Source organism: Spea bombifrons, chromosome 6, assembly GCF_027358695.1.
Source record: "Spea bombifrons isolate aSpeBom1 chromosome 6, aSpeBom1.2.pri, whole genome shotgun sequence".
Taxonomy (NCBI): domain Eukaryota; kingdom Metazoa; phylum Chordata; class Amphibia; order Anura; family Pelobatidae; genus Spea; species Spea bombifrons.
In genome coordinates this window covers 34,647,023-34,766,417 of record NC_071092.1, presented here as the reverse complement: position 1 = coordinate 34,766,417, position 119,395 = coordinate 34,647,023, and the positions used below count along the sequence as shown (strand labels likewise).

General features: G+C 38.0%; 3 protein-coding genes and 1 non-coding gene across 4 annotated transcripts; 2 read left to right on the top strand and 2 right to left on the bottom strand.

Annotated features, from left to right (window-relative positions):
• Positions 1-6,246: 6,246 nt before the first annotated feature.
• ABCA4 (ATP binding cassette subfamily A member 4) lies at positions 6,247-69,226 on the top strand. Its single transcript, XM_053470126.1, has 51 exons — positions 6,247-6,331; positions 8,582-8,675; positions 10,002-10,143; positions 13,557-13,696; positions 14,805-14,932; positions 18,899-19,096; positions 22,855-22,944; positions 23,630-23,870; positions 24,619-24,758; positions 25,712-25,828; positions 26,100-26,297; positions 31,415-31,620; positions 34,947-35,123; positions 37,342-37,564; positions 39,335-39,556; positions 40,105-40,309; positions 41,218-41,301; positions 42,240-42,305; positions 43,322-43,498; positions 43,765-43,942; positions 44,887-45,018; positions 46,183-46,322; positions 46,633-46,770; positions 47,286-47,479; positions 47,960-48,044; positions 48,319-48,524; positions 48,776-48,824; positions 49,495-49,602; positions 50,800-50,987; positions 51,377-51,501; positions 52,325-52,423; positions 52,544-52,736; positions 53,288-53,382; positions 54,007-54,039; positions 54,326-54,431; positions 54,520-54,594; positions 55,176-55,345; positions 55,909-56,086; positions 56,872-56,987; positions 57,400-57,547; positions 57,728-57,851; positions 58,847-58,976; positions 59,659-59,779; positions 59,861-59,923; positions 60,718-60,824; positions 63,863-64,004; positions 64,517-64,651; positions 66,182-66,285; positions 67,483-67,575; positions 68,207-68,456; positions 68,803-69,226. The coding sequence occupies exons 1-51, from the start codon at positions 6,266-6,268 to the stop codon at positions 68,914-68,916; spliced, it is 7,053 nt and encodes a 2,350-aa protein (XP_053326101.1). The 5' UTR covers positions 6,247-6,265; the 3' UTR covers positions 68,917-69,226.
• A 2,760-nt stretch (positions 69,227-71,986) lies between these two features.
• LOC128500830 (very-long-chain enoyl-CoA reductase-like) lies at positions 71,987-87,025 on the bottom strand. Its single transcript, XM_053470124.1, has 13 exons — positions 86,890-87,025; positions 79,277-79,327; positions 78,510-78,561; positions 77,287-77,331; positions 76,538-76,641; positions 75,802-75,917; positions 75,598-75,703; positions 74,616-74,688; positions 74,469-74,512; positions 74,115-74,172; positions 72,889-72,977; positions 72,288-72,333; positions 71,987-72,196 (listed from the first exon to the last, which is right to left on the bottom strand). The coding sequence occupies exons 1-13, from the start codon at positions 86,950-86,952 to the stop codon at positions 72,069-72,071; spliced, it is 975 nt and encodes a 324-aa protein (XP_053326099.1). The 5' UTR covers positions 86,953-87,025; the 3' UTR covers positions 71,987-72,068.
• A 9,086-nt stretch (positions 87,026-96,111) lies between these two features.
• GCLM (glutamate-cysteine ligase modifier subunit) lies at positions 96,112-106,949 on the top strand. Its single transcript, XM_053470125.1, has 7 exons — positions 96,112-96,444; positions 98,462-98,527; positions 101,295-101,379; positions 101,852-101,908; positions 104,869-105,071; positions 105,782-105,896; positions 106,125-106,949. The coding sequence occupies exons 1-7, from the start codon at positions 96,334-96,336 to the stop codon at positions 106,307-106,309; spliced, it is 822 nt and encodes a 273-aa protein (XP_053326100.1). The 5' UTR covers positions 96,112-96,333; the 3' UTR covers positions 106,310-106,949.
• Positions 106,950-110,660: 3,711 nt separating this feature from the next.
• TRNAR-UCU (transfer RNA arginine (anticodon UCU)) lies at positions 110,661-110,745 on the bottom strand. Its single transcript is given in 2 exon segments — positions 110,661-110,696; positions 110,709-110,745. It is a non-coding gene; the product is annotated as a tRNA-Arg (tRNA).
• Positions 110,746-119,395: the final 8,650 nt, after the last annotated feature.

Below are 119,395 nucleotides of genomic sequence, written 5' to 3'. Positions count from 1 at the left end.
TGTATATATATATATATATATATAGCTTTTAGAAGTAAATGTATTATGCTTCATTAGCTGATGAAATAATATACATCTCTTGAAAAAATATGGGTGATTTGATTATATTTATGTCATGGACAATAAAATATGGTAAATGTTAAATTCTTACTCTACGTGAGTTAGGCAACAGTTGTTAAGACTGTAAAAAATGGGACGTGAAAGAAAGAGGTACATAAAAAGGTAGACAGAGGGGCACCAGGTAATACGCGGTACTTGCTGTAACATAAAAAGCTTTGATTTTGAGTTGACTGTAATCAGAGTGCTCTGGTGATGACTTTACTCAGTCTTTGAAGAATAAATGAGTAGGACCAGCCACCCATTTAATGTTATGGACCAAAATTACAGTTGTCACTCATTTAACACATACAGTGAATGCCAGTAGAAAGGTTGAAGCCCGTGTAGATTGCTCGCAGCTGAATCGTGGGGAAAACCTTCTCGGTTCAAATGTCCTCTGCGACAAAAACTCCAGGAGGGTCATCTTGGATGTGGCATCAAGCATGCCTCTGGGTATGGAGCCGGTTTCCAACAACCAGTCACCAAGTAACAGCAAGACAGCTGCAGCTAGTAGTCGGTAAGGCTGCCTGCTGTTACAGTTCTACACCAGTCACCTTTTCTGTATGTAGAAGATGTACAGATGCAAGTATCCAACAGAAAGTATCCATCCGACCTTATCAGTGGATGGGGTATGGGGTACAAACTAATAGGATCTATCCCTTGTCACATAGCAACCATGTCAAGGAACATAAATATAATATACTCCTGGAGGTAAAATGAACCATCCAGTAATGGATCATACCACCCAAAATGTCAAATGGCCAAAGGTACTTTTGCAGCGGGTACAGGTAGAGCTGTACAAAAGTGTGAGGATTTAATGAAAGCACACAATCTCTTTTAGAAAAACACCTTCTATTGGTTTTATATATTTTATTGTGATTTGTTGGGCCTTTAGCATGATGTGTTATACTCATGCTCAGAAAAATAATCTAGAAAAGAGAGACAGAGGGATTTGCTCTCTTAGAGGGACATGTGGGGGGGGATAAGTATTACATTTTAACAATAGCATAGTGTAATGGACCCAACCAAGCCTTTTTAGCGGCACGTGAGTGAATAGTTGTAGATGTCCCATTTTTTGGCCAGAAGCAATATCTTGTGTTATCTAAATGGTTAAATTATATATAAACTATAACTTGAATTGCCTTGTGTGTTATAGAAAATCTATGTGGAGTATTTACACATTAATTTTCAAATTCCAGGAATAAAATGCGTTGCCTATAGAAATATATAAAAGAACAACAACAAAAAAGAAATGTACGCTTGTCCAGTCGCCAGTTACCACGTAACACTTAATTGGCGCAACAATTCTTAAGATGTCTGCTGCTTAGCATTCTGCAGACTATTGACTTTCATAATTGAACATCCTAATTGATCCTGACAGCTGTTCGTTTGACAAGAGGTCAGACTCCGCAACGTACCGATTACACAAGATTCTTTCAAATAAAAGAAAAGTTGGTTTAACACTACGTTAGGAAACAGAAGGTTTCACCGAGTTCTCTCTTATGTATTTAACACGCATGTTTCCCCATAAACCGTGTTTAAGTTTGTTCATCGACTCCACCATCTTGAGAAGAGGATTACAGAAATCTGATTAGCACTGAGCCGTGTGTGGCAGAAACTACCTCAGGGAAATGCATTCCTTTTGAGAAATGCCTGTCTCAGACATTTCCTTATCAATGGATGTCCCCGCTAGGTTGTAATTTCCTAAGGAAAAAGGTAAGTTAATTAAGATTTAATTTGCTGGCTGCGAGGAGCACCAGGGTTTAGTTCGCTTAAGTTTTTCTCAGGCCTCAGAATGTCAGGACGTGGTTACGAGGATGTGGTAACATCTGAGTCTTTCAAGGCTCAGCAAAGGAACAGCTAAATATATGAAACCATCTCTTGTTGTAAAGCACAATTGAGGTGGATTGTTCTTTATAACTGCGCCATTTCAATGCATATCCTTTAAAATCAAATATTTAGATAAGACAATATTGTTCTTTGTTGTAACGGGCTCTGTAAAGTGATAATAGGGGGTTATGTTTAAACAGCAATTCTGACGGAAAGTTTGAAAAGTGAGGCTGTCACCATAGCAACAATGCAATCATCCACTGCTAGCCTATTGTATTATAGAGCATATACAGTATCTAAAGTGTAGCATACGGTGATCACTCCAAATTTAGCAATTTGCATCAAAATTTCTCCAGTTTTTCTTTGAAAACAAAAGGGTTATATATAGGTGCCTAAATGTATACGATTTAACCGATAAACAATACATAGATTGATTAGATAACCGGGGAGGTGATTGTTTTGTTTTAATAATGATTTCTTAAATCTGTAAACTAGAGTTGGAACATGTAGTAACGTTAATTCATCGTAAGAAATTGCTCTTTAAACTTTTTTTAAAGTTTGCCACTATAAGTATATAAGTGTATGGATTTCTACGGCAACCAGTAAACGGATATTTTGTAATATTTTCTGCAAATAATTTATACTATATTGTCATTTATGCAATGATCAAAATGAGGTGTCAATAGTATATATATATATATATATATATATATATATATATATATATATATATTACACATACACATATACTTACATACATAACTCGGTTAATTCCTAGTAATCCCTTTTGCTAATTTTACTGCAACTATCAAAAAAAGGTTCTCTGAATATTTGGATATAGAATTGTCAGTCTTCATACATTAAGCGGTTGCATTATTATGAATTAATAAGTTCAGTATGTTCCAAACCCTGTTATCACAATTGTAATATAGTATATTCTCATACAGAAAGTATTACAATTTTCCATGTAATCTAGACAGCAATAAATGGCTAATTTCCATTGACTGTGTCAATTAAATATCTGTAGATATGTGATAGAATATTGGTTTTAGCTATTTTATCCCATTAATATTCCTAACAACATTCACAAAAAAAATTAAAAGCACCCAATCCCCTTGATTAATTTGTAGTAAAACGCAAATTATTACATGTAAATACTTGTGTAATGTGTCAAGCGGTTAATTCCCATAATGCTATGCTCCACTTGAGGTTCCTGTAAAAGTTTTAATGCAGAAAGGTTACTCATTTTATGATGATTAGGCTAGTTGGCACAATTTGTCTACTCGCTGTTGAAGAGAAAAAAGTGATCTCTGCTCCCCAGTTACTGAATGTAACCTATTATAAAAGACATTAAACCACTGGTGTAGAAGTAGGTCACGGTACTGAATAGATGCATCAGCAGCACAACATCTCTCTGTAAAATATAATCCTATTTAGTAAGATTACTGTTTATAATACCCTCATTTATCAGACTTTGCCAGCATGCAGGGTTCCAGCACTCCACCAGGTGTTTTACAGTTCACATAGAATTCCTCTCTCATCTTAAAACAAATGACATGACATCATCATTCTGTGGTGACAAAAGCAGCAGATCATCTTCTTTATTTTTATGCAACAGCAGCAGCTCCTCTTTATTTAAAAAAAAATATATATATAAAAAAATAAAATCAATTGTATGGCAAATAAAAAACTTCTTGGTATACTGTATGTCTAATATATAATGCATTGTGCAATAATGTCACGTGACAAATGTTTGGTTACATAGATTTTAAAGCTTAAATATTGCATTGGTTTATTTAGTGTATGGAACTAACAGAGTGAAAGATTGGCTATAATGAGACTGGAGGTTGGGGAGACAAGATAGGGGAAGCTGAAAATGGGGCCGATTATATAAAGGTTGATAAAGGGGAGCACTGGGGTGTAATGAGGGTAGAAATGTAAGGCAGGGATTACTTGAATAGCCAGGAGAAATAAAGAGTTGACATGAAGTAGAACAGAGAGAATGACAGGTGGTATTAAGGTGGGAGTTAAGACTGGAGATGGTGAGGATTTGGAGAGGCTTGGCCTTGCTGTCATGAAGGAAGTTCTCTCTGTTTTGTCTATTCTTCAACCTTGATTTTCGACTAATCATTGCTTTCTGTATAGAAGGGAGTGTTGGAAGCACATTAAAGGAACATATAGATGATGGGCATCTAATTCACCCTCTTGTTTGAGGGCTCTGGCGTATCCACATATAGTTAGCTCCCTGGCATGTATTATTTATACTGCACTGTATAAACAAGACTGTTTTGTACAAATTTTGCTTGCATTGGATGATCTCCCATACATGTTTTTGTCTGGGGATGAAGCCTTTGCTGTTCTTAAAAGCTCAGTGTGAGCTGACATGGTATAGTATTCTCACTCCATGTGTCTGTACATTCTTGGATGTTGCAAGGAGCTCCTGGTATTTGGCAAAGACCTTTATTTTTATTTAAAGTCATCAAAAAATCTGCAGAGTCTTAATTCCTTAGAACTGCCTCCTCCAAATTTATGCTAGCATTCCTTTACGAGACCTGTCAAAAAAGTCCAAGGTAGGCATATCATTCCTAGGCTTTAAGATACTCATCCCTTTATATAAATAAATCCTCCCTATTTCAAAAGCACTTCACGGTTTTGTGATAAGTATTACATTACAGCCCAAATAGTACGCCTGACCAAATATGTAATTTTGTAGAAGTCTATATTTCTAGTACACTTTCACTTAAGCTCTCTGATTTAAAGTTAAAATGTTTGTAACTTGTTTTATGCTTCTCTTAAAGTCGCCCACAGCAAGAAGAAAAAAACAATGTGGGTTTCCCCCTATTTTAAGAGTTTTCTAAAAAAAGACTTGACTGTGGGACCGTCTATAGAGCTTCCCTCAAATAAACACAAACACCAATATTGATCCAATAATGTTATTTTGCTGGATAAATTGGCCATGGTGGCCAACTATGTCAACCACTGTGGCGCTCCACAAATTAGTCATGAAGGTTATCATTAACATAACAATAATAAAACTTGTCATAACGTATTTGATCATTAATAATGTCACTGATGCTACATTTAGAGCGCAAAATTCAACCTAAAGGAGATCAGTCGCATAACCTAATATTACACCATATAACGAACACGTAAACCAACCAAGCCTGGTAGAGGCATGCTGTTGCATAGTTTCTACGCTGAAGCAACCGGCGTCCCCTCCTGCATAGTAGTCAATGTACTGTGACAGTTGCTGGTGGCTGCTTATTTCACATCATGGTACATCTTCCAACTGAAAACACTGAATTTACAAAGGGATATGATAGCAGCATTTCACAAAACATTACAATGGGGTCCAGAGGATAGTGGGACCAATAACGAAATGCTGAAAAACAAATTAATTTATAAGAATCTGAGGGGCCTGCAATGCTTGTTTCTTCCCTAATCAGCTCTTTATGTGCCAGAGGGTTCCATGAAAAAGTGGTCTTATCCTCTCTATTGTGTAGCCCAGAGCTGCTCAGTCACTAAAAGGATTAACAAAATTGTGTTGAAATAAACCACATATAAACAGACCAAGAGTGTTAGCCTAATCTGGAGACAAAAGATCAGAACTGTTTACAAAGTGAGTCATTTTAAACCATCTATAAGTGGCTACAATTTCTATGAGTTCCCATAACTTGATTGCATCCAGGTCATTCCACACTGAAAGAATCCGGTATATTCTGTGCATGCAAGCACATAGTTTAACCTTCTGCAGAAATAATTCTGCTGGGTCTAATTCATTTAGAATCCAAATCCCTGTTTTTAGGTATACGTGGATTAACATCTGGGCATAAAGGTGTTTGTGCTGGAACCCTTGTTGTGGGGGACCCCACTTGACTTTATACCTAACAACACCTGATCCCTCAATTACAGTGCTTACTGCTTGTGCTTATATGCAGCTAGTCCATGCTGAACAATCATGGGGTCATGTGTGGACTGGCTGTCGGGCACACCGGGCAAACAGCCGATGGACTGGTTTCTCTATTGTGCCTCCAAACTACCTTTAAGTCAGCTCAGTCTGGTCTTGCATGGGGCCCAGTATATATGAGAAAAAAATAAACAGTAATGTTTAAGGCTTCTTTGTTAGGAGTGGTCCTTTGATCAACAATATTACAATTAAAGAAAAAAGATCAGTTTTATTCTGTATGAAAGTACATGCAAACCCTGTACAAAAAGATGGTCCCAAACATTTGCATTTTGTTATTAGTTATTAAATGTAAAATGTAAAGTTTAATTGATTTATAGATCTAACAGTGTAATGTTATGTATCACAGGTTGGCGACATCTTAGCAGGAGAAGGATGAGATTCAAGGCTAAGGTTAAACTTCTGCTTTGGAAGAACTGGACATTAAGAAAAAGACAAAAGGTAAGTTAGTCATGTGTAGATATTCCACATTTAAGGATTAACTAGGGCCATGTCAGTTCTGCAGCTATGTGACAGTGTTTGTTATCAACCATCAAACAGTACCTTGTCCAGACACTGCCTTTAGTCACGCAATCAGCTGGTGTGATTGACATTAATGTTAGATGTTGTTGAGCTGCACCACACATACACCTTAGTCTGGCGAGGAACATTGAAATTATATCCCAACAATTGCTGAATCATCCTTTGTGTCACACTAGTTTAGCTGTAACCACTAACTGTATGATTATACTTTCATTTGCTAAGATACATCACACAATGATTTCACAACAGCAGTAAATGTATAGAATATACTATACGGCTCTCATTTTCCCTATTTAGGATGCACACACAGTGCCCATGTTTTATACTCTGGATTAGTGACTTACTCTTGTGCGGCCAGTGTTCTTCAAACGAAAAGCCTTCAACATAATCTTGACAGGGAACAGAGAGCAGAGAAGGGATAAAATCACCCCAGACCTTTCCACTATTGCCCCAATCATGCCATGTACTACTAGCCCATTTTCCATCGGTTCATTTTACCCAGGTGCCAGTCCAGATAAAAGAATGTACATTAGTAAAAATGAATTAAAGGCTTCTTGTGTTAAGGGGTTATTCTGTGTTCTATAGCTATCATCTTATGCGTTGGTGTTAAATATTTATCTATATCTTCATAACTGTTTCTATAAAATGTTGAGATTGCTTAACTTTCCCTTCCAGTAATACTAAAGCTATCTTAAATTGACGCAACTGCTTGATCTTTAAAGGTATTCTCTTGTTACAGTCAACCTGTTGTCTTCTCTAAGATGTTAAACTGACTCACAGTTCATACTCACATACTGATCTTCCTCGAGGCTTCCTATTTATCTCTCTGGAGATGAATATATTTCATATAGTTATTTTCTGTGGATTGTAGCCCTTAGCTACAAATAACTTTAATGATAAATGAGCCTTAAAAAACAAAACCTTGTACATCTTCTATTTCATAAGGTTTTATTTTTTAAAATCCTTGTAATGGTAAGCATTGTTTTGTTAATTTCTAAATAATTATTGTATTTTTCAGTTTTATTTGATATTTCTGCCCTCCCACATTATTTCATGGTGAGCCATTAGAAACCTTGAGCAACCTAGGGACAGAAGGGTCATTTATTTTAGGTATTTTTCATCCATACAGCATACATTTTCCATAAGCATGCCAATCTAAATAAAGATACATAATAAAGATACCTAATAGTACAGATTGTGTTCAGGTTCCTGGTTTTGAGAACTTGTCCATCTATCAGGAGATACTGGGGTCTACTTGGACCTGGAGATGTCTTTGGTTCCAAGAATGGTAGGACCCCAGTTAAAGCTGTTGGTCTTTTTCAGGCGTGTATACAGTAGAGTTTTAGGAAGATGCATGATCTCTGAAAAGGTTGTCTACACTAACTTCTGGATATTGATCTGATGTGCATGGGACTACTGACTCCTCCTGTCCGCAGAAATAATGTAGAATGGGGCTATATAAAATCCACATGAAGGGAAATAGTGTTAATTTAAACATTAATTTTAAAATAAGAACTTCTAACTATATGAAAAACTTCACCAGGGCGATTTGTTCTATATGTATATATGTCACCCGTTTGCATGTATGTCCTTTCCACGCTGACTATGTCCATCCTATTAATTACTTTATGGGTTTTCTTTTATATATTTAGCATGCATTTCACCTAAACACAAGTTCAGTGGTGTAGTGGTTAGTATATAACATGCTCTATTACCCGTACACAGAAAAACGCATTCTTGGTTTGTTTTTAATGCGCCCAGACAACAATGCTTCTTTAAAATAGCCTCAGGTTCCTGCTTTCAGGGCATGTAAGGTATATGTCATGTGCTCAGATACAATGTTTATTTTAAAAGTATGTCTAAAGCAACAAACAATGAATCTAAAGCTGGTTCTCTGATTTGCTTCCTTGTACATGCGGGTCTCATGTCTTCCCTTCCACATAATAATATGCATTTTGGGGGAACTGTTTTAATTAATTTTGGGGGAATTTATACTAATTAATTAGATTCAGGTAGGGTGATTGGTGTTCTTAGATTCATGACTGATGAGGCATCTACAAAACGTTTTGAAGGTCACATTCAGCCCAGTGGGCCTTTAGCTGGACAATGATGTAGATCAGGGCATTATGCAATGCATACTTGAATATTTTCCTTTCTATTTTTTATCAGCTCCGGATTGTTGTTGAAATTTTATGGCCGTTATCATTGATCCTTGTCCTGGTGTGGCTCAGGAATGCCAATCCATTGTATGGCCAACATGAATGTAAGTATCCATGCACTCTCACCCGACCACATGCATTACATACAATGCTAAACAGCAGTTTCCCGACACATATTTGCAAACGTTTCCAAACAGAAACTACAGATAAGTGGCTTTATTGTAACTTTAGGGAAGGGAGGCCTCCTATGTAACAGGCTAAACATATTTAACACTCTATCTTTGTAATTATAATCTTTATAAATTCGCTTAACTGTATTGTTTAGCCAGCCACTTTATCATATATCAATAGAGATTTTAAAATAAAAAATAATTACAAACCAATGTATAACATTTTAGCGTAAAGCTACTTTTTCTATGGATTTCCTACTTTTGGGAAAACGAATATGTATAGAACTTTGTGTGTCTGTAGAGATTGGTAAACATTAATACAGAAAATCGATGTAGCCGTATTCGTCTGTGAAATGATGGAGTCTTTAGTCAAAGGTGCTATCTTTTATTCCTTCATTAGAAATATGTACAGGGCCTCGGAAGTCTCTTGTCCTGATGGAAATACTCCCTTTCTATTTTAACCCCTTAATGACAAAGCCCGTACATGTATGGGCTCAAAATGCATTGTTTTCAATGGGTTTAGGGACCGCCCATTGTACTTAAGGGGTTGAAGTCAGTTTGACTCATGTTTTATTATACGTTAGCTCTTTTCATTTGCTGTAATTTCTCCTAACTGTTCCTGATGCCATGAGCACAAATAATAGGACTAAAAACACACATTTTAATGAATCAGTTGCTACCCCTTTAAGTTACATTTCATAATTTGTTTCTCCGCTTGTATATCTTTCAACAACATGGTTGAACATGTATAGAGAGGTGGAATACAGTCTGTAACAAACTCATGTTTTAAGTATGTTAAAATGAATGGAGAAAAATACGTCTAAACATTTAGATACTTATTTATTTTGGTGCCAGGAGGTGTCTCGTGAAAACCATTCACCCTGAAATACAGAGGCCCTTTACTGTGTTTGATGCAAAGAAATGCAGCAATTAACCCGTAGGAGTGAAGAGATAGTGATTTAATATATTTGTTTGAAATGGTATTACCTTATCATGAGTAAGAAAGTTTCCAGCAATCATTATGGAAGAATAGGACGTCAAGATGTGCCCCTTAACTGCATGAGTTTAAGATATGCATACCTTCAAGGAGATAAAATCCAGACCAGTGGAAAATAAAGTTGTACAAGCAGACTTAGCTTAAAAGGAATGCCGCACGTAGGCTCCTGATGTTTTGACAAGTGCCCTTTTAAAAACAAACCTGATTCTTTTTTTTAATTTTGGATGTTTTTTCTTTTTTTTTGTGCTGATCCGTTTGAACAGGTCATTTCCCAAACAAGGCGATGCCCTCTGCAGGAATGTTGCCATGGTTACAGGGAATTTTTTGTAATACCAACAATCCTTGTTTTAGAAGTCATACACCTGGAGAGGCCCCCGGAGTGGTCTCTAACTACAACAATTCCATGTAAGTATTCATGTCTGTGTTAAAGGATGAACCTAGATGGTAACTGGTTTACATTCTCCTGGTACGTCCTCAATACATCACTCATGTTCGTAATTCTTAATACTAGCTGTACGCCAGCATGTCAAGACACAAGTTCATCCGTGGGTGAGACGTTCGGCTACTTTCTTTAAGAAAATAACGAGCCTGTAACTGCTCTGGTGTTCTCTTTCTGGAGAAATGTTTTTGAGAACTGAGTAGAAGCCCAAAGAAAGACTTACCGTATTTTTTCATGTCTAGCTTCTGATCATGCTTATATATATCTTATCACTGCTTCTGAAATCTGGTGCAGGAAGAATACTTTTTGATTAATGGTGCCCGTTATCTATGCATATATAATTTAAAGAAGAGATTTCATCAAAACATTTAGAGTGACAGAATCCTCAATAGTTATGTCTTGGATGCTTTTATATAGTATTTGCTGGGTGTGCACCGATTCCTTGCTTTATTGTATGTGCCTATTGGTTATTTTTAACAGCTCGTCTAAATTTATACGCTTTCTCCCATGTGCTTCTTTTTTTGTATCGCTCTAAAATATTGTCCATCGCACGAGTCCCTTGGTTGCTTAATGAACCACATTAGCCTTTTCACAGTGAATCACACATATCGATGCAGTCTCATCACTCATCATATTCAATATTACAATGCTTTACACAGAAGTCCATACTTTCAGAGTATATAATGGATGTTGCCGTATTGTTTATCCTCAAGGTTTTAGACCACTAGCAACTGGGTACTTCAATGCTTTCCCAACATAGCACATAATATGTTTGTTTCTTAAGAGCCCTTCTCCTGGCATGGGTAACTTGAGGTGTAAGCAAAGGAGAGTATGAGTAGATTCACATTAGTTCGACACATCTGTTCTTTTTATGAACAGGATTATAAGAGAAAAAGTTGAAGAATTCCCTGTCTTTGAATACTGTGCTTGATCTTAATGCGATGTGAAACGCATCATGTTGTATAGATTGGCAAGTCGGCTAGCGGCACAATATGAATTGAGCCAATCTGGACCCCATACTAAGCTTATTAAGCGACAGATGATCTGAATCTGACTCACCAGGTACAAAAAGAAATATAAGGTGTGCCTTTCCCAGAACTCATATGGATGCAAGGACCAAAATACTGAGCAAGAAAGTTTTGAACCATGCTTTCGACCGTAGGTTACACCAGCTTCCCTAGCTATATATATACCTTGTATCATAAAACTTCAACAGGGGGCCTTAAAATGAGTAACTGTGTAAAATGAGGTAACCTGGTATCTTTATTTCATAAATTGGGTGGTGGTACATGTCACTCGCTCTCTGTGTGGCCAGAATACACCTCACTGACATATAATTAGGTCTTCTGACTCCAACACTAATGGGCCAATGAGGGAACTCAATCAGGTGCGCAAAGAGCCAACCAAAGCAGGTTAGAAAGAAATATACAGCTTGTCTGAAAGATCACATATATACATATTTGGCAATATAGGATATCCTATTGAATAAAAGCAGATGGAGCTGCAAATTAGAGCAGTCCTAGTAATATAGGTCACCCATCCTCATCTCCCTTCCATGCTATAACTTGTAAGAGTAACTTCTTGAGTAGCCACCGATCTTAGACCACCGCTTACAAAGCAGTGTCTGACCTTCTAGCCAGAGGTTTTTTATTTAGAATTTTTTTTCATGGGGTTGATGCCAAAATTATATTATCATCAACAGACCCACTGTTAGCAACAATTCTTGATAAAAAAAAATACCCCATCTGACCCTATTTTGTTTATTTCTTATCTAATGAGCACATTCTGATCTCTTTAGCCTTTTTCTTTTTCAAGAACCAGCAGAGTTTATCAAAACTTAATTTAAGGAAAATGTGATGTAAACAAATGTAATGTAAATGTCATTGTTCTATCTTAAGTAGAGTGTAAAAAATAAACAAAAAGGGACAAGTGGAACGAAATTTAAACATAACTAAACACGTTACTGAAATATTTGTTTGGACTTTCGCGATGAAATACTGGTTCAGATGTAGTCAAAACAAAATTGTAGTCATACTGCAATAACAATGAAAAAATGAGGGTGGTGTTACACAGTGCTGGCATCGCAAACAGACAGGACACAGACTCGAAATGTCACATAGAGGTCAACTGTCAACACTGCATGGACAAATGGCAAGCTATGGCTTAAGTGTATCTCATATAACATACCTTTTCTGTTTTGTCATTATGAAACAAAATGCTCATTGTGAGCACAGCCTGTCCATTATAGGATAAGTGACATATACGATAAGCAAATAGGTGATATGGTAGTCATCAAAAGTGAGACATACCCATGTAGAGGTCTTCTAATGGATTTTGAAGTCAAAAACTCTTTCTTAGCGAACATTTTATACTTAATTTATAGCTTGAACTTAGCATATTATAGATCATAATAGAAGTGCAGGTTTATTGAGAAAATTATTTTTGAAGATACATACTCATCAATGGACACTAGATATCCTTTATCATACAGAATACAACTTACTGGTATTCGGTGCTCATCAAGTCAGGCTTCTCATAGATTAGCCTTTCTTCTTGAACTCTATAATATTTAATTAAGATGTCAGAATTTCTTTGTCAATATCTCACTGATCTTTGAGGCGGATCATTGGAATTAGGAAGTATTTAATTACTACACAGTAGTCGTAGATATATCGTGTATATCGAGTTGTGATACCCCTGCAGCACAAAGAAGGGGCTTGTTCATGGAGGAAATGAGACCTTAGAATACGTTACATGTACGTTTTTTACACATAATGCAAGAATTTTATCAACAGGTAATCTTCCTTTTAGTGGAATAATTACATTTATAGTCACTGCAACTTACGCAAGTGTAGAAACTAAATTTACAGGTATATTAGAATCTTTGAGCATGTATTAAGCAGCCCATCTTAATCTGCTGTTATACACACAGTACCATACATGCTACATAGGTCCATTCCCTATTGGTCAGGTTGACTTGGGTCAAAAGATGTATTTTGTGCACTAAGAAAAAACAACTCTATTTACTAAAAGCAAAACCCATCTCAACAGCTTTTCCGTGTAGCTAGGCTCAATTTAACAGATTGACAGTGGAGCCATATCAAGTTGAAAACTAACAGCAGAGTGAAAACACTGTACCAGCATGACAACTTCAGCATTAAAATCAACTTTTTGTATGTTTTGGTTTTTTTTAACAAGGTAATGAGTATAAATGCTGTGAGTTCCAGGTCAGGATTGATTTTGATTTGCCCATCTGCATGTACCTCACTGTAGCTTCCATATTTTTATCTCCACTACATTTGTTAATTCTCCTAATAATTTGAGTTTTAGTGAAAAGCCCATTGATTTGTAACGATTCACTTGTTCTTTGCCCTTTCAGCTTAGCAAGAGCTTATCGAGATGCCCAAGACGTTTTATTGGATAAACCAGAAATCTATCATTTGAGTCAAATCTGGAAGGAGTTGTACACGATGTCTACCTTTATGGAAACCTTACGGACCAGCCCTGGAAAAGTTTCAGGCAACTCTGATTTTGTTTTATTACATTAGTAGTTTGGTAGTTATGGGGTTCCACAATCCATCTCTATGATTATTTTTATATAAACACACACATATCAGCATACAAAGATATACCATTAAAATATGTTAAAAATCAATGTATCAGAGGCAAATGGAATTTGCTTTGCATTTTATTGAAAAGGGCAGAACAATGATTCTTAAAATGTGATAAATGTCCCAATTATTTGAAATGGCAGGAATACTATGTCACAGTTTGTGGTGTTTTTGTAGAGTAGATACATACTTGAAATTGTGAGGATTATGTGAGGTGTTGACATCATAGTCAGAGATATGTCCTCCGCTGATACACTGTATTCCTTCAAGCTACACTGTTACATCTCTATTCATTTGTCACTGTCATTGTCAAGAGGGAATTTAAAAGACCCTATTGAATTACAAATACCAGACACTGACAATAGTAATAACAACTGTGTTGTCACAGACTTTAACAAGCAGCCAAAATAGCAACTCAGAATTCACCTCTAGCACACTTGGTTTTGGGTTGTGACCAGGGCTGGACTTCTTAGCATTCCAAATGGTTCTCCCAAGAAGTTTTTTTTTTTCTTTCTTAAGTCTGCATGGCAATATGGGGTATCTTATTGATCAAATGTCTTGTGAGCCTGTAGTTGACCTGTTCATGAGGATCCACTAGTTATTTGTACCGCTTTACTGTATAACGGAGATGCCAATGAAGGTAGTTAAACTGAGACCCCTGTTTAAATCACTGTTTAATACCTAGGACACCTAGAACCTGAGAGTAAGACCTGCATGTCTGGTCCAAATGGTGCCCCTATATATTTTGTAATCTCTTTTTTTGTAGCAATTATAATGTATATAAGGTCCTAGACAGAAATGCTTGTGCCATGAAAAGACTCACAGTTATGTTTAGTTATATGTATGAAAGTGTAATTAAAACTAATGATTTGTACCAGGACAAAATATATTCCACTTATATAGACATAGCAGAACTGATGTATATGGATGTTGTAGCCAAAGGACAGAAAAATGGCTCTTCTTCTCCAAACTAAAGAGATAATCATGTTTCTGATGACCTTTGTTTATTCATCCAGGCCGTGGAATAAGAATCAGAGATATCTTAAAAGATGACGAAATCCTGACTATGTTTTTATTGAAAGATATTGGACTTTCTGATTCTGTGGTTTATCAGCTCATCAATGCTCAAGTCCGCGTTGAACAGGTAACAATCAGAAGCAAACTCTACCCACATGACCTTGGGATTCTTTTATGCTTCTTTGTTATTCATTGACTGTAATGTCAGTCACTTCAGATCCATTTTCATTGTAAAAATGTAGAAAAACTTCTATTGATGGAGATAAACCATATTCACTGTTCAATGTGGACATTTATCCCAGCACAAGAACTACTAGTTATTTCTGAGAAAAGTGTGTTCACTCATTTGTATGCCGCTTTCTCACTGCAGAGCTCCATAATAGTCTGTAGCAAAGAGATTAGTGCTTAGATACCCTAGAAACAGAATTAACCCTAATTGTATGCTTTTTGAAAAAATATCAGTCCCGTTTCTTTCCTCTCCAGCATTCTGGGTCTGATAATTTGTGTTTAGGGGACTGTTTTCTTTTTGGGTATGCTTGACAACAGACAGCACTCCCATTATCTAATCTCATTGGACATGATGCTGTCCAGGCAAGGACTGTCCGTGAAAACTGGGCCTGGCACTTAAATACCAGAGGCCAATAAATTGCATGCCTGCAGCCACCTGCTAGATACACTCGGTTGCACGCAACACTCCTACGCTTTTGCAGCATGCAGTCATGTGTATCCAACTGGTGCCCACTCACTAAAGGTCTGGATCCACACAAAAAAAGTATGTGGGAGAAGCCACTGGACATGTGTGCCTGATGGCTAGCCTTGGCCTATAGTTATTGCGCTATAGAGGATCAGTGTTATAAATAGGTGTAGCCACATATCAACCTTCTCCTTGTTCTTCTTGCTACAGAACCTCATTGGACACCCTACATGTTCTAACTTAAAAGATTCACATACACATTTTAACACTACATATGTTGGCGATCATAACAAATGTTGTTAATATTGCTAAAATAATAGTGTCATAGGAGTAACATAAAATAAAATAATCACATGCACTCTGACAATGTTACTGCTGCATAGGGGTGATCCTGGACTACCTAGTATGCCTATATCAGCAGATATTGCGACTATAACTGCAGAGCATCCACACTTTATTTGTCATTTGTAAATCTTCAAATTTAGAGATTCAGTAGTTTGGTTTTTTTAGCTGAAATTAATTTTGCTTAAAAGAAAAATTCCAAATTATAAACAACCACCAAAAAACACTGAAATGATCAGGAAATGTATCCCTTTTTTTCTCTTTTTTATCACATTGTATCTCATAATAAAATTAAATTTTAATTAGCAGGGGATGCATTATCATTTATACCGATTATCACTGAGTCACAGACAACAGTGAAATCTTTGTTCATGTCAGCTGTTTTATTTGATGTCATTGTTTGAGGCCTTTAGGACCAAATCTCACTCATGTGGGGTAATCTGTCCCTTCCCTGTGGACTAAGCTTTAAATCTTCCTAAAACCTCTACCCTGTGACCCGAGACACTAAAAACTCTTGTTGTCTTCCATGAACAAACACAGATCAATAGGTCAGAATTCTTTCACCCTCAGAATAAGTAATGTAACATTTGCAACAAAAAGGGCAGGTGAGTCTTACTACCACGAAGATTATTGCCAGCTGACTCATCAAGAAGGTTGCCCATAAGTCTGGCAGCTGACCATTATATTCTCACTGAGTCAGCTTGTACTCCTCACACTTCTAGCTATCGTTGTTCTGGGAACAGCCAACTGAAAGAAGAAGCATAATTACTTTTGTACTGTGTGGGAACAGATAACACAAATCTGTTCTATTTATACAAAACCATTTCTTTGTGGAAATTGCAACACAAATGATCAAACCTTAGTCACTGACAGGACAGAATATCACTTGACATCTTGTTCGGCAAGTTTGGTCTGTGGATGACTCTTCATGAGGTTTCTCATGGCTTTAGGGAAAGGTGACCTCATGGGTATCGCCAGGTGGAAAGCAAGTTGTCTTATAAATAGGAAGCTAAACCGGTGTTAAATATTAATATTGCAAAGCAGTGTCAAACAGGCACATAAGGGTTTTGCCTTGAAGCAAATTGTTACAAGAAGATAAAAATATGTTTATGAGTGTAGTTAAGGCAAAAGTGGCTGTTACGAAATCTCATGTCTTAAAGTTTCATTAAAGCATTACTCAGTTGCAACCCAGCAAGCCTAAGAGTAGGTTCAAAAATGGAAACTTGTATTCACAAGCCGCAAAAACGTCTAAATATTGCTACTCTACAGAATAGCACATTATAATATAACAATAAATCTAGGTAATGGTTAATGTACACAATATTAAGTGTTAAGTGTTCCATTTAATCCCATCTTTCTAAATTCACCCATCTCCACTGAATAATGTTCCAGGTTTTGGACTGTTTTAATAATAGGTTTTATTTTTTAGTTTTGACCTAACATTTTCTGACACACACAATGAATGGCTGTCTATATAATGTTTTAAATGCTAGAAGAGTGATCTTACTCCTTTTTCACTAAACAGTTAAATCATGACTATGATATTACGATTCTAAATTATTTGGTACGGAAATAATTAAATGATTTATGTCTCTCTGTTTATGAACCTGTACTGAAAGCTAGTTTTATAATCATTTTAAACCATCTTTCTCAGTCAAGCATTCATTTATACTTAAAATGAGAAACAGTAATAGGCAACTAAACCCACAAAACCTGCATTAGTTCCATGCTGATGATTCCTCATTTCCCATATTGCTTTGTAACAAAAGACATCCCATTATGTTCTCAGTAGATAAATATAAGTAAGGTCTATTACCTTTCTTGCCAGACTAATCATTGCATGGCTATATTGATAGCGCCAGTACAGAGTGAAATGATCTTTACGTAATTGTATATTCTTTCTTATTTGTGACTTGCAAACAGTTCTCTACGCATTCTCTATGTGACCTGTCACTTTCTAAAGTCAGGTCTGTGGAAACAGGACTGCATCTGTAAGATTGCATTATTTTATGAAAACCAAGGTCAGGTGTAGGAATGTGTAGGGTAACTTCAAAAGTAGACATGTGCAAATGGGCCAAAAACTTTCTGACCAATTTTTTGGTTCCTTTTTGGCCCATTCGTTTTCGGGTGACAAATTTTGTCCCCTGCCCATTCGGTTCGGCCAAAAATTTGGGGGCATTTTTAATTGGGGAACGAAATTCGGTGCCCACATCCACTCTTATACTCTCACACTCTCATTCTCGTTCACTCTCTCTCAGGCTTTCTAAATGTTTCCCTTCCTTCTTTGCTGACCACTTCTGCTTCTGTCAACCACTTCAGCTTCCACATCTTCTATCTTTTATCTTCTCTTCTATCTTCAATCTGCTAATTTCAGTCTTCATCCACATCTCCATGGACAAGAACTTGCGTTGACATCTCCTCCCCGATCTTCCAATTGGGCAAGAGGATGTCACTGAAAGCACCATCATTTTGTCCTAACTTGAACTGAGGGCAATATGACGCCACGTCCTGTGCAAATAACATATGCAAACTAAAACATAGTTGTTCTATCATACCCTACTCTATAAAACATACCACTATCTCTCTCACATAATGTTATGTTACTGCGCTTCCACCTCTGAGTCTGAAGAATTTTGGACCACTTTGCCCTCACTGATTCAAAGCATAAAACACCTACTCTCCAGCAGTTTTCCAAAATACTGCACTGAAAATAGTATGTCTACAACCTAATAACTAAATTTGTAAATTTGCAAGGGCAGCGACCTCTTCTTCGGAACTATTATGTATTATTATATACCAAAAGTAAAATTACACAAAAGATACAGCAGGAGTTGAGGACCCTGCCTGTGAGCTTGCCATTTTGGTCCTGGCAAAAAGTGTGGGCTTCATGGCCTCACTCATTCGCTTACAGTCTAAACCTAAAATTTTTAAATGATTGGTCAGTGTATTTACAAATATCAAGTTTGCCATAATTTGCTAGTTACACATGTAAATATTTGGTTGATTCATGATATAAGAACTACTGTCAGCTGAAAATAATGTATCTTTTGATTTCAGTTTGCATATGGGGTCCCTGACCTAGCCCTGAAGGACATTGCCTGCAGCCAAACCCTCCTGGAACGCTTCATCATTTTTAGTAGCCGCAGGGGAATGCACACAGTCCGTAATGCAATGTGCATCCTCTCCCAACAAAGGCTGCAAAGGATTGAAGATGTATTGTATGCAAACATTGATTTCTTCAAACTATTTGGAATTGTGAGTACGCCGTTTATCTCCACTTGGAACTGTTGAAGTGTGCTAATGCAATTATTGCCAAGATACAGTTGCTGGCATGATTGGCCACAATATGATCCTATGTGTTTACCAAAGATGCCAGTGACACCAACCCCCAAAAAAGACTTTGTAATGAAATCATGCAGAATAAAGTGATAATATCGTGCTATAACTACCCAAACTAATTGTGTTTGGTTTTTTTTGCATATCATAGAATCATGATTAAAACTGAGCAATCAGTTTAAGTATTAATTATGCTGACTGTATATGTCATGTTGTGCACTGTAGCATATAGTAAAGTGAACATTCTGCCCATTCAATTTCTACACTTATGTTACACAATGAACTGTGCAATCAGCCATAGGCTTGTCCCATTTACACCCTGTACTAATATATAAAGTCAGATAAACAGATTACAGTGGGTGCTGATAAGCGCAGTATTTTAAGTGGTTTCTATATATAACCACACAATAAATATTTAGTAAGTGCAGCACACTTATGAGATAGTCTTCACAACTACTCAAACAAACAAAGTGAAATTAAGAGCCAAAGTGGCGCACATCTACGTGGAAGATGTAAGATATACTTCCCAACAATAAAACAGGATTTTCGGACTTTTTTTGAGCAATTCTTAGCTCCAAAGGCAATTGCTCAGAAGATCTTTCTTGGTATGAGCTATTTAAACATACGGTGTACTTAGTTTTTCACAAATGGCTTCTCCATTTTGGCTTTATTTTTGACACGGTGTAATATGTCATGTGCTGTTGTTCATCTGAGGTTGTATTTACTGAATTTTTAGACCTACTAGGGAACAAATGACTAATGATTTGTAAAACCATAGAATTCAAAGACGGTGTACTTTCTTTTATAAAAGACTACCAAGGGAAAAAGTAGAATATTTTAATAGCCACCAAGCACACGTTTGAAGCATTCTTTTATCAGCAGAATTAAAATACTCTTGTATTAATATCAGGAACCCAGAGAAGGAAAACAATCTAATGTTTACATCCTATCTTTTGATAGTCAAAAGGAAGCACATTTTTCTCTGCATGAAGCAGAGCAAATGTCAGTGCTGCCCACAGAGCATAGAACAAGCAGTACAATTCTAGCTCTGCAGATCTGATTTGTTCAGCTGTAGCTGGTAAAGTAAGCCTTTTTTCTGAAACAGTCCTGTTATTTCAGCTGACTGGTGCTGCCTCTTGTTCATCTCAGCAAAATGCTGAGTACAGAGATCAAATGTTTTGTGTGGAACCCTTTGAGGACCAGATGCTGTGAATGAAGAACTATTCTCAAATTTAAGGGATTTATTATAAGTATAGTAATGAAATTAATGGATAATTTGCAGCAGAGATGCTAATCAACTACTAACTACAGTCCAATTTTAAGATTGCAATGCAGATTTCTTTGAGAAGCACAGAGCAGTCATTTTATATTCTTGAAGTCTACCTTCAGCTTCCATTGCCTTAAGCTGGTCACCTAAACATAAATCTTAACAATCAATTTTGTGTTGTATGTTTTTACCTATCTACAATGCCTTTTGTTGCATTTTTGGTGCACATATTAAATCATACAGTACTGAATAAAGCAAATACTATATTATTCAACCGGGAGCTATTGAACAATTAAACAATTTTTGCATGATGAACCTATATATATATATATAATATATATATACATAACATATATATTTGTTTAGCCCAAAGGAGATAGCTCTTAAATAACTGAGATGATTCAATAACGATTATGAGATGATGAACAACTGTTTGAACCACCATTTAAGTCTTAGGGCCAAAAACATAGTGGACAAATATATCTATCATGATCTTTCACAACTTTGGAGCTTGGTAGTTTCAAGTCCCCACTGAATTCAGTTATTCTTGTTTATTGTTTTATATAGAGCCATATATTCTGTAGCACTGAGCTACAACGGGTTGAGAATTAATTTCTGAGTCATAACCCATCGGGCAAGTCAGATTTATGTCCACCACAGCACCTGGAGCTCTTCTGAGGTTTAGCATAGTTAACTCTAAGTCCTTAAAGCTCTCACCGGGCCTGAACAGGCTTCAATAATAACCTGTTGCATAAGTAGGCTAATCAGAAGCTGTCACATTTGGATAAATGGCCTACCTGTGTGAGTAGACTATTTGAGGTCCCGTGATCAAGCAACATATTTGGCAACTGTTCACTTCCCTGTGAGCCATCTCTTGATCTGTTTGTTGAAAGTTAAAGAATTTCAATTACTTCATAATGTTTGCACTCAGCTTTGCTCGGTATTGCAAAACTTGTATTAAGAGCCAACTAAATAAACTAGCTGTATTGTTAGCAACTCTGAATGTACCGTAATTCACTGAGAGATCAGAGTCTTTGCCTAGATCAGATGGCAGGGTATTTCATAGGCAATTACAACACAGATATACAACATTTGCAGGCCAAAATATTAACCTTTACAATGCACATTTCTTTGTGTAAATCTTATTTAACCTTCTTGCCTCTAAACCATTTATTCTGGCATAGGGTTGCCGACTGTAGTCTGTGAGCAGGAGTAGATGCTGTGACATTCTACTATAATTTCTGGGTCTATATTGTCACACATACGTCCACAATCAATGAAAAAGTAATAAATTAAGTATGGTAATTTAGTGACTCATGTTGACGTATGAATCCCTACGTTTTTCTGTAGGTCTCTGCTTCATAAACGGACAAGCTCAGAGATCCTACTTGCTAGCAGTGTGCAGGGTACAGTCTTGTAGCATGATGGTGCATTCCTGACACAGAGACACATGGAACAGTACCTTAACTCAAATGATTTCAAATCGACAATGTAATAATCCATAACTACATTTACCTACATTATAGCTGTATAATATGCTATCAAAGCGAATACGTTACTTGCACCTTTAAGTTGTGCAAATGATGAAAAAGCACCTGGAGGTTTTTGGGAACAGACAAAAAATGTTTGAGATTAACTGACTGAGGATGGACAGATGCTTAGCTTGTCCTACAGTGCATCTTGCTCAGGAGCATCTCAATTTGTAGCTCTCTCGTTTCATTAGCATAAAAGTCTGATCCTGCCACAAGGGCAGCCCAGATCTGAAATGTGAAGCAAATTTGGTGCACAAGGGAACCATCAACCCCAGTCGTACGTTTTGGCCTTCAGCGGTTCAATACCTTTTTGTATATTATTACACCCTTCACGGATCTTTTGGAGCCCACCTCAAATTGGGAAGTAAGTCCAGATGTGGACCTCCTTGCTCTCTTATTCATAAAGGGATACCGTCTGTGTCCCACTGATAAGGTCCATGAAGGGTCGAAGTGTATGGCTGGGGTTGTTGGTTCACTCGTGCAGGGGACCTTTGCCCTGCATTTCTGTTCTAGACTTCTCTTGTGCACACCGTTCCACTATGGCACAGAAAAATGATTAAAATAGATTCCTAAACTAGCAATTAACAAAAAATGTTAATCCGGCACATGCTACACCTTATACATTAGCAGGCTTTTACATGTTGTGCTGTGTAAGTATTTTTTTTATTACCCCTTAAGGTCTCCTCCCAGCGAATACTAAAAGTTCCCTAACCCTCTTTACTAACACATTAGATGTTGATGCTTCACCAAAGCCAGCAGGCATGGGATATGTTTATATAAAGCCTTGCATATGATGTTATATCTGTTTATTTGACAGGTTATGTTTTGATGGAATTTGGACAGTTGATATAGTGTTATGTTTAAAAATGTCTTTGCAGCTTCCAACTGTGTTAGACGGCAGTTCCCATGGTATAGATCTCAGATTCTGGGGGAAGGTTGTCTCAAATCTGTCTGACTCTTTGCAAGAGGTAAGTGAGTAGCTGACCTGTCCTGCCTCATTAATGAAAAACTTCAGTCATTCCCCACCACTAATGGTTTCCAGATTTTTATACACTGCATCAGAAGTTTTCCAGCAAAAACAGAATTTCATATTTTTGGCATGCATTGCACAGTTATGAATTATTACATATACAAAAAAGCTTTCCAAGCAAAAATTTAACAGGTTTTGGTATGCTGGAAACCTAAACATAACATTCAAAATGACCTTTCTGAATAATCAGATTCATACATTTTCTAAACTCATTAAATTTAAGTATAGGTCTGGGTGTGGTATGTCTCAATCAAAACTAAAGTGTTAGTAATATTGTTGTCAAATAAAGTACAACCATGTTAACAATGTAACAAATTGCTGATCTTGGTAGGTAACCAAGTTGTTTTTTGCTGTATATTTTTTTCCAGAATGGAAATTTAAGAATGCTTTTTTCTCGGATATGTGACCCTTCTACACCAATAGTATGATAGCAGAGGAATTATTAAACCCTAATCTGCAAACACCAGCCAGAAATCCTAAACTTCTGCTACCACCACAACTGCAAGGGATTCACTTTTTTGCCCCTATATATTGTTGAGCGGTAATGAGTAGCATATAGGAGCATTCAGGAATTTTCTTATAATACATATTGTAAATCATATGAATTCCTGGTTTTATTCTAGTTAGCACAGAAGGAAAGTATCCAAGATCTTTTTTGGGTGCTGCAGCCCATTGTGCAGGAGGGAGGACCAAGGACCTTCACCCAACTGATGAACTCTCTGTCTGACCTGTTTTGTGGTTATCCAGAGGGCGGAGGTGCCCGAGTGTTCTCTTTCAACTGGTACGAGGACAATAATTACAAAGCTTTCCTAGGAGTTAACTCAACCAGGAAAGACACCTACTACATGTATGACAAGACGACTAGTAAGTGCACATCAAATATTACCGAAAACTGGTAAAAGCTTTAGTTAATCAGATGTGTAGAACAGCATCCACTCATGACAGAGCCTTTACTTCCAAGAGGCCAGCAACTCTGTGCCAGCTTCAGCTCCAACTGCTGATGGTCTACAGAAGGTGAACAGGAGAACCCTGTCTTATATTCGATATATCTATATCCTACATTCATTTTCCCCCTCTTCTACGGCATGCCAGGAGAGCCATGGCAAGATATAATCCCACTACTGGAACTAAGGCATGCAAGTTATTAGGGAGCGAGAATTCTTTGCCAGAGTTTAGAAACGCATATATCCTATTTTGCTAGAACTATGTACACTGGAAAAAGCCCAGTATTAAACGGTATTTAATTTTTATTATTTAAAAACATTAGTGGAAAATATTTTGTGAAACAGCGATTTAGGATATTATATATCTCTATCCTTTTGTTTTGTTTGTCTTCTGGTTTATAGTTATATCATATATTATATATGTCCATCCTTTTTTGTATGCTTTTGTATTTTTTTTTATGCAACTCATACATCTTAACTAAATGATTGATACATTAATTTTACATTTCCTTAAGCGCTATCCATTACCTTAGAAATCCAGTCCCCATGGTCACATTGATGGGCCTCATTTCAATTTTTTTAATGCAACCTGAACATTACCTCTTACTATTTGCTAGGCAAATGCTTACCAGTAACTTCTGTGCAAAATAATCTAATTTGCTCCACAGCTCCATTTTGTAACGCATTGATCCAAAGTATGGAGTCCAACCCTGCAACTAAAATAGCCTGGAGTGCAATGAAACCACTGCTTATGGGGAAAATTCTTTACACCCCTGATGCTCCAGCCGTGAAAGAGATCTTGAAAAATGTAAGTTATCTATATGTAGTAATGATGGTCTATCCACTGGCAGTGTTACAGGGAAACCATGACCCCTACTTGGTCAGAAAGTTGACATTCTGTAATATATGTTTATGTAGCATCTGTCATCCCATGAGGGTACTTTAAAGAGCTCGGTATTTGGCCTGTACGTTATTGTGAACATACGACTAGCAGATGTTTAGCTTAAAGATAGTTTTTGATAACTGTTTTATAGCTCTTTATGTGCTGATCTTTCCCTGAATTATGTAATATTTATTGCCCATGTCTTGGAAAGATTGCCATTGATTGACTTAAATATTTTATGTAGTTTACTTTACTAATTGATTTTGCAATGTAATAGCAGCTACGTTTACATAACAGACACCCTTAGGTACAAATCTCAAACTCCTAAAAAAAACTTTTTAAAAGTTAGAGATTTTCAAAATGATGAAACACGGACATGAGCAAAACTGAGACAAGCCTGCAATTGGTCATGCCCAACAACTGGCATGTAACGTTCTAGGGATTCTAGAGAACTTATAGTGCCAGTAACACAACCTACGGTTAATATATGGACTTAAAGTCCTCCTAACAATGGCTCCCACGGGAAAAAGACATTTGTAATAGCATAATGGTTGGTTATTTACTGGGTATAGAACACAAGTAAAGAAAACCCAAATGTTTTGAGGAGAACTGTAAAGATAAGATATGGAGGTTCTGGCACATGGGGAAATTGATCCCATGAATACAACGAGTCTACAACAAATACTGAAATCCTGGCTTATTGAAAATGTCTAATCAATGTCTAATCTCTTCTACCCCTACTCTGATTGGAGCTTCACCGTGGGCCCTGCCTAGCGAGACCGACTATTTACACTATATATATATATTATATAGGCGTTATGCAATGTGTTCACTGTGATAGATTTGGGTTTGATAGATTTTGCATCTCTGTTTTGTAGGCAAACTCAACCTTTGAGCAACTGGAGCGTCTGAGGCAAATGGGAAAAGCCTGGGAAGAGGTGGGGCCACAGATATGGTACTTCTTCCAGAACAGCGTTCAAATGAATTTGATACGGGTATGTCAAATAAAGGAGCTGATCTACAATGCATATATATCTATATCTATATATATATATATATATATATATATATATATATATTTGCTGCGACAGAGCCTTTATATGAATGCACTCTAATCCATTTGCTAGCTCCATACGAGCAAATGGTACAGAATTCATGTTAATGAAGTCATCAGAAATTAAGAAGTAATACATTTTGATAAGTAAGCAAAAACCCTGTTACAGATATAAGCATGGAGTTAAAATGTACCCTTTTCATTACATTTAGGACACCATCAAAAATCCTACGGTTAAGGATTTCCTCAACAGGCAGCTTGGAGATGAAGGGATAAATGCTGATGATGTGATCAACTTCCTTTACAATGGTGATTCAGACTCACGGTCAGATGAACAACCAAATTTCGACTGGAGGAACGTATTTAACTTTACCGACCAAGTCATACGTCTGTTTAACAACTACATGGAGGTATGGGGCTACATACTGTCTGTGATAACAAATGTTTTTGAATATTCTGAGATAAATACATATAAGTATATAGTAGGTTGAAAAAAGACTTCAGTCCATCAAGTTCAACCTTTCACACATATCTACTTCTACATTTGATCCAAAAGAAGGAAAAAAAACCTACTTGGGGCAATTAAAGATTTTTCTACTAATTTTCTAATCGCTACAGGGTCGATTCCGGACAGTCTATTTTGGCATTAAGAACAATGAAGGAGCAGATTAAATGGACATTGTCTACCATTGCTAATGCAAAGCCCTTACATGCAATTTACTGCATTTTATGTGTTTCCTGTTATAGTAGATAAAATAATACCTTTTTAACCCATTCTAGTACATAACTGCAGAAGGGAATGAGATACTAAATTGATTTGCTTAATGGCTTCTGGCTTAATATATAGGGATCACAAAAACTGAACATTCTCCTTAACTTTTACTTTGTTCTACTATGCTTAAAAAGCCGTTGAAATCTATTTTTTCTAGTAAAACAAAGCTATATTGGAGGCAGCAGATTGCAGATTTCTTTCCACAATGGACAAAATAAACATCAGAGTGGCATGTCTTTCTGTTCCCGTACTCTTGTGCCCTTCTTTATTTCCTTCATCTAATTTAACTCTCATTCATTTATTATTTTATTTTAAACAATCTAATTTCTTCAAACTTCTGCAGATGCCCATGGATTCAGTTTAACTATGTTAACAATAAGATCTACCATGCACAAGACATATTAACAAATAGCAAGCCAAATATCTGAAATAATATCCAATGTTATAATATATACCGTAATATATATATATATATATATATATATATATATATAATATAATAAGATATATAATATTATTTAAAGCCACTGTGTACACTTTGTAATGTAATATGATGTTTACACTCCATGTCCATTACAAATGAAATAGATGCAGGACTGGAGATATGTTTGACAATTAAAGTACATTGGTCCAATAAAAACTAATTATGTTTAAGAACTTGGCACAGCTATTTTGAAAAAGGGTAAACAGCCCAAAAGCAATTAGCTAATGTATCAGGACAAATTTAAAAAGAGAGAACAAATGAGTGTTCATAAACAAATGTAGCTTGGTTGCGGTATAGATAGATATATAGATATATACACTTATGGACAAAAGTATTGGGCGACCTGACCATTACACCAGCAGGGACTTTTTTTGACATGGCATCCTAAATATATAGACATTAATATGTAGTTGGGTCCTCTTTTGGAGCTATAACATCTTCCACTCTTCTGGGAAGAGTATAGAGAAATCCACAACATTTCGGAGTGTTTTGGCTCACAATCTCTGTTCATCCCCAGGGTGTTCAATTTTATGTTGAGGTTAGGGCTCTGTGTATAGCATTGTTCGAAATGTCTTGGTATGCTGAAGGGGACAGTGGGAATAGTCCAGCATAACTATGCCTCAGTGCACAAAGCAAAGTCCATAAGGACATGGTTGGATGAGTTTGGTGTGGAAGAACTGGACTGGCCCACACAGAGTCCTGACCTCAACACCTTTGGGATGAACTAGAATGGAGATTGCGAGCCAGACCTTCTTGCCCAGGATCAGTGTCTGACCTCACAAATGCTCTACTGGATGAATGGGATAAAATTCCCACATAAACCCACCAAAATCTTATGGAAAGCCTTCCCAGAAGTGTGGAAGCTGCTATAACTGCAAAAGGGGGAACAATGTCATATTAATGTCTATGAATTTAAAATATGATGTCATCAAAGTCCCTGTTGGTTTAATGGTCAGATGTCCCAATACTTTTGTCCATATAGTGTATGTGTATATATATATATGTGTGTGTGTGTATATATATCTGTATATATAAATGAACTGAAGCTTTAACCTATTTGTTATATCAGAAAAATCCATACTGATGAACACTTACTTAAAAAGACTAGATAACCCTACCATTTACTTACACACACATTACATTTTCTGTGAAAACATTTATATTTATTCTCATAATTATTATTATTTGTGTGCTTCTTTTGGATATAACATAGTATAGTTAAGTATTTAATAAAATATTATTTAAATGGCACACCTTATATTTTTGGTATGCACCTCACTGGAATATCCTAACCTAATTTTTTGTCTTCATTAAATTCTGTTTTTTTGCCCCCTCCAAATCATATTTTTTTTAAAAAAATACTGTTTTTTAAAAATATAGTTTTAAAGGATTTTTTTATCCTTTAAACGCATTTTACTGTTTAAGTGTGAAATAGGGCATTGGGTGGTCTCGGAATGTTACAAGTATTAAGATGTTCTTCCTGTGCGCTTTTATTTAACATGCTTTCACCTTGTACACACAAATAAATAAGCAGTAACCACGCTTATATTAAGAGCAGGAAGCTAAACCCAGTCAAGCATGGCCTAGTTAATGAGTGGGTAAACAGTTGCTAGTCAAAGAAGGTCTACCTCTGTTATTCTCATCCAGTTTTTATCAGTAGGGGATCTTGAATTGTCTCCGCTTTTCATGGTACCATGGCCTAGAACCAAAGGAAAGGCTCATAATTGGAAATCAGGGGAAGATGAGCTTACAGCCAAGACAAAGTGCAACTGTCGCCTGTAAACAGGGTGAAAAACAGAATGTCTTACGCATCTCACATGGCGTGGAGAATCAGACAGTGCCTGATAATCTACCATGTGCGAGTTTATCCTTAGATCCCTCTCAGAGCAAAGAGGTTTAGTAAGGTCACTCGATCTGTCTTTTATTTCTGCCGGGGGTAGATCACAACCGACCCCTAGGTTTAATTGCGGGGGAAACATGGAACCCACATAGTGAGTGATGATATACTCTTTAGTGTTTTATATGGCAAAGGGAAAAGTCAAATGCTGACATTGACATATATATATATATATATATATATATATATATATATATATATATATATATATAGTTGGTTTTTTTGCAAACTTGACTTGAGGTTAAAAAAAAAAGATGTTTTTTGTAACAAAAGGTCCAATTAGAGATTGTGTTTGGTGGCTACGATGTAATAAATTAAATAGAAATAAATAGATATAAATATATTAATGTATAATATTACATGCCCCCTTTTTGAGTTCTGTTAGACGTGAAAAAGACTGACTTGACTGATTTACCTTTTATTGCTGCCAGAATCACTGCACTGGAGGGAAAGCATGCAATGGTTTTGTCTAATAAACACAGAAGCAAAAAAGAATTGGCATTTAAAATGAAAGTACATTTTTTGATTGGCTTCTTGGCATTTACAGTAAATCAAAAGAGGACTACTAATTATGGTTTGTTACAGTAATGGCAATGGCAATTAAATCTCCAAAACTCTTGCATATATACTTGAACTACTCTAACCAAGGTGTATGGTAACATACATATGCACTGGCACATATATTTACACACACTCACATTTACACAAACTTACACACTCAGGCTAACACACATACACACTCATGCTTACATATACTAACACACACGTACACACTCATGCTAACACATAGTCCCCCTCACACACGTTCGTGCTCACACGCACTAACACATTCATGCACTCTTACATACATACAAACATACATGCTCCCTCCCTCCCTTACCCTCTCACTCACCCCGTTACTTCACTAGCAGCATTCTTTCTGGCTGCTCACTTTTTACCGCATAGTCATGCAACAAAGTGTTATGTTCACAAAGGACTGGTCACAAATTGCCCCCAAGGGCCAGTCCACCATTGACCCTAAGGGTCATCTATTACACTTTAAAACATTCCAGGAAGTTAGCCATACGTTTATCTCTGTGACCTCTCTTCACTGTCCATTGAAGCCCTTAACATATGTGCTGTCATTTTGTAAGCATTGCCTTGGCAGTCAATTTTGGCACCGTGCCTGGGAGATCATTGGAGCTGGCTGCTGGCAGCAGACCCCAGAGCTTAAAGGGGCCTAAGGGGAGCTTTGCCCAGGACCACAATATTATTAATGATGGCCCTGAACCCTGCTCATTATATTTAACCTTCACAAGGTCAAACCATATTGTGTTGTAGTACTTGTGTGGAAGCACAAAGTCACAAATTAAAATAATTACATCTAAAGATTGCATTTCATCTCTCACTGTAATCAAATAACCTCTGAGCTCTTCCAAAAGTTATGAAGCCATACGGCTCATTTCAGTAAATACTGTATTTAAACAAAGGAGTCTTTTCTTATTAAAAGATGTCTGCCAAATAAAACTAGGATCTGTGTCAGAAGACTTTGATGTCAGATAGTTGCTCTTTTTTAACTGCTATGAGTATTCTAATAATCTAAAATACTTCCCATAAAGTTCATATGTCCAGCTTTCCCATTTACAGATAAGGTTATTGATTTGGTGCTAAAAGCAGCTGAAAAGAGAGTTTTTCTACTTCTGAGATATCTACATTCTCCGACCTTAATGATTTATTCTAGATATAACTTGTGTAGCAGTGAGGCAATAGCAATAAAGCATTTATTTTTAGATAATCGTTGATTTATATTACTATAAACATTGTTTTACATTTCACTGTTCTCCCAACCTCCTCTTGCAGAGCATCCGTTTCTTTAGATTAATGGAAGCTAACCTGCCTGATCTTCTATGTTGGCAGGGGAGAAAGCATTGGTTCACGCATTCCCAATGGCCTAATCTTCGCACGGAATCTATCTATCTATCTATCTATCTATCTATCTATCTATCTATCTATCTATCTATCTACAGTATCTATCTATCTACAGTATCTATCTATGAGCTTCCATTTAAAGCTGCTAAGTTATCATGTGACATAACAACAGACGCCAATAGGGCATTGCCATAGAACCAAGCTTTTTAGATCTGTGTTAAGTAATTAACCCTTAAAGCAAAAGAAAAAAAGTTTAGGAACAACACCTTTGAATATATGATAATGCCTTTGATGCAAAGGAATCAGGGTACATGTGCATCATAAACTTTAATGTCAATATCAACATCTACAGACTCATACAGGTGTTCTCTCATATATTAGTGCAGTTCATTCTCATTATGTCCAAAATATATGTGTATCTTATAATTTCATGCTTTATTTGAACTATTTTGTTTGTTGTTCACAGTGTTTGACCTTGGATAAATTTGAAGGTCACAATGATGAATCCCATTTGACACATCATGCTCTTTACCTGTTGGAAGAAAACAAATTTTGGGCTGGGCTTGTATTTATGGACATGTTCCCGTGGACTAACAAGCTACCTCCTCATGTGAAGTACAAGATCCGCATGGATATTGATGCAGTAGAGAAGACAAACAAGATAAAAGACAGGTATTTGTTTGTGTTTACACGTTTTCATAATTGCAAAGTACACTCAACTAGTGGTTGTAGGTCTACTTTACTAGTAATCTATGATCAATGTCCAATCAACCAGCAAAAGGAGAAGTGAAACATAGTAACACTTTGCATTTCTTTGCATAAAAACCATCATTATTCTTTCCCCAAACCAAAATGATCTACAGTTTAATTTTTTTTACTATTTTCATCATATTAAACAGTGAAAGGCCAGTACGCAACAAGTTCTCTGATGTTACATTATGGCACCTTCCAGTCCCTTCCAGGACAGCAGCATCAATAATGTCCCTCAGGGGAATTAATCTATTCTTTATCGTCCTGATACAGGTTTCCTTGTCTTTTGTCACCAGACCTCCCTGACCAAGATAGTTTAATAATAAATGAAAATGACCAAAAATCTATTTATCTTCATATGTTGCATTATTCCGTTTTCTCTTACTATCGATCATTACAGATCTACAATGGTCAATGTTCCAAACCACCAACATTCTGCAGCACTAACGCCAATCTATATGTAACTGGTGCCTTTCGATGCTTAAACTTGCCAGAACATTTTGTGCATATGTGTATGGTTTATATATACATATTTGGTTGTTACTGTAGACATAATTAACACTACCCTACTAGAACCAACCTCCTAAGTAGAATGGAAAGCTACAAAGGGTGAGTAAGGAGGGAATCTGGAATGTTTTCTGGAAAAAGCAGGGTCATGTTTAAAAGAGAAAGAATAAAAAAGGGATGGATTAGAATTAATTCAATGTGTAGAGGTAGAAGAATGATGGAGAGCGAGTCAGCAACATGCTTGCCTATGATATGCATAACTATTTTCTCTTAGCTTGATAAGTGTGTGGCATACATTTAAATGTGCAGTTTGAGCAGAAGTAAGTATCTAAAAAATAATTAGTAAATGACATTCATACTCCTTAAGTCCTAATGGGATTCAAAATAGTTGCTAGTCTTTTTGTGCTTTGCTTATTATTAGTACAGCAACCTGAAATATATTTGTTCTTATGGTTATTTGTTAGAAATGTTAGAACAAGGGATCATCTAAAACTAGAGGGTCAGAGGCTTAGATATAATGTAAGAAAGTTTGACTTTACTGAAAGGGTGGTAGGTAAGTGCAGTAGCCTCCCGGCAGAAATGATAAAATGAGAGACTTTAAACATACATGGGATATGCATAAAGCTGTCCGGAATCTAAAATGTGATCAAGAACTGATTAAGGTTTGAGTCTTTAAGGCAGATAAATGCGCAGGCTAGATGGGCGGAATGGCTCTTATCAGCCAGCCACTTCTGAGCCTCAAACTTGTTTTTAGATTTAATTCAGACTTACCTAGTATTGTAAAAATAATAAAAGTGCAATAAAAAGCAAATGAATAAATACTGCACAATTTGACAGCAAATTAATCTTATTTGCTTATGTGGTTTCTAAGGAACTGGATTATAACCCATGGGTATGCAAGCTGGGTGGCACCATGATTAAATATGCAGGTAAACAGATCAAAGTAAAATGGAGCTAAAATCCTCTTAGTTACCCCTTTGGCCATGAATAGCCTTGACCTGTGTGGATTTGGCTAGCATCTGATGATAACAACATTCCCCTTATGGTAGTTGCTAGTGAATTAAGCCATCTATTTCAGCGTTCAAATCTCTGTGCTGTTTATAAAGCGCCTTCTCAACACAAGCTGTTTTATTCAGGATTCAGATACCCACTGCGCATCATTTTAAAAAACACGGTGTCCCCGAGAGTGCTTAGAGTTACTTGCCAATTATAACTGCCAAATGGTTCTGATGCAATCCTCATATAAGCCCTCTACTCAGATGTCCAGTTCATTATAGGAATGTTTCAAATGTTTATTTTGGACACAGCTCTGAGGTCCAGCTTACTGTTAACCAGGGAGATATCAAAGTCTTTCTTAGTCAATAATAACCTTATCTTTATAGTTCTTGCGCTCTTTATACCTCCTATTGACCTAAATAATGTGTCATTTGCACTGTTGACATAGTAATTTCCTTTGAACCATTTCAATCTACTATAAGTATTAGTCTGTTCAGTCTTAATCCCTGTTAGGACTGTAATGAGGAGTGCGTGCCACCAGGAACCCTTCTGTGAATGACCATAAATTAGTATGATACATACATATCTTATTCATTAAGTCACATACAGTATATTTACCATTTTATACGCACATGGTATTAGATTGCATTGACACATTTTCGATTTCTGTTTCTGGAGTAAGAGGTGTCATGTAACCAATAAATCAGCAAAAGTGGAATATAATTTGTTACATTGGTTTATTTCCCACTATACTCAAGAGGTAAGTTAAAGTGCTTCTGTCTCCAAAAATAAAATGAGTATTTCTGGGGGCAGACCCTATTTAGGTGTTTAACTGAAATAACGTTGGAACCCCTGACTTGCTCTACAAAGAGGTGGTTTTTGTGACAGCCTGATCTCCTTATTGACAGCAGGGATGGCGTTGCTGGCTCCTTATTGACAAAGACATTGTAACAGTCAGCAGATAGATACAATATATCTGATACAATAAATTTATCAGATTATATATTATTTATCATATATTATCAGATGTTATCATTAGTTTTATTATTATTATTTATTATTATTATTACTTTATTATTATTATTATTATTATTTTATTATGCTATCTCAGACAGACAAAATATTGTCCACAAAATATTTTCCCTAAAAGTAAAAAAAATATGAAACCAATGATCTTATAATTTTGTGTCATATATACAGCTGCGAGTGCATAGCTACCAGGATGCTGTTTTACTGCAATCATTTAATAAAATATAACGTAATGATTAATTGAGGTAAAGAAAGACAGATGTAAATCCATCACCTGATGAGACATGGGGAATGCTGAAGAGAGAGAAGGGCTTACAAATATCTGCGGAATAAGACTAATGTCTGAGGAGCTTACCTATTCATTCTAGCGGTTTTGCTTAGATTTTAGTTTCATTTGTTCCCAGTTGTATAATAAACAGAGCTGTCTGATAATTTACGCACATTTTGTAAGATACAACAGTACACCTTGGTAACAAAGGCAAGAAAACTAATCCTAAAGTATGTTTATTAAATTAATTAGCCAATGTTTTGGCCTAATATTACAGCTTTCATCAGCGCTTACACAGAAATACTTCCAGGTTATGATTTTCATGCATTTCTCTTCACTTTATTAGCTTACCTAGACTATAGTTTACATTAATGGACATATTGTAATTCATAACAAATTTTACTTTGATGTTTCATTTACGCTGAGATATTTGTTTATTTTGCTATAGGTATTGGGATCCAGGGCCAAGAGCTGATCCAGTAGAAGATTTCCGGTACATATGGGGAGGTTTTGCCTACCTTCAGGATATAATTGATCACGGCATTATAAAGACCCAGACAAATAATGAAATGCCAACGGGAATATACGTCCAGCAAATGCCCTATCCTTGCTTTGTGGATGACGTGTAAGTATGGACATTCTGAGATCCTTCTCCTGATAAAACTAATGAGGGAAGTGGGTGGCGCATTGAAGTCTTGTGCGGTGTAAATGGTTGACCTTTGACCTTGTCTTAAGACAGTTTGACAATTTCCCAGGATTGTGAATGTAGACCATGTCTACGAGAGCTGACAGTTCCTATTTTCTTATGTTCTCCATCAAGATAAAAAGGCAAGATGAAAATAAGGGACGTTTTCTCAGGAAATGCCAAAACTCTAGCATGGAACCTGTTACTGACTAGCACTGTGGGCAGTTTTACACTCGCTACGTCCTGACTTTTTCAGTAGCAAAATATAATGCATTCCTATTGAATTAGGTTGAGCTTAGAAGTCAATGATTAAAGGGCACAGAATATAATGTGCAAACGACAGATGACCCTTTCTAGTTATACCAAGAGTAAGATACATGAGTTCAGTTAGGTTTATTTATTTCTAAAATGCCAACACATACACCAATGGAAAATATGGCAAGTGTGTGTATAACAAGTAATTAAACTACATTTTTAGTAAATCCACCTAACCATCAAATATAATGTAACAGCCTTCTGAGCTACATGAAAGGGGAGCCAAATGCGTCGTACACTTGGAATGTAATGTAGGTTAATGCTGTTGTCTCCAGACTTGTGCAGAATGACAAGGTATTCATTAACTAGAAGCAAATTGAAGGCCTAAGGTAATGTTGGAAAACATTGGTTGTTAAAGTTTAAATGTCAGGTAGACTATTGGAATTTGTTAAAAAGGATATGGTTTCTGCAGACTGACCACAGACATGCTTAGAAAACAATGGGTGGCTTTTTCCTCAATTATTATTCTTATTTTCTCAAATAAACCATTTTTATGCCAACATAATCTTAGATACATATATGATATGTAAATTGTATATTATATTATGTCAACTTAACATAAAAACAACACAGACATTTTACATGAAAATTAAGTATTCACCATAAAACCCCTCAATTAGGCAATATTTTACTTTAAAGAATTAGAGTATATCTGGAAAGGGTACACCCATTCAAGAGTATTGATAATGATGTTTCTCATGCTGCATTTAGTTACACAAATGTTAGTCTCAGTAGTGGAACAGCACCTTTAAGGATTTTTCTGCCAATTGCATTTTTGAACAGGGCCAACTCTGAAGTAAAGCGGATTATTACTTGGAGAATCATGAATCATTTGTTTTTTTACTTATTTGCAAATGAAACAATTCTTTCATGTTATTTTTGTTTGGGGGATTGTGAAATGTTTCTTGATGGTGTCATCCTATCATTTATAATGTAAATAATATAATCAAAGATTTTTGTTTGCCTGTCTTACAATGAATGTTATATTTGTTGCTACACATTATTATTATTATTCATTATTTTTATATAATGCCATCAAATTCCGCAGCACTGTACAATGGGTAAACGTAGTAAATAACATAAAACTCATCTTGCAGAAATAAGAGGTGAGGCGGGCCCTGCCCAAACAAGCTTACAATCTAGAAGGAGTTGGGGTATATTACACAAGAGGTAAAAGTGCCACTGTAGGGAAGGACCAGCCACACTAGTGTACAGTAAGCGTCAAAAGCAGGTGAGGGACTATGAAAGGTGAGATAGAGGAATATGGGAAAAAGGGCGTTAGCGGGTACTTGTGTAGGCATCCCTCAAGAAGTGGGTGTTGAAGGATTTTTTGAAGGATCGAAGGCAGGGGAAAGACGAATAGGCCTGGAGATTGCATTCCAGAGAATAGGAGCAAATTAATCATAGTGCAAATATATCTACAAATGAAACATGTGATGCCTTTGTGCATGGCACCTTGGACCCTGTTGAGGTCAATATAAAACTATCCTTTGTGTCTAAATAAACTTTCAGTTCCTTAGTCCTCATAGAATGCAATTTTAAAAGTCTGCAGACAATTTTGACAAACAGATTCAATGTGATATTGTTTTTCCCTTAGGACAATTCTCCATTTATATAGGTTAAAAACATAGAATCATTATCTAGAACTGAGCTTTTCAAAGATATGTTGAATATTGATTATTTTGGAAAGTTTTCCTGAATAATATTTGTAATGTAACAAGATAGATCATTATGTTTTATGTTATGACATCACATTCTACAGTGTATAGCCGTGTCCATGTATTCTTGACTCCTGACAAAGACTCCCCCTCTTTCACAATCACATTCCATTTATCTCCTTCAGCTTTATGATAACACTGAACCGTTGCTTCCCAATCTTTATGGTGTTGGCTTGGATTTACTCAGTCTCAATGCTGGTGAAGGACATTGTACTCGAAAAAGAGCTGCGCTTGAAGGAGATGATGAAAAACATGGGAGTAACCAATGATGTGATTTGGTTCACATGGTTCATTGATAGCTTCACCATCATAACAGCCAGTACTTTCCTCCTCACGGTTGTCATTGTGGTAAGTCCTCTTCATCATCCCCTACTGTTGGCTTGATTATGAGTACTTCAAACCATTGTATTAGCCATGAATATATACAGGAGATTAAAACACGGAATGTCATAATAAAAGTCAAGCCTGATCATATTTTGACTGATCAAAGGATTTTTACCATACAGGAGACCCAGAGATGATGGCCTCCAGTACTTATTTCTTTAATAAAATGTCTGTTTGCAATTACAACTTTATGAAATTAGAAACTAATCTTTTTTTAATCTTCATATCTACCATTACCAATCTTTTCCTTAAGTGCTTATAGAGCTTATTCCAGTTTTCGTGGATGCGCAGAACAGAGGATCAGTATATTATAGGAGAACAAATCTTTTTTGAATGGAAAGGGGTTTGTAAAATCAAATTTTTTTCTGTTTGGTACACAGATAATACCAAAACAGTAACAGCACCTTTACGTTTCTATCAGGTGGTTGAGGACATTCCTTCTTCTTGTTATGTCGTGTGTCTCTCAGCAGGTTTGAGAATGTAGCTTTCTTATGGCAGGCATTATCAGCACCGTCAGATCTGACAAGGAAGGAGGATGCATGTGGCTACCTTGTTTAGAATTCTTACAGCCGACCCGTTCAGAGTTAGGCGAAGCAAGTGTCACTGGAGTGCTGATACCCTTAAACAGCAATGGTTGGATTAATGACCATAATAAATCATATCAAAAGAAATACCATGATCAATAGGACAAAAATATTTACATACAATATTTAGTACTGCGACACCACCCAGGACAATTCATGAAAAGTACATTCTCAAAAACACATTAATTGCATTCCAGTCATTGCACATATGGTTTGATACATTGGAAACAACCCTGGGGAAATGGGGTGGTGTTGTGACTGAGGTGTGGGCCTGGGGTGAGGTAGGGATAGGTTAGGGGGTTGAATATGTGAGTGGGCCAGGTGGAGAGTGGGACTGGTCCTCCTCCTCTGGCTGTCCATAAGGGAGTAGTCCCTTAGTAGACTTGCTAAGGTTAAAGAGATTTTAAAAAAATACACATTGCGTAAAAGAAAGCAATTTATGTTTTCATAAAAAAATCTAACACTACTACTACTACTACTACTACTCCTACTAATTTCAGTTCATCTGGCCATATGCTGCAGCTCTTGATCTGCCACCAGAGCAGCAGGTCGAATGAGTGTGTGGTCCATTGGCCCAGTGGTCATTCGGTGTGCCAGATGGCCAGTCCGGGCCTGGGTATAGGCTAATATTTTCATATATAACTTTCCTTATTTTGTTTAATTAAAATGATCACTTGTGTTAGCAATAGACTCCTAAAATGCCCCATTTGGCATGCCATAGAGTTGATGTTCATGTCTTAAGAAGTAAAGAAACCTCTAACTTGGTGTTTATGAAAGAGAATGAGTAATTTCTGGCAAATATAAACATTCTGTTGAATTTACTGATTTCCATTAGTTTAGTAAAAAAAATTGCATTGTTTACAATGTAAATATAAAATACAATGTAAATATATAAAAAAATTATTTTGTAATGTAAAACTAGTACTTGGAAATTCAAATGTAACCTAGTGAGCATTGCTCGTGATTTCATTAAGGAACAAAGAGTGCTCGACTGTTAAGCTCTATCCAATCAGGCTTACTCTCCATGGAAGAAATGTCACTTTGTTTCTTTTGTGGACATTTTGTATTGCTCAAAATCCCCCCTTTCTGTATTTTTGTCATTTTAAACAAAACATCTCTCATGCTGATGGATTTTTTACATTTTTTTCAGGGTGGTGGCGTCCTCCACTATAGCAATCCATTTATTCTGTTCTGCTTCCTGATGGCTTTTTCAACAGCAACGATCATGCAGGGTTTCCTGATGAGTGTCTTCTTCTCCAAGGCTAACTTAGCAGCTGCCTGCAGTGGAGTGATTTATTTTACACTCTACTTACCCCACATCCTCTGCTTTGCTTGGCAGGACCGGATGACTTTTAAACTGAAAACGCTGGCAGTAAGATTGTCTTTTTAATGTATTATTTTATACATCACTCATTCACCTATATGCTCTCAATACCTTGGGACACAGATTTATCATCATATAATATCACAGTAATGCATTACAACCCAACAGCTGAGCCTATCCATTGGTTTCCAATATTTGTATATACCGGTAATTAAATGAATTGTCGTATTATATATGGGTCCCTAAACATTTCCCCTTCGGGTCCCTTGAGTCACTTGGATCATTTGGGTCTAAATAAACCAAGTTTCTAACATGCCTAATGAAGGCAATGCAAACATGTAAAGTGTTCATTTTGGTCCATAAAATGTATGTCTACCAAACACACGCTCACGAAAAAAAAAAAAAAAGAATTGGTATGCGGCGACAAAAATAATTATAGTGTATCCCTGCACGTAAGTGCTCAGACATATAATTTGGTATGTGCCGTCACATTCTCTGAGATAAGAACATTCTATAGACCATTAACAGCAGGGTATTATTCTAGGAACTGGTTCATTTCTTACATAGTTGTTAGTTAATGATTGATTGTGTTGCAGAGCTTACTGTCTCCTGTAGCCTTTGGGTTTGGAACAGAATATTTATCGAGATATGAAGAGCAAGGTCTTGGACTTCAGTGGGGCAACATTCGGAAGAGCCCAGTAGAGGGCGATGAATACAGTTTTGTGTTCTCCATTTTCATGATGCTTTTTGATGCCTTTGTCTACTGGTTACTTGCGTGGTACATAGACCACGTATTTCCAGGTAGGTTTAACAGTATTGTAATAATGTACTGCTGAAAGGTGTCCTTATAGAATAAATGATGGGGATTGAGTTTTAGGGCTACCGAAACTCATTTCTTCTCCTCTAGGATATAACAATAAACAAAATCCCTTAGAAATAAAAGAAAACATAACTTTTATGTGAATTTCATAAAAACCCACGTAACTAAAACATCAGGGGTAGGGTCAGGAATCTGCAAGCAGGCCAGTCAGATTTCAGCATGGAGGGAAGGCCCAGTGTGAGCCTTTGTTGAGTAGTACTTTCCTCCGCAAGGAAAACCCTACTTTCCACTGTCTGCTCCTGACATCAGTGTGTATCAGTGGTGCACGCCGCGTGATATTAGTGGCACAAAGTGGCAGTTTCTACACACTTTCATGCTCGTTAATGCTTCAAAGCAAGCAAAAAGTCAACTTTCTGTGTAAACACCTGCCAAAACAATTTTCAACATTACACCAAACTCGAATTGCATGTTATCCAGGTCAGGATGCTTTAAAAGTCTGGACCTTGTTGAGTTTAACAATAAACGTATACAGGGCTGTTACTGTGTTTCCATATGTGTCAGTTAAATAATAATAATCAAATGGTAGACCACCTGGGGACTTATGTGTTAATGGGGTTCTTGTAATATCATTTAGATTAATTTTGGCGAGCGGCCTTAACTGCCATGTGGCACAAAAAGCACAAATTGATAACAAGGTTTTTAATATTATCTTTTTTATTATTATTTGTCTGTGATTGAACATTCATATAAAAGAATAAAATAACAGACGTGTTAAGGTTTGTTTGCTGAACACACTAGATATTTCAATTAATGGATTGTAAATAAACCAGATGCCTTAACATTGCATTGTTTTGAGCTTTTATGATATATGAAGTTTTGTGACTTTTAGGAGAGTATGGAATTCCGAAGCCATGGTATTTTCCGTTCTTGGCGACTTATTGGTGTACGTTTGAAACTCCCTTGGCAGGAGATGGTAGGTAGTAAAAAAAAATATATATTAATCTACTTAACAAAGAATACAATATGTAGTAACTGTTTGAGGTTGTTAAAAGATTAGATATAGTACAGTGGGAATGTTATTGACTTTCTTTGAACTCTAAAGTGGCTCTTAATTGTTATTGTGGAATTACTAAGTGCTTAGTCATTTGAGTGACTTTGATCGGAATGAGAAAATTCAAATAGAAAAAATAAATGAGCTCATTTTAGTGCAAATTAGTAGTTGATAAGATTGCCTAATCTGGATTGGCCAAGTACTGATTGCTTACACTAGTTACAAATGCCTGGCTCTGATTTCACATTGGTTCTGTTATGTAAAATAACTTGTCCGTGATATTTGCATATCCAAAAAAGTTCCTTAGAAGGTTTTTTTATGTAGATCTGCTGACTTTCTCTACAGATTTATAGTGGTGAGGGCTTTAGATAATTCAGGAAACACCTTTGTGATGGAACTATTTTAATATATGGAAACAGACAGGTAGATTCTGAGACTATCAATACTTGCATGTTTTATTCCCTTTCTCTAACCCGTTCTATTCCTGCTACAGATATTCTCATTTGACTCATGCGTTTAAATATATATTTCCCTCCGTCCTTGGAACATAATCCAAGTATTGTTTTGCTCCATGAAACAGACACCAATACTATAACAGTTGAGAACACCTTAGGCCATCTCGTTTTCCACCTGGTGAAGGTATAGTAGGCTGCAGTGTCAAGGAGTACTGTAGTGACTGACCATCGAGGAGGCCAGGTTTATGAAATCGTATTAGCCATTAATGAACGCTCATCCATGTTATAGGTAGAGCTGTACAGGATTAGTTGCTTCGTTATTTAGGGTTTGTTACCCTGGAAAATCATATACTTCATAAACTATGCATAAACTTCATATTAATAACTATTTTTATTCTTCCAAAGTGGATTCTGTGGAAACTGAGCTATCAATTCATGAGCAAGTGGAAGACGCTCCTGGAGATGACCCAGGTAAGGGCTCAAAGGTTGTAATATGAAACAGTAGTTATTCTCCTTGTGTGTTGCAAGATTCTACTATTCAGGGTCACTTTTACCCCATGGAGTCTCACATAGAAGGCAAGACATCTAATACATGTAATTTTGTATATTCAGAGGTAGCCTTACCGTATAAGCAGATTAAGCAGTTGCTTAGCGCTCTCATTTATCTAAGGGCCCTCTCAGAGGACGTGGGAGGGATGAGGCACAATTAAGAAACGTGAGATTATAAGTATTATGTTTATGTACAATTATCCATTATTTATTTTATTATTATTTTATATTATAATTCTACTTAGGGATCTAAAAGCTTAGCACCACCCTTGTGTATATTGAGATAATAATAGGCTTTTTACAGAATTACGATTTATCATGAAAATCAAATAGCTTCCTTGTGTTTACGTTACTACATTTAATGGAAAAAAAAATTCTCTTTTTTCCTTCTACCTATTAATGCCATATCTATGGTGACAGGAAAATATTTAATCTTTATTAACATCTAACGGTGGTTAGCTGAGCTTATCCTTTATTTGATGATCGGTGAGCAATATTCATATCCCCTGCCTATCCACCATCTTTCAGACTTTCAGACTCTATTCTCAGCATTGACCAAATAATCAAATTCTTATTCCATTTTTTTATATTTAATGTAAGAAATATATTCAAATTGTAGATTGTTCATCCAGATCCAGTTTTATTCATTAGCCCTTACAATGGACGTTTAGCCAGGGACCACCATCACAATTATCTCCCAGTGATCGATGAGTTTCTAAGACATACTAGATGGGCATCATTTTGATGATCTGACCAAAGAGAGATCAAAAACCAACATTGTTTTTTCTGTAGTTTTTAATTTGCATCCAGAAAGAGAGAGCTGAGAGGCAAACTTCAAGTAGCTCTTGAACTATTCAATAAGACTATTAAATAGAGAAAAGCTGTAGGTTAGTGAAATTTAAATTGTATTTATAGGCATGTGTCCTTTTCGCACTCAGATAAACCAACTGAGGTTCCACCAAAGGAGCTTATTTCTGAGAAAGAGCTTGCTGATAACACACTGAAAGATGCTGGTACTTGCAAACACAAACTGAAGAAAGAAAAGGAGAAAGAAGAGAAGCAACTAAAAGATGAACAAGAAAAAGAGAGGATGGACAAAGATGGAGTGACTGATGGTAAAGCAAACTAGCTGTCTGTTGTTTTAATAGAGTAGGCATGTTGAAATGATTGGAGGGTTATGCGTTTTGTGCTACCTATAAAAACGTTTTTAACATTAATATGACTAAATGTATCAGATGCATGTGTGAGTAAATACGCAGCTTAACAGAGACATCTATAGGGCCACAGAAATTGTGCTTTCTTCGCAGTGGCACCCATTTTCCTTGTCAGTGCTTCTTCTGTTTTTCATGATAACCTGTTTCACTTTGATACTTTTTTTTAGCAAATCCATTTTTTGAGCCTGAACCTCCAGGGATGGTGCCAGGCGTGTGTGTCCAGGACCTGGTAAAGGTCTTTAACAATAGCTTCAAACCTGCTGTGGACAGAATGAACATTACCTTTTATGAAGGCCAGATCACTGCTTTCTTAGGTCACAATGGAGCTGGCAAAACAACAACATTGTAAGTTTCCCTTTCAACAACCAAATATAAAACCAGCGTTTCTGTTGAAAACCCTGTTTGTTCATTGTAAAATATGCTCACAGTTGCCCTTTCACCTTCTGACTGTGAAAACTGTGCAGTACTTACAATGGCCTAGTGTCTCAGGACTAAGTATTTGTGTCTCGTCTTATTTGTTTTTAATACTTTGTAAGTTGACTAGAAACATAGACGTTTGAATGAAAAGATAAGTAAAGTGACTGGGCTATGAGATCATACCTGACAAACATAGAATGTCTTCTTGTAAAAAAAAGCAGGTGTTATCTATTTAAGCCACTTAGCTAGATAGATGTCATAACTCTTCTACCAGAAAGAGGTACCAGCTGACTAATATTTACATGTTAGAAAGCCAAGGACAGCATTATAGTTTAAGTAAGCAACACAAGAGCTATTTCCAGGAACTCGAGTAGCGATAGCAGGACAAGGTGTACGACTTGAAAATCATAAGCAAATGCTGTACCAATGCATAACATTACAAGCACATTCTGAGTCACATCCAACCGACCAGAACCATGACATTAGGGAACCACTCATCTAATTCTCATGAAGATACCACACTTAAGAAGAAATAGGACAGACTGATTAATTAATCAACCAATTGGTTGATGCCAGAAGAGGCCCCTGCAGGCGACCAATAGATTCTCTTACACAGACCTTTAAGTCCTCGTGTGAACCTACGGATTTCCGCCCCTGTTAACCTCTAGGTAGGCTAGACGGGGAAGGGACCAGGGAGATTATCGAAAACGTACCCTTCGTCTAGTAATCATTTATAAACCATGTAAAAAAGATAATCTTGAAGTAATTAAGGAAAATACCACAGTCGAAAGCACGGTAGTGAAGTTGATTTTCAGTTATTTTTAACTTGTCACCATACATATTGGCTCTACATATGTTCTGTACTTATTCAGGTCGATTATTACTGGCTTATATCCACCAACATCAGGGACAGTGTGGATCCGTGGTAAAAATATTCAGACACACATGGATTCCATTCGGCAAAGTCTTGGAATGTGCCCTCAACATAACATCCTTTTCCGTCAGTAGGTATTAAATATGTCCTCATCTGGAATAACGCAAAGAATATTTAGGATCCAAAGTGATATTGTGTTGGCTATAATGGGCTTGTTGCACCCTTATGTCCTTGCCCCTGTGTCTCAGATTATCAGTTTGTCATGGAACTAGAGTTAGACTGTAACAAAGGGTGGTGATATTGGTAAAAAAGACTTCAAAATAAAATAGTCTCAACCAGCACTAAAGAGTAAGTGATCGTAAAATTTAATGCAACTTAAATCCATCTGAAGACTATGGTTTACACATTTCACAAGTATTCATAGAATCTGTGCCGAGCATATTTCCAGATGTTTCCAAATGAGTGTTGAGAGTGATAATTGCTCATAGCTGCCTGGGAAAAAAGGCATTCATAAATTATGGGGTAAAGAGCCTTGGGCACGTTATTGGCTCGGGCTACTTAGTCAAGTGTTCCAATAGGAAATAACAGTAGGAAACATATAGCATGCCATTGAGGAAACAATGTTTTCTCTGTGTGAGTCACATGATTTATTACCCATAAAGGTGCCGTTCTGCTTACTGGCAGAATTAAACTTATTTATATAATAATACGTGACAGAATGCGCCATACAAAAAAGGTTTGAGGATGGACGGTCCCTTCATAGTCTGTCCCACAATTCCCACAAGTCTAGCGCAAAATCTCAAGGCCGAGGGTGCCACATGCCCTTTATAATTGAACGTGTAAGATAATTTTAAGCATTTTTATCAACTAAGAACCAGGCTCCCGCATTCTATTTTTGTAACTTTGTTTACTTTGACAATTGTGTGAACATATGAAAAGGTGTTGAGTATAAAAGTTTTAAATGAACATGTCTCGTTTATTCAGGCCCTTCTGATACCCTAACAAATAAACTCCATGTATTAAATGTTTCAATTGGTCAATCTATGGCATCTATGTAAATCCGACCTCATCAAGTTGGTCAACATGCATTATACATTTTTTTACAAAACCATCATTCTATAATAACTCTCTTATTTCGCAAAAAAATATATATTTGGGAATTTTACAATGTAAACCTTTTGTTTTATTTGTTCCCATCTTGTTTGTATTTGCAAACATTTGACATTATATATAAGCATTAACTGTTTGAATGCTAGATGGCACAGAGAGAACTCACTCCATCTATCCCCTGCAGTCTAACAGTGGCAGAGCACATTATGTTTTATGCTCAGCTCAAAGGCAAATCCAAAACGCAAGCTGAGAAAGAGATGGATATGATGTTGGAAGACATGGGTATTCCCCAAAAAAAAGATGAGGAAGCACAAAATCTATCAGGTACGTATGAGTTTCACGCAATTGTGAAGACAGAACTGTTATCAAAAGGCCATAAGGACTATCCATGACACTTCATGATTAAACAGCACCTACAACGTGAATATCACATAAAATGTTTTGTGTCAAACATTGGAGGGAAGTTCTTAAAATGAATGCAGTGTGAATGGTAAAGGAAAGAACATATATATATATATATACATATATATATATATATATATATATGTTGCAAGATATCATACACTGCTGGACACAGTCATACAATTTAGTGGCGGATACGCTGACGTCTTTGTTTATTTGTCTTGATACTCAGGTGGAATGCAGAGGAAATTGTCTGTGGCGATGGCATTTGTTGGTGAATCAAAAGTTGTGGTTCTGGATGAACCAACATCAGGTGTAGACCCATATTCAAGAAGATCTATTTGGGATCTACTACTAAAATACCGGTCAGGTAGGCTCCATTGCTCCAAATGTAAACACGCACGGGATGGACATAAAGCTACCCAGAATCTAAGACAAGACCAAGGACTTATAAAGGTCTCTCTACAACAGGAAGAACGGGCAGACTAGATGGGCCGAAAATTCTATGTTTCTATGTTGCATTCTATTGATGTTTTATAGCTTGTTGTATCGGGCAGTAGTTTTTCTGCATATGTGTTTACACATTCTATGGTGAGGTTATGTTGCATCATAATAATAATAATAGACCTGCAATCATTTGTGGTTGATTACAATGCACTCTCATCTTTTTTACTACAAACAATCTATTAAGTTTGTGATCCAGAGAGCAGCCATTTTTCTTTCCATTTTGTAGCAGACTATTACTGGCAATAACTTTAATTGTAATGTAAAAAAAAAAAAAGTAAATTAAGCTTTAACATATTTAACATGCATTTTGGATCCCATAATTCATAGCATTGCTTACAAGATTACGAGACTTTTGATGTAGCTTATTTTGTTTACCAGGCCGAACCATTATTCTTTCTACGCATCACATGGATGAGGCTGATCTCCTTGGGGATAGAATTGCAATAATATCTCAAGGAAAACTCTACTGCAGCGGGTCTCCATTATTCCTGAAGAACTGCTTCGGCACAGGCTTCTACCTCACGCTTGTCCGTAGAATGAGAAACGTTAAAGAAATTAGAAAAAAGGACTCTGTAAGTGTGAGCATGTTACTTTACGTTCTCATATCAGCATATGCACGGACTACTCCTTCACTGTTATTAGTGCTATGCACTTACGTGCATTTCAGTATTATTATTTGCTATACCATGAGCTACCCATTAAGAACTTTTGTTTGTTTTGGGTAAAAGAAGCAGTCATGGGCCACCACAAGTATCACTGACTTTTACTGAACAGTCCTTAGGAGAACCTGGTAGGAATACACATACTCAGGTTTAGTCAAATGCCAATTAGGAACACTGAAATCTGATTAAATTCCATGAAGATGCAATAAATGTGAGCTCATCAGAAGATTACAGATTACTCTTATAACTAAACACCTTCTTCTTCAAAAGACTGTCCAGGTCAACATAGATAAATCAGGAGCAATTTGTCAATTTGGAACAATTTAGTGTTGAAAACATTTAGCCCATTGGGTTGGTAAGTCTATGTAATGAATTCATTTCTTCCCGTAGGCTTCCTGTCGGTCCGACTGTTCCTGTCCTTGTCCAAGCTGTTCTCCGAAAGTAAAAGAAGACCCACTGGAAGAAGAGTTAGACGGTAAAGGGGAAACTCCTCTGATGTAGCACAAGTGACCTCTAGTGTCGATTCTCTACATTTTTATTTCAAGATATTGTGTTCTCTAGTCTAGGAGTTGATAAAGTCATTTGGTTTTAATGAGACCTTGTTGTTTTGATCTTTGGCCTGTTTTTTCATTATTTTATTTGTTCATTTTTGAAGCAATTATATTTATATCCAATATATATATATATATATATATATACAATGGCTTTCTCTTTGTAATGTTAATTAATGTATAATTCTATATTCACAGGAGATGTCAGTGGGTTAACTGAGTTAATTCAACATCATGTTTCTGAAGCTAAGTTAATAGAAAGCATTGGCCAGGAGGTGATCTATCTGCTGCCCAGCAAAGATTTCAAATACAGAGCCTACGCCAGCCTGTTCCGGGAGCTGGAGGAAACACTCGGGGACCTCGGACTGAGTAGCTTTGGCATTTCTGACACTCCTCTGGAAGAGGTGATGCTCAATAGATGCTGCTATAATATAGAGCTGTATGAAGCCACTAAAATGCACAGCGCAAAACTTACAACCCTGGTCAGGGGCAAAACATTTCTGTTGTAAAAATCCAACCAAATAAATTCAAACAGGAAAGTAGACAACAGGCTATTAGTAAATACGTTGATCACCTTGTGTATGGTAGCTAGAATCCCCTTAGTTTCCTAATACATTAGATTATCACTTAGTTGTAATATTTTTTACCTCTTCAGATTTTCCTGAAAGTTACTGCCGATTCGGTGACAGGAACAGAAACCCCAGGTACTGACCATCATTGTTAAAAAAATAAAATACAAAAATAATCAAATATGTCCACTTCTCTATCTGTTTAAATACAACATTTGCATAACTTTGTTGTATAGCACTACAGAATCTGGTGGTACTATATATAATGAAACATACTAGCACTGCTAATAACACTATCCAAGAAATGTATCCAACATATCAAATGTTAGCAAATTAACACTTTAACACCTGCTCACTCTTGGGTCATACCTCATAATATTTGGCCTTTATATACCCATAATGCTCATACTGCAGTATTTGATTAAAACGTGTTACATTCAGCAGAGTATAAGGAACCCTCAGGCATATTTAGTCCCTTCGCTGGACAGATAGAAGCTCTCAAACATCTCCTCAACAACTGCTGGTAGAGTCTTGGTTTTAGCTACATCCATTTGGGTTATATGCTAAATGCAGGGCAATGTTTATCGCTCTTCATTGCCTAACCAGCCAGTCACTTCATTGAACCCCAATATCATCTGGTTGCCTTATCCACACCACTGGGGGTTCATAGTAGAAGCTGCTAATAGGCCAGTAGATCACATTTTCATTGCACAAACAGAAAGATACCATTTCAAGAGGAATTCTACTCATTTTATTGACAAGTTGTTTTGCTCGGTTTGTATTTTATTTCCAAACGGAATAACAGAAGAATGGATGTTACAACAGCGAAAATCCAGAACAAGTCTAGCTGCAGATAGCAAGGCAGCGGTTATCAATATTGAAATCAAAGGTAACTCAAGTTGGATAAAGATGGGTGAACCTGTCCACCAGTGAACTTATATACAGGAATGGAAATTATAACCTTAAAAACAGCAAAAATTGTTTAGGTAAACCTGTCCCACTTATACCGTTTTTGGTGAGAACTGTACATAAATAATGATAACATTATTTATAACATTATTTATCAAGCTCATTCTTTGGCTTTATAACATTATTGGAACAGTTTTTAATTCAGTATACATTTTTTTTGGAGCAGGTTTCCCATAATACAATAAATAATAAGAAAAATAATAATGTCGTTATAAAAATAGATGAGCTGAGTCAGATAATTGTGTGCATGTGTATTTGTGGATCAGTACTTGAAGCCATGAAGGCATTACGTACATGTGTTTTAAAGGTATTTTGAAAAGGTCCATCTCTTCTAAGTATGTTAACTTTAGAACTAACAGAATTTCTAAACTAGAAAATAGTAACCCAATACAAAACTCACTGGCTGGCTCATCCATCTTTATCATGTACTTGAACCATGAAGCTGCCCCTTTTTGGGGGCATCTTGGGGCTTGCTTTCTCCATTGCTTATAAAGTTGCTGTTTAGAAATATATCTTATATATCAGGACTGCTGTTGGGGTAGGTAACCTGCTTGCACTCTAGATGCGCTTTAGGTCAATGATAGGCAGTTGCTGCATGTCGGTCCAACTCTACTTATCATCATGGCTGGATGATATCAGCAATTACGGTATAATTGTAGTACTATGTATTATGAAGCTGTTTTCAATATGAATTATTTAACCTATTACTTCCCTAGGGCATTGCTGTGTTAACTTATTGTATAGCCACCGGAGTATTCACTAGAACTACTCTGTAGAGATTGTGTGCATTTAACCCCACACTCTCCTCCCCACCTGTCTGACACATAAAAAGTTAATGTGTTGAATGGCATAAGTGTTTCAAAATACTTCTTCTTAAGTGTCTAATGTTAATGAATGAATAAGAAAACAATTGTTAATGGAAAGGCTCTTCTATTTCCTTCTGGCTGAACTTACTTGATATGTCAAGACAAAAATCTTAAACATGATGAACATGAAATCTTGGGCATCTTTTATGGAGTGTAGCGCTTCTGATGTTTATTCAGCTAATCTTTATACAAGTCTGCAGCACTGCAGTTTAGCCATTTCTTGTGAATACTAAGGTCTATCAACTGATCCCAAATTTCAGAGCCACAAGGGAAAGACTCTCAAAAGGTTGATGCTGAAAATACACAACACGATGCCCGCACTCAGCCTCCCAAGCTTGATGAACGAGATGGAAGAGGATCTAGACAAATAAAAGGCAGTGAACTGATGCACCAGCAATTTAAAGCACTCCTCATTAAACGTTACCACCATGCCACTCGTAGTCATAAGGACTTTCTTGCTCAGGTAAAGTTTTACCAACTGGTGAGACAATGCAGGGTTTTACACAGGCTGGGTCTGCTGTATTACATTGTATTCCCTCTACTATTTTCTTCATTCTCTATTTAACCTTTACACAGTTCTGAGCGTCACTCCAACTCAACTCCAACGGCAGATCAAAATGCCTATTTCCATTTATTCATAGCATTCATTAAACATATTGGAATTCTGGATCTTTCTATAAGATGCTATAGATTCCAATGACCTATGGGTAGTCCCAGCCAGCCACTCATGTGCAGTGTCTCTGCAGTAACACTGGCTGTTTGTATGGTCTCACTCATCTTCTCAACTAATCAATAATTTGCACTAACGTGCTAACGTGTCATTTCTTATACCTTGTCCATTTAATCTTATAGATTGTGCTTCCTGCAAGCTTTGTGTTACTGGCCCTTGTGTTCACTCTCATTGTTCCTCCTTTTGGAGAATATCCTAGTCTCACTCTTCATCCATGGATCTATGGGCAACAGTATATGTTCTTCAGGTGAGAGAAATCAGCTTATATGTACTTACTTTATACTTATCCCTATCTCCTTCATGTTAAATCAGACACACATATTACCCTAACTAGGCAAATGCGTGTCTTTAAAAGAAGTATTATGGATAATATTAGTCTTGTAGTTCCTTAGATGACTGCATGGGATACACAAAAAGACCTCTTGTCTTCCAATGAATCAATGTATTCTAGAACAGGGCTGCGCAACTGTAGTGCTTGAAGGCTACAAACGGGCCTGGAATCCTGTGCATCTTTGCTAAAGTATATCGTTTTATTAATGCTTAATTGAGATGCATGTGCTCAAGATGGAATATCCAAAAAGTGTGACTTGTTTGCAGACCTTCAGACAGAATGTGTTTCACAGTATCCCTCTTCTTTGCTATTTTGGGTTTTTTAGTATCAAAAGAAGACATTACCCAGTTTGATACAAAAATTTTGATTTTTACATCTTTAAATTGTCCCAAAGGACAGCTAGGATGTGTTACATTTACTCTTCATTCTGTTGTTTTGTAAAAACTATTTATACAGCCATCTTGATGATTAGACGTGTTACACAAGTCTGCTTGTTGTATAACATGTAAGCTAGTCAACATGTACCATGTTCTGGGCAATATTTTTAACTTGCCACTTAGGCAGAAAATCTCCAGCCTGTACTTCGTGTTGTGCAATAATTGTAAATAGTATTGAGGATATGATTTGACTTCAGATCTTGTTTTTTTCTGTTCTTGAATTTCTTATGATGATTCATGTGATTATATTGGTTGACCATATCAGGAAAATGTATTCTTATCATCTTTCCTCCTGACTCCAGCAATGAGCAGCCCGGAAGTGAACAAATGGTTCCTATAACAGACGCCCTCCTAAACAGTCCAGGCTTTGGGACTCGCTGTATGACAGAAGAACCACTATCGTAAGTAATCAAAACACCAAGTCAGAATGTTCTTTGACTGAAGAGAAACATTTACTGGAATTTGACGTTGTGCAATTTGTGTTGTATTACATCTTAAGTAAACTCTATTTTTTTCTTTAGTAAAAAGTTTCTGTGCACGAATACTTCGAATGAGTGGATTATCCCATCTGTTCCTCCAAGTGTTACCAGCTTACTGTTATCTCGGAACTGGACTCCTGAGTTCCCATCTCCATCATGCACATGTAGTACAAAAAGTAAGCTGATTATGCTCCCAGAATGCCCTGAGGGAGCAGGCGGACGCCCTCCACCCCAGGTAAATCCCCATATACTGCTGGTTTTAGTAGTTTAGCAGAAAAATTACCGATTGTGAAGATTGAAGCTGTACACATGTACAGTAGATAGTGTCTATTATTATTTATTGATTTATATAGCACCGCCATATTCTACAGCAAGCTAAAGTGAAATTCAAGAACACACCATACATTATAAGCTTGTATTAGAACTCTGAAAACACATTGGATTTATTGGATTTATTACAAGATAATTTGGAGTTGTCAGACATGGAAGAGAATTGCACAAACTGTTGGGAAGTAGTGGGTTAATGTTGGAGTTTAGTATTCTGTTGACTTTTGAAGACTGGTTACTCTTTAGATTAGTGAAGAATTTGCAATTACGGCTTCACACCTTATGTAGCATCCTTAAAAAAACATACTGGCTAGGATAGGAAGCTTCAAGCTCCCATCATAGTCAGCCGTTGGGAAGTGCACGTGTTCCACGAACTTTACAAATCTTATTCACAAGATTCCAAGATATATGAATGTAAGATAACAACGTATTTGAATATCTGTATGTTTATATCCTCAGAGAATTCAGCCCAGCTCCGAGATCCTACAGGACCTGACAGAGCGAAATATTTCGGATTACCTTGTGAAAACATACCCCAATCTGATAAGAAGCAGGTGCTGTGGAATATTCCCTATTACCTTTTACAGTTTCCATGTGATACAGCTTTCTTTCTTTTCTAAGAGATGTGTTTTCAAAATCTATCTTCTATGCGGTTTACAAACTCTCCCCAGAGTCCACCAACATTTCAAAGCAGTTTTCATAAATCCCTTTTTCTGGAAATTAAGAATTGATATAAATGTACATGTTGCGAATAAAAGTCATTGGGTATAGCGGAGGAGGATAGTTACTAACCATTCAGTTGAGATGAGGTGGAAGAAAAGTGACTTCAACTCATTTCTGTTGACTGTACAGAAACAACTAGCATATTCACTAAAGTTAACATGACTATGGCTACTCCAACTACTGAGCAGAGTTGGGTTTATTGAATGCCGTTAAGTGCGGTCAGGTGAGTTACTGTTGACCACTAAGAATTTAAGATTAAGATTATTTAATAATAAGAATTTGTTTTATCATGCCCAATTAAGAAAGGTACAAAAAAAACCATAAGCGCCCCTTTAATATTTTTCTTTAATCTATTATAATTTACATACCTAGAAACTTTTACTTATTACTGAAAAAAATAATAGTTTGGATATTAGAATTGCTTTATAATATGTTTGTATATTAATCTCTTTTAGTATGAAGACTAAATATTGGGTGAATGAACAGAGGTATGTGTAATATAATATGTACATAATATGTTTGTTTTTTTTAAACATCAAATATTTTCCTGTCAAGTTTCCTTAAGTTGATACTACTAGACCCTAATTAGTCTCAATCTTTGTGTACTGTACAATACTACGTAGGATTACTTTTTATCGTTACTTGACTACCTTGCACGGAGTAATTATTGATATTATTGAATGTTAGCCCCACTCACATGAAATAAACCTCTGCATGGCAGAGATAAAAGATGTGGCTTAAGTGCTGTGAAATATTTTATTTCTTTTCCTGTAGATACGGTGGGATTTCTGTCGGTGGCAAACTTCCGGTTCTAGAAGTTGAGGGTCAGAGCATCACAAACTTTTTCACTCATCTTGGCCAGATGATCAATGTGACAGGAGTAAGCAAAGCAGACCTTTTTTTTGTGGTTTTATGTTAAAAAAATATGTATTTTGATTAATTTTATATGTTCTTTGCATTCTCAATAGGGAATTACTACAAAGGCTGTTTCACAACAACTGCCTGCCTTCCTCAGAGATCTGGAAACTGAAAACAACATCAAGGTATAGAACCGTATTCTCAGGAATATGTGCGCTATCACACGCTGCTTTTCCTGGACATTAGTAAAGTGTTAGAGGTTCTCACTCGACCTGCTACCAGGTAATAGAAAGGATCAGACATAAAAATAGAAACAGATTATAGAGCCGCTGGCAGAAAAAATGCCATCAATTCATGGAGTTAGTTCTAGAAATGTGAGGACTATTTTGTAATGTAGCATCAAACACACATAAAACAGACTTGCTAATCACTGCTAGTATAGATCAGTAATACCCTAATGGAAGACTTTACCATATACATTTATGGAAGCTTCCATGCCTTGGGTCAAAAGCAGGCATTCATAAATATATTAATCCGATATACTAATCATATATTGTTTCTGTAAGATAAATCGTTATGTTATATACTGCTTGTTATGCCTTATCTACCCATTGTACAGCATTATGGAATTTGATAGCGCTATATAAAACAATAAATAATAATAATAATATATACGTTTAAATATTCTGTTGCCATATTAGCTTTCCTATGCTACTACCCATACTTTGGAGAACTGTTTAGTAGTGTCTTACTTTGCTTTTTCTAGGTTTGGTTCAACAATAAAGGTTGGCATTCCATGGTCATCTTCATCAATGTTGCTAACAATGCCATTCTCAGAGCCAACCTCGGCGATGACAAGGACCCTGGCGAGTATGGTATAACTGCAATGAACCATCCATTGAATCTCACAAAGGATCAGCTTTCGGAAGTTACAGTGTAAGCAGACAGCTTAGCTAGCCTGCACTGACACTTTCTGTCCTTGAACGCTATAATGTTGACATTGCAAGTGCAATAAGTGCAATACTGTGCCCAAAAAACTTTAACATTCACCTTGATATTTTCTATACTGTTACACAAGTAATAACATACTTCCACTGGAATAAAGTGCATTTGTGCTTCAAAAATCCATAAATATTAGGTCTAGAATATTTTGCCAAAAATGAATAATCAGTTAATGTATACATCATCAATATTAAGGTATATGGACATTCAAAGAAAGTACTCACCTTGATGAATTCTAACTAAGAGTTTTAAATATACATTTATAATATCTTGCTTAATATGGATTTTACTTATGAAATTGGGCAAAGCAAAAAAGTTTTCTCATTCTAGACCGTTTTGGTTGAGGTCACACTGCCGACTCCATTCTCTATGTGGGATATTCATCACATCTGTGTTTTTGTGAATTTCTATAATGTATATGTTGTAAATAAGCTGGAAAGGCTCAGGTTTATCTCTATTCAGCTTTGCCATTTGTGTTATTTTTATTATTTTTACAGATTGACTACTTCAGTGGATGTGGTGGTTGCCATCTGTGTGATCTTCGCTATGTCATTCATCCCAGCCAGTTTTGTTCTGTACTTGATTCAGGAGAGGGTGTCCAATGCTAAACATCTTCAGTTTGTCAGTGGTGTCAGCCCCACAGTGTACTGGTTCACAAATTATGTCTGGGACATTGTGAGTAACTCTAAAAAACACAAAATACATAATGGTTGTATATTAATTTAGCATAAAGGGAGTGATTATAAGTTTAACCTACATATTTTTTATTGAAAAAAATGATTGAATTCATGTGACCATAAAATGGACAATAACTGACATAAGACTGTCATCCGACTGTCATTATATGAAATTGACAATCACGGTACAGAAGATGTCTGCTGTGCTCTTCTAGGCTTACAATGTATTACGAGGTTGAGGGACAATGAGACAGAAGGAGAGGGACTGTTTGGATAAAGATTATGTTGAGAAGTCTTGGTGTGGACATCTCAGTGAGAAGATGGTTTCTTTAAGGCTGTAGATTGTGGGGATTCCAAAGAGGGGTCATCTGCTTTTCTGAAAAAGTAATATTTGAGAGCGAGCATTAAAAGTCAGAATAAGTAGAGAAGAGTTTGACAGAATGGGTTAGGGAATTGCTGAGAATCAGTAAAGTACGGATAAAATCCTAGATAACCTCATTCATACAGCAGGAGCTGATTAGGGGGGAGCTGGGGGTATAAAACAATCTCACTCCAATAATGAAAACCCTGGAACCTGTAGTACGAATCTTGGCAGGATAGAAAAAAGGGGAAAATACAGTTATAAGAGATAATGGGAATGACATTAATGGCTGAATGGGAAGGATGCATGGTTACATTAATAATTAATGCTTTTAATAACATAACTCAAAGCTGTATGACTTTCACAGTGGTGCACCCTGACCAGAATGAATGTCTCCAATGTCTTTTTCTTTCTATGTCCAGGTGAATTATGCTATCAGTGTTATTATGGTTGTTGCAATATTCATTGTCTTTGAAAAGAAAGCCTATACGTCCTCAGCTAACCTACCTGCACTCATTGCACTGCTCTTCTTCTACGGGTAAGAATTTATTAGGGTTATTGTACATCCATCTGTAATAGGTTTTGCTGAAGTAATGAGGTCGGTACTAAGTTAGATTGCTAACGCAGTGCAGCTATAGCTATACTGAGATATACACATATGTAACACGCGCCTACATAGATATAGATAGATGTATAGATTAGATATGAATATATTCATCTAGCATTATGCCTAAAAGGTCTAAAAAGCTATCACTACATATTAAGTTTGGTCTGTTTATTATTTAAACACTCTGGGGTCTCTTCACTAAAAGGAGAGCTGTCAAGTTTTCAGGAGGAGTTGCTACCTTGTGAACACCCCCATTAATGAATAGACCCCAATGATGGGAAAATAACATTTTGTTTACATGAGTTGTGCCTACTTTTGCCAATTGATTCTTCTTCATTTACAGATGGGCTGTGATCCCCATGATGTATCCTGCTTCTTATCTGTTCAATGTACCAAGCACAGCCTATGTTGCGCTGTCTTGTTTAAATCTCTTTATTGGCATAAATAGCAGTGCCATCACTTTCATCTTGGACCTCTTTGACAACAATAGGGTAAGTATAGACTTATAGTATTTAACAGTGTGGTGTAGGTTTGTTTGGGGTTTTTTTTGATTCTCAGAAATAAATATCTATATTCCTGTAGCGCTTGGGTGTTCAGCTTGCCCCTCATCTCAATGACCCCTGTAAATGCTCTATGTGGATTGGTAGACTGTGTCATGTTGTTCTTTCCAGGCTTTGTTAAGGTTCAACGAAAGGCTGAAAGACATGCTTTTAATCTTTCCACACTTCTGCCTGGGCCGTGGACTCATTGACTTGGCGATGAACCAAGCTGTGACTGATGTGTATGCTCGATTTGGTGTGTATTACAAGGTGCACTACTGGCATTAAATGTTGAAATTATCTACTTGGCAACCACCAAGGTGACGAAAACTCTTTCTACATTCCAATTCCTGCTTCTCTCACTCAAGCATGGCTTGTGGTGTGTTTTAGTGCTAGCACTGTGTGTCGGAGCATTGTGGAAGAGATCAGGTATCTCAATGGAAACACAGGAATTTGCTTCTCTTGCCTCCCAGTCCAATTATTAAACAACAACTTCTCCCTGACTGTTTATAGACCAAAAACCTCATCATCTTTAATCAGAAAAAAGATACTGCTTATTATCTATAGTTCTATAAGAACTATTATAAGGCCATCACATTGGTGTCCTTACATTGAAACGTTATAAATTAATTGACACAGGGGCTCTTCAGATAGTATCTAATTGTCCTTCTGATGGTGGCCAAATGTCATGAGATAAGAATATGAAGTAGGTTGTCTATACTCAAATGATTCAGCTATGGCATATCAGCAAGTAAAGCACCAACTGGGTTGCCCAGATATAATTAAATCCCAGTAGAATATTAAGCAGTCAGCTCTGGAGCATGTCACCCTGAAAGCTTGCCCATTTACCCCAAGACTCTAAGTAAACATCCTGAGAGTCAGCTTCCGACCCCGAGAGTTCCCTGTTACATGTATATTATAGATAAAGTATGTGGAGAGACATCATTCAACCACAGTTACTCCAATGAAATCAGTAGATGATAGTAAATTGTATTCTTCCATGTTGGAACAGGAAGAAAAAGCACCACTTAACATGTTTTGCCCCAAAGGAGGTGCTTGGTCATAGGCAAATGCATATATATAGTCAGGGTGAAGGAACATCTCGCTGATGCTAAACCTCGCTTAGCCACGTTTTTGATGTCTTGCACACTGGAATATGTCGTGATCAAGCGAAGCATTACCAGCAGATGGCCTTAATGCATGTTGTGAATACGCGAGAAACACATTTCTTTTTTGTTTGTCTATTTTCAGGTGAGGAACATATCACAAATCCTTTCCAGTGGGAGTTCTTGGGTAGAAATATCTTTGCAATGGCAGTTGAAGGAGTTTTATACTTTGGTTTAAATCTACTTATTCAGAAGCGCTTCTTTCTTAGCGCATGGTAAGATACACGTATCTTCAACTAATGGGGAAATAGGCAGAGCCACACAGATATGGGCTAAAAGTGTTATAATGTATTAGTTAGTAATTATTCAATGTATAAATGTAAAAGATGATTTACGCCTTCTACATACCTTGTCATTTGGCTGGATGTAGCTTACTAGCCTCACCATTCAGTAATGAAAATGCCATGACTATTACTGGACTCCGTATGGGGTCTTAAGAGGTCAGCAGCACCTAAATAAGAATGGATAACATGAATTAGTACACTGAGAATATACAAACTTAACGAGTGCATTGCATTTTAGAGATTGCCGTCAATCTGTCGTGTAGAAGAGAATGTATAGAGAATGTATAGATGTACTATGTGTAGTTCTTAATATTGATTAGAGAAGTTAATGTTAATGTTGGTCAAACACTTCTCCTTCATAGTATATGATAGGAGATAATGCCCTCGTGCCATTGAGATACAAAGCAGATAGTTGTCATACCAAAAATAAATAAATGCAGACTGGACTTTAATCTGCACATTCTTAAATGGTCTGGTGTTCATTCTAAAGATAACGGTCCATTGATAAGTAATACAAGGAGACACTCTGCAAAGGATCTTCCTTGTGACATGGGCACAAACTCAACAAAATGTACTTAGATACTACAACTATAGTATTTTTTGTTTATTCTAGGGTTTCAGAGCCAAGCAGAGGTGCAATTGAAGGAGAAGATGAGGACGTGGCACAGGAGAGACAGAGAGTCATGAAAGGTGGTGGAAAAAATGACATTTTAAAAATTAAGGAATTAACAAAGGTAAAATCTAATTTAGGGAGTAACTATATTCACTTGGATGTGAAAGCATTGAAATATAACATTTTGTTATTCTGCATTTAGGTGTATGTGGGTAAACAGGTCCCTTCTGTAGACAGACTGTGTGTCGGAGTCCGTCCCGGAGAGGTAGGCCCTGCAAAAAGATCAATTTACTAACTAAAATTGTTGTTAATGGGCAGTCTAGATGGGCTCAATGGTTCTTATCTGCCAACTATGTTGTGAAGCTTTCCACAACTGCAATTCAAAAGGTTTAATTTGTAAGCAAACATTTTTTTTCTGCGTTACTGATTTTACTCTGATCTGAGATGTTTTTAGATTTTCTTAACATTTATCAGGAACAATAGAGTCTAATTTCACCATCTGTTGGTCAGTTGGGTACAGCGTCTTTACAACATTTCAATAAACCCAAGTGACATACGGTATTTATCACTTCCAATGAACATAACACGAGAATAATGGAATTGCACAGAAACAATAATTTTCAATACATCAGGGAAGTATAAATTGAAAGGTGTGATGCATCGTATGGGGGAAGATCCCGGTAATTTTAAGCCTGGGAAGATTCATCTAGAAACATGTCCTACCACCTAACGATTGAGTTTCTGTTTTTGAATTCACAGCGACATTGTACATTGCTGCTGTCTGGAATGCATCTCAGGAGACATTGGGTCTCCTGTCCCCAACAGTCCCCAACATGTCTGGGTTCCTATATTTCTTTTAAGGGACATCCACAGTTTACACGCTTAAGTGAGAGCCGGCACTTGCTTTTGACCCAGGACAGTAATACATTTTCCGCAGCTGTGTTTGGAGATGTTACTAAATCGGTTTTTAATAAAGACTTTAGCTAATGTCTGGTTTTAACTTCATGAATTAACGCAGCATTCAAACCATATAAAACCCTGCTTTTATGTTTAATCCAGTGTTTTGGTCTGTTGGGAGTGAATGGTGCTGGGAAAACTACAACTTTCAAGATGTTGACTGGAGATATTGATGTAACATCAGGGGATGCAACTGTTGCTGGATATAGGTAAATATGTAAAATAAAAAACATTTTTAAACATGAGCAGATATCCCAGGATTTGTTTACTTGGGAATGGATTATTTAGTCAAACTTCATGTTTCATGCAGGGATTACCATAATAATCATTTCAATTTACACAATGCATTTTCTGTAACGCATACCAGCAGTCAATCAAAAGTAGCTGCACAGACAGCACATGAAAGATCCACAGAAATATACTATTTTATAATCTTAACAGTGCACTTTGCAATAGATAATATAACAAAGACTTTGTTATATTTATTACTAAATTCACTGTTGAAATTAGATGGTGGAAACATTTCGACTTTGCCATCAGATGAATTTTGGACACCATTGATCATGCCCCTTATTACTGTTATTTTTTGTGGATTATTTTTTGACCGGAAGGATGATCTCTGATCGCTTCCTTTAGAGAGCGAGGTGTCGTTTGGGACAGCCTTTTTTTACACCAATTGGACTATTACTTTTTGTCCACTTTTGGGTTACTAAAGATTATCTGGTTCTTTATTTTTTGTTTTCTTTTTCTTCTTTTGTTGGGTTCAATGCAGCATGATTATGACTTAGTTAAGGGTAATACAATTTTTGATGTATTACCATGCTAGCATCTATAATATATTAAACCAGTGGAAATAAGCGTCTGTCTCTAAGCTGTTTTGTGAGAATGTAGCGTATTTATTCTTCTGTGATATTTTTTATGTATTTTGTATTAATTCTGGTGGCTTACTATACTAAAGGAGGTCAGAAGGGATATGTACCACATGCTCACAAGTCCTTTGTGTTTGGATTGTATTAACACTTGGTTAATGTTAATGTTACATTGTGCCAATAAACACAGAGAGGTGTAAACTCATTTAGCTATACTTGGACAACCGCACTCTGGATTCTTTACATAATATATCAGCTTGTATTTGGGTTTCACATTAAATGTTACTTATAGAGGGCCAGCAGTTTCTGTAGAGCTATAACAATAAGGGAGTGAAAATTATTTAGAAGTATTAAATATTTGATTAATTTCTGTTGACTGTTGTCTAAGCATTTGTTGCACTTGGCCAAGAAATACCGTAGTATTGCTGCGAATGTTACATTTTACTGCACTTTTATTGATTTCCACTCTTGGCATGTGGCGTAATATACTTCTGGGGGTAATAAAACCAGGAGCATATCTGTCTGGGAAACTGAGGATGACATTGCATAAAGCTAAGAAATTGACTTCTAAGCAGCATTGTGGAGGCTTGTAGGAAACATTCCAGTTTGTGGCTAGAGCAAAACATTAGCAACTTAAGTTGTGTGTGTTAATGAATGCATCTCTACAACAAAAGGACAGATACGTTGGTTGGTTTAAGGTAGATGTACAGAAGGTGCAGTGTTTTCTGAGTCTAGGAATGACCAGTCCTAATTATTGAGCATGGTGGTTGTCCCATACTGGCCAACCGCGGTTATTATGACTTCTTATGGTTCAGTGAATGGTCTTTGTAAATTGTTGCAATGCACGGCGGTTCTGTGGTGGCAATGACCATGCCTTGTAGTGTAGACTGTCAAAATGTTCTGTTCCTAAATGCAGTTCTGAGATCCTAGAGGACTCTACTGTAAACTGACCACATTCAAGTATCCAGGGGAATGTACCCTTACCCATCTGGCCCTCAGACCCCTTACCAGGGGTCTGTGTTTGTTGTAGGTATTTGAGTATTCACAAGACCAGGAAGCAGGATTTATTTGGAAAACAATATGTAACATGATGGTCATAGCACTTAACCTTTCATTTTGGAGCTATTAAGTTAGCTCTGTATTCTAATGTGTTGCATAGCTTTCTGTCACTCACGTAGTTTAACCGTTCCCGCTATTGAAATGCCATAATCTGTCAAGTAGAAAAAATGCCCCCTGCAGCAGAAAACAGCCTATACACCTGTCCTACTGCTCGGAAGCAGAGTCAACATGTTTTGAAGTCCGGACAGTGTCAATTTGCAGATCATTTGTTTAGGAAAAAAACATTGTTAACAAAATGAACTTGTTCCCCATAACCTCAATGCTTTTTCTGTGATGGCAACTCAAAAACATGTTTTTAACATAGAAGCAGTGAAAAAAATGTAGAGCACATCCTCGTCTGGTGGGCAAAGGTCCAATCACACACTGTTTATGTCATATTTTCCACTTGTCCGAGTAATGTTTTAGATTAGTTCAGATTAGTGTATTTCACTTCAATTACATGCGCAGGCTAATGATATATTATTGATGAGGATGCTCATTGAGGACTCTACCGGGAATTTCCTGGGATAGGTTTCCAGCTTATGTGTAACCAAATTAATGTGCCGCAAAATAAAAGGGTGTCATTGTGCTGCTGTAATGGAGGTTGTGGCACATCCAAATTGCAAATGACATACATTTCAGAGAAAGGGACGATCAGTGACATTATTGCTTTTGCTTTATATCTTGATGCATATGTAACACAGTATTAGTAAAGAAACGTAATGATCGATCATTTTTAGATTTCCAAATAGAAGACATCCTAGCTCACATCCCAGAGCCGCATTGCCCTTGGGAAGCGACAAGCGATGCCCCCACTCTCCCTCATATGCCTGGTCTCTAAAGTCATATCTCACTATTTCACACAGATATTATGAACAGCAAACCCCAGTGACCCTCTCGGGCGGACCCTAAACTTGGGACATTCCATAAAATTCTCACTGATTTAACTATGTATTATATAGGGCCTCCTTTCTTTCTTGGCAGGTGAAGCTCACTGGGGTCAGAGCTTCATAATGTATAGTGATCATCAGAAATGTACAACTTGTGAAGATTCCCTCTTAAATGAATAGACCCAAATGGCATAGACACACATCCACATAGTTGTCCTTTCTGACCTCCTTTTTTAGTATAATTTCCTCCTCTATTTAAATTTTAACCCAATTAATCCTTTAATTTTGGACCACTCCATTTTGTGAAAACAGTAAATAAAAAAATAATATATGCAAGATGGGCAAATATTTCTGAACAAATGGAATTCAGATTTTACTCTTGTCTTTCAGCATATTGAACGAGATCGGTGATGTTCACCAGAACACAGGTTACTGTCCTCAGTTTGATGCTGTCGATGAACTTTTGACAGGCCGCGAACACCTGCAACTTTATGGCCGTTTGAGAGGGGTTCCTGAGGATGAAGTTGATAGGGTAAACTAATCCAGTGATATAATTGACACCGATCACATGTCAATCGTGTATACAAATATATAAAGAATATACTTCCCAGAGGCGCACTGCAGCAACCCTCAAAAAACACTCCTCTCAGTGTTCAAAAACCGGAACCACAAGAATAGGGGCGCACGTGCATGTAGGGAAAAGAACAAAATATCATAGTGTAATCCCGTGGGTATATCAGTATAATAAAAATATATAGCAACTGCACTCACAAACGGTAGCAGCAAAAGAGGCTCATCAGAAAACTTAATGTAAAATGATCATTATTGCTTCAATTGGATCTGTGGGTAAACCAAAAGGACCTCTGATCCTGCCCCAGGGAACAAGAGCCATTGTTATGGCTCTGGTAGTATTAATTTCTCATAATTATATCATTAACTTTCCACCCTATAATGTGGCTTCCTACATCTATGTTCAACAACTAACCTTTTGTCTTTTCAGCCATATAGCCCACATATTTATTTTCTTGGCAATTCTTTTTTCAGGTTGCAGCATGGGGGATTGAGAAACTGGGTCTTAGCAAATACGCAGATCAGCCTGTTGGCACTTACAGCGGTGGAAACAAACGCAAGCTCTCTACTGCGATCGCTCTCATCGGATGTCCTCCAGTAGTGCTGCTGGTAACTCTACTGCTTAACCAAATTACATAACCCGTCTGACAATACATAACTCGTCTGACAATACATAACCCGCCTGACAATACATAACCCGCCTGACAATACATTACCCGCCTGACAATACATAACCCACCTGACAATACATAACCCGCCTGACAATACATAACCCGCCTGACAATACATAACCCGCCTGACAATACATTACCCGCCTGACAATACATAACCCACCTGACAATACATAACCCGCCTGACAATACATAACCCGCCTGACAATACATAACCCGCCTGACAATACATAACCCGCCTGACAATACATTACCCGTCTGACAATACATAACCCGCCTGACAATACATAACCCGTCTGACAATACATAACCCGTCTGACAATACATAACCCACCTGACAATACATAACCCGCCTGACAATACATAACCCACCTGACAATACATAACCCGCCTGACAATACATAACCCGCCTGACAATACATAACCCGTCTGACAATACATTACCCGTCTGACAATACATAACCCGTCTGACAATACATAACCCGTCTGACAATACATAACCCGCCTGACAATACATTACCCGCCTGACAATACATAACCCGTCTGACAATACATTACCCGTCTGACAATACATAACCCGTCTGACAATACATTACCCGTCTGACAATACATAACCCGTCTGACAATACATAACCCGTCTGACAATACATTACCCGCCTGACAATACATAACCCGTCTGACAATACATTACCCGCCTGACAATACATAACCCGTCTGACAATACATTACCCGCCTGACAATACATAACCCGTCTGACAATACATTACCCGTCTGACAATACATAACCCGTCTGACAATACATAACCCGTCTGACAATACATTACCCGCCTGACAATACATAACCCGTCTGACAATACATTACCCGTCTGACAATACATAACCCGTCTGACAATACATTACCCGCCTGACAATACATAACCCGTCTGACTGGTACCATAATATCCAATATTTGTTTGGAGATTGTGGTTGTACTGGACCTTGTTCTCTCTCTCTCTCTCTCTCTCTCTCTCTCTCTCTCTCTCTCTCTCTCTCTCTCTCTCTCTCTATATATATATATATATATATATATATATATATATATATGGTCTAGATTGTATTGTATATACCTAATGAGGCAAGCAGTGAGATATCTAATGACACCCATGCCATTTTAACAGTACACCCATTTTACATCCATATTTGCTCATGCGCCTCTCACTTTTACTTTCGTTTTTGAAAACATTGGTACCCATTTTAATGATGTTTTTACTATTGGTAGAAATGAAATAGTGCACCGTGCACCAATACCAATATTAAAATCATCATATTAAAAACCGGAATATATAATACCTAGAGAAACTTAACGTAAACTAACGCAAGTTAAGCACCATGTTACTCTTTCTTAGATTATAATTTTTACAATAAAAGAAAGTTTGATAAATAGCAAACTATATTTACCGACATATATCACTTTATTGTCTACGTACAGGATGAACCCACTACAGGCATGGATCCTCAATCGCGCCGCTTCCTGTGGAATTCTATTGTCACCATAATAAAAGAAGGCAGAGCTGTGGTTTTGACATCTCATAGGTATCGTTAAAAAACATATCCGTAACTTCCCAATATTCTGCTGTGTACTGCAATGATAGCCTGAAAGTTAAGTGATATATTAGATCCGTCCTGTCCATATGGGAAGTGGGAAAGTTGAAAGCACAACTCTCCTGAAAACTCTCCCTATGATTACGGTGATCCATAAAAGGGAAAAAATATTCCCAAATCATTGTGTCTGTTTTAGTGCATGCTAAATAATCCTGTATCATTTACAGTTACTGGTTGCCACCAGGGCGGCCCAAGACATAAATGCCGCCTGGGGCGAAGTTTAAAATGCCGTCCCCCTCTGCCGACACCAGTGGTCATTGTCTACCGTTTCTCTCCCTCCCTCCCTCCCTATTTTCTACCCTTCCTCTCCCTCCCTCCCTATTTTCTACCCTTCCTCTCCCTCCCTCCCTCCCTATTATCTACCCTACCCCCCCCTTTGTACTTCACTTACCTTTCAGCAGTCCTGCGGCGAGTCTCCCTGCTCTGCCACGGTGCGCGCTGCTTTACTGCTGAGCGCCGGAAATGACGTCATATTCCGGCGCTCAGCATTACAAGCCGGCACCGAGACCGAGCTAGAAGGCTCGCAGAGGAGAGAGAGGGGCGCCGAGCGGGTACTGACAACTTGGTAAGCAAAAACCACTTGCCGCCCCTCTCTCTCCTCCGCTTTAAAAAAATAATAAAAAATAAGCGCAAAGTGCCGCCTCTTCAAAAGGGCTGCCTGGGGCAATTGCCCCACTCTGCTCCATGGTAGGGCCGGCCCTGGTTGGCACCAAACACTACAGAGTAAAGATAACCAATAGAAGTCACAGAACTGGATCAGATAGAAGCACAATTAGTGGAATGCATCTTAATCTAGATGTCCTTTGTCGACACATCAAGTAAAAGAACAAAAAATATGCTCCCTCTGCCCAGTTTCTTTAGATGTGAGTAACCTCAGATGTGCCCAGACCCCCAGATCTGCCTCATAAACAGTTTATTATATTTATGATATGGAATAATATGACGAGGCTGTTATCATGGACAGTATATTAAACATCTGAGGCAGTGTGGTATATTGTTATGGTATAGTAATATTTTTGTGTATTTATGCTTCTATGGCAGTGGTTTCCATAAGAAGAACATTGGCGTGTTTTCAGTATAAAATCAAGCGCACAATGTTTTTTCAGCATACAATCTGTTTCTTTTCAGCATGGAAGAATGTGAAGCTCTCTGCACTCGTCTTGCCATAATGGTCAAGGGATCCTTTAAATGCCTTGGCACCATTCAACATCTAAAGTTTAAGTAAGTGTTTTGGGGGCTCTCTACAAATGAGTGCAGGAAGGCACAGCATGTATGAAAGAGTGTATATGTTTAACTGTATTGGTTTGTGTAAGGAAGTGTTTACAATATCAGCTTGGAATGAACTGCCAGATGAGCAAGCTTCCAATATGCATGAAATACACCCTTGTTGAGTTAAACAATTGTATCCAGTATTCCAAGCAATTTACGTGGGAGACAGGTAAGCATTAAAGCACAAAGAAGTGGCAAATCTTTACGATACCCTGTTCATAAGTCTATCCTGCTTTGGCGTTTACTAATTTCTGGACTAATAACACAGTTCTTTTTTCTCCTGCTTCCTATGGCTGAATTAAATAGTGAATGTGTGTGGTGTGGTATCATAGTAAAGCAGTGGTACTAAGACACAGAGGATGGAGATTTGCCTTTATCTTTGTGATTTATGATTCAGCCCCTGAAACTCCTGCATCTATGCTGTATTCTATGTAACATATCTAACGCACCTATTGAACAGGGACTTTCATGTTTCACTATGAAATGCTTTGGTTCATTTACTTGTCTGTCCATAACTATATACAGTGCAGTAAAGCAGAAAGTTGTCTTTTTCAACTAAACAACTCAATGTGTTTTATTGCAGGTTTGGAGATGGTTATATTGTCACTATGAAAATCAGACCTCACAAGCCTGGAGCAGCCCCAGATCCGGGACCAGCAGAGAAGTTCATACAGAGCAATTTTGCAGGCAGCTTACAGAGAGAGAAACACTACAACATGTTACAGTACCAGATCTCATCTTCTTCTCTGGCCAGGATATTTCAGCTCCTCATATCCAACAAAGACAACCTCAACATTGAGGAGTACTCTGTCTCACAGACCACCTTAGACCAAGTAGGTCAAAGTCACCATTAATTCAGTGAAGGAGTGGAGCAATCACAGAATTGTCACCCTTTCATCTTCTTGGTCACCAATGCTAAGTTCCACTTTATTATGGAAGCTCCATAAAGGGAGAGCTATTAGTTGTCTTTTGTTTAACACATAACTAACAAATGCAATATTTGTTTTTAGTATCTTATAGTAGAAATGATTGTGTTTTATTCATGAGGCAAACCGTATTTTATTAGTAATGCTTCCTCAAATGGTAATTGCCTTCACGCCCCACACATTTTTATTGTATGGAATATCCATGGTATTAAATACCTGCTAAACATTGGTATTAATGCATTCTTTTTTGCAGGTGTTTGTGAACTTTGCTAAACAACAAACAGAAGATGAGGACATCCGTTTACATCCCCGAGCTGCTGGAGCCACTCGAGAAGTGAAGGTTGCACCTGCACCACCACAAAAATAAAAGGGTGGAATGCCAGGCACTCTCTATATTACATGGTGATAGACTTTTAAGGTCAACGGGAATGTGACTTTTATAAGTTTCTTAGTGAGTGCCTGGTTCAAATTGGCATACTTTCTCGGGTAACTTCACTATAGGCTGGAGCTCACGCAAAACATGGTCCTTTTTTATGCCAACTGAATACTGTACAGATCAAAGAAACAATGGCTTTATCCAGCTGGTTCTTGTGTCTGCTCTTGTGATAACACTAACTGCCAAGTTAAAGATAGATCTCAGATGTCACTGGAGGTACATTCTACTAGTGGCTTAGTCAGAGTATTTATGAGACTTTATTTACGTAGACAAGCAGTAGACAAGAATATGTCACCTCACATGAATAATAAAGTGAGCAAATCAGGAAACCAGTATTAATTGCACTCCTGGTGTAAGGCTGCAATATAAATGAGGTGTAATAAAGGCTCTAGGTGTTTAAGGGCCCCATTTTCCAGTTTTAAGCTGAAAATATTTATCAGGGTCCCATCTTTAACACTAGTAAAACAAAGAATAATTATGCTGAAACTAAGGAACACAGTATTTACAATCACAGATTTGTTTTAAGAGAATTACATTTACATGGTAGTGATTTTATTTATGAGGAATTTGTACCCCACTTGTATAGGTCCTGCCCCTTCATCCGCTAGGGGGCTTTGTAGGCCAAGGGGGTCCTAAGCGGCTGATTAATCTCTTTCTATGGTAGCGCCAGACTTTCAATAAAGACAAAGAAAATAGTGATATAACCTTGTGGCATCATATGCAAATAATTACTCTTCATTATAGAACTTAAATTGCATATGGTGCCATTTGGGATGTCATTGCCGGAGGTCCTAGACAATAATATACAGATAGTTTTGTTGCTCTGTGTTCGCACTATACACAGTGCTACATTAACATACTTTGTTTCAGCATAAACTAATGCAACTATATTTGCTGATACTAATGCACTGCTTGACCGAGAGCCAGTAGGATTATGAACCGTACTGACTAATGTCAAATATGTTCATAGGCTTACTTAATGAACATTTTATGGATGTATGGATCGATTATTTTACCCCAGTGCTGGATATCAAAGATGTGAAATCATATGAACCCACAGCTAACCTGCATTTCATCATATAGTTTTATTAATAAAAATATTGTATCAGTACCCTGCATCCTCCTGCTTCTGTCTACAGGCCCATGAGCCATATCCTTGTTTTTATCCACATCCACTATTCAAATACTCCCATATTAATGAGTTGAGATTTGTGTTGAATCTGCATTAACAGGTTAAGTCGTACTCAGCCATTGGGGCGAGCTGCAGGTTGAAAATGCTTTCTTCCATAAATCTGTAGTCTAAGAGTAATACAAAGACTTGAGTGGAATTTATTTTTTGGTGGGCACTATTTAAACTTAGAAGAAATTTCAGCGTCAGGAAACGAGGTAACAATCCATGGACTTTGTAGAAAAAAAAAATGACCCAACAACCTTTTGAATTGCCAATAATGTATTAAGAAACAGGTGGGGTAAATTCTTTGCAAACATCAACCAAATCTTCCCAGGGCCTCACTTAAAAATAGTGCAAAGTCAAAACTAAATAACACAGAAAGTAAATTCTAAAATATTAACGTTTATCTTATTGTGGTAAGAAGTGAAAAACACAGTTTTGTATAAATTTATTTGCACTGAAAAATTCATATTATTTAGGTTCAAGGTAAAACCCTTTTTTATCCAATATGAATATATAAAAAACAAAAATCCACACAAGCAAAATAACAAAGGTTGGCATGTTAGCATAACATTTGTTTTAAAAGTTTTAGTGCTAACAATTACAACAGTGGAAGATCCATTTTTGTTTTCACATAAGAAAAACTACAGCCCTAAGAACAGCCTTTATAAAACAGTTACATACCAGCGTTCAATAATTCTGCATTTTTCATGCTCCAGAGCAGATAAAATGTACAATATTTTTATGTATTATGATGAAAATTCAAATTTTAGTCATAGCTTTTATAGCTACTATCACACCTCTAACAATATATTGTAAAGCTTTTTGTGTAGTAGCTTTGCATCTAATTGGAGGTTTTGTTCTGTTCAATGGATATAATTCAAGCTCTCATGGATATCATTCCAAGAGAGGGGTAAAATTGCATTTTATACTGAGAAATATAACCTTTAAAAATGACATCTGATACAACCCGGTTATTTGTCTGCTGAACATAATTTAGAATATGTCTCAGAATGCCCACTTTGTGGCAGAAGATGTTAGAATATTTGTGGTATGAAACTCCCATAACAAAAATTAGATGAAAAGGCATTAAATAAATGCCCAACGTAATCACCCTGTCCTCTCATGTTATAATATACAATTCACTACATGTTGGCAGCTCCGTGAAGAGATGGTTTAATTAAACTATATCACTCAAGTAAAGGAAGTGGGCTATAGGTCTATAGGTGTATCAGAGTTCATGTTACAATATACATTAAAAAAAAACAGAAAATAACTTTTTTTTAACAGATTTTATATTCAGCAACCGCTTCTGCCATATTTCCCAGACAAAAGCAGAAAACTTAAAAGGTTACAAAAGGTATATCATCTAAGAGAAGATGGGACAGATAACGTGCCCAGAATGTCTGCAGCGTTAGAATTATATCTCAGAATTGTTTTAAAACAGTTCATTGCAAAATATTCTGTTCCGCATTTGATGTGAGATTGAAGGAGTCGTGGGACCACCACAAAGTTATCAGCGGATGTGTCACATCACTTTTGCACACATGTTGTTGTTGGATGAAAATTTTAACTGACCCAGGCAATAATATATGCTCTCCTGACTTAAACTGAGATTTAAAAATAGACTTTCCACTGTTATAAATGTAGACGTTTCAATGTCCGTTTAAAAAAAAAATATTATAGACGGAAAAATGAAGGTTGATGCAGACCAAACTCACCAGGTAAGGTGGTTATTAGCCTTGTTTTAGGGGCACTACAAATACCAAAGTAAGTTAATTTTATTTAATAAAGGAGGTTGGGATCTTTTTCACAAAGTAATATGAAACATTTTCTTTTTCTTCAGAAAAAAATCAATATAAATAATTTCAAAATGCTTCTTTTACGGCCCTGTAACTGTTGGGCACTAATTTCACAGAAGAAGCGGGATGATTGCCATTCGGAATTTTGGATAATCCTTGAAATCCTTTACGTATCTGTGATGTTTATCCTTTGCCCAAATAGTCATCTGAATAAAACTAATTAAGGTATACACCCCAACTGCAAGAAACAAAAACATAAACACAGATGTAAGGAGGCATTAGGACACGAGACCTAACAAGGATCGTTATTTTACTGGTAAGATTCTTACCTGGTACACATTGGGTCATTACTGTGAAACTGATCCAACATCCAACCTAAAATGCAATATGCCATCTATTATGATCAGCTTCATAGTGTAAGTATTTGTTCCATCTCAAACTAACCCTTGCTTTATGGTGCATGTTGGCTTTAGACCCTGTAGGTATAACTAAAGCTAACAAAATTAAGCGACACTAAGGAGACTTAGACTATAGTATTCAACAATGTACTCATGACATGTTTCTGGAAAGTTAAGTTTATAAAAAATATATATAAAGCACAGAGGTATGTTAAGCACGTGCCCCAAATCACCAAGAAATGAATGTAAGGAAGGATGAAATATAATTATTAATGCTTTTGGTCAAGTTTATTATTAAGTAAAATTGTATGAAAATTAAATGCCCAATGTCTGAAAATATGTAATATTTTAATCTCCCTAATGCAGCATCCAAATCATTCTGCTGCTAAATCATATTTCCCATAAAGACATTTTAGAAAAGGTTTACCTATCCCTACAGCCAACAAGATATCTGTAAACCCACCATGTCCCGTCTGATTGATTTTGTTAGGAATTATTGATTCCACAATGCTAGATAGGATGAATGGTATACCTCATATGTATAGTTGGGGCACGAAACAAAGATAAAAAGCCAGGTAAAGGGATTCCTTGTTGGGAAAGGGAATCTCCGTGTCTTCGAACCTGAGTGGTAAAGGGAGATTAACTGAGTATAAAAACTTGATATACTGTAGAAGTCTAAACACAAATGCAAAGGAAAATGTGAACTTTCATTTATTGTGTGATCCTCAGAATGAAGCGGTTTATTATCTGCAGGTATTGCAAGCCATCATCGTCACAATGGTGTGAAGGAGTACTTTTAACTAGGTTAATATTCCTAGGATGTTTTTATTAAGTAAACAAATGCACTGTAGTGGGAAGAAAATGTGAGTTTGCAGAAGTTCAACAAAAGTCCAGCTCCCATATTCATTATAGACAACACACATTAGCACCCAGAAGCCTACACTCGACTGCAGGGGTTGTTGAGACTACAAAATGGGCCTCCCTTTGCCATCTAGGGTTCCACGTGAACCCCATATTTCCTTCTTTGAGGAAGAAGATCATTTTTATTATGAAGTTTTGCAAGTTACCGGTGAGGGCATAAAAGTTTTCATTCAACTTAAATGTCCTTGTCTGCAACTCGCAAAATGTTAAGTGGCGTGCACTCACATCTATGCTCAAGCAGCTATTACCCAATACACAAGTTGCTTTGTGAATGTTGGTACACAGGGTCAATCGAGTCGGGTCAGGCAAGCTAACCCTTAAGTCGACTAGCCACTCAACGTCTTAGAGAATAATTGAGTTTACTGCATGCTAAGCTATGCCAGGCTAGTATTCACTTAAGGAAATGGACTTCCAATTTAATATTATAGTTAAACTATACTATTATTTATACTCTACCGGACTGTACTGGAGCTATATAAACAAGTCTTTACATCTAGAAATAAAGTAGTGTTTAGTAACACTTTCAGAACTAAATGCAGCATTAGAAACATCATTACATGTAGTGCTTAATATCCAAAACCTTATCAGAAATATTTCTTTATTCATTTAATAGAATTTGTCTCATTTATATCCCTGCTGGTAAAACTTCTCATGTGAAACAAAAGCAAGAATTGATAGGTTGTGGTCGGCTTGTTAAAAAAATAACTAGTACGATATCAATGCATCACACAGGTCAGGTTCCGTGCTATCGCCATTCCACAGAGGTAAAACTATAATGGTTAAATGTGAAATCAAAAGGTTTTCTCTTAGTGTGGACAGCAAATGAAAAGTATGTACCATCTGGTCTCAAATTATTGAGCGCGACATGGATGGAGAAGTTACCCGTTTCACACATCTGTAACAAGAGAAAAAAGAAACAAGAAAAGAAGAGTGTTAACGGGGAAAGAATAAGAGTGGAAAGCTCAAAAAGATTTACTTTTATACTGAAAATATGCATTTCTAAGAAGGCTGTTCCCTACAATTTATCAACAACAATATACAATAGCCCTATATTTTGCAGACAGAAATGAATCTTGCAAACCTAAACCTTTACAAAACAATCAACATATTTCATATATCAAAACTTTAAAAAATAGATGTGTAACAGTTTAATCTGATAAATCCACATTTATACTCACTCATGTCACGTACCAAAAACATGATCATGGACAAGCCAACCTGCTTCTTTCCAAAAGCTGTAGTTAAAAGGGAACAAAAAAAAAAGATGAGGACATATGCACAAAGTTACAGTATGGGAAATGCAGAAAACAATAGAAAACATGTGTTGGTCAGACTTACAAGGTGGTGTATACAAGGGATGATTGATGTAATATGCAAGCCACGCTGCAAATCCCCAATAATAGACACAGTTCTAAAATAAAAAAAGTACAAAAGTAACATCTAGTTGTATAGCTTTACACTAGAGATCCTTCTTAACGGGCATTATTGGAGCACAAACTGGAGATGAAAACTTCTCATGAATTTGTTAAGCATTTTTTTATTAAAGTTCTCGATACTACATGAGAGAGGGAAACTTTTATTTATGAGTTAGAATTATATAACCCTTAATTCACCTTTGCCTCTATTTACAATGAAAAGGTATGTTTTTATAAGGTATACCAAATAAGCAGCAACATTCTGATGAATGTGTTATAAAGGTTATAATATTGTTCTTTTATATCTCCAGTATTGTTCGTCTGCGTACAGATTTGCTTCTCACCTTCATTCAAATACTGTACGTGAAGTAAGTGTGCCAGGCAAAGTTCTATGTTGAAGTATCTGCATATCTGCGAGGTCTATGTTTTGTTTGTTTTTTTCGAGGAAATCTACTTGAACAGCACTCAACGTTTCTGCCACGGAGCAAGGACTAGTGTCGCTCTCACAAAAGGTTGCATAAAATATGAAAACAGATGTTTTCTGAGTTGAATGATAAATTCCCAAGCACTAAGAAAAACTATTCTACGGCCCAGCATTAAAACACTTGGAGTGGAGGAGCCCAGAGGTCAAGAGGCTTCTGATTTCTTAGACTATTTACATGCTGTTATACTGTTTCTTTACATTAGAAGTTGACATATATGCTGACACCCAACTTCAAGGCTTTCTAACTAAGGTGGAAGTAAATTAATCAACATTCAGGATCACTGAACAGAAATACAAGTATTATGTTTAAAGCCTAACATATCTCATACCTCAATGACTAGACCATGAAACATCTTAAGGATAGAGAGGCTTTATTTTATAAAATGTATATTCTCATGAAGTGATGGTAATGGTACATTACCTTAATGATGCTTCTTAGTGGCATGGTCCCATAGGAAAAACGATGAACAAATATTGTCTCAATGAGCTTTTTGATATAGTGGAAAGAATGGCAGCAGCATGCCAAACTATGGGGAGAAAAGAACAAAAAAATCTTTTAAAAAACTTTACGAAACCATATATTTTCTACAGGAGTTAGTCGATTAGGATTATGTATAAAACTTACTGAACTACTGAATGTGGACTTGATGTGAAGGCTTTGGCCAATCCGTAGAAAAAAGGCATGCGGAAGTAAAAAAGAAAGTATACAAAAAGTGGACCTGTGTATTCTGTAAGAAATATCTGAAAAAAAGAATGTTACATTAAAGATTGTTGCGAATTAAAACATTTGAATTACTAAAGACTAGTCATTTTTAAGGCACCACCAACTAATTCAAAGAAAAAAACGATAGTAGTGACCATTGGTCAAATATGGTTCAAACTCATTAACGCCTGCTTCATTAAAGATTACGTGATTTCTGGACAAAATGCAGATAACCGCGCAGCACCACAAGCTATACACAAAAATGGAATGCAACAAAGATAATGGGTTCTTTGTTTAGAATACCAGGTACAGGGTATAGCCAGCAGTCTGTTTTCCAGATGCCGTGGTTATCATTTCTAGGTTTCTTAGCCAGCTAGAGGTCATTCTGGTTTACAACAGCTAAAGAATGACCTGTAGAATCTCAGAACTTCTTTTTTACTTACACTATGTATCAATGTATAAAGAGATGCTGTATTACCACCAGTCGAATATAGTCACCCGAATCTTCCCAGAAAAGGAGAATCTGGGAATGTTGGTTCCATTCATTGAAAATGTAGTAAAATGATCTAATGCTTTAGAACTTGCAACGCACCCTTTCATAATTCTCAAAATGTTTAATTTGGTTAATAAAAAAAAATATTCATCAGGAATCAGTTACCATAGTCCATCCAACGTGAGGGCCAAGATCTTTAAAATATAAGACTGCAGTGGTGCCAACCGGAAGTTCTTGTAACATTTCTTCGTCCTTTAAAGATCTACCCTCTACAAGAAAACATAAAATAAAAATATCATTGAACCCTAAAGCAGAAAAGTTTCCAGAGATTCATACCAACAGGTAAAAAAATGTAAAATTTCTGATTCTATGAAACATTTGAGATTCATTCACTAAAAGCTGGTGTGATCCGCTACACATATCATATCAGCTCTGATATAAATGTTTTATAGAATTTAAGCTTCAACAAACTGTACATTCTATCAATTATTCAAAAAGATACATTGTCTGCGCTGCGTAAAACATGCTGACATTCTGTAGATATATCATTACAGTAAATAAGGCTGTACAATACACATTAAACCTATTGTTGTTTTATTGCATTTGGGGTAATGTCTCCTAAGATGGGGTAGACTGATTTTGTATCTCATGTTGTCCCACGTTCACAGTTTCACATGTCGTTTATCACTTCTTAGTAACCAAACTGAATAAAATATTAGATCTAGATATAAGTTTGAAAAGAACATTGTGTTGGGAGAACCTAGAATGGTAGAATGAATGTAAATGGTGCGTCCTCGTGGCTTGTGCTCATACTGCTTTGCCAGTTTTACAGTATTGATAAGGATACCTACTGCAGGTCTTGTAATTAAGGTTTTAATTATACTTTATAATTGATGTTAAAACTGCATACATACTAGGGTCCAGCCGTATTGATTGTCTTGCTGGATACCACTGAGGATCTAAAGAAAACATAATAAAGTATTTAGCAAAATTTCTGTTTCTCCTGTTTTAAGAAAGGATTAAAACATTGGAGGGTTGCAGGTGGTTCTGTAGTTAAAAACATTTTAATCACATTTTAATTAAAAAAAGTTTACGTTCTCAAGAAGATCATCGTCATGCATGGAGCAAATGCTGTAGAACAAAACCAAAACTAGCGATACCTGCACCCAGATATAGTTTGTGTAACTGCATCTCAATAGGTAAACATGGGCACTATTCAGCAAGAATTATTAATTAAATTAATTATTAGACATGTGCAAATGAGCCAAAATTGATCGGGCTAATTTTTCGGTTTGTTTTTGGCCCATTTGCACATTTTGTTCCCTGGCCAATGGGTTCGGCCATAAAAGTGGGGGGGGCATTTTTAATTCGGGAATTTTGTTGCCCAGTGTCCACATTCACTCTCATTCACTTTTACTTACACTCTCATTCTTGTTCTCTCTCTTGCGCTTTCTAACCGTTTCCCTACCTTCTCTGCCGCCCACTTACGTTTTCAGCGGAAAAAAGATGAAGAATATATGGAAGAAGATGCGGAGGTGGAAGTGGTTGGCAGAAGCGGAAGTGGTCGGCAGAGAAGGTAGGCAAACATTCAGAGAGCGTAAGAGAGAGTGAACGAGAATGCAAGTGTGCAAGAGAGTGAGACAATGTGAGTGAATGTGGACCCACGGATTTCAGGTGAAAATTCTGAGCTTTTTGCTTTATTTTCATCAGATTCGTGGGGGGCCTGACCTCATAGGAATTGCCAAATTTACCAAAATTCGGTAAATTTGCAATTCATATGAATCCGAATACATAAGTCTCTTAATTACTAACATACCATCTCTGTAAAAAGATGCTAAATCTCTTGTCCAAGTGTACACTATTACACAATCATCTACCTGACATGCATGTTTTATCCATATCCTGGGATTGGAACAGCTAGCAACTGCTATAAATTTGGATCAGTGATTACATATAATGATATACGCTTCAGCTACAGCCAAAATAATGTGGAAATGCCACTTACAAAAAAAATTAAGATAGACATGATAATCTGGCACAGGAGAGTTTTCAGGAGAAGTAATTAATATAACAATTATTAGTTTGAAAAACAAATATTTGTCATTAATTACAATGGACACAAAAATTCAATACTTACAACATTTATGAAACATCAACTTTATATCATTAATCGTTACATGGGGTTCTACCTAAATGAGAAAATAAATGATTAATCATTGAAAACAAGAAAAATACAGAATTTAGAATATCAGGGTGAGGTAAAGCAAAGGCCTATTATTAACATTTTTTATTTAAAGTTTTCAACATATCACCAACACACAATACTGAAAGTGCATTCTAAAATGAGAATCTTCTGTTTGTGTACTCAACAACAAAATGTGAACAAGTGAAGGGAAATATTAATTTGGAAAAGAGTCAAAACGTACTTCCAAACACCATTAAACACAAAGGCAATTACCGTAATTGAAATAGAACCACCTACTAGAATTTCGGCTCCACTAATCCAATCCACATAAAAAAACACAAACAGCTTTTTCTTTCATTTGTTTAAATATATTTATCTCACGGACATGGAGATAGCTTGCGTGTTCTCCGGTGCAAGCTGTCCCTTTGCAAACCTCCAGCATTTCAGGATTCCAAGTTGGGGGACATGGACGGACACAGGAGAGCGTGGGTACCCTGGGTAGGGGCATGCCAACCATACCCAAAGAGCCACAAACTCACGCAGAAAGGTACATTTATGGAGGTGGAGGCCCCTGAGCATTGCTACCATGAGGACCCAGGATGTTGCACATAACCCTTCGCAAGGCGCTGATAATGAGCATCACCAAGCCAGCTCTTTCAATATATAAATATAACATTATGACTGAGTATCCAAGTGTTCCATTGATAATCTCCACCTACCTTGTCCAGAAAACACAACTGTTTCTTTGTTTTATAGTCTCGAATTTCCACCTGAAATAAAAATTATAATCACATTATTACATTATGAAATAGATTTCATACTCACACTAACACCGTGCAAGCCAATGAGTCATAAACCCAATACAGAGCCTAACAAGGCATATCACGAGGAACTGCAGCACAGCATAGGTGGCTTGCAGAAAATCACTAAATTGTGATTTTCCTACTAGTAATACATAAACACACAACACACATATGCTACAGAAGGGGTAAAAACAGTTATGGTTTTTTTATTATTATTATTTTACTTGGGGGGTTGGGGTAAGATAACAGTTAACTCTGTATAAGCCAGAGTTATCCATTTTCTAAGAACATTGGCATAGTATTGCAGAGAATGGTTGCCAAGTTAAAGTACATTCTCATTTTTCAGATATTAAACACGGTGGCACATAACCAGCACCGGTGTAAATGTTGTGTGATTTTGTTCTCATGGAAATGCTACATTATATAGCAAGAAAATGGATTAGCAAGTAAATGAATTCCACTACGAAACGAAAATTAATCCACCGACATGGACCTGAAAAGGAAAGAAAATATCCTGGCCTGCGTGTCTTACTTCCGAACTGGCAAAGAAATATGAAATCTTATCCTGTCAGCAGTTTTCTTTCCATATTCTGCATTACAATATGATCTGATTGCAGTAATACAATAATTGCTACAGGGTACTGCCAGGAGGTACTCCTGTCTGCACAGAAGTGTTATCATTGGACATAAGGCGAGGGCATCTTTCCTAGAGTGTAGATGAACATAAGATTCCTTTAGAACCTACTTCACGGAGCGGTTTTCTACTTAGAACAGCATGTACTGTAATTCAATGCTGTCCAACTTCAATGATTTGGACGGCTGGATTTTCTTGGTCCAACAAGCTGTGGTGCTCGACCTACAAATGATAGCACGAACATTCATTCACATTCACACTCACACACACACACCCACACCAGCAGACTGTCAGGGTTTTCACCCTTCCCCCGCTCGTCTTGTTTCTCACACTCAGCCACATCTCAGCTGTGAAATTAGCTCCTTATTATTTCCTAGGTTTCCTGCTAATTAGCCAGGATCAGAAAATCAATCATGTGGTTCTGGCCATACAGACCCTTTTGAACCGGACGGCGCACCTGGAACCTCCCCAGTGTCCATTGCAGCTTCTGCTCTGGTACTCGCAGAAGTACAGCCAACACACTGTATTTGCAGCATGCTCACACTGTTTGGTAGGCCTCATATTATACATTTGTATTATTTGAGCCTGAGACTAGCTTAGCGCACCGACATTTTTTCTTTTCCCTACTCGCAGAAGTACCCGCTGCATCTGAACCGCTAGCCACCCAGGGCCTCACTGGGTCTGCCCCGCTTCCCCAGCGCTATGGGCTCAAACCAGTGTCGTGGTTTCCTGAACCAGGTTAGCATATTTGTGAAAGTGGTTCCTCGAGTCTTCCTGAACGACAGAAGTAAGGTCGGTTTCATAATTCCGCTGCTGTCGGACAAAGCCTCAGCCTGGGCCAACCCATTGTGGGAGACCGGTAAACCTATCGTCCACAGCTATTCAGAGTTTTTTACCTCCTTCAAACAAATCTTTGGCCTCCTCTGCTGCTAAACTGCTGATGTCTATCCGATAGGGTACTAGATCTGTGGCTGAGTACTATATTGAGCTCTGTACCCTAGCAGCGGAGGTAGGATGGAATAATGAGTCACTTGTGGCCGGCTTTTCTCATGGTTTGGCGGGTAAATCCGGTTGCTTACCCGCTTCACCTCCCTTCTAATATGCGTATTTCCAACGTGTTCCACGTCTCCCTGTTGAAGCCTCTGGTGTGCAACCGTTTCACCACGGTTCCTCCTCGTCCTGTTACAGTTGACAACCATGAGGAATACAAGAGATTACATACATCCTAGATTCTCGTTTGTTCCGGGTTGTTCCAGTACTTTGTCCACTGGAAGGGTTATTGACCTGAGGTGCGTTCCTGGGTTCCCTGCACCGATGTGCACATCTCTGATCTCCGCAAGGGATTCCACTCTAAGTACCCTCTTAAACCTGCTCCTCTCCCATGGGGGAGGGATTGTTAAGGGGGGGTACTGTCAGGGTTTTCACCCTTCCCTCGCTCCTCTTGCTTCTCACACTTCTTGCTCCTTATTACTTCCTTGGTTTTCCTTGGTCATACATAGAAACTTCCTGTCTAAATTATAGAAAATGCATGCTGCTGGGCTAGATTAGAATCACGGCTTGAACCATTTTCTATAAACGTGTATGGTTAAAATGAGCCATATGGTTGCCGGATCTAACCCTTGTTAACGGTACACGCTGTCCCCTTATAAGTATAAAAAACTATTTTTGGAATTATAGACCCCAAATCTGTAAATGTCTGTGAAGCGGATTCAGAGGCACCAGTTGTTTGAGCAAATCCACGGAATTTAGTGATAGTCCACTGGGATTTGTGAGTTTTGTGAATCTGATGCCAAAGGCAAATATTTAACCTTTACTGCAACACACCAACAACTAATCATTTCAAATTGCACGTGGAGCAGCTGAGTCACCAAGATATAAAAATCACACTGAGGGTTCAATGGCTTATCGTGGATTTCAACGTACATTTTTCCATCTGAGCCCATTATATTCTTGTATATCCTCGCACACAGCAAACACTAGGATGTAGATTAAAGGGTGTGTCTAAATTAAGTTACAACAGATGTGTTTTTGCCCTTAGTAGCTGGGGACATACCACCTAAATATGCACACATGATGCTGTACTAGTTCTCGATCTACTATGTTTAGAAAAGTTATCATGAATGGTGGGGACGGCTGGAAAAGTCACATGTTTTTATATGAGAGTTGGACCAAAATTCAAAACTACATAAAGCCTGCAGGCCAAACATTTCATCTACAGTGTACACCGTCCCCCAACAATTCCAATGGCCACACTTTACCTGAAGATTCCACGTGGAAGCCATGATGGACCTCCACTTATTGTACACCTCCCTGGCCAGTCAAGGAGATCAGAAGACCTCCTCATCTGGCCCATTATCCATTAAAAGGCAGGGCAGGGGGCAGCTACAGGGCACAGTACCTAATAATTAAAGACCCCCTCTCAATACCCTTCTCCTGCATGAAGGGATGAGTTGACTCTGCCTATTGCGCAGATAATGCAGTGCAGTTTTCTTGAATATATGCATATTTCAGAGCCAGTGTTGTGTTTCCTGCAAAATAAAACTTTCTGAGGTTCACCGGTATAACACACAATAGTGGAGTTGGCCAGTCGATATGTTTCAACTCGCCTGCAAACCCCCAGTGAAGGGAGAAAAACCCCAAAATGTCATTAACAGAATTGTTTTCAAAGCCACTAAAGGCAAAAGTTATGGTCTTATTATAGAATCCCTTTGAGCATTAAATCAGAGATGATCATACCACATAGGTGGCATCACTGGATAATAATACTCACCATTATTGCAAATGGCCTATAAACCCTACAATAATTAAACTTTGAGGAAGATTAGCAATGCTTTCAACTAAAATCTGTGAATTGTACATTTTTGCTTCCAAAGCCAAAACACAGGCCCACTTCAACAGCTAATTAGATCATTATAAAACATCCGAAAATGGCATTTTTGCCATTTTCTCACAAGATAACCATTCCATCATGTCCTTATATATTGACCCCAAATTCTTATCACACAGTAAAAACTTCATAGACCTAACAAAACACTATTTATAAGAATCCCTCCATTTTTCCTAAAGCCACCTTTTTAATTCTGTTTATCTGAAAATAAATATGCATATTCTATGGTAAGTCATAACAATTATGTGCCTTTCAAACACGCAAAGAGCAACATTATAATCAGACACACACAGTTTTGTGACTTTTAGGGTTGGAGGACACAATGATACACTCACACCTAACAAATGTTCGTGGGTTCGCTCTTAGTCACCCTGATGGGACACCAAACTATGGGTGGCTATGGAGGCAGTGAGGATAGAAAGTCACGCAAAATATCACCACTGCCTGCAAAGTCACCCCCAGGTGACCCAGTCAGCTCCTACTGCTTCACTCCCCCCCCCTCTACCACCGACTAGAGGGTCAATGCTAAAGATTTCTAGCAAAGTTTATGCAATAAGATTAGTAGATGCATAATAAAACATTTCTTGCTTAAAGCATTCTAAACCTCCCCCAGCAATAGAATGAAGCTTTCATATGGCTTGGTGTAATCAGACATTCCTCAGTCCGCTATTGCTTTGCAAAGCAAAGTGCCATTCAGTAGAAATGCTGAAAAATCAATGCACCACCTTGTTGAGGAATGAAGGATGGGTCTCTTAAAAAGTAGTCTAAGCAGGTTTTTTTTAAAGAACAATATATATAGGAGATGACTGTATGCATCTGCATAGCCTTGCTAATTCCTGACTGCATGTTAAGTAAATAAATCCTGAAGCACAAGCAAGACCATGACCCTTAAAAGGATAGTTTAATGTTCCAGTTAGCTTCACCAAAGAAGAATGCATTCTAAATTCCTTTTGAGTCATTTAAAATGCGTCCTTTAAAAGGTATAACCCCCCCCCCCCCCAAAAAAAACGAACCTTATGCTGCAACAGAGCTCTCCTCCATGGTAAAAGGATGACTGCTAGTGGCAGGTAAAGAATCCCAACCCCGGGGCTGGCTAGTGGTAAGTAAACTATGTGGCCATTAATTTTCCCCCCATGTACAATGGGGGGTGAGGGGGGGGAGACACCATATAAATTCATAGGGACTACTTAACTATTATATGCATTAAAGTGCACATGATGGTTGCTGGGTCCATTTAAGGACTAACTGTGACACCCATGCCTAGTCTTATATGTTATTTCACATTAGACATGACAAGCTACATCATTGTGGCTCTGACGGCCGGAGGTGTATAGGGCTTCAAGCAATTCCACTCACTTTTAACCCCTTCAGGACCGGCGTTCTTGTACGGCGTCTTCCCTTGAAGACCGCAGTTTTATTTAAATATATTAATTCCGTGCTCGCGATTCGCTTCAAAGCAATCACGTGCACGGAATTAAGGGGGAAGTCCCGCTACAGATCGCTGGGGACACCCAGCGGTCAGTAGCAGCCGCCCCTCACGATCCCTGCATCCATAGCTGGATCGCACATCTTCGATGACGTACCTGGTACGTCCCGGTCTGTGGGCGACAACCAACCAGGAAGTACCAGGTACGTCATCGGTACAGAAGGGGTTAAACGCAAAACTGTGTATTTACAGTAATTTCAAAGGACAATCATAAAAAACATTTTTTTGGAAACAAAAAAATCTTATGTGCATGGTATAAAATATACACCTGGTTTTGGCAAATTTAGTACCATGAACAGTTCGGAATTTATGTATGTCCTAACATGGTAACAGGGCGTAACTAAAAACCACAGAAAATTGCTCCAGAGACACCCAACTTTACCAAGCAACATGCCCCACAGTGCTACCTTTGCCTCCAAACAGCTTGTGAGCGCCACATTTGCCCTCAAGTAGCTTATCAGTGCCATCCTAACCACCAAACACTCTGCATGTGCCATCACTGCCCCCAAACAGCTTGTCCGTGACTTTTTTGCCCCTTGCCACGTACATTTTGGAACACATACGTAAAAAACACTTACACAAATTGACACATGCTAACACACATACACATGCATACACATACACTTACTCATACTCACTAACACACACTTCTTTTAACACACACTCTACCTCACACCACTTACACATACATGTTCACACACAAACACTTACACATACACATTTATGTTCACACACAAACACACATTATGCTTGTATATTCAAACACTTTCACACACACATACATACATACATACATACATACATACACATTCATGCTCACATACCTCCTCAAGATCACCTGTTTTAATTACTCAAAGTGTTGTGTAGGAATAGCTTTCCTACCTTATCACTGATGTCCTATGAGCCTGATAGTATGAGTCAGATGTTTGAGCTCCGATCCAATCCGATCAATAAGAGGTAGGGGTTTGACCCAACTCAAGTGTTTCCCTTCCACTTTTTGAGTCTAGCTGTCCCACATCTAAGTCTGGAAAGTAGACTCGGGAAAGCCACTGCTGTCCTTTAGCTGCAGTTACTTCTAAAGCAGCCTCTGAAAGGAACCTTGTGTGACCCTGGTGAACAGTACCACCAGAGTTCAGATCCCTTCTTATCCTTTTCCTGAAGTTGTATGGAAGATGCCCCCAAAATATCAGCAGTAAATTCATGGACTAAACCACTCAGGAACTTGTTACTGTTGTGTAACTGAATGACACTAAGTATGCAAAGCTAATCATGGAAAAGTAGTATAGATGAAAACATGAAATTAAGGCAGACCAATATTAACAAACGTTTGTAGATTGAAAATAATGTGGGTACGGTGGTATGGCCACTATCATCCAGGAACATATAAGTCTGCAGCTGCTGCACACCTTTTATCAGATTCTCTTTAAACAAGTAACAATGGGTATTGTATTGCCAAACATTGTTCTTGGGGCAGATATACCATATCTTCAAGTTATAGAAAGGGGAAACAAATTAGATCAAGACGCCTGAAAAACTGAGTACTGACATATTTAATGCTTGGTCCCAAGGGATAGATATTCCTTACTATTACGGTACATGGAACCAAGTAAGCAAGTTATTATATGCTTCACTTATCATAATGTGATAGGGCTTGTTAAAAAAGGTGGATATATGGTGTATTATGAAATTCTGCCAACTGCTGGGAAATAAACCAAAATATTTGCTTTAACCCCATGTTACATGTTTTTATGGGATTGTTACTAAAAGCACACAAGAGTCTTTAATGTAATGAAAAATGCTGCTAAACCCATCCCAGATGCCCTAATTAACAAAGAAGTAAGCGTGTGAGAAAAAGTCAGCTGAACAGTGGTAAGAATATATAAAATCCACTAATACCATCTGCGCTACTTAAAAATAGCTGTGATTTTCCAAGAAATAATCTTGCCAGGTCACCTCGATCTGGACACCAGAGAATGAAGTTGGCACCATAACAAGGATGAGCAGTAGCTTGGAGTCCCAGTCAGGGGATGGAAGGGGAAGTCAGGTGAACGTGTGGGTGCGTATTTACTATACCATTACATTGTTTCTAATGGGACATATAAACCCATGTAAGGTTTCATTTAGTGTTTGTATATTTATGCCCATCGCTTGTTTAGCAGATGGGTCCCATTACTGGCATGGACTTGTCATTGGTATACTATGTAGACATCAGTCTGATGAACACTACCAGACCCATAACTTATCTCCTGCCATCCTAATAGTCAGCCATGGGGGAGGCATATTAAGGGGTCCATAAACTGCTACCTGTGCCAACTTACACCAGCCTGGCATTACCACTGCTGCTTTCAAAGTAACTTGCCAAGATTAACTCTTCTTCCACTGCAAACACTGCTAGAATAATTACATACCGACTTTAATACATGCAGATATAATGCCCCAAAAGTCATTTCTTAGTAATTAGTCCTTCATAGGAATGGCTCAGTGTGATGCTTTGCAAAGAATAAATAGAAATCGGCAGTTACCTCAAAGAAACTAAGCCTGCTGCTCATGGAGCTTCTGTGGGGATGTCCTCTCCAGGAAGCCATTCACATCACGCGTGTGGGTGGATCAGAGAGCCGGCAGAGTGCAGCCTGTCCGGACGGCACAGGGATCTGCCACAGCCCAGCCTGCAGTGACTGCTGCCTCTTTCTCTGCCTGAAAGTGATGAGCATCAGCAGCTCTGCACTCATCCTCCCGAGACATATAACATAGCTTATCGCAGCAAACCAGCTACGAGGGGCAGGGCTAGGAGTCCTCTGCCAACATGGACTCCAACTCCCAGCATCTGTACACGGCTGGGGATGCTGGGAGTTGGAGTACACACTAGGAGTGTCAAAGTTTGCTTAGGGCTCTTTGCTACAGTGAGAATGAGTATTGCAGAATAAATTATGTTGGAGACTAACAGGGCTGGCACTTTTTGGCCCTGGGGCCAGGAACAGCTGAGCGCCCCTCTGCAAACCTTTCACAGAAATAATAACTATATAGTTGTAGATAGTATAGTATGTTTCATTCATGATTATTGCAGGGAGCATTTGTCATGTGATACAAGAGCAGGCACAGATAGTTTATTGGCATATAAAATGGAAACGTTCCTTAAAATGCATTATAAGACGACCCCCCCCCCCAAATTTTAATATTCATTTTGGAAAAAAGAAAAAGCTTGAATATAAAACTACCCTATAGGAAAAAAAAAGTTTTACTAGCAAATATTAAGAAGAGAAGAATGCACTTCTTGTTTGTTTTTTTTCCTTTTATTTGCCAGACATTTTATATGCACATCTGCCCCCAGGCTTGCCACTCTGCCCCCCAGATATGCCTTATACCCCCTATATGCCATTCTCCCCCCAGCAGCCGGAGCCTGGAAGTTCCCAGGTATGCTGATCTGCCTTCCAGTAAGGGTTTCTACATGTGATCGATAAAGAGAGGCCATCTTAGTGCATACAGCCAGCTAAAGCCGAAATAACAAAATATCTTAAATGTGTCCAACAATATGATCGGATACATGTCCCTAAGCAATCTTTGATTCTTTATAAACAAATCATCATATTTACACGAAGCACATAGAACTTTAAACAGAACAGGTCTTCTCATTCTTTAGAAGCACCTGCCATCTACATCAGCTCTAAGTCTTTCACCGCCAACTCTGTGTGATGTTATATTTGATAACGTTTTTGTTTATGAAATGTGACAGCGAGTGATTTAACATTGCTTTGATTGTTCTGTTTAAACATGATTATTGCATAAAATACATATTTACAGACCAAGTGTCACTTTTCTTTTTTGATTTTTATTTCTCGTATACCATTTTAATAAATTGATTGTTAAGATGCTGTTCCAACTATGTTTCCTTATTTATAATTTATCAGGAAGTTTTTATTTGACATGTCACAGAAGAAACAGCAGTGATACATGTATGTTGTTGTCATGTAAACTGAAAAGGCGTCCTGATGCTTCTGTGTTACGATGTGATCAAACCTGCAGATGTTTTTATTATTTATTATTTGTTTTCTTATTAAGTAGAACTGATTGTACAGCGTTACGGAATATGATGGCACTATATAAAACAATAAATAATATAATTTTGTTTATTATTTTGCTCAGGATGCTTCATCAAAGTTTGATTCTTTATTCACTGTAAAAACATATGAAATTCTTCAGACCTTATTCCGCTGAACAGCAGAAAATTAGCTCTAGAAGTGATCATAGAACCTGGGGAAAAAGTGGTGACCTGGAACCCCAATAAATTTGGAACAAGGGCCGGACTGGGGATGACTAGTGGCCACACGTTATGTTTTTATATTCTCGCCCAATCTACCCAGTGTGCACACTTCACGGAGTTGGCGTACAGAAAAATTCTGACAATACATAAAGAACAACGCATTCTTCAGTATGCTGAATTAATAAATAACAAATATCAAAGTATTTTTATTATATGATGTAGACCTCAGTTTAGGATTTTGCTAAACTCTCCGGGCTTCAGAGATATATAGTTAATATTCGAAGGGAACTAAACAGCTTTCAAGAGAGTGAAGAAAAAATGTGAGAAGAAAAAAAAAAGCATACAAATGAATCAATATTAAGGTTTTCTCATTGATTTTCTAATGTCCGTTTCTGGGGCAGCGCTGTAAATATGGAGCTGTCATCATAGGAACTAATGGAATGTCCCTGTCACATTTCACACTTTGCAGTAGAACTGGTTGTTAATTATAGTTTACTTACAAAGTAGTGAGAATCTCACAAAGTGAATAATACATAATCCCAAACCGAATATTTGTTACTTTGCCTTGTGTTTTCGCACCTTCCTCCAAGGGTGAAATTTCTCTTTAGCGGTAACAGAATATTCATCATTTTATAAAAATCTCATTTGCAGGTTCAGCGAGATATTTTGTGGCTTTAGCTGAAGGTGTTTGTTAACTTTCCTCTAGTGCAATATTTAAATCTAGATATTTTGCCATGTACCATACCGCCCAATATTCTAAAATGGCCAAAGAGGGACAAATTTGGTTTTGGGTTAGATATGTGGTTAAAAAGCAGGAGGATACCACATGATACCACTTTGCAGTTTAAAATTAAATACCCTTTGATCTACTAATCAGATCCCCAATTCATTCAAGAGGGACAATGTTTACATTATTTAAGTACATTGTAAGTATCGTTTTAAAAAAAATCTTTTAACTGTTACCGTTATGCTATTTTGTCTGCTAGATTTTTAATTAGTTAACAAAGATGAGCAAGTTAAAAAAAAAATATATATATATATACGGTATATATATATATATATATATATATATATATATATATATATATATATATATACATATGTTATATAAATGTTATTTATTTTGTGGTCCATACACTCCTGCAGAGTTTTTGCTGCTCCAGAAGGAACAACTATCAGCCAAGGGCTTGGAATAAGTAAGATTTGCAAATGTCAAACACAGCTTAGAAGCTTTGGCATCGATCAGAACTGATTATTTAACCAAAGGAATCCTGCATTGCCAAATAAGCTTTTGAACTCAGCCTTAGAACGCTTTATTTTCCATAATGAAAGTTGTACTGGCAAAAGTTTCAGGCATCTAAAGTAGTCATGGAAGAATGTCCGTATTCCTGCCAGAATACAGCCCAGCAAGAAAATATTATAATGACTCAATATCGTTTGATTGCTCTTTTTAATTTAGCCAATTTACATACAGTTAAAAAACGATTTTTTTGTAATTATGTCAGCAATAATGATTTTGTGGATTTTCAATTAAAAAGTGTGGAAGTAAGCAAGATTCTCACTTGGTGGTCAATTCACTTGGGTAAGGTATGTCCTCAGCAAGTTAAAGTTGTGCTCCCAGTGCTCCCAGTGCTCCCAATGCAAAGCAAAAGATAAAATTTAAAAAAAATCATCTTTTTTCACCAGCAAAAGATATGCTAAACATATTTATAAACATATCCCGACACATTTAAAAATGTGTGTGAAAATAAGTAGATTAAAGGCTGGAGTCCATAAATTGTAGATGTGTGGTAGGGGCTATCCCATTCTTATAACATCCAGAAAATCTCATGCGTCTAAGTACGCCTTATGGATAAACAAGCTGTCATCTTATAACTTCATGTACTGAGCTGCGGTTAATATCCTGAGCAGCTGGTCCTCAGTATGACAATCCAATAAATATGAGGGGAAAAAACACGCACTTGTGCCACCAACATGTATTCACTATTGAGAGTGAGCAACGCAAATATTTCAGTGCACACTACCCTGTTTTCACTGTGCTGACAAGACAAGGCAAGAGTTCACCATTAACGGAAGGCACGGAGTGTGAGGGTTTTTTAAAAAATCTCATGTCCATTGGATAATCAAGCCAAGTACATATATATATATATATATATATATATATATATATATATATATATATATATATTAAATAACAGATGGAATAAGTATCTTGTGACAATACCTTTTTTTTTGGACTAACAGAATTTTGGAATGAGAAATGCTTTAGACTTGAGAAAGGGAGAAGAGCTCCCGAAAGCTTGTCATTCCAAAATTCTGTTAGTCCAATAAAAAAGGTATTATCACAAGATACTTATTCCATCTGTTATTTTATATTGACACCACTGGACTAATATGGCTACAACCTCTACTCTACTATATATATATATATATATATATATATATATATATATATATATATATATATATATATATATATATATATATATGTTTATACTGATTATATAAATACAGCCTAATCCTTCCCATGTCACAATAAACTCTGCCTCCATGTGAAGTTCCCAGGTACGCATATAAAGGGCAGTTAGTAGTATTTTATCCTGCTTCAAGTTAAATCTAGTGATCTAGTATGTTAAGTAAACAACAATATCAATTTGTTCTCCGTCCAACGTTTCAACACATGAAATGTGACACAATATGTTTGTGCTGTTACAAACATTGCTCTATTCTTGTGTCACATGACTGCAGACTAGATTTAGCAGTGGATCTGTGAAATCCTGCGGTTTACAGTTCTGTCTACTAAACAAACCAATGTAGAAGTGTAGCAGTAATTTATTACACCTATGTGGATTCCACAGTAGCACCCATATGCATTTGCCCCTTGGCTTTCCTCGCACGTGTGCAGAATATGCTCTTGATTTCAATAGGAGCATTTCCTGCCACTGATTGGCTGCTTCAGGGCACAAGGGGAGCATGCTTCTGCACCTCTGGCTGCATTTGGTACATTTTGTTTCATGCTTAGTTTGTTTTTGTTTTACGTTTAATGAATGCACATGGAAGTACTTACAAATTACTTTAATACGTATTCATTGCTAGAAGGTCTGACGACGACAGTTCCCCGTAAGCTGTAGTTGAAATATGAATGGGACGAGATTTGGCATAAATACATCATTGGTTTGGTGCAGGGTTTGGTTAATCAAAAATAAAAGGAGTGACGCTCAAACCCTATATTTAGAGACAAATGTTAATGTCAGCAGATGAGGTGAAACAGCGTTTCTAAAGACAAACGTTAAATGATGAGTGCTGTTACTTTATTGCAACATCAGAATGCCTAAGTGGCAATGTACTCCTTAAATAGCTTATTCCTCTTTCCTGTGTCGCATTTAACAGCTTCTTTTTTTTTTGCTAACTTTCCACTTTCTTCATGTGCTGATTTCCAATATGTTTAAACCATCTTAGAGGTAGTTTCTCAAACAGATGAGTAGGACAGAATACAGTGAATTTATCACCACTTAACAATGTCAGAGGGCCTTGCAAATGCTGCACTGCATATTCAGAGCTTTGAGTACATTCAAGGCATTTTAATGTCATACCTTATAGCAATGTTCCTGGACAAAGCTCTAAAGGGCATGCTTTGTTTTTGTGGTCTCTTATTTGTAGGGTTTTAAAAACAAGCATGCCGTATGCAATGTTCCTCCTAAGATGTGCGCATGTCCCCTGGTTGGGGAGATCATAGTCTCGGTCTACCTAGGCCAAAGTAAAGGGAGCGCAATGTCTGTTCAGACAGACCTCACATTTTACTGGTCTCTAGCAAGCAGGAGGAGAACAGATGTCAGGCTCCCACCATAGGACCAAGGTAAGAGATTGGGAGAAAGGGTAGACACTTTCAAATTCACAGGAGCTTCCTGGAGGATGTCCGATGATTCAGTGGCTGAAGAGAAAAAAAGAGGCAGGGCTGGCCTCAGAAAACAGGACCCCCTGCCGCATCGCACCCCATGCTCCTATAACCACTCTTACAATGGGGCCACTAGGCCCTAGCGTTTGCAATGGGGCCACCAGACCCCAAAGTCCATAAAGGTACCACAAGGTCCCTTGAAATGGACCACATGGGAAAATAAGCACACAATTCTGGGATAAGGAGGAAGCCTATACATATGTATTAGATATATGGATAAAACTGTGCTTACAGGCTTCTTCAAGGCCCCCCCCCAGCCTGCGATGAAGCATCGTCCATTTTGCTCAGAATTGCTTGTTTGGCAGGCAGACATGCTGGTTGAGTGGGCAGCTGTGAGAACCCACAAATTGTTCAGGACGACACCTACGCATAAGTCAAAATACTCATTGTCAATGTCCTCCTGGATACTCACTGCCCAGGGCCAGCTACCGGGCTCCGCATCCTTCCCCCCCCCCACCACGCGGGAGCCGCGGAAATCCTCGACTAGGGGTCGATTTCCACAAACTGAAATAAAAATGTAAAAAAAAGGCATTTGACAGAAGGTTGTAAAATGACAGTCAAAATGTTTGAATGTTAAGGGTAACGATCTATCCCCTATTTCTTTTCTAAAGCTATTGATGTCAAATTATCTGTAATAGATAAACTCACCTCCATGTTCAGAGCTCTCAGATGCACCGAAAAGAAACCATATTATAAAACAAAATCAGGAACAGCTTCATGTTTCACATTGAAAAGCCATGTACTTGTGCAACAGAATGCGCAGCCTATTTATATCTAGTGAATTATGACATTGTCAAAGCAGAATCCAATATGTGAGGTCACAGGACAACAAAAGTGTGAAACACAAGAATATGAGGAGGCAGGGAAATAAATAAAAGCAAATCACATATGTGTACAAAACCAGATTAATAACACAGAAATTAACTCCAGCATATTTCATAAAAATTATTAATGTGCTTATGTTATATAAATTAAAGGAAAACATTAAGACCTAATTTGTCTTACATTATTTAATATAAAACAATTTAATATTACATTTAATATAGAAAAAAACAGTATATTATAGCCCGACAGGAATTCACATGCTGGAATTCTCAATGGATAACATGGATTAGCGCACGTTCTTAAAAAAGCAAAAAAATGGCAGCTCATGGTACAGCATATAAATATATAGGGAACACAGGCAGGAAACAAGAATGTAGAAGCAGTTCTTCATATCCACCTACATGGCAGATGAGCCAAACTGTCACATTAGCCAGTGATCAGTCACAGTTAAAAGCAGATACAATAGACACTGGCACTTTGTCATAAATGATGACAAACAAGCATGCAAATGTAATTATAATAGCTTAGGAAGGTAGATAATACTGCAGAATATCAATGTTTTTGGGGTTAGCATGACTAGCCTACTACCTGGGTAGTGATGACCAGCTCCTATGGCACATGCAGCGATCTGATCAAGACTAACACATGACAAAGAAGAGAGAAACATGTGCTAAGTGAGTCACTGGCACATTATCTTCCAACGCTGTACACACCGGGAAGTGATCCCACTATCCAGCGGAGAACGGACCGTGACCTCTCCCAACAACTAAAATAGGCCCATGATCTCGCAGGGTTTCCACAAAGCTTAACACACCGATAGCAGAGCATCAAAGGACAGCAAATACTGTTAGGAAGCACAACAGGCTATAATTGAAAAGTGCAAGCATGCAGAGAAATAGATATTACATTACATTGCTTGCTTGTTGGCAGAGGTAAAAAACTGGAGGAAAGCCGGTGTTGTTGTTGTTGTTGTTATTATTTGTGTCTGTGTGGCAAGGGACAGACAGTCTCTTCTATGATAAATGTCCTGTTCTCTGGCTCACGCTGTGAAATAAGTACTGGACAGGCTTGGAAATTCTATTCCAAAAAAGAGATATAAGGATGTAGACTCTAAATATAAAGACTACCCTTATAAAGGGGAGAATTCCACTTAAATGATCTACTAAATAACCCTCTGCGGGTCAGAAGCTAATTTGCGCTTAATGAGTTAAAGTAATTTGCCTGCTGCTGGCATGCGTTTCCAGGTGTCATTTAGCAATAGAGAAGAACAGAAATAATATATCCTCAAGTGATTGTAGAAGTTATTCTATAGTGGACCTGTCATCCGATTAACGTGTGGAAAAGTGTCCACGGCAGGTAATTCTGACACATTATATATATGCTGTGCTTGTGAAATCACTAACAGATATAAAACGTTGTCATTGCCTGTTTCTGGTGGTTTCCAGTATGGCTGCCTGGATGCTGCACGCGCACTCATTTAAACTGCCTTTTGTTCAGTCCTAGAATGCTGGATTATAAATTGTGCGCACAGCGTTCTATCACGTAGCGGCCTACCTGGGGGCTCCGGGTGAAGCAGCTCTTCTCCGGGTCTCTGGGCCTTCAGTGAGAAACTCCAGGTCACGCGTTGTGACACGCCCAAGTCCCCGCCCACTTCCTCTCATTTCTACTTCTTATCTCTATGCAGGGTAATGGCCGGCATTAAAATACATTTTCACATAAACAGGACATTCAAAAAATATATACCAAATTCAAAATAGAAGCTGAAATCAGATAGAACCAAGTGTGACGAAACAGCGAGATTGGAAATAAAGTCAGATTAACACATCTAACACGTGATAAACACGTCTGCATGTACAGCATGTCATAAGCAGTAGTGGATGCCATCTCCCCGTATTTTGTAGAATCAAACAGCAGGGGGCGCCAAATACACAAAGCTTTATTTTACTGATTTTATCTTAAATGCAATTTTCCGCAGATCTCCCAAAGTTTCAAATCGAAAAAATCTATACTCACCAGATGCTTTGGGCTTCAGCCGAATGTTGGCTCAGCAGCGCTATTCCTTTATACTTACGGTGTGTGACGTGTGAGTGCCGGGTACTTTTGTTTGGGGAGTTTTGTGTAATATTTTTGTTTTTGGGGGTGTCCGGATAGCAGTGTAGTAAGTGAGTGTTAGTGTGTGAGTGGTTGTCAGTGCATGATGTTATTGTGAATTTGTGTGTCAGAGTATGGTGTGGGAGTATGTATGTGAGTTAGTATGTATGCAAGTTAGTATGTGTGCTCGTTAGTATGTATACCCGTTAGTATGTATACCCGTTAGTATGTGTGCGTGTTAGTATGTATGCGAGTTAGTATGTATGCGTGTTAGTATGTATATCCGTTAGTATGTATACCCGTTAGTATGTTTCTGTGTTAGAATGTGTGCATGTTAGTACGTATGTGTGTTAGTATGTATCTGTGTTAGTATGTATGCGCGTTTGTATGTATACCCGTTAGTATGTTTATGTGTTAGAATGTGTGCATGTTAGTATGTATGTGTGTTAGTATGTATCCGCGTTTGTATGTATACCCCTGATGTACAGCACTGATACACTAGTAATAACAGTGTGACAGCCTTTCCAGTAGGAAGCAGAGTAAGAGCAGCCTGCAGTGTGCACTCCCGGCGCCAGGTGGCGCTGCTCGCTCACGCTGTGGCCGGCGGTGTTGTGAGTCGGTGCGCGGCGCACATGTCGCGGGGCTCGGGACCGGCTGTGCGCGAGGAGCCGGTGAGTCACTGTTACACAGCACTTTTGCTTCGCTTCTGTACTTCTGCCAAGTCATCGCGCTGGTTTAATACGAGCATCCCAGCCGCCTGAGCTTCAGACGACAGGCGGGGAGCGGAGGTGAGACGGGCTGCTGCTGCTACGACGACATAACCGGAGTTACTGCGCCATGGAGACCGACAGCATGCTGGACAAGGCGGACACCCTCTACCTGCAGACCGGTAACATGATGAACTGGGGCCGCCTGAAGAAGAAGTGCCCGACGGCTTCCAGCGAGGAGGTAATTTAACCCTCTGGTGTCTGCGGAAATATATACGGTATATATAATGCATAATGTACATTGTGCTACACCCGGCACGGTAATACTGACAGTGGCCTCTAGGGTGTCTGCCTCAGACTATATATATATATATATATATATATATATATATATATATATATAATGATTATTGGCATTTATTAGTGTATTATTCCTCATTGTTTTACAGCAATGACTACAGAGCTGACATACATGAAGTGGTAATAAGTACCTAGCACACAAGAGCTTACAATCTAAAGGAAGAGGGGTAACTGCGACGGTTATTGGGGGTTAGGGACAAGTCACCCCTTGGCTGCCGCAACATGACACTGAAAGGCATATATGAGATGCGTATGAAATCAAATATAGTTTATATAGCGCCAAAAATGTTCTCAGCGCTTATCACAGAGAAACTCTGACCACAGAAAAATGACCAGAATGAACACGTCGGTCGCGTCTGGCAGCCGCTAGGAAGTGGAACTTGCAGCGATATTATTTGCGGAAAACGGAGGTAACGTGTATATACGGACGTCGTGGGCGACCAGCGGAAACGGGTTAGTTCTCCTGTCGGGAAGCTTTATGACACCAAAAGTCACTTAAACTAATAGTTTATTGTGCCTGGCAGTCCAACTAAAGAAGAATGCGTAATAAAGATCGGGCTTAATATTTTCACGAGCGCTAGTGCTGTGATCTTGCCTCGCTTCTCACATTATAGATCTCAATTTGTCGATTTAAAGGGACGGTGTAAGATGCCTGACATCACAATACGGGAAGAACCAATATTAAAGTGCTCTGGACCTAGAAGCTGCAGTCTTATTGCTGCAGCTTCCCACCTCTTCTGTGGTCTGACATTTCTTGCCACTGATTGGCTGCTTGAAGCGCTCCCATTGGAATCAGTGGGAGCGTTTATCCCGCGAGAAGACATGCCGCTAGCACATGCATCAAAGTCCCTATACTTACTGGAGTGTTCCTTTAAAAAGAAACAATCCATAGGTTATATATAACGCTATATGTGACGTAATGGGTGCCTATGGGCAGAATATACATCTAGCCGCAGAATGGGGATTTAGGTTTTATGTACAAACCTGACAAATATTTATGTATATTTATTTATGTATACACGCTTTATAGCATTATCTTGACCTTTGTATTTACAACCCCAATCATTGCTACACTTTTTACCCACAAGACCTCCGTAAAGCATTTTATTAATTGTCACAATTGGAAAATACCAAAGTTTTTTCGATACTTTTTTGATTGCAACATCTTCATACGTAAGCCCGTAGCTTTTATTTGGTTGTATATCTGGTTGATATTATGACATTTTGTACATATTTTTGTGATTTGTAGAAATGGTGCGATTGGTGAACGATCACCGTAGAGTATGAAGACCCCCGGCCCTCTTCTGCAGCCTTTCAATGAATAAATCCCTATTTAAATGTGTATCAATTAGATGTGATTACACTTGTTGTGGCTGTATAGAAACAAAGTATCGCTTTTCAAATTAAGTCTTTTTCTATTTTGATTGTAAAATTTCATCAGCCATAAGCAGTCACGCACATTGTCTTTTTTTAGTATAATTATTGGTCCCCTGATGAAGCAATGATGGTGGCGAAACGCGTCGGGGTTCGATAATTCTACAGGGATGAATCCTGCTTTAATCCAGCGTTTCCCACCTAGGGCTGGATACATGGTGCCGTATCAGTACTATAGACTCGAGCTTCCCGATGTCAGGCTGATAATCTTTTTAGGTGAATCGGTACCCACTAGCTGTGGGGATTCTTCTATAAGCGATACACTGCATTGCTGCTTACTCGATCCATGGTAAAATATTCTACGTTACGCATATCACGTTGCTAATATTTTTGCACGCTGGTTTATAAATGGTGTTTCTCTTTTTCTTTATCTAGTTAGGATTTTGGTGTTTTTTGGGTAGATTGTATATTAATGCTGCAGCTTTTCTTGATTGCAATGTAATGTGCCGTCTCTGTCTTTTCAGCTGCTGGATTGCATCAGAGCAACTCTGAACGAATGGAGCTCAAAACTCACTCCGGAGCTCGCACGGGTAAGTGGATTGCCGAAGAAGCCAGCGCGGGATTTCCTCTGTTATATTAATGTGATGATAGCTCACGTAGTGTAACCTGTGTGCATGAAAGTAACAATACAAGAGACCGAGTCTGTTTTTAATGCAGCCGGCTAAGTAACGGTGAAATTCCTCTTACGAGATGAACGGCAGGGAGCAAGAAAATCAAATCTTTGCTGCTTACGTCTATATCGCTGGCTTAAGCTTCTTATTACCGTTTGGTTTTTAAGCACGGTACAGAACATGGTTCTTAAATATATCGTGTTTAACACCTTGTGTGACACAAAGGATGATGGTGAAGGTCACGTTAAATCCAGCGATTTGTTTCAAGCATTGACACTATTACAAATTGAACAGTCGTGTCTCTCTCTCCTTTTTTTTTCTTTTGTGTTCGTTGTTATCGTATGGGATAGAAGGACCCACTGGTTGCTCATGTCGTGCGGGGTGTTGAGATTTGAATACATTAGGAGAGCACACCACCCAGTCCTAATGCCTCTGTATGCACATCCCGCGTTATGCTGATATACGCAGAAGAACCATCTGTGTTTGCCAGGAACCCGCAGCAGCCGCTGGGAGAAAAAAATTGTTCAAACCCGAAATTCTTCTTGTTTACTTACAATAATCACAAAAAAGCAGACATGGCTCACTGATGACTAGGGGGAAATGTAAGGTTATTCTAAATGTTTAGACATATATCTCTACCCACCCACCCACCCCACCCAAATGTCTGCTTCTCGTAATCAAATGCAAAGAGAGAGCTGGAAACAGAGGAAAATAATGGTGTATGGACTGAAATCCCTGTGACCATGTGACAATTGGCACATTGATTATTATTGTCGCCTGTAGATGGGGGGGGGGTGACATGTCAGAGGAAAAAATACCTGAATGTTTAACTCTGGAAAGAGGTCGCACTGTCCAAATAAATAGGCTCTGGTTATAAATGCTGTCCTTGGCCCTCTCTGGAGAATGATTAAGGTCCAAATCCCTTTATTGTGGTCACTGATTCACCCGGTTCGTACCCTTTTCCAAGTTAATGATTACGGTAAAAATAATATTGTGTCCAGAGGAAAATGAGTGTATCTGATGGTGTCTTCCCACGTTATATGAAAAACCAAGGATAGCTTCTAAAAGACACAGGTCTTCAGCAACATGCCACTTATTGTAATACCTGAACGCCAGCTGTTTTCCTTCTGCATCCATCGCGGACGTGGGGTTTGTTTTTTGAGGTGTTATTGTGTAACTTGTATACGTTCTTCTATTTGAAGTTACCTGCAATTGACTCGCCAGTCCCTACATGGTGAGCGGTATATCGATATTCTAGGTTAAAACGTTATCGTTGAGGATATTGCTGTATGGGGGCCTATTTGTCGTCTCCTGGTCGAAACATGGGGCGATTCCGGGCTATGTTTATAAATAATATCCGTAGAGACTGTTCTGTTAATAGTGTGGGTCGTTGGCGTTAGCTTTGCTTTCTTTACAGTCCTAAGAAACGGTTTTGTCTCATAAGGTTTTGTCTCTGCCTCTCCTTTGAGAAGTCCAGTGTTGCTCGATGGCATCTTAAGCCGATCAGTGTTTTTATTACCGTTATGGCTCTATGGTGCCATCACACTGATTGTATACTTGGGGGAGGCAGTGGTCTCGGCAGGGTTATATAGTTAGTTGGATTTGTATGCTGTAGACTATGGCACGCAGTCTTTGGCCAGAGAAGTGTGTCGCTGATCTGTAACTGGGCTTTTGTTTCAGGCCAGACAGTTGTTTTTGCAGAGGCCAGACCTGTCATTCTGTGTTAGTGGACAGGAACAAACTGTGATCTCCAATTCACATAGCATTTCAAATATTCATCAGGCACGGATCATTTTATTTAATCATAATTGGTCTTGGATTAATTGAATTGATCTTGATTTTTTTTTTTTAGTTACTTGATCTCCTAGTTGAGGCTGCTTATGGAATATATTTTAAGATTTTCGCGGGATAGATCGATACAGATAGCTGTGTTTTGTCGGATGGCATTGGGCTGGCATCTGCCCTGTTGGCGGGCTGACTGGCTGTATAGAGGTAATGCACAGCCTATCACTGTTTACATGATGATGTCTTCAGACTGATATGAATCCACATATTGGAAGAGATAAATCGTAAATCTCAATCAAGACAACATAGGGAAGTGGCAGTAAAACACTGCAAAGACTGCTGCTTCACCAGCTGTGTTTCCCATCTCTTCCCTGTTTTGCATTTGAGTGCTAGTGGTGGCTGGGATTATTTATGCCGAGGAGTCGCAAAGTATTTAGAACAATATGAAAAGTTTCAAACCATGGCTTCCTTTCCAACACTGAGAGCTCGAATACATCACACGGGTACAGCGACTTAGTGTAGGGCACAGAGCGTCCCCAAACATTGTGTCCATAGAGCATCATGATGCTGGTGTTGCTGCTAACATACAGTATGTTGTATTTAACAGATGGAAGATACTCGGCAGCATTTTCTTTTTTACTTGCTTGTACAAAATTGGCACCTTTACGTGTTTACTAAATATAACTGCATACATGTTCGCTTTTTGCATAGTTTCGTCATATGTGGAGTGATAGTAAGACAGCCAGAAGTGAACCCACCTACCTACTCACTCCATTTGGGACTTTCAATAATATAATATTTAATATAATAATATAAAGCCGCAGGGTCTTGAAGTTAGCGGAGGGCCGAACCTAAATGAAAACGGAGGCTTTGCATTAAGAAAGCTTTTCTTTCTCGCCAGGACTCTCCACGTACTCTGGAATGCTCTGTGTCTCCAGCTATAGAAGCCATAAACCCAGAAGAGAGAGAAGAAATGAAAGTATCTGGTCAGTACATAGCACCTAAAGTCACTCGCCTGTCAATTTTCATGTCATTTCATAAATATTATTTAAATCTACTATTTGAATCATTTGAATTTACACTTGGCAGAGACACTAAGACATTTTGAGCTATTTTCTTTTACCGCGTGACTTGTATTCACTATTTACAGTGTAAATAGACATGAAATTAGTTTGAGCCAATTCTTTACCCTGTATGTGTCTTTACTCTCTTATTCCGCAAAATCTAATAAGGTCATTTGGGGTGGGTTTGTACTGAGGTCACTCCAGGGGGCAGTAAGGAGGGTACCGCAGCAGTCGTCGGGAGGGATCTAGGTGCCGGCAGCCCTGTTTAGAGCGGTCAGAGTATATCAGTCTAGTGTGTATTGCCTACCGGTTTATGATGGCCTAATTTTATGTTTCATGCATGTTTTCTATTTTATTGTAAATATTAAATAATCTCTCTGTTTCTTTTCTGTAGCTAAACTGTTTGTTCTGGGATCGAACCTGTCATCAATTTCACACGCTGCAGATATGGGTAAGAGCACCAACCAACACTAAAATATCTGTAAATTCGCTGTGTAGATCAATAGGTAGAGTGGGCATTATAATTTTATTAACCGTGCATATCACAGAGCTTGACACCTCCTGGTTTAGCATACACCATAGAATTTTATGGCAGATAAGAACCATTCATTTTCTTGATCTAAAGGCTAAACCCTTAATCAGTCCTTGGTCTTGTCTTAGATTCAGGCAGCTTTATGCCTATCCTATGCCTGTTTAAATTCTCTCACTGTATTAGCCTCTGCAACTTCTGCTTTGAGGCTGTTCCACTTATCCACCACCCTCTCAGTAAAGTAAATCTTCCTTACGTTACATCTGAATGTTTTGTTTTTTTTGGGGTTTTTTTAAGCTTCCACAAATCGGTGCCATGAGTGTTCACTAAATTAGCAATTTTTGCGACTGGGGTCATGTTTTGTTTGTGTTCCTAATACAGTATATATTAAGGACCCCCCCAACTTTATGCAACACTCTGCGTGGCATGTGATGGTGATGGACAGGTCACAGAAAGGAGAATAGATTGGAGTATGGAAAGGTGCTATGCAGTGCCCGTGTATACACGCATGCACAGACTGACAGCCGGTGAGAAAGGAATTGAGCAAAGTTTCCCAATGGGAACCAGAGTCTCTCAAATAGCAAGAAGATGCTAAGCTCGGAAGAGCAGAGGCCTCTCTTTCTTCTGTTCAGTGTGTCTTAACGTGTGGTAATGGGATTGTCAATTGTCTTTGCCGAATATTTTCACCTTCCACTGCTACAGAATCTGCAGGCGCCATATACATGTAATAAAAAGATCTAGCCTTTTAAGAGAGTAGACTGTCATGCCTCGTTCTAGACGTTATTAACTAGATGCTAAATGCGCAGGCGTGACCTTGTTTGCCCTCCATGAAATTGTAAAACAGCGTACGTTGTACACAAGCATTAATTTGGCACATCTCATTACACCAGCACGGCTAGTTACTGCACTTAACTGATTAGCCAACATATGTGAAAACTGTATAGAAGCAAACGTTCTGCAACCCTGCCCGTGGCCGCAGTGCTTGCTTTATCATATCGTCAGAGGAAGGGGTTAAACAATTGACAGATGATGAATATACTTATGAAAGTGGCCACATTCAAGTAGTTCAACCACAAAACATTTAAAAGGGACATGCGACATTTCACACGGTAAATGTGACCGTTCCCCGCTGTTCGTAGCTTTTATGTATAAAAGATGTGGGGGGGTTTTTTTGCCTGAATACTGCTATCTGATAGAAGGGTGGGTTTCTTATTGCCTTCGTTTGGTGAGATGTGGCGCAGGTTCTGTAAAATAAATTCTATTCCATTTGTTCTCGCACATGTACCAGCCTTGAGAAAATAGTGCTTTTATCTTGGGTCCTGGCACGGCTGCCGTGACTGCTTTCTTTGTTACGGTTAGACTTTGTTAGATCACATTTCTGTGTGGCGGCCAGGGGGGAGTACACTGAAAGCTTGTCCTTATCTGACTTCCACTGAGAACCGCAGCCGGAGCGCTCGCATCTGGTTTTTGAACTTGTGCTCCTGATCTGTGTTTAACTAAATCTACATGCGGACTTTCAGTAATTCAGACTAGAAAACTAGCGGTGACCAGCTGTCTTTCACATTAAAACATCTAACACCCAAACAGCTGATCACAAATGATAGCCTTCGGGCACCTTCTGTGGCTGGGATGATCAGCGCATGGTTTTGCGATTTGTTGTGCGTTCTTCTGACGGTAGAACGTTTGGTGATCTGACGAGGTCCGCTCACAGGTCAGGTCCATCAGAGGGAGTTAAGATGGCTTTCCTCGTTACGGCTGGTGTGCAGGAGCTTGTTCCTTCTCCACATTTGGTGGGCAGCCACACTAATTGAGAGTTCCTGGCACGCGTGTAATCGCACAACACGGCAAATGTGGGATCAGGCAGAAAATGTACAAAACCAAATCGTCCAAATTATTTTTTTTAATACAATTATGGGTAGGAAGAGGTGGAAACAACATAACAATATATCACCCTAAGCAAGCCTTTTGATTTAGGAACCAGCCCTTCCTGTTATTTGAATACATTGTCTCATTTTATATTGTTTGTTGCTTTTATTTAATGGTTTAGGGATTAGAGGGGAGACCATGGAGTGTTCATCTGATTCAATCAGATTCAATGAAGATATATTTAGTTTTTGTTTTAACACAGCATCCAAAAAAGGCCCTTGATATAGTTTTAGATTCACTGAACCAATAAAACTACACGTTCATGAAGTTGCAACTGAATTAACACAGGTTATATATCTATATAATAATACACAATCATAATATACAATTATATATTTTTATAAAATATTTTTATCATGCGCTAGTTCTTCATTTGCTTTCTTGGTCATAATGAGGAAGCCTATCATCCATCCTGGTCGACAACCATATCGATGATATTTTGGTTTTTAATCGTGGTTTACGTGTGTTTGTTAAAGTTGTTATTCTAAGGTCTAATTAATAGACGACGATGGCCTAAAGGCAATACTCAGACGTATATTCTGCACAGTATGCGGTGCTGTTAGAACGGCCCGGCTCTGTATATTCTACTTGACTGCTCCTGGTAAAAGGGAGATCTACTCTTTCCATGATAAACCCCCAAGGTTTCATCTAACGGCATGAATGCCCAATTATTACCCCATGGGTCGCAATGACCCAATGTACATGTATTGGGGTATACTGAAAATCCCTGCCACTAAAAAAATCCATCACGTTTGATGTGCTCTGCAATGAACGTAGTAGTAATAAATAATAAAAATACACTTTGCCAGTGCTTTATCTACACCACAGTGTTTTTCCCATTCCGCTGTTAAAGTGTTAACTGCTATGACTTGCTATCTAGTTTTGAGTTAATTGTCTGGCTTATTGCTGCTGCGCTGATAATCCTCTCCTCGCATGTTATTCATTGTTTTCCCCAGCTTGTGCCACCCTCGGCGTCACCCAGTTGGATTCCTTGATCATTGCACCACCCCCACTGGAAGACGGAGTCAGCCTTTCCTTGGAGAATTTACAGCCTTACTGGCATGAGCTGGAAAGTCTTGTTCGGGACAAGAAAGTAGTTGCTATAGGAACGTCGGATTTAGATAAGCCTCTCTTGGAACAGCTTTACCTTTGGGCACAGGTGAGGTTCTGTATGAAGAAAGAAGGAGATGCTGCACCCATCCGCACTCGTATTAAGGGACATACATGCTTATAAATAGAGATTGGCACAGTGTTTAAGCTAATCAGTCCATTCATAATTTGTATTGCCATTTCTAGCCATCCAAGGAATCTGAAACTATTTTGTAGGGTGTGTGTACAAGATCTAACTTACTCTAAATCACGTATACTTGTAATACCGGTTCACATAACTTTGGCTTTCCCTGGCGGTGGTGGAGACTTATAGAAACAGGAGTGGAGTGTTGTGAATTTCATTTAGCCAGGCTTGGGTTTTTTGGTTCTTGGCAGTGAAAACATTTTGGGTGATGTCAATCTTTCCATTGTGCCAAAAATCCCATCTGATTTGTTTAGGTGTGGAAATAAGGAATACAAGTAATTAAAAAAAAAAAAAAAATGTTTGGGAACAAAATCAAAGCACCGTAGATAATCGCCTTAAACAGCCCAAACAACCGGATATCCATTATAACCAGATTTTTTCAGGTGTACTTGCTCTTTAGGTATTATTCTCTGGGTTTTTATAGGTCCCCTAAGCATTTCCTATTTTCGGGATCACCGAACATAATACCAGACAATGTGACAGCTCAGCATTCCATAGGCTTTTATTATACATATATATCTCTCTTTCAGCCACTCAGCGTATCTTTTAGCCACGATTTTCCTTTGTTTCGGCAGGTAAAGCCTAGCAGTAACCAGGTGAATCTCGCATCCTGCTGCATAATGCCTCCTGATCTTACAGCTTTTGCCAAGGAGTTTGATATCCAGTTACTAACTCACAGCGACCCTAAAGGTAAGCGGCTGCCGTTTTTTTAACACTGTATGTGACGGTTGCTTGTTGCAAGCAGTCGCCTTTCCTCAGACACTTGTGGGTGAAATCACAAGTCGAGCTGCGTTCTCACACCACATACAAAGAATATTTACCACTCTGTTTTACTTGTTATTCTTGAAGCACGTGCATTCTTACCCCAAACTGACGTCAATTTTCTTTCTCTATCTGCTTCGTCTTTTAACAACCCAGACCTGTTGTCGGAAGAATCTTTCCAAGAAGCTCTGAGAGAAAGCATTCCGGATTGTCAAGTCAGCGACTGGTCACCAATGTGGATCCTCCGATATTCTGTCATTGTGAAGACCCGCGGGATTATTAAATCAAAAGGTTATATTTTACAAGCGAAAAGGAAGGTCCCGTCTATCAACAGCCTTTGAGGTCTCATCTCGCCGGTTACCACTTTTTAGCTGTGCACAACCGTTCCGTTGCATGTTATCCGAAGACCAAAATTAGTCTGATTACCTGTTGGCCAGCATGATGTTTACACAACAAGTCATGTTATGACAATGAAGAGTTTAACCTGCTGTAGGAGAATTTAATTTCATTTGGGAGTATGTGACTGTTGTAAGAAGTATATATTCTGAGGATCAGACTTTTGGACACGCTGAGGGCCTCTCTTTTCTGTAAAATATATGTTGTATGTCGGAGGCCGCCAGTAATCCGCTTTCAGAATTATGTCATTGAGATTATTTCTTAACCCAGCGTATACTGAATTGGAGTGGACTCCAATCCTGTTTTGCGGAGTTTTACATGGCCAGTACAGTTATGAAGCAGATAAATTAAACAAAACATTTATTTAAATCCACGGATTTGGAAGCGACTTACTATTTTGTGTATGTTAACGGATAAAAAATATTGCAATGATACAATTGCTTATATTTTCTGAAAAGGAAAAAGGTTCTTTTTTTTTTTGTACTGTTTGCTTGTTAATTACCCATCATTATCATAATTTTTGAAAAAGTTGTACACTGAAGTTCTAATTGTATACAGGTTGTGATGGCAGCGTCTGCTTTGAAAAGTCCTAAAAAATATTTTTTCATCAGCAAGTTACGCAGGTAACCACAAATTATCCTATCCACATTTAAAGGGGCTTTAATGTTTGCCAACAGAAAGCTGTAGTGTGTGTGTGTGTGTGTGTGTGTGTGTGTGTGTGTGTGTATGTATATATATATGTGTGTGTGTGTGTATATATATATATATATATATATATATATATGCAAATTCTAAAATAGTTGTGCTAAGCTTTACCCCCTTCCAGCCCTGCTTTGTTGCTAATCATGTAACCTGTCTGCTCTCCCTGTGATAATATAAGCCATGCTATTGTGTCCCTTGATAGAACAGTTGATTTGGAGAGTTGGTTTATTGCTGTAGGAAAGGCTGGGAGAATATGACTTATGACCTCATTATACCTCATAACTACTCTCTTGGAGGTTGCAGTATGCTTTCATGGCTCGCCCTGCATGCAAACTCTGCAGAAAGCTCTGGCCAGACACAACTGCTTTTGGCACGAAGAAACATAATATATGGGAGATACGCTTTTAGCATAGTGCCACCCTTTATCATCTGTTCAAATATGTACATTTGCCAGCATGTTACGAGTATATCTGGGTTGGGCGTCAGTCCTTGTTTCCTCTTTCTAGGTATTTGGGTTGGATAGAAAGCAGAGGGAATAAAAAAAGCCTTCGAAATTTTCACCCAATGCCATTCTATTAAAAACAATGTTTCTTTAATATACTACGTAACCCGGGCGCCTAGGTAGATTGCATGGCCCTAGCTGCAGCGATCATTGTTCACGTTTTACTACATGCCACTATTGTGACCTTTAGTGCTTGGGTAATAAAAGAAGGGCTCTGGTTATTTTATCGCTGACGTTGAGTAAACAGGCTTCAAATTAACTGTTAACTACTATGGCTGAAACTCAAAGCAACTTTTAGATTTTGAGGCGGTATGGATAAAGTAATCCAGTGTGGTCAGTGATGCAATCACCATAGCAACCAATGGAACATTCCTTTTAAATGCTTTAATTTTCACTTTGCTCTTAAATTCCTCGTTGATCGTAATTATCCTAGACATCAAGGAACTGGAAAAGGTTTTTGTATTAAGTGTGAATGTATCCCTAGAACCAATGATTATTTATGTGATAGTATAGGTAAGCATTGGCTTAGATCAAGCGTATGATAAGAAGTAGAGTGAAATAACTCATTTTATCATTTTGGAAAATGAAACCTGTTAGACGTATCAAGACGCCCAGCCTGATAAGATCGCATGCGGTAGCGGCGTGTTAGAAGTGCGGTTAATTCTGCTTTCTCTGAGTTTAATACAAATGCTGCAATCATAACACCATGTATACGATACGCCTTGAACCCATATCTCTGTTTTATTATGGCCATTTACAAAAAATGATACAGCTTAACCATTTCAGTCCCAGGGTGTGTGTGCATTGTACTGAACGGTTACCCAGCCTGGGCATTGAGACAGACGTTTGCACTGTTCTAAAAAGCTTTGTAAGTCTGTCTCTGTGTTCATATAGTTAGATCCTAAAATGGAAACGTAACAAATAGTGTGCATATATAACCTCAACCTTATATATGCATTAAGGTTGAGGTTAATGCACAATAATGGGTTTTGTTAGTAAAGGATTTGGCAATAGTGAGTATGACAAATTTGGCGAATATTTAACCGATTTTACATTATAATGCACTAGCCTAGGGAGCTTTCTCCGGCAGAGAGCGCCACAGGCCTAGGCTCTAGCCTGATGTTACAACGGTTTTGGATATATTTTGTTTAAATTACCATGAGAGCCCGTTTTACCTGGTGGGAGTTGAGATTGGTGCTTAAAGGTAGCAGAAGAAGAAATTCCTGAAATGATCTCACATTTTCCACCCCACTCTTACAGAGGTTGCCCGAACATCCATATCCTACAAAACCGGTTTCAAGAGTGTGTTTGTATATATGATTTAGCGACACTTTATGGAGGACCCCAGCTTTCTTTCTGAGGTCTCCGGGGTAAGCCCTTACCCACATAATGGTGATGTTAAAAATGAGCCTGGCTGGTCTCGGTTTACTGAATAAACCTGTGTATGCGTGGACACAACAAAACAATCTTGTTAAGTATAAGTTATTTAATGACTGGTGTTGATGCTGTAGACAATGCCTCAATGCAGATTTTTAGCTGACATACAGTGCTGAATAGTAATAATGAAAACCAATATATTGTCTATCAAACAGCGTGTCTTTTTATACTCCTATTTTAGTATAAAAAATGTTTTTTTTGAGAATTTTCTTTAGTTCTTGGAATAAATTAATTCTGGAAAATACTTCTAGACTGGGTGTTATTGTATTGGTTATTACAGGGACATAAACTTGGGCCAGACATTATCAGAGTCACGTTCTTCTACATACGAGTGTGATGGATTGGGGGGGGGGGGGGGGCCTGTCTGTCTGTCTGTCTGTCTGTCTGGTTCTGATTCACACCAATAACTCCATCCTGAGCTAGCAGGTAGTGTCAGTCTTTTACAATCCTAATTCAAAACTGTTGAGGTCCAAGCAATGGCTCCATGGCTGCTGTTTGTCCAGCCTTTGATAAGGAGGGTTTTAGGAAGCTCAAAACGTTTCTATTTTGCTGCAAATATGAACTGATGCCTTAGCCAACGGTCTGATCGTAACATCTGACTCTGGAACCCTTTAACTCTACATGCTAGTGATCCCCTGGGTTTACAACCCAATGAGCAGAGCTTGACTGGTTTTAGGTCATTATTTGGATCATTTTTGGAACATACTCTACACCAAGTTGACATGGCTGAAGAAAAGTTTCATCTTCAAGCAGAGGTGTCTAATAACATCTTCGCTCAATTGTGGTAGAAATGTTTTTTTCTTAAAGGGCATCTGTTGCAAATGATAGTAAGAATACTTGTACACTGGTACGTGAAAGGTGAGGACTAAACATACAACCAAAATAAATGAATACATAATGTGTTCCCAAATCATGCGTTACATTTCCATCCACTAAATAAACCCTATGGATGTTATTTTGGTTTTAAGATTTTGCCTTCTTCAAGGTAATTATTATTTATTGTTTTATATAGCGCCATCATATTGTGCAGCGCTGTACAATGGGTAGACAGGATAAGAAGTAGTGCATAACATAATTTGACTTATACAACAAGAGGTGAGTAAGGCGCTGATCAAATGAGCTTACAATCAAGAGGTAAAAGATCATCTTTAATGATTTCGACAAATGGATAAGCAAATCTTTTAGGGTGTGTCTCGGTGGGATATGGGGGCAGGTGTAACACGTCCGTTCTTTTTACAAGCGACTCAGGAGCAGGAATGGACATATCCTATCATCTAGGGATCCAAGCCTTACCTCCCACCTACAAATAATTGGCAATAACACTAAAACATCTTAAGACATAGTGGTACAGAAGGGGAAGGATGTCCTGCACCTGAGCGGTTACATCTTCTAGGTAAATGGGCTGCCAGGCAGCTGTGATTACGTGGGGGTCACCCACAGGCTCTTTATGTCTTTCAGGCATTTTGATTGAAATTGTGTCCTGTATGCATTCTTTTCTCACCCCGCTATGGATTCTGCTGCCTTTCTCATCCGTTTCAGACGCAGATCCACAGCTTTTACAGCATCTAATGTAATGTGAGAATTTTTCAGACTTTTCCATTAAGATCAAACCCTCTGGGATGCCTTAGAATGTAATTAAAAACAAAATAGGATCTCGACTCCGCCGGGACTCGAACCCGGAACCTTTGAATGCCTCCCACCGCTAGAAGTCCAATGCGCTATCCATTGCGCCACGGAGCCACCTGTTGGATCATCGTGAAATAACTTGCATCAGAGGTATCAATCTCACAGACTCTGTAAACCATTTATTTCCACATTTATACTATACGTGACGATAACTAACGCAATCGTGTGACGACGACTCGTCCGCAAAGCAACACCCGGACAGCAGGCAGCACGGACTCTTCTCGAAATTGGGAGTCAGAAAACGCTGTGGTCTAGATTACGTAACTCGCTGAGCAGTGCGCATGCGTTCGTCCTTCTGCCGTAGAGCCGCCGACCTCATAGAGCGCCTGCGCAGAAACAGGTACGCGCGTGCCGGCAGGTAAGCAATTCAGTCGTTACCATGTGTTGCTCGTGCATGATATTCGCATTATTCCCGGAGGATCTTCTGTAATACACAATGTAAAGCTTCGGAGCAAATGCTCAGTGTAAGAAAATAAATACATTACTGTCCATCCTGCTGTTTCTTAAAAAACAAGTGTCCAATTTGTGGTTATGTATAGTAAGTGCGCACTTGAATACTTGAGTGTGGTAGGTAAGCAGTAGGGGTAAAGCTTAGGGCAGTTATGGAATCATGTGAGGCCTTGGCACCTTCTGGCCCTGGGGCAGGTACAGTTTAGTGGCTCCCTGACCCCATGCCCTTCTGCCCCAGTAACTAAGACTCTAGAAGACATACCACACTCAGTATGACACACTCATTATAACATACACACATACGTACACGCACACTCATTACAACACACACATGCACGCACACTCATAACACACATGTACACGCACACTTATTACAATAGACACAAATACATTCCATACTAAGACAGACTAAAACGTACTCCTTCACACTCCTTGTGTGTGAGCAACGCTATAGTTGCTCACACACCGTGCAAGCAGTTTTGTAACAACATGTTAGCTCCTGGTGTGGGCTTGTCTAAGTTTCAGAAATTTGGCCCTGGGAGCAAGTTCCCCCCTTGGCTGTCCGGCCTGTGTTAGGAGTTAAAACCCACATGGCGTATGCATGAGACTAAATACAAGATAAACAGGAGGCAAAATAGGCAGGCTAGATAAGCGAAGGCCTATACTTTTAGTGAGAAAATATAAGGTTTTGGGAAAATAAGATACATAATGAAAGAATGGGGTAAAACAAGCTATTATTAAAATTATAAACCAGGTTTAAATCCTCACGAAGTGGCTTGTTCCAAAAGTGACAATGTGAGGGGTGGATGTCTGTTTTATTATTATTATTATGATTATTATTATTATCTTTTCTTAATATAGCGCCAACAATTTATGCAGCACTCCTTTAAGTCCATACATTCAAAAGGATCTGACTTAACTAGCTGAAAAGATTTGATTCCTCTCTGAAGAGGGGAGTTTTGAGGTTTTTCACACCTGGGAATATCCAGGCTTTAGCTATGCGGAGCCCTCTCTTTTCGGGATGTGAGTGGGCAGGTCTACTGACATCAGTGGGTGGTCCTTCTGACATCAGGGGGTGGGGCATGTGGGACTAGGCGTTTTTCTGTGGTGACCCAGAGAAGCTGAGCTTTACCCGGAGTCTCCAGGAGAAATCCGGAGAGTTCCCAGGTATGTTTGAGAGGAAAGGTGAAAGCAGGAGGTGACACGGAATTAGGGCTGCAACAACTAATCGATAAAATCGATAATAATCGATAATGAAATTCGTTGGCAACGAATTTCATTATCGATTAGTTGAATCGATTATTATCGATTATAAAATGAGGAAAAATCCTCTGAAAAATCCCCCTCATTATATAATCCGTTTAGTCTGACTCACCGTCTCACAGCAGCAGCTCCTACTTACTCCCCCTCCCTGTAATCACTGTGACAACTGGCCCCGCCCCTTCCTTCTCCAGGCCAGAACCACATGGCTGTGACACTCATCTAACTGTAAGTATATGTATATATGTGTATATATATATATATATATATATATATATATATATATATATATGTGTGTGTGTGTGTATATATATATATATATATATATATATATAATGTGTATATATGTATGTAATATATATATATATTTGGGCTACTGAAAGTTAGGGGAGGTGGGGGTTAATTTAGGGGCAGTTATGGTTAGTGGGGTGTTTAGGGTTAATTTAGGGGCAGTTATGGTTAATTGGGTGTTTAGGGTTAATTTAGGGGCAGTTATGTTAATAGGGTGTTTAGGGTTAATTTAGGAGCAGCTGTGGTTAATGGGGTGTTTGGGGTTAATTTGAGGCAGTTGTGGTTAATGGTGTGTTTAGGGTTAATTTAGGGGATGCTGTGGTTGATGGGGTCTTTAGGGTGAATTTAGGGGATGCTGTGGTTAAGGGGGTGTTAAGGGTTAATTTAGGGGCAGTTATGGTTAATGGGGAGTTTAGGGTTAATTTAGGGGAATCTAAATCCTGGGGGCAGTGAAGTGACATATCTGGGGGTATAAGGCATATACAGTATATAAGGCATATGTGGGGAGGGCAGTGTGGCATGTCTGGGGAGGACGGAGTGGTGTATCAGGGTGTATAAGGCATATCTGGGGGTAGAGTGGCATATCTGGGGGTAGAGAAGTGGCATGTCTGGGAGGCAGGGTGGCATGTCTGGGGAGGATGGAGTGGGGATATAAGGCGTATCAGGCACAGTGGCAGATGTGGGAGGCAGCGTGGAGTGGCATATGTGGGAGGCATTGTGGAGTGGCAGATGTGGGAGGCAGCATGGCGTGGCATATGTGGGGAGGGCAGGGTGGCATGTCTGGGGAGGATGGAGTGGTGTTTCAGGGGCTATAAGGCGTATCAGGCACAGTGGCATGTGGGGGGTAGAGTGGAGTGGCAGATGTGGGAGGCAGCGTGGCAGATGTGGGAGGCAGCGTGGAGTGGCATATGTGGGAGGCAGCGTGGAGTGGTATATGTGGGAGGCAGCGTGGAGTGCTGTGGTAGGCAGCGTGGCATATGTGGGGGGGCAGCATGGCATGTCTGGGAGGCAGCGTAGCAAGCCTGGGCTCAAATGTGCATATATTGGGGGGCTGGTTGGGAAATAAAGACAAGAAATGTATTATCAAAGTTTTTTTTATTCTGCTGTTTGTATTTAACATCATTTGTTTAGTAAATTATTTTAAATAAATGAAAAATTTACATTCATTTTTTTTATCCGATTAATCGATTAATCGAAAAAATAATCGGCCGACTAATCGATTATTAAAATAATCGTTAGTTGCAGCCCTACACGGAATTGAGTTCTAGAGATATGGGGCTGCTTGACTGAGGTCTCTATAAGGGTGCAAATGAAGAGGTGATAAGTGAGGAGGAGAGCCTTAGTCCATGGAAAGAGTATATAGATTGAATAGGGGAGTCTTTTGTAAGAAGGGAAAATATATATATATATATATGGAAGCAGTATTAGAGAGGGCGTCACATTTTAGCATTTACATTACGTTGCATTTATTTATATAGCACACGCAAATGGCGAGGCTCTGTTACAGTAGGGGACCATGACAGTATTTAACAGGTAAATGAAAATAACATTAGCACATGCTAAAACATACTAGTATAGAAGGAGATGAGGGCTCTGCTCTTGTGAGCATCTATTAGTATACAGATTTATAGCGACCTTTACTGAAAGCATTTTGAAGTTTATGCATATGGGAATGAAGAAGATTTAATTCATGCAGAAAGTAAACACTTTAATTAAAGAATTTTCAGAATATAATTCGTATTCACCTGAATTGAGGTTTTGCCTGCAGTTTTCTTAGCTGACACTAAGCGGCGCTCTAACACAGCTTAGTACAATTGTAATTTTGATTGAAGTCTTTGGTGCATCCTTTGAAACAGTGAAAAACAGTATGGTATCCTGTGTGAAACTAAAAGTGTACAAGTTCACTATTCCTCCCCATGTAGGGCAGACTGCCTATATGGATCACCAGGTCCCCCACTGACGTCTTTAAGCAGAGTTCCGACGTGTCTCTTTCACTATGTCCATCCCTACAAAAATAAATCATTCATAAATCAAAAGTGAACAATTGACACAATTGACAATTGTCACTACAAAAGCGCAAAAAAAATAAAGGCCTGTGCGTATTTTACAAAGACAATGCAGACAGACCCCAGGACGCATATTACTACTTCTTTCTTGGACTGACGATAGCATTCCTATGCATTCTTCACTTGATGATCATGGAATATGTCAACAATTTGCATAAATTGTCCTGATTAGATTCATTCCAGAGCTGAAAAATCTAACTTGGAATAACATAAAATGAAAACCAAATAAACAATAGATGGTTTTTATCCAGGTTGAATCCAGTTCTGGTTTATCTCAGCCCAGTCATTTTTATTTTCTCATTGAGCTACAAAAAACTCATTGGTTTCAGAATATTTAAATTGTTTTCATATTTTTTTTATTTTATTTGCGTCATTGAGTCATTTAGTGGAGTGAGCATGTTTTCTAAATGTAATATCCTTATAAATTGTAAAACAAAATCTTACATGGAACGTTGGTGAGGAAAGCATGCAATCAAATCTTACCCTAGGGCTGTTATGCATAGTGCAGGATTGTAAATGATCTGCTAGCACAACATCTAAAGGAAGTGGGAGATGGTTGAGAGACCTAGAAAACCCGAGAATGATAGGAATGTTACGCAGCCTTCCGTGAGATGAAAAACATTATTTAAATACTTTTCTTTTGTCAAGCAAATACTGCAGGAATGTCATTTGTTCACTTTATGTGTAATTAGTAGATGATAGATATACAAATGCACATTTAACTCTTTGGATGTTGATCACGACAAATTATGAGTTATTCTGGAGCGGATTGTTTATTATAGGGAAGTAAGGCCAAACACATTGGATGCAATTGAGCCTTGCTCCAAGTGTACATCTGATTTGTCACTGAATGGTAAAATGACTTCAGTGCATAATCTCTGCTGGTATTCAACGTGCTACCTGGTATGTTACAAGAATGACAACCTCCACAACTGGTGCCAAAGGAGCCATGCGCACTAAAGGCTGTATTTCATAGGTGCCTATGGTATTCAGTATCATAGATATAGGCTGTTAACACATAGATTGGCCTATATATTAATATCATACCTAGGAACTCTCCGGGTTTGACCCGGAAATTGCAGGGTGAGCACTGCTTCTCCGGTTCTCTGGGTTAAGACCCGAATCCTCTGGGTTGCGGGAGCGGGGTCTTGACACGCCCCGCTCCCCGCCCATTTTTCCTTTAAATGGGGGTGTTTTCTGCTGCTGTCAGCAGGAAAGCCCTTGACATTAGCGGGAACTCCCCCTGACGTTAGCGTGCAGTCCTGGCCGGGTCCCGCAAGGGAAGGCTCCAGGTAGCCAGAGCCCAGAAATTCCCAGGTATGGTTAATATATCTCTGACAAGGAAGTAACATTAGTGAAATAATGTATCATTTTAATTCATAACTTGCAATACCGTTCCCATTTGGGAGTGTCTTGTTTTTTTTACTTAACTATGTCAACACAAACATTATATCTCCATCCACATGTCTAACTGTTCTTCCTTCCCATAACAGCAGACTGCTGTGATGTAATAGGGGAGGGCTTTGGAGGAATGACAGGACTCGGTTTCTAGGCAACTGAAGTATTTCATTAGACTTTTAAACACAGTTTGTAGGAGACAGGGAGAATTTAGGAGAGAACCAAAATGACAAATAGCTTTATTTTACATCTCTCTACATGATGCAGAACTTATCTAGGGATATTTCCAGAGGACCCCTAGGTGAAACAGCACCTTTAAATAGACCTTAATGAAACATTTTTTATCTATTATATTTTGAAAAATGGACCACTGCATGCTGAAGAAAAACCATAAATTATCCTGTGATCTAAGAGGGAATATACTTAATTTTGCCTCCTGAATATAGGCCGTAATAATAGAACAATAAAGAATACTCAAGGGAATCATTTCTAATTAGCTTCGTGATTCTTTTGACTAAGACCAGAGAGAAGAATTGTATTTCAAGAGCTATTTATATAATGTGATTCATGGAGACATAATTACTAGGATTTCTGGGACGAGTACAGACCCTGATATATCACTAATAAAGTGATTTAGGTAGTAAATATGCTTTGTACTTTTTTCCTTTCAGGATGGTGTCCAAACTATGTTATTTTTGTGTAGCTAACTTCTTTGCTCTTGGATAAATATAGCTACGTCAATGTGGTCTCCTCCAAGCTGGCTATTTGAGTAAGGCAGGTGGTTAGCCATTCTCACCCTTTGTCACACGTAGGTCTTCTGACTTAGACACCTGAAATCTAATGGGCACGTCGTATTGATCTGTAAAATGGAGGATTTTTTGAAACACAAGTCTGCGTTAAATATCACAAAATAGTAAAACCATAAGTAGTATTCACAATATAATTAAGCATATGTGGAGTTTACGAAAAGTTCCATGTTTGGGACCTATGCCAAGTTTTTCCAGCTTTTGCCCTGGCATGAATGACGCAGTGAGCGTTTCTTAGCTACTTTTGTTTTTGGTTTAATAAACACTTTTTAACGTCTGTAAGTGCTCCACAATGTTCTAATTATAACTTTTGCTTTTTGCTGCAAATCAAGTCTGTGTAATAAATAGCTGCCCGACAATAGTAACCTGAATATGCAAGCTACAATGCTTTGTTTGTGTCTGTTTATGTGTTACATCAGCAACCCCAGCACTCTGTTAGAATAAAGAATGCTGCAGGTATGAAGATAGTCTGCGTTGGAGTCATTTGGGCTGGCTCCTTATCATCTGTGTGTTTACAAAACGAAGACCTGGTTTACCACCTGAATCTTTGGCACAAACACTGGCATTTTAGAAACTCCCACATGCTTTTTTAGATTTGCTCCTCTTGCCAAGTTTGTGTTGCGTAGTTTGTGAGATACACACGTCTCAGTGTTTTAATTGTGTTTTACACACAAAGTGTAATATAATAGATATCCTAGGTGCATCTCTTTAGGAGGGACAGTTCCTATATGGAACCAAAATCCCTCTTTTCTCCTGGGATGTCCCTCGTTTTGTAGGAGCTCAGAATTCTTGGGTATATATCTTCTATACCCCTTAACCTCTTAGAAGCGTGTATGTAAAAAACAGAAAACATGTTTATGATTTAAATCTTGTAATCATATTTCAAAAACTTTACATAGTTACATAAATAAGTATCAACAGCTCACAAAATCATAAAAAAGTCTCAAAACCTCACCACCAAATACCAAAATTCTAAACATTTTCTTACATACAGGAGTATAGTCATTGGTGTTTTCTCTCCTAGGCCTTGGGCAGCTGTTCCAGAGGGCTTCCTGGCACACCACCTATCCTTGGGCAAGTTGGGGAGATCAGAGATCTCTCTTGTAACAGACCCCGAGACCTTCCTCCACACCACACATGTATCGCTCCTGGTAGACATCGGCTAGGACACCGCCCAGCCAAGATACGTCTCTGGGTGTAGTAGAAGTGATGCAGTCACCATGGAAACCAACACCAGAATTGCTCTTTCTACATACTTTCTTAATGTCAAGTCTGAGCACAGAAGCCTGGGAACTTTACAATGTATCGTATAAAACTTTGCAATGTTTAAATAACTTTAATGCTTTGACTATCGTGTCTTTTCTCATTCTAATGGCAGTTGTTGACAACAATCATCATTCTTGATTGGCTTCAAGATTATATATACCAATATTGGTCTATTCTGCCCCTATTCATACATTTCTTAGTTCCAGATTTCTGTTGTGTCTTTTTACCACTGTGTCCTATACCTTAGTGATTGATTCCCATCTGTGGAAATATCTCATCATTTCTCATCAGACAGAAATCCACTGCTAGCCATTTGCCTAACAAGTAAAATGCAAATAGGGCTGTCCAACACAGTATTAATCCGCTTGGTCTTTTGTCCTTGCTATGTTACTCACTTCCTGTAATGAAAGCGTCTTTTAGCTAAATTGTGACAACAAAATTAACCTAAACCACTATTCTGCCCCCAATACATTGTGATCTATTCTAGTTGTTACTATGCGCATGTAATTTCATTTGTGCAGTTTAGATCCAGAACACAGTAGGGAAAGGCGTCTTTCTATCAGTGACTGTCTCTCAATCATTACAATTTGTAATGCTCCTATGTAGTTCTCTCACCTCATCCACGTCTGTGCCAACACATAAACATGTAATGTGATAATATCTAGCCTAGTTTAGTACAGTTGCAAGTTGGAGTAGATCCTTCAGCAGTATTTATTTTGTTCACCAGCCATAATTAATGGCCAACTTTCGCCATTTATTTTCTAAATAAGTCAAAAGAAAAAATATAGGATAAACAGAAAATATATTCATACATTAAAACTTAGCATCTAGGGTCTGAGCTAAAAGATCAAAAAGTATGTAGACCCGAATCCTGGGTGTCAGCAGTAATGATGGAGGAGGCAGCTAAAAAAGTGAATTGTGCTCGCCTGTGTACCCCAAGCTTAAATTGGCATTAGCTTCATCAGGGGACAGATGAGTACTAGCTGGAAGAATAGAAATAAATGATAAACATTACATACATATTCCATACCACCACAGGACAATAACTAAATAGAATAAGTCAGCTCTTTGCACAAACCATGCAATATATTCAAAGAACTAATATATCAACCACCAATAAAGAAAATACAGAGGTGGATAAACTGGCCCTGGATTGAACCAATTTGA

Bases quoted from the DNA above. Each gene is read 5' to 3' on its own strand.
- ABCA4 (XM_053470126.1), top strand. From the start codon at position 6,266: ATGAGATTCAAGGCTAAGGTTAAACTTCTGCTTTGGAAGAACTGGACA. The intron at 22,945-23,629 runs GTAAGTGAGTAG...GTTTTATTCTAG, and splicing joins TGTCTGACTCTTTGCAAGAG to TTAGCACAGAAGGAAAGTAT. The intron at 26,298-31,414 runs GTATGGGGCTAC...TGTTGTTCACAG, and splicing joins TGTTTAACAACTACATGGAG to TGTTTGACCTTGGATAAATT.
- LOC128500830 (XM_053470124.1), bottom strand. From the start codon at position 86,952: ATGGCTTCCTGGAGAGGACATCCCCACAGAAGCTCCATGAGCAGCAGG. The intron at 75,704-75,801 runs GTAAGTTTTATA...TTCTCCCCATAG, and splicing joins AGTCCACATTCAGTAGTTCA to TTTGGCATGCTGCTGCCATT. The intron at 72,978-74,114 runs GTACATACTTTT...TTTACCACTCAG, and splicing joins CAATAATTTGAGACCAGATG to GTTCGAAGACACGGAGATTC.
- GCLM (XM_053470125.1), top strand. From the start codon at position 96,334: ATGGAGACCGACAGCATGCTGGACAAGGCGGACACCCTCTACCTGCAG. The intron at 98,528-101,294 runs GTAAGTGGATTG...CTTTCTCGCCAG, and splicing joins TCACTCCGGAGCTCGCACGG to GACTCTCCACGTACTCTGGA. The intron at 105,897-106,124 runs GTAAGCGGCTGC...TTAACAACCCAG, and splicing joins AACTCACAGCGACCCTAAAG to ACCTGTTGTCGGAAGAATCT.